This window comes from Mustela erminea, chromosome X (genome assembly GCF_009829155.1).
Source record: "Mustela erminea isolate mMusErm1 chromosome X, mMusErm1.Pri, whole genome shotgun sequence".
Classification (NCBI taxonomy): Eukaryota; Metazoa; Chordata; class Mammalia; order Carnivora; family Mustelidae; genus Mustela; species Mustela erminea.
The window spans coordinates 73,786,553-73,930,731 of record NC_045635.1 but is presented as its reverse complement, the minus strand read 5'-3'; positions in this window follow the sequence as shown (position 1 = coordinate 73,930,731).

Genomic DNA, 144,179 nt, shown 5'->3' with positions numbered 1-144,179 from the left:
CATTCATAATTTTATGAATTTTGGCTTTCTCTCTTTTCTTTTGGATTAGTGTGGCCAATGGTTTATCAATCTTATTTATTCTTTCAAAAAACCAGCTTCTAGTTTCATTGATATGTTCTACTTTATCTCTGGTTTCTACCTCGTTGATCTTAGCTCTAACCTTGATGATTTCCCTTCTTATGTGTGGAGTTGGTTTGGTTTGTTGTTGATTCTCCAGTTCTTATGGTGTAGAGACAGCTGGTGTATTCTGGATTTTTCAATATTTTGAGAGAGGCTTGGTTGGCTATGTATTTCCCCCTTAGAACCGCCTTTGCTGTATCCCATAGGTTTTGGACCAAAGTGTCTTCATTCTCATTGGTTTATATGAATTGTTTCAGTTCTTCTTTGATCTCCTGGTTGATCCAAGCATTCTTAAGCAAGGTGGCCTTTAGCTTCCAGGTGTTTGAGTTCCTTCAGAACTTTTCCTTGTGATTGAGCTCCAGTTTCAAAGCATTGTGGTCTGAGAATATGCAGGGAATCATCTCAGTCTTTTGGTATTGGTTGAGTCCTGATTTGTGACCCAGTATGTGGTCTAGCAGAGAGAGTCAATTATCATATGGTTTCACTTATTTGTGGAGCATAACAAATATCATGGAGGACAAGGGGTGTTAGAGAGGATGAGGGAGTTGGGGCAAATTGGAAGGGGAGGTGAATCATGAGAGACTATAGATTCTGAAAAAACAATCTGAGGGGTTTGAAGTGGTGGGGGAGTGGGAGGTTGGGGTACCAGGTGGTGGGTATTATAGAGGGCATGGATTGCATGGAGCACTGGGTGTGGTGAAAAAATAATGAATACTGTTTTTCTGAAAATAAATAAATCAATTTAATAAAAATTTTAAAAAAATACCAGTTGCATTTTACACAGATCTAGAATAAACATTCCTAAGATTTGTATGAACCACAAAAGACCCTGAATACAAAAGCAATTATGAGAATGAAAAGTAAACTTGGGGGCATTACAATTCTTGTCTTCAAGTTATACTACAAAGCAGTAGTTATCAAAACAATATGGTACTGTAGACACATAGATCAATAGAACAGAATAGAAAGCCAAGAAAAGAACCTCAATTACTCCTCAACAAAACAGGAAAGAATATCTAATGAAAAAAAGACAGTCTCTTCAAGAAATGGTGTTGGGAAAACTGGACAGCCACACACCAAAAAATGAAACTTGACCACTTCCTTACACCACACACAAAGGTAAATTCAAAATGGATGCAGGACCTAAATCTGAGACAGGAATCCATCAAAATTCTTGCGAAAACAAGCAGTGTAAAGTAGGAAATAGGGCAAACCACAGAATCCAAGACAGATGGCTATATAAATACCAAAAATCATGGTTTACCAGAGCAGAGCTTTTGCAACATACAAAAGCAAAAATTTAGACCTTCTTATATTATAAACAAAAATAAATTTAACGTATATTAAAGACCTAAATGTGAGATCTGAAATCATAAAAATACCATAAAAGTACACAGACAGTAATCTGTTTGACAGAAACCATAGCAATATTTTTTTCTACATAGGTCTCCCGAGGCAAGGGATATAAAAGCAAAAATAAACTATTGGGACCACATCAAATTAAAAAGCTTCTTCACAGCAACGAAAACAATTAACAAAACTAAAATGCAACCTAGGGAATGGGAGAATATATCTGCAAATGTCATCTGATAAAATATTAATATATAAAACATATAAAGAATTTATAAAACTCAACACCCTCAAAATGAATAATCTAATTTAAAAATGGGCCAAAGACATGAACAGATATTTTTTTCCAATAAAGACAGCCACATGGCCAACAGACACATGAAAAGATGTTCATCATCCTCACCATCAGGGAAATACAAATCAAAACTACAGTGATATATCACTTCAGAATAACTAAAATCAACAACACAAGAACCAACAGGTTTTGGCAAGCATGTGTAGAAAGGGGAACTCTCCTACCTGTCAGTAGCAATGCCAACTGCTGCAACCACTGCAGAAAACAGTGTGGAGATTCCTCAGAAATTAAAAATAGAACTACCCTATGATCCAGCAATCATACTACTGGGTATTTACCCAAAGAATACAAAAACAATATTTCTAAGGGATGAATGCATCCCTATGTTTGTAACAGCATTATTTATAGTAACCAAAATATAGAAACAGCCCAAGTGTCCATCAATTGATGAATGGAGAAAAAAGTTGTCACACACACACACACACACACACACACACACACACACGCACAGATGAATATTATTCGGTCATAAAAAGGAATGAAATCTTGCCATTTCAATGACATGGATGGTGCTAGAAAGTACAATGCTAAGTGAAATAAGCCAGAGAAAGACAAATACCATATAATTTCTGTCACATGAGGAATTTAATGAAAAACAAAAATGAGCCAAAGGAAAAGAGAAAGAGAAAGAAAAATCAAGAGATGGACTCAACAATAGAGAACAAACTCATGGTTACTAGAGGGGATGTTGTTAGGAAGATGGGTTAAACAGGTTATGGGGACGAAGGAGTGCACTTACAATGAGCACAGGTGATATATGGAATAATTAAATCACTATAGTATATACCTGAAACTAATATAATACTGTATGTAAACTGGAATTAAATGAAAACATAACAAAATGGGATCATTACAGAGTTTGCATTGAAACAATGAATTGTTTAATACTGCTATCTTAATATTTTCCTCTATCCATGAACATAAAATATCTTCCATTTCCTACAAACTTTTAAAGAATTTATCAACAGCGTTTTGCAGTTTTTTTGTGTTCAGTTTTTGAACATTGTTAAATTTAGTACTATGTATTATTATTTTTTATTATTTATTATTTATTTTATTTTTTTTATAAACATAAAATGTATTTTTATCCTCAGGGGTACAGGTCTGTGAATCGCCAGGTTTACACACTTCACAGCACTCACCATAGCACATACCCTCCCCAATGTCCATAATCGCACCCCCTTCTCCCAAACCCCCTCCCCCCAGAAACCCTCAGTTTGTTTTGTGAGATTAAGAGTCACTTATGGTTTGTCTCCCTCCCAATCCAATCTTGTTTCATTGATTCTTCTCCTACCCACTTAAGCCCCCATGTTGCATCACCACTTCCTCATATCAGGGAGATCATATGATAGTTGTCTTTCTCTGCTTGACTTATTTCACTAAGCATGATACGCTCTAGTTCCATCCATGTTGTCGCAAATGGCAAGATTTCATTTCTTTTGATGGCTGCATAGCATTCCATTGTGTATATATACCACCTCTTCTTGATCCATTCATCTGTTGATGGACATCTAGGTTCTTTCCACAGTTTGGCTATTGTGGACATTGCTGCTATAAACATTCGGGTGCACGTGCCCCTTTGGATCACTACGTTTGTATCTTTAGGGTAAATACCCAATAGTGCAATTGCTGGGTCATAGGGCAGTTCTATTTTCAACATATTGAGGAACCTCCCTGCTGTTTTCCAGAGTGGCTGCACCAGCTTGCATTCCCACCAACAGTGTAGGAGGGTTCCCCTTTCTCCGCATCCTCGCCAGCATCTGTCATTTCCTGACTTGTTGATTTTAGCCATTCTGACTGGTGTGAGGTGATATCTCATTGTGGTTTTGATTTGTATTTCCCTGATGCCGAGTGATATGGAGCACTTTTTCATGTGTCTGTTGGCCATCTGGATGTCTTCTTTGCAGAAATGTCTGTTCATGTCCTCTGCCCATTTCTGGATTGGATTATTTGTTCTTTGGGTGTTGAGTTTGCTAAGTTCTTTATAGATTCTGGACACTAGTCTGATATGTCCTTTGCAAATATCTTCTCCCATTCTGTCAGTTGTCTTTTCACTTTGTTAACTGTTTCCTTTGCTGTGCAAAAGCTTTTGATCTTGATGAAATCCCAGTAGTTCATTTTTGCCCTTGCTTCCCTTGCCTTTGGCGTTGTTCCTAGGAAGATATTGCTGCGGCTGAGGTCGAAGAGGTTGCTGCCTGTGTTCTCCTCAAGGATTTTGATGGATTCCTTTCGCACATTGAGGTCCTTTATCCATTTTGAGTCTATTTTTGTGTGTGGTGTAAGGAAATGGTCCAATTTCATTTTTCTGCATGTGGCTGTCCAATTTTCCCAGCACCATTTATTGAAGAGGCTGTCTTTTTTCCATTGGACATTCTTTCCTGCTTTGTCGAAGACTAGTTGACTGTAGAGTTGAGGATCTATTTCTGGGCTCTCTATTCTGTTCCATTGATCTATGTGTCTATTTTTGTGCCAGTACCATGCTGTCTTGATGATGACAGCTTTGTAATAGAGCTTGAAGTCCGGAATTGTGATGCCACCAACGTTGGCTTTCTTTTTCAATATCCCTTTGGCTATTCGAGGTCTTTTCTGGTTCCATATAAATTTTAGAATTATTTGTTCCATTTCTTTGAAAAAGATGGATGGTACTTTGATAGGAATTGCATTAAATGTGTAGATTGCTTTAGGTTGCATAGACATTTTCACAATATTTATTCTTCCAATCCAGGAGCATGGAACATTTTTCCATTTCTTTGTGTCTTCCTCAATTTCTTTCATGAGTACTTTATAATTTTCTGAGTATAGATTCTGTGCCTCTTTGGTTAAGTTTATTCCTAGGTATCTTATGGTTTTGGGTGCAATTGTAAATGGGATTGACTCCTAAATTTCTCTTTCTTCTGTCTTGCTGTTGGTGTAGAGAAATGCAACTGATTTCTGTGCATTGATTTTATATCCTGAAACTTTACTGAATTCCTGTGTAAGTTCTAGCAGTTTTGGAGTGGAGTCTTTTGGGTTTTCCACATACAGTATCATATCATCTGCGAAGAGTGATAATTTGACTTCCTCTTTGCCGATTTGGACGCCTTTAATTTCCTTTTGTTGTCTGATTGCTGAGGCTAGGACCTCTAGTACTATGTTGAATAGCAGTGGTGATAATGGACATCCCTGCCGTGTTCCTGACCTTAGCGGAAAAGCTTTCAGTTTTTCTCCATTGAGAATGATATTTGCGGTGGGTTTTTCAAAGATGGCTTTGATGATATTGATGTATGTGCCCTCTATCCCTACACTTTGAAGAGTTTTGATCAGGAAGGGATGCTGTACTTTGTCAAATGCTTTTTCAGCATCTATTGAGAGTATCATATGGTTCTTGTTCTTTCTTTTATTGATGTGTTGTATCACATTGACTGATTTGCGGATGTTGAACCAACCTTGCAGCCCTGGAATAAATCGCACTTGGTCGTGGTGAATAATCTTTTTAATGTACTGTTGAATCCTATTGGCTAGTATTTTGTTGAGTATTTTCGCATCTGTGTTCATCAAGGATATCGGTCTATAGCTCTCTTTTTTGGTGGGATCCTTGTCTTGTTTGGGATCAAGGTGATGCTGGCCTCATAAAATGAGTTTGGAAGTTTTCCTTCCATTTCTATTTTTTGGAACAGTTTCAGGAGAATAGGAATTAGTTCTTCTTTAAATGTTTGGTAGAATTCCCCCGGGAAGCCGTCTGGCCCTGGACTTTTGTTTGTTTGGAGATTTTTAATGACTGTTTCAATCTCTGTACTGGTTATGGGTCTGTTCAGGCTTTCTATTTCTTCCTGGTTCAGTTGTGGTAGTTTATATGTTTCTAGGAATGCATCCATTTCTTCCAGATTGTCAAATTTATTGGCGTAGAGTTGCTCATAGTATGTTCTTATAATAGTTTGTATTTCTTTGGTGTTAGTTGTGATCTCTCCTCTTTCATTCATGATTTTATTTATTTGGGTCCTTTCTCTTTTCTTTTTGATAAGTCGGGCCAGGGGTTTATCAATTTTATTAATTCTTTCAAAGAACCATCTCCTAGTTTCGTTGATTTGTTCTATTGTTTTTTTGGTTTCTATTTCATTGATTTCTGCTCTGATCTTTATGATTTCTCTTCTCCTGCTGGGCTTAGGGTTTCTTTCTTGTTCTTTCTCCAGCTCCTTTAGGTGTAGGGTTAGGTTGTGTACCTGAGACCTTTCTTGTTTCTTGAGAAAGGCTTGTACCGCTATATATTTTCCTCTCAGGACTGCCTTTGTTGTGTCCCACAGATTTCGAACCGTTGTATTTCATTATCATTTGTTTCCATGATTTTTTTCAATTCTTCTTTAATTTCCCAGTTGACCCATTCATTCTTTAGAAGGATGCTGTCTAGTCTCCATGTATTTGGGTTCTTTACTAACTTCCTTTTGTGGTTGAGTTCTAGCTTTAGAGCATTGTGGTCTGAAAATATGCAGGTTATGATCCCAATCTTTTGATACCGGTTGAGTCCTGATTTAGGACCGAGGATGTGATCTATTCTGGAGAATGTTCCGTGTGCACTAGAGAAGAAAGTGTATTCTGTTGCTTTGGGATGAAATTTTATGAATATATCTGTGATGTCCATCTGGTCCAGTGTGTCGTTTAATGTCTTTATTTCCTTGCTGATCTTTTGCTTGGATGACCATTCCATTTCAGTGAGGGGCGTGTTAAAGTCCCCTACTATTATTGTATTATTGTTTATGTGTTTCTTTGATTTTGTTATTAGTTGGTTTATATAGTTGGCTGCTCCCACGTTGGGGGCATAGATATTTAAAATTGTTAGATCTTCTTGTTGGACAGACCCTTTGAGTATGATATAGTGTCCTTCCTCATCTCTTATTATAGTCTTTGGCTTAAAATCTAATTGATCTTATATAAGGATTGCCACTCCTGCTTTCTTCTGATGTCCTTTAGCATGGTAAATTCTTTTCCACCCCCTCACTTTCAATCTGGAGGTGTCTTCGGGCTTAAAATGAGTTTCTTGGAGGCAACATCTAGATGGGTTTTGTTTTTTTATCCATTCTGATACCCTGTGTCTTTTCACAGGGGCATTTAGCCCATTAATATTCAGGGTAACTATTGAGAGATATGAATTTAGTGCCATTGTATTGCCTATAAGGTGACTGTTACTGTATATGGTCTCTGTTCCTTTCTGATCTACCACTTGTAGGCTCTCTCTTTGCTTAGAGGACCCCTTTCAATATTTCCTGTAGAGCTGGTTTGGTGTTTGCAAATTCTTTCAGTTTTTGTTTGTCCTGGAAGCTTTTAATCTCTCCTTCTATTTTCAATGATAGCCTGGCTGGATATAGTATTCTTGGCTGCATGTTATTCTCGTTTAGTGCTCTGAAAATATCATGCCAGCTCTTTCTGGCCTGCCAGGTCTCTGTGGATAAGTCAGCTGCCAATCTAATATTTTTACCATTGTATGTTACAGACTTCTTTTCCCGGGCTGCTTTCAGGATTTTCTCTTTGTCACTGAGACTTGTAAATTTTACTATTAGGTGACGGGGTGTGGGCCTATTCTTATTGATTTTGAGGGGCGTTCTCTGAACCTCCTGAATTTTGATGCTCATTCCCTTTGCCATATTGGGGAAATTCTCCCCAATAATTCTCTCCAGTATACCTTCTGCTCCCCTCTCTCTTTCTTCTTCTTCTGGAATCCCAATTATTCTAATGTTGTTTCGTCTTATGGTGTCACTTATCTCTCGAATTCTCCCCTCGTGGTCCAGTAGCTGTTTGTCCCTCTTTTGCTCAGCTTCTTTATTCTCTGTCATTTGGTCTTCTATATCACTAATTCTTTCTTCTGCCTCACTTATCCTAGCAGTGAGAGCCTCCATTTTTGATTGCACCTCATTAATAGCTTTTTTGATTTCAACTTGGTTAGATTTTAGTTCTTTTATTTCTCCAGAAAGGGCTTTTATATCTCTCGAGAGGGTTTCTCTAATATCTTCCATGCCTTTTTCGAGCCTGGCTAGAACCTTGAGAATTGTCATTCTGAACTCTAGATCTGACATATTACCAATGTCTGTACTGATTAGGTCCCTAGCCTTCGGTACTGCCTCTTGTTCTCTTTTTTGTGTTGAATTTTTCCGTCTTGTCATTTTGTCCAGATAAGAGTATATGAAGGAGAAAGGAAAATACTAAAAGGGTGGCAACAACCCCATGAAAATATGCTTTAACCAAATTAGAAGAGATCCCAAATCGTGAGGAGGGAGAAAGGGGATAAAAAGAGGTTCAAAAAGGAAGAAAGAAAAAAAAAGAAAATAGAAAAAAAAAAGAAAAGAAAAGAATTAAAAAAAAACAAATAAGAAAAATATAAAAAAGAAAAAATATATATTAGATAAACTGGTTAAAAAACGTTAAAAAAGAAAAAGGTAAAAGTTAAAAAAAAATTTACCAGAAGGCAATAAAAAAAACAAAAAATGAAAAAGAAAAGAAATTATATTAACTGCAAGACTAAAAAAAATCACAGGGAAAAAGCAATGAGTTCCGTGCTTTGCTTTATCCTCCTAGGGAATTCTGCTGCTCTCCTTGGTATTGAAACCGCACTCCTTGGTAGGTGAACTTGGTCTCGGCTGGATTTCTTGATGATCTTCTCGGGGAGGGGCCTGTTGTAGTGATTCTCAAGTGTCTTTGCCCTAGGCAGAATTGCACCGCCCTTAGCAGGGGCCGGGGTGAGTAATCCGCTTGGGTTTGCTTTCAGGAGCTTTTCTTCCCTGAGCGCTTTCCGTAGAGTTCCCGAGGATGGGGAATACAAATGGCGGCCTCCTGGTCTCCGGCCCCGAGGATCCGAGAGCCCAGGGCCCCACTCCTCAGTGCGCCCTCAGAGAACAGCGCCCAGTTACTCCCGTCTGCCTGACCTCCGGCTGTGCTCCGAGCTCACCGAGCCTGTGACCGGTTCAAGGTAACACCGAGCTGTGAGCTTACTGTCGGCTCTGTCTCTGTAGCCGGCTTTCCAGTTGCAATACCTGCAAGCTCTGCGACACTCAGACACCCCCGATCCTTCTGTGACCCTGCGGGACCTGAGGCCACATTGACCCCCCGTGGGCTTCACCCCGGTTTAGACTCTGGAGCGATGTCCCTCAGCAGAACAGACTTTTAAAAGTCCTGATTTTGTGTGCCGTTGCTCCGTCGCTTGCCGGGAGCCGGCCCCTCCCCCCGGGGTCTATCTTCCCGTCGCTTTGGATTCACTTCTCCGCCGGTCCTACCTTTCAGAAAGTGGTTGCTTTTCTATTAACAGAATTGCTGTTCTCCTTCTCTTCGATCTGCGGATGGATTTTCAGGTGTTTGCAATCTTTAGATAAGCTATCTAGCTGATCTCCGGCTAGCTGAAGTAGTCTCAGCCTGCTACTTCTCCGCCATCTTGACCGCGATCCTATTCATTCACCTGTTGATGCACATCTAGGTTCTTTCCATAGTTTGGCTATTGTAGACATTGCTGCTATAAACATTCAGGTGCAAGTGCGCCTTTGGATCACTACGTTTGTATCTTTAGGGTAAATACCCAGTAGTGCAATTGTTCGGTTGTAGGGTAGTTCTATTTTGAACATTTTGAGGAACCTCCAAGCTGTTTTCCAGAATGGTTGCACAAGCTTGCATTCCCACCAACAGTCTAGGAGGGTTCCCCTTTCTCCACATCCTCGCCAGCATCTGTCATTTCCTGACTTGTTAATTTCAGCCATTCTGACTGGTGTGAGGTGATATCTCATTGTGGTTTTGATTTGTATTTCCCTGATGCCAAGAGATGTGGAGCACTTTTTCATGTATCTGTTGGCCATCTGGATGTCTTCTTTGCAGAAATGTCTGTTCATGACTTCTGCCCATTTCGTGATTGGATTATTTGTTCTTCGGGTGTTGAGTTTGCTAAGTTCTTTATAGATTTTGGACACTAGCCCTTTATCTGATATGTCGTTTGCAAATATCTTCTCCCATTCTGTCAGTTGTCTTTTGATTTTGTTAACTGTTTCCTTTGCTGTGCAAAAGCTTTTGATCTTGATGAATCCCAATAGTTCATTTTTGCCCTTGCTTCCCTTGCCTTTGGCGTTGTTCCTAGGAAGATGTTGCTGTGGCTGAGGTCGAAGAGGTTGCTGCCTGTGTTCTCCTCAAGGATTTTGATGGATTCCTTTCTCACATTGAGGTCCTTTATCCTATTGAGTCTATTTTCGTATGTTTTATAAGGAAATGGTCCAATTTCATTTTTCTGCATGTGGCTGTCCAATTTTCCCAACACCATTTGTTGAAGAGACTGTCTTTTTTCCATTGGACATTCTTTCCTGCTTTGTTGAAGATTAGTTGACCATAGAGTTGAGGGTCTATTTCTGGGCTCTCTATTCTGTTCCATTGATCTATTTGTCTGTTTTTGTGCCAGTACCATGCTGTCTTGATGATGACAGCTTGTAATAGAGCTTGAAGTCCGGAATTGTAATGCCACCAACTTTGGCTTTCTTTTTCAATATTCCTTTGGCTATTCAAGGTCTTTTCTGGTCCCATATAAATTTTAGAATTATTTGTTCCATTTCTTTGAAAAAATGGATGGTTTTTGATAAGAATTGCATTAAATATGTACTTTGCTTTAGGTAGCATAGACATTTTCACAATATTTGTTCTTCCAATCCAGGAGCATGGAAGATTTTTCCATTTCTTTGTGTCTTCCTCAATTTCTTTCATGAGTACTTTATAGTTTTCTGAGTATGGATTCTTAGCCTCTTTGGTTAGGTTTATTTCTAGGTATCTTATAGTTTTGGGTGCTAATGTAAATGGGATGGACTCCTTAACTTCTCTCTCTTCTGTCTTGTTGGTGTAGAGAAATGCAACTGATTTCTGTGCATTGATTTTATATTTTGACACTTTACTGAATTCCTGTGCAAGTTCTAGGAGTTTTGGAGCAGAGTCTTTTGGGTTTTCCACATGTAGTATCATATCATCTGCGAAGAGTGATAGTTTAACTCCTTCTTTGCCGATATGGATGCCTTTAATTTCCTTTTGTTGTCTGATTGCTGAGGCTAGGACTTCTAGTACTATGTTGAATAGCAGTGGTGATAAATGACATCTCTGCTGTATTCCTGACTTTGGCGGAAAAGCTTTGAGTTTTTCTCCATTGAAAATGATATTTTTGGTGGGTTTTTCATAGATGGCTTTGATAATATTGACGTATGTGCCCTATATCCCTATATTTTGAAGAGTTTTGATCAGGAAGGGATGCTGCACGTTGTCAAATGCTTTTTCAGCATCTATTGAGTGTATTATATGTTTACTGTTTTTTCTTTTATTAATGCACTGTATCACATTGATTGATTTGCATGTTGAACCAACCTTCAGCCCTGGAATAAATCCCACTTGGTCATGGTGAATAATTATTTTAACATACTGTTGGATCCATTGGCTAGTATTTTTTTTTAATTTATTAATTTTATAAACATATATTTTTATCCCCAGGGGTACAGGTCTGTGAATCACCAGATTTACACACTTCACAGCACTCACCAAAGCACATACCCTCCCCAATGTCCATAATCCCACCCCCTTCTCCAAAACGCCCTCCCCCCAGCAACCCTCAGTTTGTTTTGTGAGATTAAGAGTCACTTATGGTTTGTCTCCTTCTCAATCCCATCTTGCTTCATGGATTCTCTCCTACCCACTTAAGCCCCCATGTTGCATCACCACTTTCTCATATCAGGGAGTTCATATGATAGTTGTCTTTCTCTGCTTGACTTATTTCGCTAAGCATGATACGCTCTAGTTCCATCCATGTTGTCGCAAATGGCAAGATTTCATTTCTTTTGATGGCTGCATAGTATTCCATTGTGTATATATACCACCTCTTCTTGATCCATTCATCTGTTGATGGACATCTAGGTTCTTTCCATAGTTTGGCTATTGTGGACATTGCTGCTATAAACATTCGGGTGCATGTGCCCCTTTGGATCACTACGTTTGTATCTTTAGGGTAAATACCCAATAGTGCAATTGCTGGGTCATAGGGCAGTTCCATTTTCAACATTTTGAGGAACCTCCATGCTGTTTTCCAGAGTGATTGCACCAGCTTGCATTCCCACCAACAGTGTAGGAGGGTTCCCCTTTCTCCGCATCCTCGCCAGCATCTGTCATTTCCTAACTTGTTTATTTTTACCATTCTGACTGGTGTGAGGTGATATCTCATTGTGGTTTTGATTTGTATTTCCCTGATGCCGAGTGATATGGAGCACTTTTTCATGTGTCTGTTGGCCATCTGGATGTCTTCTTTGCAGAAATGTCTGTTCATGTCCTCTGCCCATTTCTTGATTGGATTATTTGTTCTTTGGGTGTTGAGTTTGCTAAGTTCTTTATAGATTCTGGACACTAGTCCTTTATCTGATATGTCGTTTGCAAATATCTTCTCCCATTCTGTCAGTTGTCTTTTGATTTTGTTAACTGTTTCCTTTGCTGTGCAAAAGCTTTTGATCTTGATGAAATCCCAATAGTTCATTTTTGCCCTTACTTCCCTTGCCTTTGGCGTTGTTCCCAGGAAGATATTGCTGCGGCTGAGGTCAAAGAGGTTGCTGCCTGTGTTCTCCTCAAGGATTTTGATGGATTCCTTTCGCACATTGAGGTCCTTTATCCATTTTGAGTCTATTTTTGTGTGTGGTGTAAGGAAATGGTCCAATTTCATTTTTCTGCATGTGGCTGTCCAATTTTCCCAGCACCATTTATTGAAGAGGCTGTCTTTTTTCCATTGGACATTCTTTCCTGTTGAAGATTAGTTGACTGTAGAGTTGAGGGTCTATTTCTGGGCTCTCTATTCTGTTCCATTGATCTATGTCTCTGTTTTTGTGCACAGCTTCGTAATAGTGCTTGATGTCCGGAATTGTGATGCCACCAACTTTGGCTTTCTTTTTCAATATCCCTTTGGCTATTCGAGGTCCTTTCTGGTTCCGTATAAATTTTAGAATTATTGGTTCCATTTCTCTGAAAAAGATGGATGGTACTTTGAAAGGAATTGCATTAAATGTGTAGATTGCTTTAGATTGCATAGACATTTTCACAATATTTATTCTTCCAATCCAGAAGCATGGAACAATTTTCCATTTCTTTCTGTCTTCCTCAATTTCTTTCATGAGTACTTTATAGTTTTCTGAGTATAGATTCTGTGCCTCTTTGGTTAAGTTTATTCCTAGGTATCTTATGGTTTTGGGTGCAATTGTAAATGGGATTGACTCCTTAATTTCTCTTTCTTCTGTCTTGCTGTTGGTGTAGAGAAATGCAACTGATTTCTGTGCATTGATTTTATATTCTGACACTTTACTGAATTCCTGTACAAGTTCTAGCAGTTTTGTAGTGGAGTCTTTTGAGTTTTCCACATATAGTATCATATCATCTGTGAAGAGTGATAATTTGACTCCTTCTTTGCCGAGTTGGATGCCTTTAATTTCCTTTTGTTGTCTGATTGCTGAGGCTAGTACCTCTAGTACTATGTTGAATAGCAGTGGTGATAATGGACATCCCTGCCGTGTTCCTGACCTTAGCGGAAAAGCTTTCAGTTTTTCTCCATTGAGAATGATATTTGCCGTGAGTTTTTCATAGATGGCTTTGATGATATTGAGGTATGTGCCCTCTATCCCTACTCTGAAGAGTTTTGATCAGGAAGGGATGCTGTACTTTGTCAAATGCTCTTTCAGCATCTATTGAGAGTATCATATGGTTCTTGTTCTTTCTTTTATTGATGTGTTGTATCACATTGACTGATTTGCAGATGTTGCACCAACCTTGCAGCCCTGGAATAAATCCCACTTGGTCATGTTGAATAATCCTTTTAATGTACTGTTGAATCCTATTGGCTAGTATTTTAGTGAGAATATTTGCATCTGTGTTCATCAAGCATATTGGTCTATAGCTCTCTTTTTTGATGGGATCCTTGTCTGGTTTGGGGATCAAGGTGATGCTGGCCTCATAAAATGAGTTTGGAAGTTTTCCTTCCATTTCGATTTTTTGGAACAGTTTCAGGAGAATAGGAATTAGTTCTTCTTTAAATGTTTGGTAGAATTCCCCCGGGAAGCCGTCTGGCCCTGGGCTTTTGTTTGTTTGGAGATTTTTAATGACTGTTTCAATCTCCTTACTGGTTATGGGTCTGTTCAGGCTTTCTATTTCTTCCTGGTTCAGTTGTGGTAGTTTATATGTTTTTAGGAATGCATCCATTTCTTCCAGATTGTCAAATTTATTGGCGTAGAGTTGCTCATAGTATGTTCTTATAATAGTTTGTATTTCTTTGGTGTTAGTTGTGATCTTTCCTCTTTCATTCATGATTTTATTTATTTGGGTCCTTTCTCTTTTCTTTTTGATAAGTCGGGCCAGGGGTTTATCAATTTTATTAATTCTTTCAAAGAACCAGCTCCTAGTTTCGTTGATTTGTTCTATTGTTTTTTTGGTTTCTATTTCATTGATTTCTGCTCTGATCTTTATGATTTCTCTTCTCCTGCTGGGCTTAGGGTTTCTTTCTTGTTCTTTCTCCAGCTCCTTTAGGTGTAGGTTTAGGTTGTGTACCTGAGACCTTTCTTGTTTCTTGAGAAAGGCTTGTACCGCTATATATTTTCCTCTCAGGACTGCCTTTGATGTGTCCCACAGATTTCGAACCGTTGTATTTTATTATCATTTGTTTCCATGACTTTTTTCAATTCTTCTTTAATTTCCCGGTTGACCCATTCATTCTTTAGAAGGATGTTGTTTAGTCTCCATGTATTTGGGTTCTTTTCAAACTTCCTTTTGTGGTTGAGTCTAGCTTTAAAGCATTGTGGTCTGAAAATATGCAGGGAATGATCCCAATCTTTTGATACAGGTTGAGTCCTGATTTAGGACCGAGGATGTGATCTATTCTGGAGAATGTTCCATGTGCACTAGAGAAGAATGTGTATTCTGTTGCTTTGGGATGAAATGTTCTGAATATATCTGTGATGTCTGGTCCAGTGTGTCGTTTAAGGCCTTTATTTCCTTGCTGATCTTTTGCTTGGATGATCTGTCCATTTCAGTGAGGGGAGTGTTAAAGTCCCCTACTATTATTGTATTATTGTTGATGTGTTTCTTTGATTTTGTTATTAATTGGTTTATATAGTTGGCTGCTCCCACGTTGGGGGCATAGATATTTAAAATTGTTAAATCTTCTTGTTGGACAGACCCTTTGAGTATGATATAGTGTCCTTCCTCATTTCTTATTATAGTCTTTGGCTTAAAATCTAATTGATCTGATATAATGATTGCCACTCCTGCTTTCTTCTGATGTCCATTAGCATGGTAAATTCTTTTCCACCCCCTCACTTTAAATCTGGTGGTATCTTCGGGCTTAAAATGAGTTTCTTCAAGGCAACATATAGATGGGTTTTGTTTTTTTTTATCCATTTTGATACCCTGTGTCTTTTGACCGGGGCATTTAGCCCATTAACATTCAGGGTAACTATTGAGAGATATGAATTTAGTGCCATTGTATTGCCTGTAAGGTGACTGTTACTGTATATGGTCTCTGTTGCTTTCTGAGGTACCACTTGTAGGCTCTCTCTTTGCTTAGAGGACCTCTTTCAATATTTCCTGTAGAGGTGGTTTGGTGTTTTCAAATTCTTTCAGTTTTTTTTTTTTTTTTGTCCTGGAAGCTTTTAATCTCTCCTTCTATTTTCAATGATAGCCTAGCTGGTTATAGTATTCTTGGTTGCATGTTTTTCTCGTTTAGTGCTCTGAAAATATCATGCCAGCTCTTTCTGGCATTGGCTAGTATTTTGTTGAGAATTTTCGCATCTGTGTTCATCAAGGATATTGGTCTGTAGTTCTCTTTTCTTGATAGGATCCTTGTCTCATTTTGGGATCAAGGTGATGTTGGCCTCATAAAATGAGTTTGGAAGCTTTCCTTCCATTTCTAATTTTTGGAAGAGTTTCAGGAGAATAGAAATTAGTTCTTTAAATGTGTGGTAGAATTCCCCTGGGAAGTCATCTGGCCCTGGGCTTTTGTTTGTTTGGAGAATTTTGATGACTGTTTCAATCTCCTTACTGGTTATGGGTCTGTCCAGGTTTTCTATTTTTTCCTGGTTCAGCTGTGGTAGTTTATATGTCCCTAGAAATGCATCCTCTTCCAGATGTTCAAATTTGTTTGCGTAGAGTTGCTCATAGTATGTTCTTATAATTGTTTGTATTTGTTTGCTGTTAGTTGTGATCTCTCCTATTTCATTCACGATTTTATTTATTTGGGTCGTTTCTCTTTTCTTTTTGATAATTCTGGCCAGGGGTTTATCAATTATATTAATTCTTACAAAGTACCAGCTCCTAGTTTCATTGATTTGTTCTTTTTTTTTTTTTTTTGGTTTCTATTTCATTAATTTCTGCTCTGATCTTTATGATTTCTCATATCCTGCTGGGTTTAGGCTTTCTTTGTTGTTCTTTCTCCAGCTCCTTTAGGTGTAGGGTTAGGTTGTGTACCTGAGAACTTTCTTGTTTCCTGAGAAAAGCTTTTACTGCTATATATTTTCCTCTCAGGACTGCCTTTGCTGTGTCCCACAGATTTTGAACCATTGTGTTTTCATTATCATTTGTTTCCATGAATTTTTTCAATTCTTCTTTAATTTCCCAGTTGACCCATTCATTCTCTAGAAGGATGCTGTTTAGTCTCCATGTATTTGGGTTCTTTCCAAAATACCTCTTGTGATTGAGTGTTAGCTTCAGAGCATTCTGGTCTGACAATATTCAGGGAATGATCCCAATCTTTTGATACCGGTTGAGACCTGATTTAGGACCCAGGATGTGATCTATTCTGGAGAATGTTCCGTGTGCACCAGAGAAGAATGTGTATTCTGTTGCTTTGGGATGAAATGTTCTGAATATATCTGTGATGTCCATCTGGTCCATGTGTCATTTAAGGCCTTTATTTCTTTGTTGATCTTTTGCTTGGATGATCTGTCCATTTCAATGAGGGGAGTGTTAAAGTCCCCTACTATTATTGTATTATTGTTTATGTGTTTCTTTGATTTTGTTATTAATTGGTTTATATAGTTGGCTGATCCCACGTTAGGGGCATAGATATTTAAAATTGTTAGATCTTCTTGTTGGACAGATCATTTGAGTAAGATATAGTGTTCTTCCTCTTCTCTTATTATAGTCTTTGGCTTAAAATGTAATTGATCTTATTTAAGGATTGCCACTACTGCTTTCTTCTGATGTCCATTAGCATGATAAATTGTTTTCCACCCCCTCACTTTCAATCTGGAGGTGTCTTCGGGCTTGAAATGATTTTCTTGTAGGCAACATGTAGATGGGTTTTGTTTTTGTATTCATTCTGATATCCTGTGTCTTTTGACTGTGGCATTTAGCCTATTAACATTCAGGGTAACTATTGAGAGATATCAATTTAGTGCCATTGTATTGCCTGTAAGGTGACTGTTCCTATATATTGTCTCTGTTGCTTTCTGATCTACTATTTTTAGGCTCTCTCTTTCCTTAGAGGACCCCTTTCAATATTTCCTGTAGAGCTGGTTTGTTTTTTGCAAATTCTTTCAGTTTTTGTTTGTCCTGGAAGCTTTTAATCTCTTCTTCTATTTTCAATGATATCCTAGCTGGACATAGTATTCTTGGCTGCACATTTTTTTTTGTTCAGTGCTCTGAACAAGGTCTTTGTGGATAAGTCTGCTGCCAATCTACTATTTTTACCATTGTATGTTACAGACTTCTTTTCTTGGGCTACTTTCAGGTTTTTCTCTTTGTCACTAAGACTTGTAAATTTTACTATTAGGTGACAGGGTGTAGACCTATTCTTATTGATTTTGATGGGGGTTCTCTGCACCTTCTGGACTTTGATGCTTGTACCCTTTGCCATATTAGGGAAATTCTCTACAATATTTCTCTCCAATATACCTTCTACTCCCCTCTCTCTTTCTTCTTTTTCTGGAATTCCAATTATTCTAATGTTGTTTCATCTTATGGTGTCACTTATCTCTTGAATTTTCCCCTCATGGTCCAGGAGCTGTTTGTCCCTCTTTTGCTCAGCTTCTTTATTCTCTGTCATTTGGTCTTCTATATCACTAATTCTTTCTTCTGCCTCATTTATCCTAGCAGAAGAGTCTCCATTTTTGATTGCACCTCATTAATAGCTTTTTAATTTCAACTTGGTTAGATTTTAGTTCTTTTATTTCTTAAGAAAGGACTTTTATCTCTCCAGAGAGGGTTTCTCTAATATCTTCCATGACTTTTTTGAGCCCGGCTAGACCCTTGAGAATCGTTATTCTGAACTCTAGATCTGACATATTACCAATGTCTGTATTGATTAGGTCCCTATACTTGAGTACTGCCCCTTGTTCTTTTTTTTTGGTGAATTTTTTTGCCTTGTCATTTTGTCCAGATAACAGTATATGAAGGAGAAAGTTAAATACTAAAAGGGTGGCAAAGACCCCAGGAAAATACACTTTAACCAAATCAGAAGAGTCCTCAAATCATGGGGGGGGAGAAAGCTGATGAAAAGAGGTTCCGAAAAAAAAAAGAAAAAATTAAAAAAAGAAAAAGAATAAAGAAAAAATATAAAAACATTATATGTGTATGTGTATAATAAACATTATATGTATATATGTATATGTGTACATTAGATAAACTAGTTACAAAAACGTTAAAAAAGAAATGGGTAAAAGTTAAAAAAATTTAGAAGAAGAAGAAAAAACAATTAAAAAAACACAAATTACATCAACTGCAAGACTAATGAATCATGGGGATAAAGCCACGAGTTCATTGTTTTGCTTTCTCCTCCTCTGGAATTCCGTTGCTCTCCCTGGTATTGAACCTGCACTCCTTGGTAGGTGAACTTGGTTCTGGCTGGATTTCTTGTTGCTCTTATGGGGGAGGGGCCTGTTGTAGTGATCCTCAAGTGTCTTTGCCCAGGCAGAATTGCACCACTCTTACCAGGGGCCAGGCTGTGTAATCCACTCAGGTTCGCTTTTGGGAGTTTTCCCTGAATATATATTCCATTTTCGCTTCCCCGAAGTGTTCCCTGAATGCTTTCCATAGAGTTCCAGAGGACGGAAATGAAAATGGCGGCCTCTCAGTCTCTGGCCCAGAGGAGCCGAGAGTTCGGGGCCCCACTCCTCAATGCACACTCAGAGAATAGTGCCCAATAACTTCCCTCTCCCTGGCCTCTGGCTGTGCTCCTTGCTCACCTGGGCTGCAACCGGTTCAAGGTAATCCCAATCCGAGAGCTCACTCCTCATCTCTGCCTCTGTAGCTGGCTTCCCCATTCTAATACCTGCAAGCTCTGTGACACTCAGACACCCCCGATCATTCTGTGACCCTGTGGGACCTGAGATCATTCTGACCCCGCATGGGCTTCACCCCGGTTTAGCCTCTGGAGTGATGTCCCTCAGTCGAACAGACTTTTAAAAGTCCCGATTTTGTGCTCCATTGCTCTGCCGTTTGCCGGGAGCTGGCCCCTCCCCCTGCAATCTATCTTCCAGTTGCTTTGGATTCACTTCTTTGCCAGTCCTACCTTACAGGAAGTGGTTGATTTTCTGTTTCTAGAATTGCTGCTCTTCTTCTCTTCAACCTCCCGTTGGATTTGTAGGTGTTTGCAATGTTTAGATAAGCTATCTAGCTGATCTCCTGCCACCTGATGTAGCCTCAGCCTGCTACTTCTCCACCATCTTGACTCCTCCCCCCTACAATGTATTTTAATATTTTTAAATTTTGGCATAAATGGAATTATTTCCTGAATTTTATTTTCATCCCTTGTGTGTTTGGTGTCATATAAGAAATATTTTCAAATCTAATTCAGAAACATTTACTTTTGTATTTTCTTCTGAGTATGGTATAGCTTTAGCCTATTAATTAATGTCTATGAATCATTTGAGTTAATTTTCACGTATAGTGTAGAGAAGGAGGTCAATTTTGTTCTTCTTCATTGGGATATCCAGTTATACCAGTTCTAAATGTTGAAAATTTTATTCTGTAATGATTTAAAGATCTTGGCACCCTAGACAAAAATCAATTGGCCCTAACACGTGAGTGTCTACTTCTGGATTTTTAATTCTATTCCATTGATATGTAGGACTATTCTTATTACAATACACAGTTATTTTGATTACTTTGACTTTGTAGTAATTTTGAAATCATAAAATGCTAACGTAAATAAAACCAACTCCACCCATAAGAAGAAAAATCATCAATATTAGAGCTGAGATCAATGAGGTAGAAACCAGAGATACAGTAGAATGTATCAATGAAACTAGAAGCTGGTTTTTTGAAAGAATCAATAAGATCAATAAGCCACTGGCCACACTAATCCAAAAGAAAAGAGAGAAAGCCCAAATTCATAAAATTATGAATGAAAAGGGAGAGATCACAGCTAACACCAAGGAAGTAGAAACAATCATCAGAAGTTATTATCAACAGTTATATGCTAATAAGCTTGCAAACTTGATGAAATAAATGCATTCCTGGAAAACTATAAACTCCCAAACGTGAACCAGGAAGAAATCAACAACCTGAATAGACCTATATCCAGTAACGATATTGAAGCAGTGATCAAAAAACTCCCAAAAAACAAGAGCCCAGTACCTGACGGATTTCCTGGGGAATTCTTCCAAAATTTCAAAGAAGAAATAACACCTATTATCCTGAAGCTGCTTCAAAAAATTGAAGCAGAAGGAAAACTTCCAGACTCTTTCTATGAAGCCAGCATTACCCTGATCCCCAAACCAGGCAAAGACCCTGCCAAAAGGAGAATTTCAGACCAATATCACTGATGAATTTGGATGCTAAGATTCTCAACAAGATCCTAGCAAACAGGATCCAACAGCACTTTAAAAAATTATCCACCATGACCAGGTGGGATTCATCCCTTTGCTACAAGGAGGGTTCAACATTCGCAAATAAATCAATGTGATAGAACAAATTAATAAGAGAAGAGAGTGGGGGGAGGAGTCAAGATGGCAGAGAAGTAGCAGGCTGAGACTACTTCAGCTAGCCAGAGACAAGCTAGATAGCTTATCTAAAGATTGCAAACACCTGAAAATCCATCCGCAGATCGAAGAGAAGAAGAACAGCAATTCTGGAAACAGAAAAACAACCACTTTCTAAAAGGTAGGACTGGCGGAGAAGTGAATCCAAAGCGACAGGAAGATAGACCCCGGGGGGAGGGGCCGGCTCCCGGCAAGCGGCGGAGCAACAGCGCACAAAATCAGGACTTTTAAAACTCTGTTCCGCTGAGGGACATCACTCCAGAGGCTAACCGGGGCGAAGCCCACGCGGGGTCAGCGTGGCCTCAGATCCCGCAGGGTCACAGAAGGATCAGGGGTGTCTGAGTGTCGCAGAGCTTGTGGGTACTGGAATGGGAAAGCCGGCTACAGAGACAGAGCCGACAGTAAGCTCACAGCTCGGTGTTACCTTAAACATGTCGCAGGCTCGGTGAGCTCGGAGCGCGGCCGGAGGTCAGGCAGACGGGAGTAACTGGGCGCTGTTCTCTGAGGGCGCACTGAGGAGTGGGGCCCTGGGCTCTCGGCTCCTCCTGGCCGGAGACCAGGAGGCTGCCATTTGTATTCCCGTGCTCCGGAACTCTACGGAAAGCGCTCAGGGAACAAAAGCTCCTGAAAGCAAACCCAAGCAGATTACTCACCCCGGCCCCTGGTAAGGGCGGGGCAATTCCGCCTGGGGCAAAGAGACATGAGAATCACTACAACAGGCCCCTCCCCCAGAAGATCAACAAGAAATCCAGCCGAGACAAAGTTCACCTACTAAGGAGTGCAGTTTCAATACCAAGGAGAGCAGCAGAATTGCAGAGGAGGAGAAAGCAAAGCACGGAACTCATGGTTTTTTCCCTGTGATTTTTTTATTCTTCCAGTTAATTTAATTTTTTTCTTTTTTCTTTTTTTTTTTCTCACCTTCTGGTAAATTTTTTTTTAACTTTTATCTTTTCCTTTTTTAACGTTTTTTAACTAGTTTTTCCAATATATATATTTTTTCTTTTTTATATTTTTCTTATTTGTTTTCTTTTTTTTAATTATTTTCTTTTCTTTTTTCTTTTTTTTTTCTTTCTTCCTTTTTGAATACTTTTTATCCCCTTTCTCGCCCCTCACGATTTGGGATCTCTTCTAATTTGGTTAAAGCATATTTTCCTGGGGTTGTTGCCACCCTTTTAGTATTTTACTTGCTCCTTCATATACTCTTATCTGGACAAAATGACAAGACGGAAAAATTCAACACAAAAAAAAGAACAAGAGGCAGTACCGAAGGCTAGGGACCTAATCAATACAGACATTGGTAATATGTCAGATCTAGAGTTCAAAATGACAATTCTCAAGGTTCTAGCCGGGCTCGAAAAAGGCATGGAAGATATTAGAGAAACCCTCTCGAAAGATATAAAAGCCCTTTCTGGAGAAATAAAAGAACTAAAATCTAACCAAGTTGAAATCAAAAAAGCTATTAATGAGGTGCAATAAAAAATGGAGGCTCTCACTGCTAGGATAAATGAGGCAGAAGAAAGAATTAGTGATATAGAAGACCAAATGACAGAAAATAAAGAAGCTGAGCAAAAGAGGGACAAACAGCTACTGGACCATGAGGGGAGAATTCGAGAGATAAGTGACACCATAAGACGAAACAACATTAGAATAATTGGGATTCCAGAAGAAGAAGAAAGAGAGAGGGGAGCAGAAGGTATACTGGAGAGAATTATTGGGGAGAATTTCCCCAATATGGCAAAGGGAACGAGCATCAAAATTCAGGAGGTTCAGAGAACGCCCCTCAAAATCAGTAAGAATAGGCCCACACCCCATCAACTAATAGTAAAATTTACAAGTCTCAGTGACAAAGAGAAAATCCTGAAAGCAGCCCGGGAAAAGAAGTCTGTAACATACAATGGTAAAAATATTAGATTGGCAGCTGACTTATCCACAGAGACCTGGCAGGCCAGAAAGAGCTGGCATGATATTTTCAGAGCACTAAACGAGAAAAGCATGCAGCCAAGAATACTATATCCAGCTAGGCTATCATTGAAAAATAGAAGGAGAGATTAAAAGCTTCCAGGACAAACAAAAACGGAAAGAATTTGCAAACACCAAACCAGCTCTACAGGAAATATTGAAAGGGGTCCTCTAAGCAAAGAGAGAGCCTACAAGTTGTAGATCAGAAAGGAACAGAGACCATATACAGTAAAGGTCACCTTACAGGAAATACAATGGCACTAAATTCATATCTCTCAATAGTTACCCTGAATGTTAATGGGCTAAATGCCCCTGTCAAAAGACACAGCATATCAGAATGGATAATAAAACAAAACCCATCTATATGTTGCCTCCAAGAAACTCATTTTCAGCCCGAAGACACCTCCAGATTGAAAGTGAGGGGGTGGAAAAGAATTTACCATGCTAATGGACATCAGAAGAAAGCAGGAGTGGCAATCCTTATATCAGATCAATTAGATTTTAAGCCAAAGACTATAATAAGAAATGAGGAAGGACACTATATCATACTCAAAGGGTCTGTCCAACAAGAAGATTTAACAATTTTAAATATCTATGCCTCCAACGTGGGAGCAGCCAACTATATAAACCAATTAATAACAAAATCAAAGAAACACATAAAAAATAATACAATAGGGGCGCCTGGGTGGCTCAGTGGGTTAAGAAGCTGCCTTCAGCTCAGGTCATGATCTCAGGGTCCTGGGATCGAGTCCCGCATCAGCCTCTCTGCTCAGCAGGGAGCCTGCTTCTCTCTCTCTCTCTCTCTCTCTCTCTCTCTGCCTACCTCTCTGCCTACTTGTGATCTCTGTCTGTCAAATAAATAAATAAAATCTTTAAAAAAAAAAACAATAATACAATAATAGTAGGGGACTTTAACACGCCCCTCACTGAAATGCATAGATCATCCAAGCAAAAGATCAGCAAGGAAATAAAGGCCTTAAACGACACACTCGACCAGATGGACATCACAGATATATTCATAAAATTTCATCCCAAAGCAACAGAATACACTTTCTTCTCTAGTGCACATGGAACATTCTCCAGAATAGATCACATCCTCGGTCCTAAATCAGGACTCAACCGGTATCAAAAGATTGGGATCATTACCTGCATATTTTCAGACCACAATGCTCTAAAGCTAGAACTCAACCACAAAAGGAAGTTAGTAAAGAACCCAAATACATGGAGACTAGACAGCATCCTTCTAAAGAATGAATGGGTCAACCGGGAAATTAAAGAAGAATTGAAAAAAATCATGGAAACAAATGATAATGAAATACAACGGTTCGAAATCTGTGGGACACAACAAAGGCAGTCCTGAGAGGAAAATATATAGCGGTACAAGCCTTTCTCAAGAAACAAGAAAGGTCTCAGGTACACAACCTAACCCTACACCTAAAGGAGCTGGAGAAAGAACAAGAAAGAAACCCTAAGCCCAGCAGGAGAAGAGAAATCATAAAGATCAGAGCAGAAATCAATGAAATAGAAACCAAAAAAACAATAGAACAAATCAACGAAACTAGGAGCTGGTTCTTTGAAAGAATTAATAAAATTGATAAACCCCTGGCCCGACTTATCAAAAAGAAAAGAGAAAGGACCCAAATAAATAAAATCATGAATGAAAGAGGAGAGATCACAACTAACACCAAAGAAATACAAACTATTATAAGAACATACTATAAGCAACTCTACGCAAATAAATTTGACAATCTGGAAGAAATGGATGCATTCCTAGAAACATATAAACTACCACAACTGAACCAGAAGGAAATAGAAAGCCTGAACAGACCCATAACCAGTAAGGAGATTGAAACAGTCATTAAAAATCTCCAAACAAACAAAAGCCCAGGGCCAGACGGCTTCCCGGGGGAATTCTACCAAACATTTAAAGAAGAACTAATTCCTATTCTCCTGAAACTGTTCCAAAAAAATAGAAATGGAAGGAAAACTTCTAAACTCATTTTATGAGGCCAGCATCACCTTGATCCCCAAACCAGACAAGGATCCCATCAAAAAAGAGAGCTATAGACCAATATCCTTGATGAACATAGATGCGAAAATACTCAACAAAATATTAGCCAATTGGATTCAACAGTACATTAAAAGGATTATTCACCACGACCAAGTGGGAGTTATTCCAGGGCTGCAAGGTTGGTTCAACATCCGCAAATCAGTCAATGTGATACAACACATCAATAAAAGAAAGAACAAGAATCATATGATACTCTCAATAGATGCTGAAAAAGCATTTGACAAAGTACAGCATCCCTTCCTGATCAAAACTCTTCAAAGTGTAGGGATAGAGAGCACATACCTCAATATCATCAAAGCCATCTATGAAAAACCCACCGCAAATATCATTCTCAATGGAGAAAAAATGAAAGCTTTTCCGCTAAGGTCAGGAACACGGCAGGGATGTCCATTATCACCACTGCTATTCAACATAGTACTAGAGGTCCTAGCCTCAGCAATCAGACAACAAAAGGAAATTAAAGGCATCCAAATCGGCAAAGAAGAAGTCAAATTATCACTCTTTGCAGATGATATGATACTATATGTGGAAAACCCAAAAGACTCCACTCCAAAACTGCTAGAACTTGTACAGGAATTCAGTAAAGTGTCAGGATATAAAATCAATGCACAGAAATCAGTTGCATTTCTCTACACCAACAGCAAGACAGAAGAAAGAGAAATTAAGGAGTCCATCCCATTTACAATTGCACCCAAAACCTTAAGATACCTAGGAATAAACCTAACCAAAGAGGCACAGAATCTATACTCAGAAAACTATAAAGTACTCATGAAAGAAATTGAGGAAGACACAAAGAAATGGAAAAATGTTCCATGCTCCTGGATTGGAAGAATAAATATTGTGAAAATGTCTATGCAACCTAAAGCAATCTACACATTTAATGCAATTCCTATCAAAGAACCATCCATCTTTTTCAAGGAAATGGAGCAAATAATTCTAAAATTTATATGGAACCAGAAAAGACCTCGAGTAGCCAAAGGGATATTGAAAAAGAAAGCCAACGTTGGTGGCATCACAATTCCGGACTTCAAGCTCTATTACAAAGCTGTCATCATCAAGACAGCATGGTACTGGCACAAAAACAGACACATAGATCAATGGAACAGAATAGAGAACCCAGAAATAGACTCTCAACTCTACAGTCAACTAATCTTCGACAAAGCAGGAAAGAATGTCCAATGGAAAAAAGACAGCCTCTTCAATAAATGGTGCTGGGAAAATTGGACAGCCACATGCAGAAAAATGAAATTGGACCATTTCCTTACACCACACACAAAATAGACTCAAAATGCATGAAGGACCTCAATGTGCGAAAGGAATCCATCAAAATCCTTGAGGAGAACACAGGCAGCAACCTCTTCGACCTCCAGTTTCAAAGCATTGTGATCTGAGAATATGCAGGGAATCATCTCAGTCTTTTGGTATTGGTTGAGTCCTGATTTGTGACCCAGTATGTGGTCTAGCAGAGAGAGTCAATTATCATATGGTTTCACTTATTTGTGGAGCATAACAAATATCATGGAGGACAAGGGGTGTTAGAGAGGATAAGGTAGTTGGGGCAAATTGGAAGGGGAAGTGAATCATGAGAGACTATGGATTCTGAAAAAACAATCTGAGGGGTTTGAAGTGGTGGGGGAGAGGGAGGTTGGGGTACCAGGTGGTGGGTATTATAGAGGGCACGGATTACATGGAGCACTGGGTGTGGTGAAAAATAATGAATACTGTTATGCTGAAAGTAAATAAATGTAATTTATAAAATATAATATTAACTTATTTTTGTTTTTTTATCTCAAAATTGCATTCCTTGTGTTTCAATATGAATTTTATTTTCAGATTGTTAATATTTGAAAATAATAGACTGTAATACTTTATATGGATTTCACAAAATCTGTAGGTTAATTTGAAAAATACTGCCATATCAGCAATATTAAATCTTTCAGTACGTGAACATGGGATGTATATTTACTTATTTTATTTAGGTCTTCTTTAATTTATGTCAACAATGTTTTGCAAATTTTAAGCTTTATATTTACACTTCTCTTATAAAATATGTTACTAAGTGTTTATTTTATAATGTTATTTTAAATTAGAGGTTTTCTTAATTGTGTTTGTGTATTGTTTATTGATAGTGTATAGAAACACAATTGTTACTGTATATTGATATTGTATCCTTCAAATTTGCTAAACTCATAATATCTCTTTTTTTAATTTAAATTCAATTAATCGCCTAGGAGGAAGAGCAAGATGGCAGAGAAATGGGAGACCCTGTTTCAACTGGTCCCCTAAAGTGAGCTAAATATCTACCAGAACACTCTGAACACCCATGTAATCAGGCTGAGATATAAGATTATACACTTCTGGATCTCTATGGTGGCAGACGACATCAGTGGAGAGGTAAAGTGAGTGGAAATGCTCAAACTGATATTGGAGGATAAACAGAAGGGGGAGGGAGCCACCACAAGTGACCCATTGTAAAGTAATACCATAATATAAAAGTACCCTGTGAATGGGAACAAGCATTAACCTGGAGTCTGGTTAAAAGCACTCAAAAAGAGCAAAATATTTTAAGGGATGACTGGTGGAATTGAACGGGCACAGGAATGGCTCTAAGCCCATGTTCCCAGGACAGTCACTGCAAGCGACCACTCATGCCAGAGAGAGTCCAGCGGGGCCTGCAGTCCGTGGTCCCTGAGCCCATGGCTTTCCACTGCATGCACTACCACTCAGCTGGGCACACTCCTGCCCAGGCCTGAGAGAGCCTAGTGTGGGAGTCAGCCAGTGTTCTCTAGGACCTCAGCCTTCTGCAACCAGCCCAGGGTTCTGAGCGCTCCCAGCCCACACCTGAAAGAACTCGGTATGATCTCCAGTCAGGATCCCTTGGCCAGCACCTGGGGCAGGCCTGGACTCCAGATAACAGTCCTGGCAAAGAGAGCCACCAGAAGCGGGCTCCCTTGACCAATATCACTTGCAGTTTTAGTGACACAAGGGTACAGAGAAAAGCAGGGTCCAAGGGTGACCACTAGGACAGTGGCTGGAGGTGCACACGGCCTGTGGGGGGTTGTGCTGTTCAGCAGAGTTTGCAGAGGGGGAGTCTGTGTGTTTCAGACCACCCAGAGGGGAACAGTCTAAGGCTTCTCTCGAGGCAAAAGTCTAGGTGCAGACAGATTCTTTCTTTGCTCTGACCATCAGAAAAGCCACAAAAAGACACCAAAGAACAAAATCCTCCAAAGAACAAAAGCCTGAAAACCCGGTTTCCACAGAGCCCAGCCCCTTGAAAACCTTCAGGAAAACTCAATCCAAGCAAGATTAACTGGAGAAAAATGCAGCAGGCCCCTCCCCCCAGAAGACAAGCCAAAAGAACAATAGGACAACCACCACAGGGTCCCCATAAAGCTGTAAAACCCCAACATCAGGGGAAAGCAATATATTAAGTTCTTGGGATTACCCTAAAACCTGTATATTTCATAGATACAACCTTTTGTCTTTATTCATTCTAATGATTATTGTTCTTTTAATTTTTTTAACCTACTAACCATTACAACTAGAGGTTTGATACAACACATCCATAATAACCTTTTAACTTGAACTTCCTTCATACCTATATATATGTTTCTTTTTCTTTTTTTTTTAATTTAACATACATATATATATAAGCTTCAAGGTAATTCTCTTCCCCTATTCAATACTATCCCATATATAAACTAGTTCTAATTTCCCTGTATCTCTGTAAAGTTGTGTCCTTTAACAAAAATATCAAGATATGCCCAGAAAAAATGAAATAAATTTCCTCACCCACATAGAGGATTTATGACCACTTTTCCAACTTATTCTTCTGTCAGTGTCTCTGTGCATTTGTTTTGTTCTGTTATTATATAACTCTTATTCTTGGGGATCATTTTGCCTGGGTTCTTCTTCTTTTTTTTCTTGCCATTTACTTTTGCCGGTCTTTTCATTTGTTCATTTTTGTTTATATACCTTATAAATCTTACTTTGGGGAATGATTTTGGCTAAGTTTTCTCTTTTTTTTTCATGTTCTCTCTCTTTTTCTTTTTTCTTTCTTTTTCGTGGTGACTTTTGATTGATCTGAAACATTCCAGGGTGCATCTTTCCTGGATTATGGTTGACATATTCAGCTATACATCCCCTCAACCACCTTTCACCAAAATAACTAGGAGGAGGAGTACCCAACAGGAAAAATTCAGAGACTGTGCCCTCTCAATCAGAAATTTTGGATATGGACATAAACAGTATGTCAACAAGGGAATTCGGGGTAACAATTTTCCAGGTAATGGCTAGCTTGGTGAAAACCACTAGGGACAACATAGAATCTCTAAGGGCAGGAGAGAGCCCATATGGCAGTAGTTAAAAATGCTATCAATGAGATCCAATCTGATCTAAATACTCTAACAGCTAAAGTAATTGAAGCAGAAGATAAAATTAGTGATCTGAAGACAAACTTACAGAGAGTAATGATCAGGAGGAGGCCTGGAACAAACATCTTAGAAGCCATAAAAACAGAATTAGGGAATTAGGGAAATAAATGATGTCATAAAACATTCCAACATCAGAATTACTGGGATACCTTAATAAGTGAAGAAAGAGAGAAGATTAGAAGATATAGTTGAACAAATTCTGGATATAAATTTCCCCAATCTAAGGAATAGAGCAAGTCTTTGAGTCCTAGAGGCAGAATGTATACCCCTCTAAGATCAAAAAATATAGAAAGACCTCCAGACAATTATGATATTCACAAATCATAATTTTAGACAAGAGTTCTTAAGGGAAGCCAGGGGGAAGAAATTCCTTATATACAGAGAAAGGTCCATCAGAATAATGTCAGAATTGTCCACAGAAACCCAGCAAGCCAGAAAGGGCTGGCAAGACATACTCAGGGCACTTCTACACAGAAGAACATGCAGCCAAGTATATTTTATCCAGCAAGGCTGACATTCAAAATGGATGGAGAAATAAAGAGCTTCCAAGATCAGCAGAGTTTAAAAGAGTATGTGACCACCAAGCTGGCACTACAAGAAATATTAAAGGAGGTTCCATAAAAGAAGAAAGAACCCACAAGTGACGTAGAACAGATATTTACAGAGACAATCAATAGAAACAAGGACTTCAGAGGAAACATGATGTCAATAAAAATGTATCTTTCAATAATCACTCTCAAGATGAATGGCCTAAACACTCCCATAAAATAGCCCATGGTTGCAGACTGGACAAAATGAAGGGTCCATCTGTATACTGTCTACAAAGACACGTTTGGAACATAAAGATACACCCAGACTGAAAGTGAAAGGATGGAGAAGCATCTTTCATGCCATAAGACCTCAAAAGAAAGCTGGCGTAGCAATTCTCATATCAGAAAAATTAGATTTTAAGCTAAAGACTGTAGTCAGAGATACAGAAGGATACTACATCATTCTTAAAGTGTCTGTCCACCAAGAAGATCTAACATTTGTAAATATTTATGCCCTCCAAAATGAGACCAGGCAACTACGTAAGCCAACTGTTAATCAAAATAAAGAGTCATATTGATATAAATACATTAATTGTAGGGGATCTTAACATGCCACTTTCAGTAATAGATCATCCAAGGAGAAAATCAATTAAAAAAAAAGAAAAGAGTTTTGAAAGACACATTGGACCAGATGGACCTCATCAATATATACAGAACATTCCACCCTAAAACAACAGAATACTCATTCTTCTTGAGCCAACATGGAACTTTCTCCAGAATAGATGACACATTGGGTCAACTGATACCAAAAGATTGAGTTTTTCCCCTGCATATTCTCAGACTACAATGCATTGAAACTGGAACTCAACCACAAGAAAAAGTTTGGAAGGAATACAAACATGTGGAAGCTAAAGACCATCCTGCTCAAGAATGTTCAGAAAAACCAAGAAATCGAAGAACTTAAACAATTTGTGGAAACTAATGAGAATGAAGAAACATCAGTCTAAAACCTATGGGATACAGCAAAGGCAGTTCTAAGGGGGAAATATACAGCCCTCCAAGCCTCACTCAAAAAAAAAAATTAAAGAGAGAGAGAGAAAGAGAGAGAAATCATGAATACACCAACTCTATACCTTGAAGAACTGGAAAATCAACAACAAATTAAGCCAACCCCATACACAAGAAGGGAAATAATGAGGATTAGAGCAGAGATCAATGAGTTAGAAACTAGAGATACATTAGAACACATCAACAAAACTAGAAGCTGGTTCTTTGAAAGAATCAATAAGATTGATAAGCCACTGGCCAAACTAATCTAAAAGAAAAGAGAGAGGACCCAAAATAATAACATTATGAATGAAAGGGAAAAGATCACAACTAACAACAAGGAAATAGAAACAATCATCAGAAATTATTATCATCAGTTACATGTCAATAAGTAAAGCAACCCAGACGAAATGGATAAATTTCTGGAAACCTATAAACATCCAAGAGTGAAACAGGAAAAAAATTGATAACATGAATAGACCAATATTTAGTAAGGAGATTGAGGTAGTGATCAAAAAACTCCCATTAAACAGGAGCCCAAGACCTGATGGATTCCCTGGGAATTCTACCAAACATTCAAAGAAGAAATAATACCTATTCCTCTGAAGCTGTTTCAAAAAGGAGAGACAGTGCGCCTAGGTGGCTCAGTGGGTTAAATCCCCTGCCTTCAGCTCAAGTCATGATCCCAGGGTGTTGGGATTGAGCCCTGCATTGAGCTCTCAGCTCAGCAGGGATCCTGCTTCCTCCTCTCTCTCTGCCTGCCTCTCTGCCTATTTGTGATCTCCGTCTGTCAAATAAATAAATAAAATCTTACAAAAAAAATAAAAACAGAAGGAAAATTTCTATACTCTTTCTATGAAACCAGTATTACCATGACCTCCACACCAGGCAAAGACCTCACCAAAAAGGAGAATTTCAGATGAATATCCCTGATAATTATGGATGCTAAGATTCTCAACAAGGTCCAGCTAATAGGATCCAACAGTACATTAAACAGATTATTCACCATGATCAGGAGGAATTTATCCATGGGATGCAAGGGTGGTTCAACACTCACAATTCAATTAATGTGATAGAACAAATAAGTAAAAGAAGAGAGAAGAACCACATTGTCCTCCCCATTGATGCAGAAAAAGTATGTGACAAAATACATCTTCTGTTCCTGATTAAACTCCTCAAAGTACAGGGGTAGAGGGAACATTCCTCAAATTCATAAAATCCATCTAGGACAAACCCACAGTGAATATCATTCTTAATGGGGAAAAGCTGACATCCTTCCCTTTGAGATCAGGAACATGACAAAGGTGTCCACTCTCACCACTGTTGTTCAACATAGCACTAGAAGTCCTAGCAAAACAATAAGACAACAAAAAGCAATAAAAGATATTCAATTTGACAAATAAGAAGTCAAACTCTTCATAGATGACATGATACTTTATACAGAAAACCCCAAAGACTTCACCCTCAAACTACTGGAACTCATACAGCAATTCAGTAATGTGACTGGATACAAACTCAATGTACAGAAATCAGTTGCTTTATTATACACTATCAATGAAAATATAGAAAGGGAAGTTATAGAATCGATTCCATTTACTATAGCACCAAGAACCATAACATACCTGGGAATATATCTAACCAAAGTGGTAAAGGATCTTTACTTGAGGAAATACAGGACACTTCTAAAAGTAATTGAAGACACAAAAAGACTTAAAAGCATTCCTTGCTCATGGATTAGAAGAATAAACACTATTTAAATGTCTATACTGCCTAGATCAGTCTATACTTTCAATGCCATCCCAATCAAAATTCCACCGGTGTTTTTCAAAGTGCTGGAACAAACAATCCTAAAATTAGTATGGAACCAGAGGAGACCCCAAATTGTTAAGGAAATGTTGAAAAAGAAAAACAAAACAAAACAGGGGGATCACGTTGCCTGATTTCCAGCTTTAGTACAAAGCTGTGATCACCAAGACAGCATGGTACTGGCACAAACACAGACACATAGACCAGTGGAAAGGAGTAGAAAGCCCAGATATGGACCCACAACTCTATGGTCAAGTAATCTTTGAGAAAGCAGGACAAAAAATCCAATGGAATAAAGACAGTCTCTTCAATAAATGATACTGGGAAAATTGGACAGCTGTCTATAGAAGAATGGAACTTGACCATTCTGTTATACCATACACAAAGATAAACTCAAAATGGATAAAAGACCTCAACATGAGGCAGGAATCTATCAAAATTCCAGAGGAAAATGCAGGCAGTAACCTCTTCGACGTCGGCCACAGCAATTTCTTTCAAGTTATGTCCCCAAAAGCAAAGGAAACAAAGGAAAAATTAAACTTTTGGGATTTCAAGATCAAGAGCTTCTGCACATCAAAGGAAACAGTCAACAAAACAAAGAGGCAACCCATGGAATGGGAGAATACTCGCAAATGACAGTACAGACAAAGGGCTGATATCCAAGATCTATAAACAACTCCTCAATCCCAGCACACACAAAACAGGTAATTACATCAAAAAGTGGGCTGAAGACATTAACAGACACTTCTCCAAAGAAGACATACAAATGGCTAATAGACACATGGAAAATTGTTTATCATCATTGGCCATCATGGAGCTTCAAATCAAAACCACATTGAGATACTACCTTACACCAGTGAGAATGGCCAAAATTAACAAGATGGGAAAAACGACTACTGGAGAGGATGTGGAGAAAAAGGAACCCTCTTGCACTGTTGGTAGGAATGCAAGTTGGTGCAGCCATTTTGGAAAACAGTGTGGAGATTCCTCTTTTATAAAAAGATTCCTTTTTATAAAAATAAAAAAATTATTTTAATAAAATTTAAAAAAATCATTAATTTTTAAATAAAATTTAAAAAATTTATTAATTTTTAAATAAAACTATTATTTTATTAATAAAATAACAAAACATTTTATTAATAAAATAATAAAATATTTTATTATTATTTTATTATAATAAAATAATAAATTATTTTATATAAATTAAAAATTAATTAAATTTTAAATTTAATTCTTCAAATTAAAATTGAGCTACCCTCTGACCCTGCAATTGTACTATTGGGTATTTACCCCAAAGATACAGATGTAGTGAAAAGAAGGGCCATCTGTTACCCCAATGTTCATAGCAGCAATGGCCACAGTCACCGAACTGTGAAAAGAGCCAAGATGCCCTTCAACAGATGAATGGATAAAGACAATATGGTCTATATATACAATAGAATATTATGCCTCCTTCGGAAATGATGAATACCCAACTTTTATATCAACATGGATGGGACTGGAAGAGATTATGCTGAATGAAATAAGTCAAGCAGAAAGAGTCAATTATCATATGGTTTCAATATTTGTGGAGTATAAGGTATAATATGGAGGACATTAGGAGAACAAAAGAAAAAGTTAGTTGGGGAAATTGGAGGGGGAGATGAGCCATGAGAGACTGTGGACTCTGGGAAAGAAACTGAAGGTTTTGGAGCAGGGAGGATGGAGGGGGTTAGGTGAGCCTGGTGGTGGGTATTAAGGAGGGCATGTATTTCATGGAGCACTGGGTGTGGTGCATAAATAATGAATTTTCAAACACTGAAGAAATAAATAAAATTAATTAAAAAATAAAAATAAATTCAATTAGTCAACATATACTACATCATTCGTTCAGATGTAAAGTTCAGTAGTTCATCAGTTGCATATAACACCCAATGCTCATCACATCATGTGACCCCTTTAATGCCTATCACCCAGTTACCACATCCCCCCAACCACCTCCTCTCCAGCAACCCTCAGTTTCTTTCCTATGATTAAGAATCTCTCATGGTTTGTCTCCCTCTCTGACTTCTTCCCATTCTGCTTTTCCTCCCTTTCCCTATGTTCCTCTGTGCTGTTTCTTACATTGCTCATTCCTCTGATTAACTTATTTCTCTCAGCATAATACTAGCCAGTCTTATCCACATCAATGTAAATGGTAAGATTTCATTCCTTCTGAGGGCTGAGTAATATTGCATTGTATATATGAACCACCTCTTTATCCATCCATCAATGGACATCTAGACTCTTTCCATAATTTGGCTATTGTGGACACTGCTGATATTAACATTAGGGTGTATGAGTTATGCACTCTAACATTGAGTCATGACATTTGTATCTTTGAGGTAAATACCTAGTAATATAATTGCTGGGTCATGGGATAGCCCTATTTTTAACATTTTGAGAAACCTCCATACTATTTTCCATAGTGGCTGTACTAACTTGCATCCCCACCAAGAGTTTAAGAGGGTTCCTTATTCTCCACATCCTCATCAACATTTATTGTTTCTTGTCTTGTTAATTTTAGCCATGCTGACAAGCATGAAGTGGTATCTCATTGTGGATGTAATTTATATTTCCGTGATGCAAAGGGATGTTCAACATTTTTTTCATGGGTCTGTTAGGCATTTGTACATGTTCTTTGGAGAGATGTCTGTTCATGACTTCTGCTCATTTCCTGACTGGATTATTTGTTTTTGAGGTGTTGAGTTTGATAAGTTCTTTATAGATAATGGATAATAAACCTTTACTGATATGTCATTTGCAAATATATTCTCCCATTACATACGTTAACTTTTAGTTTTTTTATTATTTCCTTTGTTGTGCAGAAGATTTTATCTTGATGAAGTCCCAATAGTTCATTTTTGCTTTTGTTTCTCTTGCCTTTGTAGACATGTCTACAAGAATGTTATGGCTGAAGTCAAAGAGGTTGCTGACTCTGTTCTCTTCTTGATTTTGATGGATACCTGTCTCACATTTAGGTCTTTCATCCATTTTCAGTTTATCATTGTGTATGGTGTAAGAAAATGGCCCTGTTTCATTCTTCAGCTTGTGGCTGTCCAATTCTCCTAGCACAATTTATATAAGAGACTGTTCTTTTTTCATTAGATATTATTTCCCAGTTTGTCAAAGGTTAGTTGACTATAGAGTTGAGGGTTTATTTCTGGGTTCTATGTTCTGTTCTATTGATCTATACATCTGGTTTTGTGCCAAAACCATACATATTGATGAGTCCATCTTTGTAATATAGTTTGAAGTCCGGCATTGTGAGGTCATCAGCTTTGGTTTTGTTTTTTTCAACATTCCCCTGGCTATTCAGGATAGTTTCTGGTTCCATACCAATTTTAGAGTGGTTTGTTATAGGTTTATGAAAAATGTTGGCGGTCTTTCAATAAGGATTACACTAAACGTGTAGATTGCTCTTGTTATCATAGACATTTTAACAATATCTATTCTTCCAATCCATGAGCATAGAATGTTTTTCTATTTCTTTGGGTCTTCCTCAATTTCTTTCATAAGTGTTGTGTATTTTTTAGAGTGCAGATACTTTTTTACCTCCTTGGTTAGGTTTACGTCTAGGTTTCTTATGGGTTTTGGTGCAATTGTAAATGGGATCAATTCCTTCATTTCCCTTTCTTCTGTCTCATTATTAGTGTATAGAAGTGCAACTGATTTCTGTGCATTGATATTATATCCTTCCATGTTGCTGAATTCCACTATGAGTACTAGCAATTTGGGTGTGGAGTCCTTTGGGTTTCTCATGTAAATATCATGTCATCTGTGAAGAGTGAGAGTTTGACTTCTAAGCCAATTTGTATGTTTTTTGTTTTGTTTTGTTTTGTTTTTTAAATTTTCTTGTTGTTGTCTGCTGAGGCTAGGACTTCTAGTATTATGTTGAACAACAGTGATGAGAGTTGACATCTCTGTCATGTTCCTGACCTTAGGGGAAAAGCTCTCAGTTTTCCCCACTGAGAGTGACATTTATTGTGAGGTGTTCATATATGGCTTTTATGACATTGACATACGTTCCCTCTATCCCTACACTTGGAGAGTTTTAATCAAGAAAGGATGTTGTATTTTGTCCAATGGCTTTTTATCTACATCTATTGAAAGGGTCCTATGGGTACTTTATTTTATTAATATGATGTGTATCATTGACTGATTTGGTGATGTTGAACCAGACTTTCAGCCCAGGGATAAATCCCACTTGGTCGTGGCGAATAATCTGTTTACTGTAATGTTGAATCCTATTGGCTTGAATCTTGGTGAGAATTTTGGCATCTATGTTCACAGAGTTATTGGACTATAATTCTTCTTTTTGGTGGGGTCATTCTCTGTACTGGGGATTAAGGTAATTCTGGTCTCATAGAATGGGTTGGAAGTTTTCCTTCCATTTCTATTTTTTTTTAAACAGCTTTAGAAGAATAGGTATTAATTCCTCTTTAAATACTTGGTCAAATTCCCCTAAGAAGTCATCCTGTCCTGGAATCTTGTTTGTTAGGAGATTATTTTTTTTTTAATTACTTCTTCAATTTCCTTGCTTCTTATGGATCTGTTCAGGTTTTCTATTTCCTTCTGGTTCAGGTTTGGCAGTTTATATGTTTATAGGAATGTATCCATTTTTTCCAGATGGTCTAATTTGTTGGCATACAATTTTTCATAATATGTTCTTGTAATTGTTTGTATTTCCTTGTTGTTCCAGTTGTGATCTCTCCCCTTCCATTCATAATTTTAATGATTTCATTCCTTTATCTTTTCTTTGTCATAAGTCTAGCTAAGGGTTTATAGATCTTATTAATTTTTTCAAAGAACAAGCTTCTAATTTCATTGATCTGTTCTACTGTTCTTTTTGTTTCTATTTCATTGATTTCTTCTCTGATCATCATTATTTCTCATCTCCTGCTTGGTTTAGGATTTATTTTCTCTTTTCTCTTCATCTTCTTTAGGTGTATGTTTAGGTTGTGTATTTGAGACTTTTCTAATTTTTTGAGAAAGTTTGTATTGCTGTGTACTTCCCTTTTGGCCCAGCGTTTGCTGCATCCCAACAATTTTCAACAGTTTTGTTTTCATTTTACTTTGTTCCCATAAATTTCAAAACAAATACTTTTGTTTCCTGGTTGACCCATTAATTCTTTAGTAGGATGCCCTTTAACTTCCAAGTATTTGTATTCCTTCCAAATTTCCTCTTGTGATTGAGTTCAAGTTTCAAGCATTGTGTTCTCAAAATATGCAGAAAATAATCCCAGTCTTTTGGTTCCAGTTAAAACCTAATCTGTGACCCAGTATGTGACCTATTCTGGAGAATGTTCCATGCACACTTAAGAAGAATGTCTACTGTTTTAGGATGAAATATTCGATATATATCTGTGAAATACATCTGGTCCAGTGTGTTATTCAAAACTCTTTTTTCCTTGTTCATCTTCTTCTTAGATGATCTGTCTTTTACTGTGAGTTGGGTGTTTATGTCCCCTACTATTATTGTACTGTTACCAAAGTGTTTCCTTAATTTGGTTATTGTTTTATATACTTGCCTATCCCAAGTTAGGATCACAAATATTTATAAATGGTAGATCTTCTTGTTGGATAGACACTTTAAGTATTATATAGTGTCCCTCTTCATCCCTTTCTGTGGTCATAGGTTTGAAATCTAATTTGTCTGATATAAGGATTGCTACCCTAGCTTTCTTTTGAGGTCCATTAGAATGATAAATGGTTCTCCACCCCCTCAGTTTCAATCTGATTGTTTCTTTGGGTCTGAAATGACTCTCTTGTAGAGAGCATATGGATTAACCTTGCTTCTCTATCCAACATGAAACCCTGTGTCTTCTCATGGGAACATTTAGCCCATTTACATTGAAAGTAACTATTGAAAGATATGAATTTATTGCCATTTATTACCTATAAAGTCCCTGTTTCTGTGTATTGTCTCTGTCCTTTTCTGGTCTGTGTTACTTTTGGGCTCTCTTTTCACTTTTCTTATTTAATACCCTGAACATCACATGCCATCCCTTTGTGGCCTGCCAGAACTCTGTTGATCAGTCTTCTGCCAGTCTAATGTTTCTACCCTTGTAAGTTAAAGACCTCTTTTCTTGAGCCCCTTTCAGGATTTTCTCTTTAGATCAGAAATTTGCAAGCTTCACTATTATATGTCGACTGTGGATTTATTTTTGCTGATTTTGAGGGGGAATTCTGTATGCGTCCTAGACTTGAATGTCTGTTTCCTTCCTCAGATTCAGGAAGTTCTCAGCTATGACTTGCTGAAATATACTTTCTGTCCCTCTCTCTCTCTTTCCTCTTACTCTGAGACTCCATTACTCTAATACCATTTTGCTTTATGGTATTGTATTTCCTCAAAGCCTCCTCATGATCTACTAGTTGTTTTTCTCTCTTTTCCTCATCTTCCTTACTTTCCATAATTTTGTCTTCTATGTCACTGACTGTCTTCTTCAATTACGCTAGCTGCTGAACACTCATTTTAGACTGCATCTCATTTTTTTTAAGATTATTTTATTTATTTGAGAAATATAGATCACAGGTAGGCAGAGAGGCAGGCAGAGAGAGAGGGGAAAGCAGGCTCCCTGCATGAGCAGAGCATGTAACATGGGGCTCAATCCAAGGACCCTGAGATCACGACCTGAGCCAAAGGCAGAGGCTTAAACCACTGAGCCACCCAGGTGCCCAACTGCATCTCATTTTTTTATGCTTTTTTTTTTCATGCCCAGCTAGTAACTTTATAACCTTTATTCTGAATTCTAGGTCTGACATCTTACTTGTATATACATCGATTAAATCTATGGCAGGGCATTGCCTCTGCTTCTTTCTTTTGTTGTGAATTTGTCCTTCTAGTCATCTTGTCCAAAGAAGAACAGATGAATGAAAGAATGAAATCAAAAATATCAACTATGGGGGCACCTGGGTGGCTTAGTGGTTTAAGTCTTTGCCTTTGGCTCAGGTCATGATCTCAGGGTCCTTGGATAGAGCCCCACATTTGGCTTTCTGCTCAGCAAGAAGTCTGCTTCCCCCTTTCTCTCTGTCTGCTGCTAAGCTTAATTGTGCTCTCTCTGTATGTCAAATAAATAAATGAAATCTTGAAAAAAATCAACTATGACTGCAGCAAAACATACATTACAAAATTCCAAAAAGATCAGAAACTGAGAAAGAAAATAAAAGGGGCAGGGGAAGGATAAGATATAATCTAATAGTTTGACAAAACAGGATGTTATACTCAGCCCTGGGTGTATTTTGTTCTATTTGTAGAAGACACTAGGATCCAAAATTAAAAAGAAAGAAAAATGTGTTTATAAAGAAAGATAAATTATAAAGAAAAAATATATATCTGTATACACACACACACACATGTTTTTGTATGTATGTGTGTGTATACAAAAATAAAATTGAATACAGTAAAAGGAATCCAAAAAGGAAGACAATGTCTCTAAAATGTAAATATGATTATTAAAATATGATTTCAAAATAGTTGATAAATTAAAAGAGTAGTGAAAAAGGGTAAAAATAAAATGTTAAAGAAAGGCTAAGGAATCAGGAAAGAAACTCAAATTCTATATGCAATTTTCCCCAAGTGCAGTAGATTTTCAGTTCTTTGCTATCCACAGACTTGGCATTAGCCTGATGTTCTTCCTGGTCTTCTTGGGGAGGGTCTTCCTGTATTGATTCTCAGGTGCCTTTGCCTGGGCAGAGTTGGACTGCCCCTTGCCAGTGTAAGCTGCTTTACATTGCTCTATGTAGGCTTTTGTTTCCTGAAGGCTTTCCACCCTGCTATGGGGGATGAAGAAAAAAAAATAGGAACAGTGGTCCCTATATCTCCAGCCCCAGAGCTGAAAGGACTATGGACCCACTCTTCAGTGCACTCTCGGTGAAAAAAGTCAATCATCTTTGTGTGTACCAAATTCTGCAGACTCCTGGGGTGTGCAACCAGGTCAATCCTTCTGGGGTAGGGAAGATGGTCTCATGGTAACTCTGCAGCTTCCTTGCTTCCTGCTCTGGGAATGGTTGCCCAATCTTGCTGTGGTTCATGATTATGACAACACCGAACTGAGGACCCACTCCTGGGCTCACTGATTGTAGCCAACTACTCCGCTCCAATGCTTGGGAACTCTGCTGCACTCAGGCTCCCCCATTCTTTCTAAGACCCCAGGTATCCTAAGACCACACTGTCCCACCTAGGATTCTGTCCCACTCCCACTTCACCTCTTCAGCACTTTTGAGGAAAAGCTGTGCCTCATATGAGCAGACTTTTAATAGATTTTATTTTGCACTCTGCTGCTATATCACTTTCTGGTAGCCAGCTTATGGATGCTCCCACCCCCTGCAGTTTATCTTCCAATATATCCCCTCAGATTAACTTCTCCACACATCCTACCTTGCTAAAAATGGTTGATTTTCTATTTGTAAAATCACAGCAATTATTTTCTTAGATCTCAGGCTGAATTCACAGATGATCAGAATTATTTTATAGATATTTAGCTGAATTGAAGGGGCCAGATAAAACCAGGGTCCCTTACTTTTCTTCTGTCTTTCTTCCTCCCTAAACCTATATTATATATAATAGTGTGTGTGTATTGGTGTGTTTGTGCATTATTTATGAGTCTCTACATAATACATGTTATTTGGAAATAATGATGGATCAACTTCTTCCTCTGCGATCTTTATCCCATTTATTTGTTTCTTGCCCGATTTCTCCAGGTAGAGCCTCTAGTACAATGTTTTATAGAAGTAGAAATAGCAGATATTTGTGTCTTGTTCTACTATTCAGAGAAAAGTAAGTATTCAAGTCTTTCACAATGAGGTGTGAGGCTAGTTGTAGGTTTTTCATACTATTCTTTTATCAGAATGAAGAAGTTCTCTATTTCTAGAATGTTGAGAATTTTGTCATGAAGCACTGTTCAATTATGTTAAAATTTTTATGTGTTTTCCCCATTACCATGTGGTTTTAATATTTAATGTATTATATTTGTTTTTTTATGTTAAATCAACTTTGCATTCTTTGAATAATTCTCACTTGGTCATGGCAGTTTTTTTAATATGTTTTTGAATTTGGTTTATTTGTATTTTGTTTAGGTGTTTGCATTTATATAATGAAATATTGGCACATAATTTTCTTTCTTTTTGGCATTTTTCCTGATATTGGGGTTACATTGGTCTTAAAGAATGAGTTGAGAAATGTTATTCTATTTTTGGAAGAGTTTGTGACATATTGATATTAATGCGTCTTTAAATGTCTAGTAGAATTCACTGGTGAAGTCATCTCTGCCTAGGCTTTTGTTTCTTTTGTTGTTTTTGCTCTTATTCTTTTTAGTATAGTGGACATGCAATGGTACATTAGTTTCAGGTGTCTAACATAGTGATTCAACTTCTCTATATGTTATTCTATGCTTACCACAAGTGTAGCTACCTGCTACTGTCATACAACACATTATGGTATCATTGACTATATTCCCTATGTTGTGCATTTTGTCCCCATTACTTATTCATTCCACAACTGGGAGCTTGTATCTCCTCCTCCTCTTCACCCATTTTGCCCATTCCCCCCAACGATTTCCTCTCTGGCAACCATTAGTTTGTCTCTGTATTTATATTTCTGATTCTGCTGTTTTATTCATTTTTGTTTGTTTGTTTTTTGAATTTCACATAATAATTCAATATCTCTACTTGCTATAATTTCATTCAGATTTTCTTTTTCTCCCTTGGTCAGTTTCATTTCTTTATGTCTTTCTAGGAATTTCTTCATTAATCTAAGTCATTTACCATACTGGCAGGCAACTCGCTTTTGGGAGATTAGTAGTTGTTTCTCCTCTTTTTTACTGATTTTAGTAATTTAAATCTTTTCTCTCTTCTTTCTTGGTAATTCAAACTAAAGTTTTATAACATGTGTTATCTTTACAAAGAACCAACTTTTATGTCAATTATTTCTTATTGATTTTCTATTGTCTATGTCATCAACTTCTGCTCTGATCATTATTATTTCCTTTATTTTATTCACTTTAGGTTGAATTTGCTTTTCTCCCCAGTGTTTTAAGGTGGGATATTAGGTTATTGATTTGAGATCTTTCTTTTTTCTTTTTTTTTAAGATTTTATTTATTTATTTGACAGAGATCACAGTAGGCAGAGAAGCAGGCAGAGAGAGAAGAAGGAAAGCAGGCTCCCTGCTGAGCAGAGAACCCGATGTGAGGCTCGATCCCAGGACTCTGGGATCATGACTTGAGCTGAAAGCAGAGGCTTCAACCCACTGAGCCACCCAGGTGACCCCTTTCTTTTTTCTTAATATAGACATTTATCATGATGCCTTTCCCTCTAAGCAATGCTTTAGCTTAATCCCATATATTTTAGCATATTTTGTCTTTATTTCATCTCAAAATATCATCTAATTTTCTTCGTGATTTCCTCCTTGGCCCACTGGTTATTTAGGATTTAAAAAAAAAATTCTACATACTTTTGAATTTCCAAAATTTGTTATTGATTTTTAATTTAATTTAATTTTGTGTTCTAAGAATATACTGTATACAATTTCAATTCTTTTAAATTCATTGAGACATTTTATGTGCCCTAGCATATGGTTTATCTTGGATTATATTCCAAGTACACTTAATGTATGTTCTGCTGATGTTGGGAGGAGTATTCTATAGATCTCTGTTAGATCTATCTGGTTTATCGTGTTATTCAGATATTTTATGTTCTTGTTCACCTTTTGTCTAGTTGTTCTATCATTGAATGTGAGCTATTAAAATATCCATCTATTATTTTCAAATTATCTTTTCACCCTTTAATTCTACAAGTTTTATTTCATGTATTTTGTGGGCTTTGTTGTTTGGAGCATAATTGCTACATCTTCCTAATAAGCTGATCCTTTTGTCATTATTAAATGTACATATTATTTTTGTTTTTTTTTTTCCTTTTCTAAAGTCTATTTTGTTTTGTGTAATATAGCAATTTCAACCTTCTTACTGTTGTTACTTACATGATATATATTTTTGATCCCTTCACTTTCAATTTATTTGTATCTCCAAATATAAAGTATGTCTTACAGAGACAGCATTTAATTCAATCTGACACGTTTTTTTCAATCTGACACACTTTTTTGTATTTAATGGATTATTTATTCAGTTTATACTTAATGTCATTTGTGAATATCTTCTCCCATTCTGTGGGTTGCCTCTTTGTTTGTTTACTGTTTCCTTTGCTGTGCAGAAACTTTTGGTCTTTATGAAGCCCCAAAAGTTCGTTTTTGCTTTTGTTTCCTTTGCATTTGGAGACATGATTTGAAAGAAGTTGTTGTGGCCAATGTCAAAGAGGTTACTGCCTATGTTATCCTCTAGAATTTTGATAGATTCCTGCCTCACATTGAGGTATTTTATCCATTTTTAGTTTATCTTTCTGCATGGTATAGAAGAATGGCCAAGTTTCATTCTTCTATACATAGCTGTCCAATTTTCCCAGCACCAGTTTTTGAAGTGACTGTCTTTTTTCCACTGGATACTTTTTCCTGCTTTGTCAGCTGGTGCAGCCACTTTGGAGAACAGTGTGGAGATTCCTTAAGAAATTAAAAATGGAACTACCCTATGACCCTGCAATTGCACTACTGGGTATTTACTCCAAAGATACAGATGTAGTGAAAAGAAGGGCCATATGTACCTCAATGTTTATAACAGCAAATGCCACAATCACCAAACTGTGGAAAGAGCCAAGATGCCCTTCCACAGATGAATGGATAAAGAAGATATGGTCCATATGTACAATGGAGTATTATACCTCCATCAGAAAGGATGAATACCCAACTTTTGTATCAATGTAGACAGGACGGGAGGAGATTATGCTGAGTGAAATAAGTCAAGCAGAGAGAGTCAATTATATGGTTTCACTTGTGGAGCACCAGGAATAAAATGGAAGATGTTGGAAGGAGTGGAGAAGTGACTTGTGGGAAATCAGATGGGGATACAAAGCATGAGAGACTATGGACTCTGAGAAACAAACTGAGGGTTTGGAAGGGGTGGGGAATGGGGAGATGGGTAAGCCTGGTGGTGGGTATTGTGGGCACATATTGCATAGGGCACTGGACGTGGTGCATAAACAATGAATCTTGGAAAAATTGAAAAAAATTAAATTAAATTAAAAAACAAATTATACTTAATGTTATAATTGGATTGATGTCTGCATTTTTCTTTTGTTTCCTATAAGTTTCATGTGTTTTGGTTTTTCCATTCTTAATTGCTTTTTTACATTGTTGTAAAATTGAGTATTTTCTAATTCAATATTTGAGCGCTTTTAGTAATTTTTGCCATACTCTTTTTTTTAAAGATATTATTTATTTATTTGAAAGAAATCACAAGTAGGCAGAGAGGCAGGCAGAGAGAGAGAGAGAGAGAGAAGCAGACTGTCTGCTGAGCAGAGAGCCAGATCTGGGGTTTGATCCCAGAACCCTGGGATCATGACCTGAGCCAAAGGCAGAGGCTTTAACCCACTGAGCCACCCAGGCACCCCCATCATACTCTTTATTTAGTTACTATCTTAGTGGTCGCTCAAGAGAGTACCATATATATCTTTATATATCATCATATTTATATTAAATTCCAGTTGGAAATAGTTATAGTCTTCTTATATAACTCTATCACTTTTCTCTTTTTGGCACTTTTATATATATAACTGATATATATATATATATATATATATATATATATATATATATATATATGGCATTGGTATGGTACATACATGTTCCAGACCCCCAAAATTGTTATAATTATTGCTTTACATAATTTATTTCTGTTAAGGAAGCTGAGAAACTGGAGAGAATCTACATATAGAAAGAGTGGGTTTATTAACTATTATTTCTCGCTCTTTTGATTTGTTCCTGTGAATTCCAATTATCATCTAGTGTCATATTCTCCCTCCTTTATCCATGTTCCTACATGTTTCCATTACACAGTTAATGTAAAGTATATTACATTTCTATATGTTAAGGATAGAAAGGTAAAATTATATATGTATTTTATACAATGAAAGAAGAAACGATACGAAGGAATGGAGAAGATATATGTATATATACTTTCATAATAGCATAATTAATGTTCTTTTTTTTTTAAGATTTTATTTATGTATTTGACACACAGAGATAACAAGTAGGCAGAGAGGAAGGCAGGAAGAGAGAGGAAGAAGCAAGCTCTCCACGAAGTAGAGAGCCTGATGTGGGGCTCGATCCCAGGACCCTGAGATCATGACCTGGGCCGAAAGCAAAGGCTTTAACCCACTGGGCCACCCAGGCACCCCGCATAATTAATGTTCTTGATGTTAATAATTTCTGTGTGTGTGTGTGTGTGTGTGTATTTGAATTACAGTCTGGAGTCACTTGCATTCACCCTCAATAACTTTCTTTAGTATTTCTTATAGGACAGTTTTGCAAGCAATGATTTTTCTCAAATTTTGCTTATCTGGCAATACCTTTATTTCACCCTCACTTTTGGAAGTTATTTTTATTTTATGTATTTATTTGTTTGTTTGTTTGTTTGTTTTGGGGGGATACAAAATTCTTGGATGAAAAGTTTTTTTTTTTTTCTTCTTTCCATTTCAAGTATGTCATAATCCCGGGTTTATACTTCATGTTTCCTGATGAAAAATAAACTAGAACTTATTAAGATTAATCCTCTTGGGTTTCCCTTGTATGATGAGACCTTTTTTCCTTCCTGATTTCAGGATTTTTTCTGTCATTGTATTTGAATATTTTTAAGTTTTCAAATATTTGTTTATTTGAGAGGGAGAGAGTGTGTGGGGGGGTTCGAGAGGGAGAGAATCCTCAAGCAGACTCCATTTTGAGCACAAAACCCAATGTGGGGCTCGATTCCATGACCCATGAGATCATGACCTGAGCTGAAACCAAGAATCAGACACTTATCTGAATGAGCCACCCTGTGGCCCTGTATCTGAATATTTTCACTAAGGTTGTGGATCTTTGTGTTTATCCTACTTGGAACTGGCTTAGAATCTTCAGTATGTGAATCACTGTATTGTGTGAAATTAAGGAAATTTTCAGACATTATTTCCTCAAGGGGGACAAGATGGCAGGGAAGTAGGAGGAGGCCCCCTTTCAACCTGTACCCTAAAGTGAGCTGATTACCTACCAAAGAAATCCGATCACCCATGAAGTCAGCCTGAGATCAGAATTATACACGTCTGGATCTCTACAGGGGCAGAAGACGCCAGTGGCAGGTAAAGAGGGGTTGGAATGGCAGACTGATATCAGAAGATAAACAAAAGGGGAAGGGAGCCACCAGAGGCCACCAGTTGGAAAGTAATACCCCAATCTGAGAGTGCCCTGCGTCTGGGGACCAGCATTAACTTGGAGTCTGGTTGAAAGCACCCAAAAAGAGCAAAGGATCGTGGGGGCGAAATTGTGGGAATCAGGACAGCTAGGGACAGGAGCTTAAGTCCCTGGTCCCAGGACAGCCTCCCCTGGCACTGAGCCAGAGAGAGTGTGGTGGAGAAACCAGGTCTTAGTCACTAAGCTGCCAGCGCATCTGAGAATGCGTGGTTTCTGGCTCCTGTGAGGGGATGGAGGCCATGCCAGGTGGTAGAACGCATGAGCCCTGCTACAGAGCCTGAGATACACTTGCCCCTTATCCTCCCCTGAGAAAGGTACAAAGGCCCAGCTGGCTCTCTTTGACCTGCACCATTGTTTCAGAGCCTAAGACACGCGCCCCAAACTCTCCCCTGACAGAGGTGCACAGAAGGCCCAGCTTGGTGCTTTTGGACCTGCGCTCCGTTCTCAGAATCTGAGATGTGCGACCCACAGCCTCCCCTGAAAGAGGCGTGCGCAAGCCAGGTGCTCTTAGACCCGAAAGACCAGGCACTCCCAGCCCAGGCCAGTGGGAAAATCTCAGTGTGCGATCACTGCTTGGAACCTCTCTGGCAGTCTGGAGCTGCCCAGAGAGCCACCACTGCCACCGCTGCCACCGCTGCCTTGGTTTTGGATACAAGCAAAATATCCTGTGTCCCCAGGGGACGCGACTCGGAACCTGCTCTGCCAGCGGCCAAGGGGGAACTTATTTGGGCTCTGCAGCCAGACTGAATCTTCTCTCTGAGAGGGAGGTCAGGATGCAGTTTGTTTTCCTCTAAAACTACAAAAACCATCAAAAGTGGTCAAAAGGTAAGAGGAAAAAAAACTGAACAAACATTGAGGGGGGCGGGAGGACTTAACTCAGGGAACATCATTGACTGAAAACCCACGTGGCAGGCCCCTCCCCCAGAAAACAAACCAAGAAAGAAAAAAAAAAAAAGACTGCAAGAGAACAACCACCACTACTTCATAGGACAACTTTTATTTTTAACTCGTTCTCACTATTCTGGTTCATTTTTTTATATAGATAATTTTTTTAACCTATTTACCATCATAGTGAGCTGTCCAGTACATCAAATTCCATAATAACCTTCTAAACTGAACTTTTTGATACATACACCTGTGTTTTTCTTTTGCATTTCTATTTTTTGAATTTCTTTTTTTTAAATTTTAGTTTAGTTTAGTCTAGTTTATTCCTTTTTATTTTTATGTTCTAATATTCATATAGAGTTAAACTTCAAAGTAATCCCCTTTCCCCAACCAATACTACCCCTATAGGTAAACCAGTTTTTAATCCCCCTTTATCTTAGGAAAGTTGAGTCCTTTAACAAAGATATCAAGATACATCCAGGAAGAATCAAAACAACCTTCCTCGCCCACACTGAGAATTTATAACCACTCTCCCACCTTTTTCTTCCACCAGTGTTTCTGTGTTTTTGTGTTTGTCCTGATAGTATATAAATCTTACACTTGGGGTTCTTTTTGATGAGGTTCTTCCTTTATTTGCATATATATATTTTTTCTCTTGTCATATACTTTTATCAGTCTTTTTGTTTGTCTGTTTTTGTTTGTCTACTTCATAAATCGTACCTTGGGGCCCATTTGGGATGAACCTTCTCTTTCATCTTCCCTTTCTTTCCTGTCTCTCTCTCTCTCTTTTTTTCCTTTTCTTTTCTTTTGTCTCTCATTTGGGTGGGGAATCCTGATTGCTAAGAAGTGTTCCAGGATACACCTTGACTGCACCACAGTCAATACATCCAGCTACATCTGTTCAGTCATCTCTCACCAAAATGACTAGGAGGAGGAATGCCCAACAAAAGAAAAATACAGAGGATGGACCTTCTGCAACAGAGCTAACACCTATCAACCTAGACAATATGTCGGAAAGCGAATTCAGGCTAACAATTATCCAGGCAACAGCTAGGTTGGAGAAAGCCATGGATGACCAAATGGAATTGATTAGGACAGAGCTGAAAGCGACCAGAGGTGATGTTCACAATGCTAGGGCGGAGCTAAAAGCTACCAGGGATGAACTTCACAATGCTCTCAATGAGTTCCAATCTAATCTAAATTCTCTTAAAGCTTGGGTAACTGAGACAGAAGCTAGAATTAGTGATCTGGAGGACAAACAGATAGAAAGATCAGGAGGAAGCCTTGAACAAACAGCTTAGAAACCACAAAAACAGAATCAGGGAAATAAATGATGCCATGATATGTTCCAACATCAGAATTATTGGAATCCCTGAAGGGGAAGAAAAAGAAAGAAGTCTAGAGGATATAGTGGAACAAGTTCTTCATGAAAATTTTCCCAATCTCGTGAATGGAACCAGCGTTCACGTACTAGAGGCTGAACGGTCTCCACCCAAGATTATACATTCCAAAAAAAGATCAAGATACCTAATAGTCAAATTGAGGAATCATAATTGTAGGTATAATCTCTTGAAAGCCACTAGGACAAAGAGGCTCCTTACTTACAGAGGAAAGCCCATTAGAATAACGTCAGACCTGTCCACAGAGACCTGGCAAGCCAGAAAGGGCTGGCAAGATATATTCAGGGCATTAAATGAGAATAACATGCAGCCAAGATTACTTTATCCAGCAAGACTGACATTCAAAATGGATGGAGAGATAAAGAGTTTCCAAGACTGGCAAGGCTTAAAAGACTATGCAACCACCAAGCCGGCACTGCAGGGAATATTAAGGGGGTTTCTATAAAAGAGGAAAAATCCTAAGAATAGCATTGAACAGAAATATAGAGACACTCTACAGAAAAAAAGACTTCAAAGGTAACATGATGTCAATAAAAACATATCTATCAATAATCACTCTCAATGTGAATGGCCTAAATGTGCCCATAAAATGGCACAGGATTGCAGATTGGATAAAACGACAGGACCCATCCATATGTTGTCTACAAGAGACCCATTTTGAACCTAAAGATACACCCAGACTGAAAGTGAAGGAATGGAGAAGCATCTTTCACGCCAATGGGCCTCAGAAGAAGGCTGGGGTAGCGATTCTCATATCAGATAAATTAGATTTTAAACTAAAGACTGTAGTTAGAGATACAGAAGGACTCTACATCATTCTTAAAGGGACTATCCACCAAGATGATCTAACAATTGTAAATATCTATGCCCCCAATATGGGAGCAGCCAATTACATAAGAAAACTGTTAATCAGGATAAATAGTCATATTGATATGAATACACTAATAGTAGGAGATCTTAACATGCCTCTCTCAGAAATAGACAGATAATTGAAGCAGAAAGTTAATAAAGAATCAAGAGCATTGAATGACACATTGGACCAGATGGACCTCATAGATATATACAGAACATTCCACCCTAAAACAACAGAATACTCATTCTTCTCAAGTGCACATGGAACCTTCGACTCTTTGGTTAACTAATCTTCAACAAGGCAGGAAAGAGTATCCAGTGGTAAAAATACAATCTCTTCAAAAAATAGTGATGTGAACATTGTGCAGCCACATGCAGAAGAATGAAGCTGGACAATTTTCTTACACTATACATAAACATAAATTCAAAATGGATAAATAGCTAAATGTGAGACAAGTATCCATCAAAATCCTAGAGGAGAAAATAGGCAGCAACCTCTTTGGCCTTGGCCACAGGAACTTAGTGTTAGATACGTCTTCAAGACAAGAGAAACAAAAGGAAAAATAAACCACTGGGACTTCACCAAGATAAAACTCTTTTGCACAGAAAAGGAAACAACCAACAAAACTAAAAGTCAAACTAAAGAATGGGAGGAGATATATACAAATGACACATCAGGTAGAGGACTAGTATATAAAATCTATAAAGAACCTAACAAACTCAGCACCCAAAAAACAAAAAGTCCAATCAGGAAATGTGCAGAAGATATGAACAAACATTTATCCAAGGAAGATACTCAGAAGGTTAACAAACACATGAAAAAATGCTCAACATCACTTGGCATCAGGGAAATACATATCACAATCACAATGAGATATCATCTCACACCAGTCAGAATGACTAAACTTAACAATTCAGACAACAAGATATGTTGGCAAGGACATGGAGATAGAGAAACCCTCTTACACTGTTTGGGAACGTAAACTGGCACAGCATGTCTGGAAAACATTACAGAGGTTCCTCAAAATGTTAAAAATAGAACTACCCTGTTACCAAATAATTGTATTACTATGCATTTATCCAAAGGATGTAAACATAGTTATTCAAAAGGGCACATGCACCCCAGTGTTTATAGCAACAATGTCCCCAATAGCAAAACTCTAGAGATAATTCAGATGTCCATTGACAAATGAATGGGTAAAGTAGATGTGATAAATATATAAATGTATAAATAACTATTATTTTTATATATAATATATATTATACATACATACATACATACATATCATGGGCATTAGGATATTATGCTAAGTGAAATAAATCAGAGAAAAGACAAATGCCATATGACTTCACTCATATGTGGAATTTAAAAAACAAAACAGATGAACATAGGGTAAGGGAAGGAAATATAAAATAAGATAAGAACAAAGGGAGGCAAACCATTTTAACTACAGGGAACAAACTGAGGGTTGCTGAAGGGGAGATAGGTGGGGGGATGGGGTCTTGGGTCATGGACATTAAGGAGGGCAGTTGACGTAATGAGCACTGGGTGTTATATGTAACTGATGAATCACTAAATTCTGTCCCTGAAATTGACAATACACTATATGTTAAATTGAATTTAAAATAAAAAAAAATAATAAAGTAAAAACACTAGGAAATCAGTGTACAGAGTTTCACTAATACATTATTTAAAGTGTCCATATTTAACAGGAATTTATGAGACATCCAATGAAATAGGAAAGTCTGGTAAATGCACAGATAATAAAAGCAGGGACAGAAATTGCAAAGTAGCTTTATAAATGTGTTTAAAAAGCAAAGGAAATCATGCTTAAAGAGTAAAGGAAGGCAAAATGACAAAATCTCATCAAATAGAGAATATCAATAAAAACATATACTTCTTAGAAAGGGAAAAGTATAAATTCTGGAACTGAAATGCATAATAAATAAAAGGAAAAAATAGTCACCAGAGGATACAACAGTATTAGAAATTTCAGGAGTATAAGAAACTGAAGATGGATCATAGGAATGATAAAGTATGCAGAACAGAGAGGAAATAAAAGTGAAGGGAAATAATCAGAAATGCAAAGAAATGTAGAACACATTAAGTGCACCAAAATATTAATAATTGGGATAACAGGGAGGAAGGAAGTGCAAGAAAATATTTCTGAGGATATAATGTCTATGATTGAGCTCCAGTTTCAAAGCATTGTGATCTGAGAATAGGCAGGGAATCATCTCAGTCTTTTGGTATCGTTTGAGTCCTGATTCGTGACCCAGTATGTGGTCTATTCTTGAGAAGGTTCCATGTGAACTTTGTTCCTCTGATCTATGTCTTGTTTTCTGTGACAATAACTTACTGTCCTGTATTATAGTTCTATAGTACAGATTGAAATCCAAAGTTGTGATGCTTTCAGTTTTGGTCTTTTTGTTTGTTCATTTTTTTTTTGGCTATTTGAAGTCTTTTCTGGTTCCATAAAAATTATAGAATTGTTTGTTCCAGCTCTGTGAAAAATGCTAATGGTATTTTGATAGGGACAGCACAAAATATGAGATTTGTTTGGGTAGCATAGACATTTTAACAATATCTTTTCTTCCAATCTATGAGTATGGAATGTTTTTTTCCCTTTGTGTCTTCCCCATTTCCTTTCATAAGTGTTCTATAATTTTCAGACTACAAATATTCTACTTCCTTGGTTAGATTTATATCTAGATATCTTTTGCTTTTTGGTGCAACTATAATTGTGATCACTTCTTTTTTCTCTTTATGCTGCTTCACTGTTAGTGTATAGAATTGAAACAGACTTCTGTGCATTGATTTTATATCTTACAAATTTGTTGAATATATGTATCAATTCTAGGAACTTTTTGATGGAGTCTTTGGGGTTGTCTGGAGTTTCATGTTCTCTGCAAAGAGTGAAAGTTTCACCTCCTCCATGATAATTTGGAAGCATCTGATTCTTTTTATTGTCTGATTTTTGAGGCTAAGACTTCTGGTATTATGTTGAACAACTGTAATGGGAGTGGATATGATTATCATATTCCTGACCTTAGAAGAAAAGCTCTATTATTTTTTTAAAATTTTAGTTGATGTTTTTTTTACATATGGACTTGTTCTGTTACTACTTTCTTGAGTGTTTTTTATCAAAAAAAAAGAATGTTATATTTTGTCAATTTTTTTCTACAACTATTGAGAAAATCATATGGTTCTTATCCTTTCATTTATTAATGTAATATATCATGTTTATTGATTTGTGGGTGTTAAACCACCACTGAAGCCCAGGAATAAATCCTACTTGGTCATGGTGAATAATCCTTTTAATATACTGTTGGCTCCTACTAACTAGTATCTTGGTGAGAATTTTCATATCCATGTTCATCAGAGTTACTAGCTTGTAATTCTCCTATTTAGTCTATCCTTGTGTGGCTTTGAGATCAAGCTAATGATGGCTTCATAGAATGAGCTTGAATTTTTCCTTCCATTTCTACTTTTTGGAACACTTTCAGAATAGGTATTAATTCTTCTTTAAGTATTGGGTAGAACACCTGGCCTTGTACTTTTGTTTGTTGGGAGGTTTTTGATTACTGATTCAATTTCTTGCTTGTTATGGGTCTGTTCACGTTTTCTATTTTTTCCTATTTTAGTTTTTGTAGGTTAAATGTTTCTAGGAATACATCCATTTCTTCTAGATTTCCTCATTTGTTAATTTAAGATACACACACACACACACACACACACACACACATAATTGTCATGTCCCAGAACCCTGGAAACATGACCTTATAATTGTATGTATTTGGTTTTCATTGATATTTCTCCTCTTTCATTCATGATTTTATTTATTTTGGTCTTTTTTTCTTTTCTCTTTGATGTGGTCTTTGATCTTTGAGTCTGGTTAGGGGTTTATCAAAGTTCTTTCAGAGAACCCATTCCTCGTTTCCTTGATCTATTCTACTGTTTTTTTTTTTTTGTTGTTGTTGTTGTTTTTGTTTTGTTTTGTTTTCTTTAAGACTTTATTTATTTGACAGACAGAGATCACAAGTAGGCAGAGAGGGAAGCAGACAGAGAGAGAGAGAGGAGGAAGCAGGCTCCCTGTTAAGCAGAGAGCCTGATGCAGGGCTCAATTCCAGGACCCTGGGTTCATGACCTGAGCCAAAGGCCGAGGCTTTAACCCACTGAGCCACCCAGGCATCCCTTTTTTTAAAAATTTCTATATCAATGTTTTCTGCTATATTTTTTTAAATCATTTTTCTTCTCCTGGATTTGGGCTTTATTTGCTATTCTTTTTTCACCTCCTGTAGGTATAAGATTTGATTGTGTATTTGAGACTTTTCTAGCTGCTTTTTTTAAATTAACATACAATGTATTATTTGTTTCAGGGGTACATGTTGATGATTCATCAGTGTTACATAATTCATAGTGCTCACCATAGCACATACTCTCCCAATGTCCATCACTCTGCCACCCCATCCCTCCCACACCCCTCCACTGAAACTTTTCTAGATTCTTGAGGAAGACCCATATTGCTATATATTTCTCTTTTTGGACTATCTTTACTTCATCCCAAAGGTTTGGACTGTCCTGATTTCATTTTGATTTGTTCCCACTTAAAAAAAAAAATCTCCTTTAATGTCCTTGTTGATCCATTCATTCTTTCCTAGGATGTACTTTAACCTCCATGTACTCCATTCATTCTTTCCTAGGATGTACTTTAACCTCCATGTACTTGTGGACTTCCAAATTTTTTCTTGTAGCTGACTTCAAGTTTCATAATATTGTGGTCTGAAAATATGCAAAGTGTGATGTCAATCTTTTTGTACCAGTTAAGTCCTGATTTGTGACCCAGTGTGTGATCTATTCTGGAGAATAGTCCATGTGCATTCCAAAGCAATGCATATTCTGTTCCTTTAAGGTGAAATGTTCTGAATATATCTGTTAAGTCCATCTGGTCCAGTGTGTCATTTAAAGGGTTCATTTCCTCATTGATATTTTGCTTAAATGATCTGTCCATTGCTGTGAGTGCGGTATTGAAGTCCCTTACTATTAGTGTATTATTATCTATGGTATTCTTCAAGTTTGTTATTAATTGATTTACATATTTGGATGCTCCTAATTCAAGGATGTGAATATTTATCACTGTTAGAGCTTATTGATGGATAGACCCCTTTATGACAGAGTGCTACTCTTCATCTCTTATTACAGTCTTTGGTGTAAAATCCTGTTTTTTTCTGGTATAAGGGTGGCTATTCCAGTTGGTTATTTTTTTAAATGTCTATTAACATGGTAAACGGTCTCTTCCCCTTCAATTTCAGTCTGGATTTTCTTTGGGTTGCAAGTTATTCTCTTATAAACAGCATATAAAATGCCTCCCCCTATTTTAAAATCCATTCTGATACCTTATGTCTTTTGATTTTATCATTTATTTCATTTAAATTCAGAGTAAACATTGAAAGATATAACTTTGGCATTGCATTGCCTGTAAATTTGCTATTCCTATAGATTGTCTCTGTTCCTTTTGGTCTTTGGTCCTTTTGGTCTCTGTTTTAGCTCAAAATTTCCTCTTTAATATGACTTGTAAGGGCTGGTTTAGTCTTCACAAATTCCTTATTTACTTATTTATTTTTTATCTTGGGAACTCTTTATCTCTCCTTCTATTCTGAATGACAGTCATGATGGATAAATTAATCTTGACAGCATATATATATATATATATAATTTTCCATTTAGCACATTGAATATATCGTGTCAGTCCTTTCTTTCCAGCCAGATCTCTGTGGACGGGTCTGATGCCAGCCTTATGTGTCTACCCTCGTACATTAAGGACTTCTTGTCCTGAGGGGCTTTCAGAATTTTCTCTTTATATTAGTAATTTGAAAGTTTCACTATAATATATTGTGGTGTTGACCTATTTTTGTTAATTTTAAGGCAGATTCTCTTAGTCTCTTGGATTTGATTGCCTGTTTCCCTCCCCTGATTAGGCAAGTTTCCAACTATAATTTGTTCAAGTAAATATTTGGCCTTTTTTTCTTGCTCTTTGTCTTCCATGACTATTGTGACATGGATATTATTTTGCTTTCTGGAATTTCTGAGGTCCCTAAGTCTACCTTAATGATCTAATAGTTTTCTTTCCTTCTTTGTAGCTTCATTATTTTCCATAAGTTTATTTTTTTCTTAAGATTTTATTTATTTATTTGACAGACAGAGATCACAAGTAGGCAGGGAGTCAGGCAGAGAGAGAGAGAGAGGAGGAGGAAGCAGGCTCCCTGATAAGCAGAGAGCCTGACACAGGGCTCAATCCCAGGGCCCTGGGATTATGACCTGAGCCAAAGGCAGAGGCTTTAACCCACTGAACCACCCAGGCACTCCATTTTGTCTTTTTTTTTTTTTTTTTTAAGATTCCACCTATTTATTCACAGAAGACAGACAGAGAGGCAGAGGGAAATGCAGGCTCCCCTTTGAGCAGGAAGCCTGATGTGGGACTTGATCCCAGGACCCTTGGATCATGACCTAAGCCAAAGCTGGATGCCTAACAGATTGAGCAACCCAGACATTCCATAATTTTATCTTCTATGTCACTGATTCACTCTTCTGATTCATTCATCCTTCTTTTCATGGCTTCCAGTTGGGACTGCATCTCAGTTATACTATTTTTAATTTCTACCTGACTGGATTTCAGTTATTTTATCTCTATAGTAAGGGATGCTCTAGTGTCTCCTATGCTTTTTTTTTTTAAGCCCAGCTAGTATCTTTATAATCATTGTGCTAAATTCTAGGTCATACATCTTAATTATATCTGTATTGATTAAATCCCTGTCTGTGTACTAACTTCTGTTCTTTCTTTTGGGGTGAATTTCTCCATATCATCATTTTGTCCAGAAAATAAAGGAAGAAAGAAAGGAAAAACAACAACAACAACAACAACACATAGAACAATAACAACAGGAAAAACAAAACCAAATAAAAGTAGATCCTAGGTGTATATTGGCCTGCTTTTTAAAAGAAGCTAGATGCTGGGGTGCCTGGTGGTTCAGTGGGTTAAAGCCTCTGCCTTCAGCTTGGGTCATGATCCCAGGGTCCTGGAATCGAACCCCACATTGGGCTCTGTGCTCCGTGGGGAGCCTGTTTCCTTTTCTCTCTCTCTGCCTGCCTCTGTGCCTACTTGTGATCTCTGTCTGTCAAATAAATGAATAAAGTCTTTAAAAAAAAAGGAAAAAGAAACTAGATCCCAAAATAAGGAAGAAAGAATAAAAAATACACACACACACACACACACACACACACACACACACACACGGTATGAAATAAAATAAAATACAATGAAAAGAAACAAAACACAAAGATATATATAAATAATATATAAAATAAAAATCGAAAAATAATTGAGAAAATAAATAAATAGCTGATAAAATAGTAAAAATATGAAAAAAATAAAATACCAAGAATGCAGGCTGCCTCGGTGTCTTAGTCAATTAAACATCTGTCTTTGGTTCAGGTCATGATCCCAGATTTGGGGATTGAGCCCCATTTAGGGCTCCCAACTCAGTGGGGTAATCTGCTTCTCCCTCTGATGTTCCCTACCTGTGGTCGGTTTCTCTCAAATAAAATATTTTTAAAAGATAAAAGAATAAAGAAATATTTTAAAAGATAAAAGAAAAAAGAAAAACTAATGCTATATACTGTTTTTCTCTAGAGATGAAGCTTTTCAGCCCTCCGTGATAAATAAACTTGGTGTAAGCAAGTTTTTGCTGGTCTGGTAGAGGGACCTGTTACACTGATTCTGATCTGGGCTTGTTCTAGTGGAAATGAGCCTCCAGTGCCCAAGGATGCAGAGTTCAGTGTAAGGGGCTCCAGACTCCACTAGGTGGTGCTGTGTTTCTCTCTAAAGGCTTTCACCATTGATGGATGGGATGAATATGGTGGCACCTACCTCTCTTGCTCCAGAGCTGAAAATTTTGTGACTTTTACTCTCTCAAAGAGTAATCTTCACTCTCAGAGAAGAATAATCAACTGCTCTTTTCTCTCTGGTTTCTGTCAGAACTCCGTGCTTACCCTGTGTCTGAGTGCTTTTATCTCAGGCAAGCCTATAAGTTTCAAAACTCCCAATTTTAGGTACTATTATGGCATGGAACTGCACTGTTCTTCTGGGAAGGGTCTCATTCTGCTACTCCTTTTTGCTCCACTCACCCCACAAACAGCAGTTATATGACAGTGCAGTTGTTTACAGTTTATGGCAACACAGAGCAGAAAGCTGGCACATAGACATGCTGTTCTCAGCTGGCTTCCACCCTCCTGTGTCTGGGAACCATGCTGCTCTTAGGCACCACCATTCTTATCATGACCCTGGGGATCTTGAAACCATGTTGTGACACTTGGGATTCTTCTCCGTTTCACCACTTGAGCACCTTTAAGCCAGGCATGTTCCCTATGTAGTAGACTAGAAGTTCTGATTTTGTACTCTTCTGCTTATAACATTTTGTGGTAGCCTCCTTAAGAAGGGTGTCTCCCCACTGCCATATCCTTAGTTATACCACATCAGATTCAGGATTCTGCACCTCCTATCTTCCCAATGGTGATCACTTTTCTACTTGTAGACTTGCAGTATTTGTTTTCTCAGACCTCTGATTCATTATTCTGGTGTTTAGAATGATTTGATAACTATCTAGTTGTATCTGAGGGATGAGACAAACTTAGGGTCTCCCCTACTCTTCTGCAATTTTAAGTCCTTCAACCTTGCTGGTATTTTATGTCATTTGATTTGGAGTGATTTCATTGGACTATTTTTGTGATGTCTATTTACTCCACAGTGTGAGGCTTCTGGTGTCTCTCCTCGTAAGGGCATGAATTATGGTAGTTTCATCAGGGCTTTATTTAACTGCCTTTTCTTCTGATATCTTTGTTAATCTGTCTGTATTTTTGTAGATAGACTCAGCTGTTAGTCTTCACTAGTTGCTACCTGATTACTTTATTGCCTTCTACAATGCTTTGGAGGCATAAATTACCCCACAGTCTGACATAAACATAGAACCCCTTATAGGGGTATTTTCGAGGCCATGTTGACCTTTTATTCTAAGCAGAGAAAAGCTCTATTTACCTACATCCTTGGTTGTTTCCTATCAACCATGTAGCCAATGAGCTATTTCACTGTTCTCAAGGAACTGACATTAATCTCTTAGTTGCCTAAGAGATAATAATGATATAAAATAATGGAGATATATAGTATACAAAAATCTCCATTATTTTCTAGAGCACCTTAAAGCTTAGAATTCCACACACACTGTTACAAATATAGTCAGTTACCTTGTATGGATTGTTACTTCCCCTTCATAAAACGTCTGTGCTACTATTATGGAACTTGGGCAAAGCCAGTAGCATGTTTCTTTATTATTAAGACACCTGATCTATGAGTGTGTCACTGGACAGGGATGGCAGGCTCTGGCCTCTGCTTGCCTTTCCTAGAAATGACACTCCACCATGAGATTGTGGAAGATTATTTGGGCCCCAGTATTCTCAGTCTGGCACGCTGGGTGGAGCCTTAGTCCCAGAGCTGTATTACATATGGAAGAAAGGAGTCTCTGAACTTTTAGCTGCACTCACCTGCAATTTAACATCTTCTCAGAGATTTAGAAATGCTAGATGATGGTGGCCTACACCTTCCAGCATTTACCATAGCCCTCTATTTACTTAGCCACAAATGCTTGGAGTAGAATCTCTGGCACACTGAGCTGGGGATGGGTAGGAAAAGAGTAGGTCATGGCACAAGTGCTGTTCTTACCAACATTTTCTTGGATAAGTGTTGCTTCATTTCCTAAATGCTTTTAGGACAATTACTAAACACTTTAATGTCACATACACAAACAGATCTCCACACACACACACACACACACACACACACACACACAGCACTTGCCTACTTTACCACTCATTTTTCAATGGATATTCTATAGATCTTTCAGTTTTCTTTTTACACCATGCATAAATATTTTCATGAAGAACAAAATCTTATTCGCACAGTTAGAGACTTAAACTATATGAAAAATAAGGTAAATTATTTTTTTCTCTATAAGACACTTGAAATATAATAGCTAAAAAAAAGAAAGAAATATAAGAGCTCATTGAATAGAGAAGGGAGAACACATCGTGAAATTCGTTTAGTTTTAGCTGTTACTAGGAGTTTGTGTCCTTCTCCCCTTGGCTTATTGTCGCTGATGACTTTGTAAAGGCTAGGACTTTATTTGTGCCTATAACATGGTATTGCTATTCTCAGGATCCCCTCCAAGACCATGGAGAATGAGACAAAGATAGGGTGCTGTTTCTTGTAATACTGTGTTTTTATAAATATTTCATTTAATTCTTACAGAAATTCTGTATATAAATATTATCTAATTCATGGACAAACAAACAAGCTCAGAGAAGTTAAAGTAGATGTTAAAAACTTATAATATTTGGAGAGCAATTCAGGATACTATGTTCGTGCCCATTGGTAAGGTAAGATTTATATACAAAGAAAATTTTCAAAAAAAATGAGAAAGAAAGATAACATGATCACAATAAAATTTAAATTTTCTTCACAACAAGATATCAAAGTGAAATTAAAGGAAAGCCATAAATTAGTACAAGACATGTGGAGTGTGCTTTGCTGGCATAATGTAGAAAAACCACTTCTAAATAATAAAATAAAGATAAATTAAAAGTGGGTAAATCTATTAATAAGTAATTTAAAGGAAAAAATGGCAAATAAACAACTTAAAAATGCTCAAAGTTATTAACAAAGTAAATGCAACATTTAAAATGAAGGTATGATCTCACATGGTTGAAAAAAATAATTATTGGCAAAAAATTAATCAGTGAATTAATATTGGCAATGATGTAGAAAAACACAATGTCTAATGTAATGAATGTGTGGGTATAAATTGGTACAACTATGCCCCATATATACTAATGCTAAAGGTTCACATATACAACAACTTAAGATTTCTACCTTTCAATGAATTCTAATTTAACCTATTAAAAAATCCCTAAACATTTACACAATGAAACATGTATAAAAATGATCATAGTAGGAGGAGGAGTCAAGATGGCGGAGAAGTAGCAGACTGAGACTACTTCAGCTAGCAGGAGATCAGCTAGATAGCTTATCAAAAGATTGCAAACACCTGCAAATTCATCGACAGATTGAAGAGAAGAAGAACAGCAATTCTAGAAACAGAAAAACAACCACTTTCTGAAAGGTAGGACTGGCGGAGAAGTGAATCCAAAGCAACGGGAAGATAGACCCCGGGGGGAGGGGCCGGCTCCAGGCAAGCGGCGGAGCAATGGAGCACAAAATCAGGATTTTTAAAAGTCTGTTCCTCTGAGGGACATCGCTCCAGAGGCTAAACCGGGGCAAAGCCCATGCGGGGTCAGCGTGGCCTCAGGTCCCACAGGGTCACAGAAGGATCGGGGGTGTCTGAGTGTCACAGAGCTTGTGAGTATTGGAATGGGAAAGCCGGCTACAGAGACAGAGCCGAAAGTTAACTCACAGCTTGGTGTTACCTTGAACCGGCCACAGGCTCGGTGAGCTCAGAGCGCGGCCGGAGGTCAGGCAGATGGCATTTACTGGGCGCTGTTCTCTGAGGGCGCACTGAGGAGTGGGGCCCCGGGCTCTCGGCTCTTCCAGGCCAGAGAACAGGAGGCCACCATTTGTATTCCTGTCCTCAGGAACTCTACGGAAAGCGCTCAGGGAACAAAAGCTCCTGAAAACAAACCCAAGCGGATTACTCAACCCGGCCCCTGGTAAGGGCGGGGCAATTCCGCCTGGGGCAAAGACACTTGAGAATCACTACAACAGGCCCCTCCCCCAGAAGATCAACAAGAAATCCAGCCAAGACCAAGTTCAGCTACCAAGGAGTGCAGTTTCAATACCAAGGAGAGCAGCAGAATTCCAGAGAAGGAGAAAGCAAAGCAGGGAGCTCATGGCTTTCTACCTGTGATTTTTTAAGTCTTGCAGTTAATTTAATTTTTTCTTTTTTATTTTTTTCTCTTCTTCTGCTAAAATTTTTTTTAACTTTTACCCTTTTCTTTTTTAACGTTTTTTAACTAGTTTATCTAATATATATATTTTTTCTTTTTTATACTTTTCTTTATTCTTTTTTTTTAAAGATTATTTATTTATTTATTTGACAGACAGAGATCACAAGTCGGCAGAGAGGCAGGCAGAGAGAGAGAGTGGAGGAAGCAGGTTCCCCGCTAAGCAGAGAGCCTGATGCAGGAATCAATCCCAGGACCCTGAGATCATGACCTGAGCTGAAGGCAGCGGCCCAACCCACTGAGCCAAACATGCGCCCTCGTTTTCTTTTTTTAATACTCTTTTTTTTTCTTTTTCTTTCTTTCTTTTTGAACCTCTTTTTATGCCCTTTCTCCCTGCTCACGATTTGGGATCTCTTCTGATTTGGTTAAAGCATATTTTCCTGGGGTTGTTGCCACCCTTTTAGTATTTTACTTGCTCCTTCATATACTCTTAGCTGGACAAAATGACAAGGCAGAAAAATTCACCACAAAAAAAAGAACAAGAGGCAGACCGAAGGCTAGGGACCTAATCAATACAGACATTGGTAATATGTCAGATCTAGAGTTCAGAATGACAATTCTCAAGGTTCTAGCCAGACTCGAAAAAGGCATGGAAGATATTAGAGAAACACTCTCCGGAGATATAAAAGCCATTTCTGGAGAAATAAAAGAATTAAATCTAATCAAGTTGAAATCAAAAAAGCTATTAATGAGGTGCGAAAAAAAATGGAGGCTCTCACTGCTAGGATAAATGGGGCAGAAGAAAGAATTAGCGATATAGAAGACCAAATGACAGAGAATAAAGAAGCTGAGCAAAAGAGGGACAAACAGCTACTGGACTATGAGGGGAGAATTCGAGAGATAAGTGACACCATAAAACGAAACAACATCAAAATAATTGGGATTCCAGAAGAAGAAGAAAGAGAGAGGGGAGCAGAAGGTATACTGGAGAGAATTATTGGGGAGAATTTCCCCAATATGGCAAAGGGAACGAGCATCAAAATTCAGGAGGTTCAGAGAATGCCCCTCAAAATCAATAAGAATAGTCCCACATCCCGTCACCTAATAGTAAAATTTACAAGCCTTAGTGACAAAGAGAAAATCCTGAAAGCAGCCCGGGAAAAGAAGTCTGTAACATACAATGGTAAAAATATTAGATTGGCAGCTGACTTATCCACAGAGACCTGGCAGGCCAGAAAAAGCTGGCATGATATATTTAGAGCACTAAACGAGAAAAACATGCAGCCAAGAATATTATATCCGGCTAGGCTATCATTGAAAATAGAAGGAGAGATTAAAAGCTTCCAGGACAAACAAAAACTAAAAGAATTTGCAAACACCAAACCAGCTCTACAGGAAATATTGAAAGAGGTCCTCTAAGCAAAGAGAGAGCCTACAAGTTGTATATCAGAAAGGAACAGAGACCATATACAGTAGCAGGCACCTTACAGGCAATACAATGGCACTAAATTCATATCTCTCAATAGTTACCCTGAATGTTAATGGGTAAATGTCCCAATCAAAAGACACAGGGTATCAGAAGGGATAAAAACAAAACCCATCTATATGTTGCCTTCAAGAAACTCATTTTAAGCCTGAAGACACCTCCAGATTGAAAGTGAGGGGGTGGAAAACAATTTACCATGCTAATGGACATGAGAAGAAAGCAGGAGTGGCAATCCTTATATCAGATCAATTCGATTTTAAGCCAAAGACTATAATAAGAGATGAGGAAGGACACTATATCATACTCAAAGGGTCTGTCCAACAAGAAGATCTAACAATTTAAATATCTATGCTCCCAACATGGGAGCAGTCAACTATATAAACCAATTAATAACAAAATCAAAGAAACACATCAACAATAATATAATAATAGTAGGGGACTGTAACACTTCCCTCACTGAAATGGACAGATTATCCAAGCAAAAGATCAACAAGGAAATAAAGGCCTTAAACGACACACTGGACCAGATGGACATCACAGATATATTCATAACATTTCATCCCAAAGCAACAGAATACACATTCTTCTCTAGTGCACATGGAACATTCTCCAGAATAGATCACATCCTTGGTTCTAAATCAGGACTCAGCCAGTATCAAAAGATAGGGATCATTCACTGCATATTTTCAGACCACAATGCTATGAAGGTAGAACCCACCACAAGAGGAAGTTTGGAAAGAACCCAAATACATGGAGACTAAACAGCATCCTTCTAAAGAATGAATGGGTCAACCGGGAAATTAAAGAAGAATTGAAAAAAATCATGGAAACAAATGATAATGAAAATACAGCAGTTCATAATCTGTGGGACACAACAAAGGCAGTCCTGAGAGGAAAATGTATAGTGGTACAAGCCTTTCTCAAGAAACAAGAAAGGTCTCAGGTACACAGCCTAACCCTACACCTAAAGGAGCTGGAGAAAGAACAAGAAAGAAACCCTACACCCAGTAGGAGAAGAGAAATCGTAAAGATCAGAGCAGAAATCAGTGAAATAGAAACAAAAAAAACACAATAGAACAAATCAACGAAACTAGGAGCTGGTTCTTTGAAAGAATTAATAAAATTGATAAGCCCCTGGGAAGACATACCAAAAAGAAAAGAAAAAAGACCCAAATAAATAAAATCATAAACGAAAGAGGAGAGATCACAACTAACACCAAAGAAATACAAACTATTATAAGAACATACTATAAGCAACTCTATACAAACAAATTTGACAATCTGGAAGAAATGGATGCATTCCTAGAAACATATAAACTACCACAACTGAACCAGGAAGAAATAGAAAGCCTGAACAGACCCATAACCAGTAAGGAGATTGAAACAGTCATTAAAAATCTCCAAACAAACAAAAGCCCAGGGCCAGACAGCTTCCCGGGGGAATTCTACCAAACATTTAAAGAAGAACTAATTCCTATTCTCCTGAAACTGTTCCAAAAAATAGAAATGGAAGGAAAACTTCCAAACTCAGTTTATGAGGCCAGCATCACCTTGATCCCCAAACCAGACAAGGATCCCATCAAAAAAGAGAGCTATAGACCAATATCCTTGATGAACACAGATGCGAATATTCTCACTAAAATACTAGCCAATAGGATTCAACAGTACATTAAAAGGATTATTCACCACGACCAAGTGGGTTTATTCCAGGGCTGCAAGGTTGGTTCAACATCCGCAAATCAGTCAATGTGATACAACACATCAATAAAAGAACAAGAAACATATGATACTCTCAATAGATGCTGAAAAAGCATTTGACAAAGTACAGCATCCCTTCCTGATCCAAACTCTTCAAAGTGTAGGGATAGACGGCACATACCTCAATATCATCAAAGCCATCTATGAAAAACCCACGGCAAATATCATTCTCAATGGAGAAAAAATGAAAGCTTTTCCGCTAAGGTCAGGAACACGGCAGGGATGTACATTATCACCACTGCTATTCAACATAGTACTAGAAGTCCTAGCCTCAGCAATCAGACAACAAAAAGAAATTAAACGCATCGAAATTGGCAAAAAAAGAAGTCAAACTATCACTCTTTGCAGATGATATGATACTATATGTGGAAAACCCAAAAGACTCCACTCCAAAACTGCTAGAACTTGTACAGGAATTCAGTAAAGTGTCAGGATATAAAATCAATGCACAGAAATCAGTTGCATTTCTCTACACCAACAACAAGACAGAAGAAAGAGAAATTAAGGAGTTAATCCCATTTACAATTGCACCCTAAACCATAAGATACCTAGAAATAAACCCAACCAAAGAGGCACAGAATCTATACTCAGAAAACTATAAAGTACTCATGAAAGAAATTGAGGAAGACACAAAGAAATGGAAAAATGTTCCATGCTCCTGGATTGGAAGAATAAATATTGTGAAAATGTCTATGCTACCTAAAGCAATCTACACATTTAATGCAATTCCTATCAAAGTACCATCCATCTTTTTCAAAGAAATAGAACAAATAATTCTAAAATTTATATGGAACCAGAAAAACCTCGAATAGCCAAAGGGATATTGTAAAAGAAAGCCAAAGTTGGTGGCATCACAATTCCGGACTTCAAGCTCTATTACAAAGCTGTCATCATCAAGACAGTATAGTACTGGCACAAATACAGACACATAGATCAATGGAACAGAATAGAGAGCCCAGAAATAGACCCTCAACTCTATGGTCAACTAATCTTCGACAAAGCAGGAAAGAATGTCCAATGGAAAAAAGACAGCCTCTTCAACAATTGGTGTTGGGAAAATTGGACAGCCACATGCAGAAAAATGAAATTGGACCATTTCCTTACACCACACACAAAATAGACTCAAAATGGATGAAGGACCTCAATGTGCGAAAGGAATCCATCAAAATCCTTGAGGAGAACACAGGCAGCAACCTCTTCGACCTCTGCCGCAGCAACATCTTCCTAGGAACATCGCCAAAGGCAAAGGAAGCTAGGACAAAAATGAACTATTGGGATTTCTTCAAGATCAAAAGCTTTTGCACAGCAAAGGAAACAGTTAACAAAATCAAAAGACAACTGACAGAATGGGAGAAGATATTTGTAAACAACTTATCAGATAAAGGACTAGTGTCCAAAATCTATAAAGAACTTAGCAAACTCAACACCCAAAGAACAAATAATCCAATCAAGAAATGGGCAGAGGACATGAGCAGACATTTCTGCAAAGAAGACATCCAGATGGCCAACAGACACATGAAAAAGTGCTCCATATCACTCGGCATCAGGGAAATACACATCAAAACCACAATGAGATATCATCTCACACCAGTCAGAATGGCTAAAATTAACAAGTCAGGAAATGACAAATGCTGGCAAGGATGCAGAGAAAGGGGAACCCTCCTACACTGTTGGTGGGAATGCAAGCTGGTGCAACCACTCTGGAAAACAGCATGGAGGTTCCTCAAAGTGTTGAAAATAGAACTGCCCTATGACCCAGCAATTGCACTGCTGGGTATTTACCCTAAAGATACAAACGTAGTGATCCGAAGGGGCACGTGCACCCGAATGTTTATAGCAACAATGTCCACAATTAGCCAAACTATGGAAGAACCTAGATGTCCATCAACAGATGAATTAATCAAGAAGATGTGGTATATATACCCAATGGAATACTATGCAGCAATCAAAAGAAATGAAATCTTGCCATTTGCGATAACATGGATGGAATAGAGCATATCATGCTTAGCGAACTAAGTCAAGCGGAGAAAGTCAACTATCATATGATCTCCCTGATATGAGGAAGTGGTGATGCATCATGGGGGCTTAAGTGGGTAGGTGAAGAATAAATGAAACAAGATGGGATTGGGAGGGAGACAAACCATAAGAGACTCTTAATCTCACAAAACAAACTGAGATTTACTGGGGGGAGCGTGGTTGGGAGAAGGGGGGGTGGGTTTATGGACATTGGGGAGGGTATGTGCTTTGGTGAGTGCTGTGAAGTGTGTAAACCTGGCGATTCACAGACCTGTAACCCTGGGGATAAAAATATATGTTTATAAAAAAAAATGTTCATAGCATGGGCACCTGGGTGGCTGAGACAACTGGAATCTTCCTTTGGCTCAGGTCATGATCCCGTAGTCCTGGGATCAAGACCTGCATCAGGCTCCCTGCTCAGTGGGGAGTCTGCTTCTCCATCCCCCTGCTCCTTCTCTCTCTTTCTCTCAAATTCCCTCTCTCTCAAATGGACAAATAAAATATATTTTTTTAAAAGTTCATAGTAGGGCGCCTGGGTGGCTCAGTGGGTTAAGCCGCTGCCTTCGGCTCAGGTCATGATCTCAGGGTCCTGGGATCGAGTCCCGCATCGGGCTCTCTGCTCAGCAGGGAGCCTGCTTCCTCCTCTCTCTCTCTGCTTGCCTCTCTGCCTACTTGTAATCTCTCTCTGTCAAATAAATAAATAAATCTTTAAGAAAAATAATAAAAGTTCATAGTAAGACTGTTAGTGACAGAAAGGAAAAGAAATATCAATAACCAACACTTAGAAAATTGTTTCACACATAGTAGGGACCCCATTAATAATTGTTGAAAGAATAAGTGCATCTAAAAATGCATTAATTGGAAAGTGGATATATATATTTTGGTATTTATGTCCAATGAAATCTATCCAGCAGTGATAATGAATGAATTAAATCTGATGCATCAATATGCATAAGTTAATGTAATATAAAATACACAAGTTGTTTGTGTAAGGAGAACATGATATTATGTATCTAAAATCTGACAACATCAAAGCAACTCATCATATTACTAATGAATACACAGATATAAAATAAAAATGATTATACAAACTCTCATGTATTAATGATGAATATAAAATTCAATAAAATTAAATATAGTCATCACCTATGAGGAGGAAAACAAATGGAAAAAGTGAGAGGTACACATGGTCTTATATATCTGCAATATTACTTTTAAAAACAATTTGAAATAAAAATGTTACAGTATTTAAAATTTGAAGTTGGTACATTGTTGCTTATAATATAATTTTCTATATGTTTAACATTAAAAATATTTCAAATGAAAACCATATTGGAAATTTTGAAGTAATCTTATATGTTAACCCAGAATAGAGAAAATTATGCATAAATGTGGTGGGTATAAAGGAGGGCATGTATTGAATGGAGCAGTGAGTGTTGTACATAAACAATAAATCTTGGAACACTGCATCAAAAAAATAAAAAAAAAGTCATTATGTCCTCAAACAAAACAAAGCAAAACATCTTTCAAATATTAGAAAATTGGAGGAGGGGGCAAGGTGGCAGAAAAGTAAGAGACCCTGTTTCAACTGGTCCCCAAAGTGAGCTAATTATCTACCAGAACACTCTGTAAACCCATGAAATCAGCCTGAGGTGTAGGATTATGCACTGCTGGATCTCTATGGGGGCAGAATGCACCAGTAGAGAGGTAAAGTGAGTGGGAATCAGACTGATATTGGAGAATAAACAGAAGGGCGAGGAAAGCACCAGAAGTGACCCATTGGGATGTACTACCCTAATACGAGAGTGCCCTGTGATTGGGGAACAGCATTAACTTGGAGTCTGGTGAAAAGAACCCAAAAAGAGAAAAAGATCTTCAGGTGCAACTGGTGGAATGGGCAGTCACGGGCATGGACCTAAGCCCACGGACACATGACAACCACCACCAGAGACCACCCATGCCACAGAAAGTGAGGCAAAGCCTCCAGGCCCTGGTTCCTGAGCTGCTGTATTTTCGCAGCTTGCACCAGTGCTGGGCCAGGCATGCTCCATGCGATGGAGTCTGATGTGTATGCCAGCTGGCACCCTCTAGGACCACAGCCTTTTCACTCTGTGTGCTCCCTGCCTGCCTGTACCTGAGAGTGCTCCTTCCCTGCATGAGCCTGAGAGTGCTCTGTGCAGGTGCTAGCTGGTGGGCACTATAATAATAATTATATAATAACCTTTTAATTTGATATTTCTTCATACATGTGCCTGTGTTTTTCTTTCCTTTTCTATTTTTTTGAGATATGTATAGATATAAGCTTCAAGGTAATCCTCTTTCCCTAAGCAATACTACCCCTATACATAAACTCATTTTACTCTCCCTTTATCTTGGGAAAGTTGGGTCCTTTAACAAAGATATCAAGATAAACTCAGGAAGAATCAAAATAACCTTCCTCGTCCACACTGAGGGTTTATAACCACACTCTCATCTTTTGCTTCTCTCAGTTTTACTGTGTATTTATTTTTCTTCTGGAATTATATAAGTCTTATACTTGGGGTTCAATTTGGCTGGGTACTTTTTTTTTTCCTTGTCATTTAATTTTATTGGTCTTTTCCTTTGTCCGTTTTTGTTCTTATTTATACCTTATAAATTTTACCTTTGGAGCCCATTCTGGCTGGGTCCGTTCTTTCTTTCTTTCTTTCTTTCTTTCTTTCTTTCTTTCTTTCTTTCTTTCTTTCTTTTTCTGTCTCTCTCTTTCTCTCCCTCTTGTTTTTTTCTTTTTCTTTTTCTTTTTTCTTTTTGGTGGTTACTTCTGATTGCTCAGAAGTGTTCCAGGATGCACCTTGTTTGTACCACAGTTGATATCTTCAGCCACACATCCCCTCAACTACCTCTCATCAAAACAACTAGGAGGAGGAATGCCCAACAGAGGAAAAATTCAAAGACTGTGCCTGCTCCATCAGAGTTATTGGATATGGACATAAACAGTATGATGGAAAGAGAATTCAGGGTAACAATTATCCAGCCAATGGCTAAGTTGAAGAAAACCATTAATGACATGAAATCTATTAGGGCAGAAGTGAAAGCCACCTGGGAAGAAGTTAAAAATACTATTAAAAAGATCCAAGCAAGTCTGAATTCTCTAACAGCTAGAATAACTGAGGAAGAAGATAGAATTAATCATCTAGAGGACAAAATGATAGAGAAAAGGGGTCAGGAGGAGGCCTAGAACAAACAGCTTAGAAGCAATGAAAACAGAAGTAAGAAAATCAATGATGCCATGAAATGTTCCAGCATCAGAATTATTGGGATCCCTGAGGTGGGGGAGAAAGAAAGAAGACTAGAAGATATAGTTGAACAAATTTCCCATGAAAATTTTCCCAATCTGGGGAATGGAAACAGCGTTCATGTCGTAGAGGCAGAAAGATGTCCCACCAAGATCATAGAATGTAGAAAGACCTCCAGAGACCTGATTTTTAAACTGAAGAATCATAATTTTAGACAGGAACTCTTGAGAGCAGCTAGGGGGAAGAGATTCCTTATGTACAGAGGAAGGTCCATCAGAATATGTCAGACCTGTCCACAGAGTCCTGGCAAGCCAGAAAAGGCTGGTAAGACATATTCAGGGCAGTAAATGAGAAGAACATGCACCCAAGAATACTTTATCCAGCAAGGCTGAAATTCAAGATGGATGGAGAAGTAAAGGGTTTCCAAGACTGGCAAGGTTTTAAAAAGTATGTGACCCCTGAGCTGGCACTACAAGAAATATTAAGAGAGTTTCTAAAAGAAGAAACAACCCAAGAGTAACATATAAGAGATATTTATAGGGAAAATCTATAGAAACAAGGACTTCACAAGCAATGTGATGTTAATAAAAATGTATCTTTCAATACTCACTCTCAACATGAATAGCCTAAATGCTCCCGTAAATGGCAAAGAGTGGCAGATTGGATAGAATGACAGGATCTGTCCATATGCTGTCTACAAGAGACCCATTTGGAACCTAAAGATATATGCAGGCTGAAATTGAAGGGTTGGAAAAGAATCTTTCATGACAATGGGCCTCAAAAGAAAGCTGGTGTAGCTATTCTTTTATTAGATAAATTAGATTTTAAACTAAAGACTTTAGTCAGAGATAAAGAAGTACTCTGCATCTTTTTTTAAATTTATTTTTTAATTATTTTCAGCATAACAGTATTCATTATTTTTGCACCACACCCAGTGTTCCATGCAATCCATGCCCTCTATAATACCTACCACCTGGTACCCCAACCTCCCACCCCCACCGCCACCTCAAACCCCTCAAATTCTTTTTCAGAGTCAATAGGCACTGAATCATTCTTAAAGGGTCTATGCATCAAGAAGATTTACAAATTATAAATATTTCTGCCATCAATATGGGAGCAGTTAACAACATAACACAACTGTTAATCAAGATAAAGAGTCATATTCATATGAATACAATAATACTGGGGGATCTTAACATGCCACTCTCAGTAATATACAGATCATCTAAGCAGAAAATCAATAAAGAAACAAGAACATTGAATGACACATTGGACCAGATGGACCTCATAGATATATACAGAACATTCCACCCTGAAACAACAGAATACCCATTCTTCTCAAATGCACATGGAACTTTCTCCAGACTAGACCACTAACTGGGTCACAAATTAGGGCTCAACTGATACCAAAAGATTGAGATTATTCCATGAATATTCTCAGGCTACAATGCTTTGAAACTGGAACTCAAACACAAGAAGAAGTTTGGAAGGAATTCAAACACTTGGAAGCTGAAGACCGTCTTGCTTAAGAATGTTTGGATCAACTGGGAAATTGAAGAAGAACTTAAAGAATTAATGGAAACCACTGAGATTTAAGACATTTGGGTTCAAAACCTATGGGATACAGCAAAGGCAGTCGTAAGGGGGAAATACATAACCATCCAAGCTCCCCTCAAGAACACTGAAAAATCCAGAATTCACCAGCTTTCTTTATAACTTAAAAAAACTGAAGAATCAACAACAAATTAAGCCAACTCCACACAAAAGAATGGAAATAATCAAGACTGTAGCAGAGATCAATGAGATAGAACCTATAGATACTGTAGAACACATCAATGAAACTGGAAGTTAGTTTTTTGAAAGAATCAATAAAATCGATAAACCATTGGCCAAAATAATCCAAAATAAAAGAAAGAAGACCCAAATTAATAAAATTATGAATGATAAGGGAGAGATCATGACTAACACCAAGGAATTAGAAACAATCATCAGAAATTAATATCAACAGTTATATGCCAATAAGTTAAGCAAACTAGACAAAATGGATGCATTCCTGGAAACCTATAAACTTCCAAAACTGAATCAGGAAGAAATTGACAACCTGAATAGACTAATATCTAGTAACAAGATTGAAGTAGTGATCAAAAACTTCCCAATAAACAAGGGCCTGGGGCCTGAAAGATTCACTGGAGAATTCTACCAAACATCCAAAGAAGAAATAATAACTATTGTCCTGAAGCTGTTTCAGGATATAGAAACAGAAGGAAAACTTCCAGACTCTTTCTATGAAACCAGTATTACTCTGATCCCCAAACCATGGAAAGACCCCACCAAAAAATGAGAATTTCAGACCAATAACCCTGGTGGATATGGATGCTAAGATTCTCAACAAGATCCTAGCTAATAGGATCCAACAGTACATTAAAAAGATTATCCACCATGACCAGGAGGGATTTATCCATGGGATGTAAGTGTGGTTCAACATTCACAGATCAATCAATGTGATAGAAAAAATCAGTAAGAGAAGAGAGAAGAACCACATGGTCTTCTCAATCGATGTAGAAAAAGCATTTGACAAGATACAGCATCCATTCCTGATTAAATGATTCAAAGTATTGGGATAGAGGGGACATTCCTCAACTTCATAAAACATACCTGTGAAAACCCACAGTGAATACCATCCTCAGTGGCGAAAAGCTGACAGACAGCCTTCCCTTTGAGATCAGGAACACAAGAAGAATGCCAACTTTTGCCACTCTTGTTCAGCATAGTACTAGAAGTCATAGCAACAGCAATCAGACAACAAAAACAACAACAAAAATAAAAGGTATTCAAACTGGCAATGAAGAAGTCAAACTCTCTCTCTTCAAAGATGACATGATACTTTATATGGTAACACCAAAAGACTCCACCCCCAAACTACTAGAACTCATACAGCAATTCCATAATGTGGCAGGATACAGAATCAATGTATAGAGATCAGTTGCTTTCTTATACACTAACAATGAAAATATAGAGAGGGAAATTAGAGAATTGATTCCATTTACTATAGCATGGAGAACCATATGATACCTGGGAATAAACCTAACCAAAGAGGGAAAGGATATGTACTTGAGGAACTATGGAACACTTATAAAAGAAATTGAAGAAGACACAAAAAGATGGAAGACCATTCCATATTTATGGATTGGAAGAATGAACATTGTTAAAATGTCTATACTTCCTGGAGCTGTCAATACTTTCAATGACATCCCAATCAAAATTCCACTGCCATTTTTCAAGAACTATAACAAACAATCTTAGAATTTGTATGGAACCAGAAGAGACCCCGAATTGCTAAGGAAATGCTGAAAAAGAGAAACAAAAGTGAGGGCATCAGGTTGCCTAATTTCAAGTTTTACTACAAAACTGTGATCACCAAGAAAGGATGGTACTGGTACAAAAAAAAGACACATAGACCAGTGGAACAGAGTAGAGACCCCAGATATGGACCCCCAATTTGGTGGTCAAATAAACTTGGACAAGGCAGGTAAAATATACAGCAGATAAAAGAGAGTCTCTTCAATGAATGGTGCTGTGAAAATTGGACAGCTATGTATAGAAGAATGAAACTCGACCATTCTCTTACACCATACACAAAGATAAACTCAAAATGTATAAAAGACCTCAATGTGAGGCAGGAATCTATCAAAATCTTAGAAGAGAACACAGGCAGTAACCTCTTCGATATCTGCCACAGCCACTTCTTTCAAGATATGTCTCCAAAGGCAAAGGAAACAAAAGTGAAAATAAACTTTTGGGACTTCAACAAAATCAAAAGCTTCTGTACAGCAAAAGAAACAGTCAACAAAAGAAAGAGGCAACCCACAGAATGGGAGAAGATATTGGCAAATGACACTATAGAAAAAGGGCTGATATCCAAGATCTATAAACAACTCCTGAATCTCAAGACACACAAAACAGATATTTACATCAAAAAATGGGCAGAAGACATGAACAGACATTTCTCCAAAGAAGACTTACAAATGGCTAACAGACACATGAAGAAATGTTCTTCATTATTAGCCATCAGGGCGATTCAAATCAAATCCACACTGAGACACCACCTTACACCAGTTCTAATGGTCAAAATTAACAAGACAGGGGAAAAAATGTGTTGGAGATGATGTGGAGAAGGGGGAACCCTCTTACACTGTTGGGAATGTAAGTTAGTGTAGCTACTTTGGTAAACAGTGTGGAGATTCCTTAGGAAATCAAAAATAGAGCTTCCCTATGACCCTGCAATTGCATTAATGGGTATTTACCCCAAAGATACTGATGTAGTGAAAAGAAGAGCCATCTGGACCCCAATGTTCATGGCAGCAATGGTCACAGTCTTCAAACTGTGGAAAGAACCAAGATGGCCTTCAATGGACAAATGGATAAAAAAGATATGGTCCGTATATACAATAGAGTATTATGCCTCCATCAGAAAAGATGAATACCCAACCTTTGTGTCAACATGGATTGGACTGGAAGAGATTATGCTGATTGAAATAAGTCAAGCAGAGAGAGTCAAGTGTCATATGGTTTCACTTACTTGGGGAGCATAAGGAATAACATGGAAGACATTGGGACATGGAGCGGAGTTGTGAGTTGGGGGAAATTGGAGGAGGAGAAAAACCATGAGTGTCTGTGGACTCTGAGAAACAAACTGAGGGTTTTGAAGGGGAGGGTGTTTGGGGTTTGGGTGAGCCTGGTAGTGGGTATTATGGAGGGCATGAATTACATGGCTCACTGTCTGTGGTGCATAAACAATGAATGATGGAACACTGAAAAGAAATAGAATAAAATAAAATAAATAAATAAAATAAAATAAAATGGAAAAAAAATTAGAAAATTGTGGTTTAAAATGGTGACCATACTCTTTTTGTCTTCATTTAAATGGTAGGACAGAAAATAAAAATTTTACATTACATAGAGAAATATGATGATGCAAAGGAATATTTTTTAAATAACTTGAGCAGTACAAAAGTGTATTTCCTTTCACTATGCCTTGTGCTCTTATTCTTTAAGTAGAAACTTTTAGAGATGCTACACAGGAATTTATGTACTGCTTAGGAAGATTGTATTAAAGCTGTAGTTATTTACTTATTTATTTATTTGAGAGAGAGAGGAAAAAAAGCATCAGTGGGGGAGGGGAAGAAGGGGAAGCAGAATCCTTGCTGAGTGGGGAACCCAACACAAGGGTGGATCAGAAGACCCTGAGATCATGACATTTGTCAAAGACAAAAAATTTAACTGACTAAGCCACACAGGCATCCCTTAAGCTTTTAAGATTACCCATGTGTCTCTATAATTTGACTAAAAGGAGATAACTGATCATCCTCAAGCAGAAACTAGGGTGTGTGCTATATCAAAATATTGTAGCTTCTATGTCTTCTTGCTTTTAAATTTTATTGGTGAAAGCAGCATGCTGGTGTATCTTGAGGCTAGGAGCTATGTCATTTATTTATTTATTTATTTAATTTTTTCAATTTATTTATTTTCAGAAAAGACAGTATTCATTATTATTTCACCACACCCAGTGCTCCATGCAATCCGTGCCCTCTATAATACCCACCACCTGGTACCCCAACCTCCCACTCCCCCACCACTTCAAACCCCTCAGATTGTTTTTCAGAGTCCATAGTCTCTCGTGAATATATTTAACAGAATAAGTTCCAAATCATCTTAATGAGCTAAATTATGTGGCCTAAACTATCAGGAATAAATACTAAAAAATATAAATCATATATAAATAAGACATATAAAAGATGTAAACATGGTTCAATTTAAGAACCCCTCAATTGATGCAGAAAAAGCATTTGACAAAATCCAGCATCCATTCCTGATTAATACACTTCAAAGTATAGGGATAAAGGGAACATTCCTGAACTTCATCAAATCTATCTATGAAAGACCCTCAGCAAATATCATCCTCAATGGGAAAAAGCTTGCAGCCTTCCCGTTGAGATCAGGAACACGACAAGGATGCCCACTCACCCCACTCTTGTTCAACATAGTATTAGAAGTCCTAGCAACAGCAATCAGACAACAAAGAGAAATAAAAGGTATCCAAATTGGCAATAAAGAAGTCAAACTCTCTCTCTTCACAGAAGACATGATTCTTTATATGGAAAACCCAAAAGACTCCACCCCGAAACTACTAGCACTCATACAGCAATTGAGTAATGTGGCAGGATACAAAGTCAATGTACAGAAATCTGTCGCTCTCGCCAGCAAGAACGACCCGCAAACGTGATGAGGAGCAAACTTCTTTATTAGCGTCTCTACTACTACTACTACTACTACTTCTACTACTACTACTACTTCTACTTCTACTTCTACTTCTACTTCTACTTCTACTACTCTCTCAAGCAAGTTCTGGCAATATATACATGTAGGCGGTCCAGCCCAACTATCCAATCACTGCCCCGTGCACGCAGTCTCCTCGTGAACTCTTATGTAACCACAGAGGGCTCTATTGTTCTCAAGCAGTAATCATGCATTTCTCTCTTGGCTCCTGGTGCTGTTCATGCATCAGCCACGAGCGCACCCATACCCTACCTAGCCAATCATTCTCACTTCCTCAATCTTCAGGCATTGTCGTCTACGTGACTCCTTGCATCTGCTGGATGGCTCCCCACAGCTCCCCCTTTTTTATTTGTTTACATGGCAGGGATCGTGCCTGTCTTAGGTTGCCAATCCTCAGCACACATGCTTACCCGTCATCGGGTACTCTCCCGGGTCGAAGAGCCCCTGTCTTAGGTTGCTTTGGTGTGGGATCAGTCTTACCCGTCTTTGACTACCGATCCAGCATACTAAGCCATATTTGGGGGGAGGTCCCGACCTCCAGAGCCATCATGGCTTAGACCAAAGCTCGTTGCTATGGCTGCTGTTGTCGCGCAATTCTACAGATGCATTTTAGAAGGAGTACTTGAGCCAGAATCATCAACATGATCAGGGCTCTTATGCCTGCCCAGGTTTTGAGGAATGAGACTGATTGTTATGACATACTAACCCAATTGCTGACGGAGCCAAGAGATACTTGAGTGGCATTCAAGGTGGTACTTTGAGCCTATTGCGAGTGATTAACTGGTGGTTACGTACAATAGCTTTTACCTTATAAACTTCTGCGAGTATAATTTTAAGTGCACAAGGCAAGAGGTACATGAAAAGAACAATTACCAATAGTACCCCTACAATTGTTACTACAACATACCATGCGTGCGTCAGGGAAGGGAAGTGAGAGAATAAAGAGCTCACAAAGCTTTAAGCGTCAGTAACAAACATGAGTTAGGGTGAGAAGATTGCACTCTATGCTGAGCCATTTGAAGAAGGGTTTGAAGCTGGGCAGTCTCTTGTCTCGACCACAGTTGAACTGGCTCCGCCTTCATGGGAACAGGCTGCAGGACAGTCATCGTCGCTATCATCACCATCACCAGCACCCTCCACAGGTTCCACGGCCACCAGCCTGGTGAGGCGTTCCGGCACCCAGAGTGGAGCAGGTGCATCCTGTGGGAAAACACAAAGGGAACCTCGGTGCCACCTAAGCACCGGGTCGGGTTTGGATAATTGGCCTTGCAAGTCTCCTGCCCCTCTCAGAGTCTTTTAAGCCCTGAGGGCTGCCGTGGCTATCTGTTGATACACCGCAGGGGGATATGTACTCTGCATTTGGGCCCCGAGATATGGCCCCGTGCCCGTCAACATTTCTAAATTCCATTGCGGGTTACCTGCGGCTGCATTTCTCCGTGCCGTGTCCAGACAATTGTCCTGATTTTGGATTTTCCATTCTAGATATTGTCCTCCACTTAATATCGCCCTGGTCAAGTTGGCCCAATCCTCGGGAGCGAGGTAGAGTGCTCCCAGCGACTCCACAAGGGAGACCGTAAAGGCTGCCTGGGGCCCATAGCCGCTAACTGCCTCCTTCAGCTGCTTTACCAACTTAAAATCTAGTGGCTGGTGGTACCTCTGCTGATTCTGATCTTCTAACACTGGAAAAAAACCTTTTCCCGGGCCAAGGACCTCTCTCCAATTTTCCGCGGCGCAGCCCGAACAATAGCACGTCTTGGTGCAGTTGGGCTTATAAGGCGGGGGCCACTCATGGGGTGGCGCTGTGGAGCTAAAATGCGGAAGCGGCGTAACTTTCGTTTTTAATTTCGATTGTGCCACAACTGCGGCTTCCGCCCCTGCTCTCAGCTGCGCCATTACTTCTCCCTGCACTCTTAACTCTCCTAATACCTTTTGTAATTCCGCCTCTTTATCCTCAAATCGTTGCCTCATGGCTTCCAAGTCTGTCTGGAGACCGGGAGATTCCTCCTTCTTGTTGTTTGCCTCTATCTTTCCTAGCTCCTGCAACTCGCTTTCTGACATCCCTTTTGAGCTTTCGCTTTCGGAGTCAGGGTCTCGGGAGGAGCCCTTACGGGATTCTTCTTTCACTTGCAAAAAAACTTCCCCTCCCTGTAGTACTGCTCGCTGCAGGGGCTCTCGGGGGGAATGCAAACATACTTTCATCAGGGACCACACGGCGAGAGTCCCCGGGGATGTAGAGGGGCAGCGTTTTAAATCCTCGCTCAGGTGTTTCCATTGTGGCAAATTTAGGAGCCCTTCTTCTATAAACCAGGGGGCAATCTCTGCTACTTCTTTTAAAAAGGCTCGGGCTGTTTTTGCCTTTAAGGGGGTACCGTTCATCTTGAGAACGTCTGTTAGGGGATCTTCCATTCTACGTCTACTAAGCTCGTTCCCCATCCCGAGGAAACTTTTACTTGTATCGTCCCTGCCGAGGGAACTTTTACTTGTATCGTCCTAATCCTAGGAACTTTCCCTGTCACTCACTAGACAGAAATAGGTGCACTCCTTACCTTATCGTTGCTCTATCTCAATCTCCGTTTTGCGATGCGGACAGTTTCCCGGGTTGTCGGCACCAGTTGTCGCTCTCGCCAGCAAGAACGACCCGCAAACGTGATGAGGAGCAAACTTCTTTATTAGCGTCTCTACTACTACTACTACTACTACTTCTACTACTACTACTACTTCTACTTCTACTTCTACTTCTACTTCTACTTCTACTACTCTCTCAAGCAAGTTCTGGCAATATATACATGTAGGCGGTCCAGCCCAACTATCCAATCACTGCCCCGTGCACGCAGTCCCCAGGTGAACCCTTATGTAACCACAGAGGGCCCTATTGTTCTCAAGCAGTAATCATGCATTTCTCTCTTGGCTCCTGGTGCTGTTCATGCATCAGCCACGAGCGCACCCATACCCTACCTAGCCAATCATTCTCACTTCCTCAATTTCAGGCATTTTCGTCTACGTGACTCTTTGCATCTGCTGGATGGCTCTCCACAGAAATCAGTGGCTTTCTTATACACTAACAATGAAAAATACAGAAAGGGAAATTAGAGAATCGATTCCATTTACTATAGCACCAAGAACCATAAGATACCTGGGAATAAACCTAACCAAAGAGGTAAAGGATCTGTACTCGAGGAACTACAGAACACTCATGAAAGAAATTAAAGAAGACACAAAAAGATGGAAGACCATTCCATGCTCTTGGATCAGAAGAATAAACATTGTTAAAATGTCTATATTGCCTAGAGCAATCTGTACTTTTAATGCCATTCCAATCAAAATTCCACCAGTATTATTCAAAGACCTGGAATAAATAATCCTAAAATTTATATGGAATCAGAAGAGACCCCGAATTGCTAAGGAAATGTTGAAAAACAAAAATGAAAATGGGGGCATCACGTTACCTGATTTAAAGCTTTACTACAAAGCTGTGATCACCAAGATAGCATGGTACTGGCAAAAAAACAGACACACAGACCAGTGGAACAGAGTAGAGAGCCCAGATATGGACCCTCAACTCTATGGGCAAATAATCTTCGACAAAACAGGAAAAAATATACAGTGGAAAAAAGACAGTCTCTTCAATAAATGGTGCTGGGAAAACTGGACAGCTATATGTAGAAGAATGAAACTCGACCATTTTCTTATACCGTACACAAAGATAAACTCAAATTGGATAAAAGACCTCAACGTGAGACAGGAGTCCATCAGAATCCTAGAGGGGAACATAGGCAGTAATCTCTTCGACATCAGCCACAGCAACTTCTTTCAAAATATGTCTCCAAAGGCAAAGAAAACACAAGCAAAAATAAACTTTTGTGACTTCATCAAAATCAAAAGCTTTTGAACAGCAAAGGAAACAGTCAAGAAAACAAAGAGGCAACCCACAGAATGGGAGAATATATTTGCAAATAACAGTACAGACAAAAGGTTGATACCCAGGATGTATAAAGAACTCCTCAACTCAACACACACAAAACAGACAATCATATCAAAAAATGGGTAGAAGATATGAACAGATACTTCTCCAATCAAGACATACAAATGGCTATTGGACACATGAAAAAATGTTCATCATCACTAGCCATCAGGGAGATTCAAATTAAAACCACATTGAGATATCACCTTACGCCAGTTAGAATGGCCAAAATTAGCAAGACAGGAAACAATATATGTTGGAGGGGACGTGGAGAAAGGAGAACCCTCTTTCACTGTTGGTGGGAATGCAAGTTGGTGCAGCCTCTTTTGAGAACTGTGTGGAGATTCCTCAAGAAATTAAAAATAGAGCTTCCCTATGACCCTGCAATTGCACTAATGGGTGTTTACCCGAAAGATACAGATGTAGTGAAAAGAAGGGCCATCTGTACCCCAGTGTTTATAGCAGCAATGGCCACGGTCACCAAACTGTGGAAAGAACCAAGATGCCCTTCAATTGACGAATGGATAAGGAAGATGTGGTCCATATACACTATGGAGTAGTATGCCTCCATCAGAAAGGATGAATTTCCAACTTTTGTAGCAACATGGACGGGACTGGAAGAGATTATGCTGAGTGAAATAAGTCAAGCAGAGAGAGTCAATTATCGTATGGTTTCACTTATTTGTGGAGCATAACAAATAGCATAGAGGACAAGGGGAGTTAGAGAGGAGAAGGGAGTTGGGGGAAATTGGAAGGGGAGTTAAATCATGAGAGAGTCTGGACTCTGAAAAACAATCTGAAGAGTTTGATGTGGTGAGGGGTGGGAGGTTGGGGGAACCACGTGGTGGGTATTAGAGATGGCACAGTTTGTATGGAGCACTAGGTGTGGTGCAAAAACAATGAATACTGTATGCTGAAAATAAGTAAATTGATCAATTAATTAAAAAAAGAAAGCTCTCATGTAGTAGAAAGATTAGTTTTGAAATTGATTTTTTATAACAAAAAAACCTGATTTTTATTTCAGATGATTTTTTCTAAAATTATAAATATAATATATTTCTATCATTAGTTCTAAAAATACAAATATATTCTAAAATGAAATAGATAACCTTATGATATAATAAACTGTTTATAATTGAGGGTGTTTACTATGATTCTGGATGAAAATTTTAAAAGATGTTGCTTATGGCATTCATGCATCAGCTATGAAAATCACCAAAGTCCTGGTATCTAATACCTATTATTGGCTCCAAATATAATAGTAACTTATTTAAAAACAAGGGGGTTATTATTTATTTAAATAATGAAAGCATTCCATCTTATTTTATCACATTGTATTTATTTTTAGTTAAAATAACAAATCATTATACAAATTATATGAATTATAGTTACAATTATATAAATTATATATTTATTATATAAAATAATTCATTCATTTAAATCATAGATTAATTATTTTTCAAAACATGTGTAGTATATATAATTTAAGTAATTAATAAAATATAGAAACAAAAAGTGCAAAAACATATACAGTAGGGTCTGGAGGAAGATGATGGCAGAGTAGAAGGACCATAGGATCATCTCATAACACAAACAACTAGATAACTATCAAATCGTCCTGTATATCCCAAGAATCAATCTAAAGGCTGACAGAATAAACTGCATAACTACAGAGAGAGAAGAGGCCACTCTGGGGACAGTAATAGGTATGGAGACCTGGTTTGGAGGAGAAACAGATTGCAAGGCTACAGAACAGAGAGAGTCCTGGTCATAGCAACAGACAAGAGAGGAGTGAATAGGGGATTGCACAAGAATACTTGCTCAAAGTCACTGATTAAGAAAATGAAAGAGGCGGATATTCATGAGATTTTGAAATCAGCATGGCTCAAAGAGTGTGGTTTTAGAGGTCTATAGCATGGCTAGTATTGAGCCCTGAGGGTGCTCCAGTACTCCTGGAGAAAAGACAGGCAGATAACTCTGGGGGCAGATAGCACTATTCTGAGGATTGGCTAATACATATTGGGAGAGACCATTCCATCTTCTTGGAGTGCATCTGAGAGAGGTGTAATTCATTCTCTGAGGAAAAAATGTGCTCACATCTTCTTTTTCACTCCCCCACTGCTCAGCATAGACAGAGACAATTGCTGAGGACGATTAACCCACACACTGGCTGTTTAGTGTGTTTTTCCCCAATTCCCACATTCTTGTGCTCTGGTGCTACTGCCCTTCTGTGTCAAATCTGCATCAATCCCAGTATGCTGAGACTCTCCCCCAGAAGACCAGAGCAGATCTCTGCCACACAAGGTCTCAAAAGGTTGGAGTTTTAAAACTCAGACAGATGGCTGGGATAGAGACCAAAGTACTTTGAACTCTCCAGACAGGCAAACACACTGGACACAGACATGTGAAAACAGAAATCTGAGAAGAGCCAAGTATGTACAAATAGAAATTATTCACTTCTCTGGGAGGGCATCCCTGAGAGCAGCAAGCATGAACTCCTTTGTCCAGAAAAAAAGGAGATGGTTGACACTGATGCCACTCCAGCCACACGGCATAAACTGGCTTCAGTAAACATCACAGCATCAACATTGATGGCTAACCTGTTTACACCAGGTCCTGTTGCTCTGCATTCTGATGGTACTGCTTTTTTCAGGCAAGTGTGCTAAAAAAGAGAAAAGCTGGTCCCTCCCCAAGAATACAAGCACTAATGCCCACATACATGATGTCTATTGACCATAGATTTCTGCAAAGCTTCAGTTCTATAGGAAACAGCATTGGGTCTATTTTAACAAGCAGAATAGAGCTCACCACACTCTGCCCAAAGACAAAACTCTGCCCAATCAAGGAGAAGAGAAACTCTGCAAATGACTGGCCTAAAGGTTAGAGAACCTAAAACAAGCATCAGAATGCCTGCAAAACACACCATAGACACTCCCTGAAGCACTGGGCCCTGGACACATTATGACCTCTGCTTCACAAAATCATTACTCTTGGGAGCAGAAAATATAACAGGATTTCCTAGCAGAGAGATGACTGAGACCTAGACAAAATGCCAAATGGAGAAATTTATCCCAAAAGAAAGAATGAGAAATGGTCACAGTCAGAGATCTAACAGAAACAGATATAGGTAATATTCCTGATCCAGAATTTAGAGCAACATCTATAAGGATACTAGCTCAGCTTTAGAAAAGTATAGATAGGGACGCCTGGGTGGCTCAGTTGGCTAAGCGGCTGCCTTCGGTCAGGTCATGATCCCAGCGTCCTGGGATCGAGTCCCACATTGGGCTCCTTGCTTGGCAGGGAGCCTGCTTCTCCCTCTGCCTCTGCCTGTGCTTGCTCTCGCTTCTCTCTCTATGACAAATAAATAAATAAAATCTTTAAAAAAAAAAGAAAGAAAAAAGAAAAGTATAGATAACACCAGAGAGATCTATAACACAGAGATAAAAGAACAACAACAACAACAAAAGAATCAGGCTTAAATGAAAAATGAAATAATTAAGATTCAAAACCAACTAGATATAATAAACCGAAGGATGGATGAAGTAGAGGAACAGATAAGTGATAAGGAAGATTAAATTATGTAAAAGAATGAAGCTGAACAAAAGAGGGAAAGAGAAATCTTGGATCATGAAAGTAGACTTAGGGAACTCAGTGATTTCATCAGGTATAATAACATTTATAACATATGAGTCCCAGAAGAAGAGGGAGAAAACAGCACAGGATTTATTTGGATATAGCTGAAAAGTTTCCTAATCTGGGGAAGAAAACAAACATACAAATCCAGGAGGGACAGGTAATTCTTATCAAAATCAACAAAAGCAGACCAACACCAAGATATATTCTAGTTAAACTTGCAAAATATACAGATAAAGAAAAAATACCAAAATCATCAAGTCAGAATAAGTCCCTTATTAAAAAAGGGAGACCAATACAGATTTCTCTACAGAAACTTGGCAGGCGGAAAGAGATGGACATTACATGTTCAACATGCTGAATGGGAAAATCTGCAGCCAAGAATATTATATCCAGCATAGCTGTCATTCAGAATAGAAGGAGAGATAAAGTGTTACCCAGACAAACAAAAGCAAAAGGAATTTTTGACCACTAAACCAGTCCTGTAAGAAATAATAAAGGGGACTCATTGAGTGGGAAAGAAAGATCAAAAGTAATAATGAATATAAAGAAACAGAAAGTCTCCAGAAACAACAACAAAGCTAATAACAAAAGTATCTATCATGCTAATGGACATTAAAGAAATGTGGAACAGCCATACTTATATCAAAAAAACTATATTTTAAACCAAAGACTATAACAAGAGATGAAAAGGGGTACTATATCATAATGAAGGGGTCTATCCAACAAGAATATCTAACAAAAGTAAATAGCTTCATTTATTCTTCTCCTACCCACTTAAGCCCCCATGTTGCATCACCACTTCCTCATATCAGGGAGATCATATGATAGTTGTCTTTCTCTGCTTGACTTATTTCGCTAAGCATGATACGCTCTAGTTCCATCCATGTTGTCGCAAATGGCAAGATTTCATTTCTTTTGATGGCTGCATAGTATTCCATTGTGTATATATACCACATCTTCTTGATCCATTCATCTGTTGATGGACATCTAGGTTCTTTCCATAGTTTGGCTATTGTGGACATTGCTGCTATAAACATTCGGGTGCACGTGCCCCTTTGGATCACTACGTTTGTATCTTTAGAGATTGGGAGGGAGACAAACCATAAGTGACTCTTAATCTCACAAAACAAACTGAGGGTTGCTGGGGGGAGGGGGTTTGGGAGAAGGGAGTGGGATTGTGGACACTGGGGAGGGTATGTGCTTTGGTGAGTGCTGTGAAGTGTGTAAACCTTGTGATTCACAGACCTGTACCCCTGGGGATAAAATATTAAAAAAAAAATTTAGAATAAATTCCTGCTTAACACTATTGAGAACAGTTTCAAAACAAAACAAAACAAAACAAAAGTAAATAGCTATGCCACAACTTGGGAGCGCCTAAATATATAAATCATTTGATAAAAAAAAAAATAAAGAAACTCACTGATAATAATACAATAATAGTAAGGGACTTTAACAACCTACTTACAGGAATGGACATATCATCTAATCAGAAAATTAACAAGAAAAAAATGGCTTTAAATGACACACTGGTTCTGGTGGACTTAACAGACATATTCAGAACATTTCTTCCTGAAACAGCAGAATACACATTCTTTTTTAGTGCACAAGGGAAGTTCTCCAGAATAGATCACATTCTAGGTGATTAATCAGGCCTCAACAAATACAAAAAAAATTGAAATGATACCATGAACTTTTTCTGGCCATAATGTTATGGAAGTTGAAGCCAACCACAATAAAAAGAAACTGGGACACTCACAATTAGGTTAAAGAATATCCTAGTAAAGAATATATGTATCATTCAAGATATGATAGAGGAAATAAAAAATACATTGAAAAATGAAAACAAAAACACAACAATCCAAAACCTTTTAGATGTAGCAAAAAGCATTCATAAGAAGAAAGTATAGAGCAATACAGTCCAACCTCAAGAAGTAAGAAAAATTTCAAGTAAACAAGCTATCTTTACACCAAAAAGAGCTAGGAAAATAAAAATAAGCAAGCCTAAAGCCAGTAGGAGAAGGGGAAAATAAAGATTAGAGCAGAAATACATCATATAGAAACTAAAATACAATAGAACAAATTAATGAAACCAGTATCTGGTTCTTTGAAAGAATCAATAGAATTGATAAACCCCTAGCCAGACTTATCAAAAAGAAAAGAGAACGGGGGTGCTTGGGTGGCTCAGTGAGTTAAGCCTATACCTTCAGCTCAGGTCATGGTCTCAGGGTCCTGGGATCGAGCCCCATAACAGGCTGTCTGCTCAGCTGGGAGCCTGCTCCCCCCTCTTTCTCTCTGCCTGCTACTCTGCCTACTTGTGATCTCTCTCTCTCTGTCAAATTAATAAATAAAATCTTTAAAAAAAAAGAAAAAGAAAAGAGAATGGAACTAAATAAACAAAATCACAAATGAGAGAGTAGAAATCACAACCCAAACCACAGAAATATAAACAATTATAAAAGAATATTATGAAAAATTGTATGTTAACATATAGGGATAAATTCCTAAAAACATAGAAACATTAAAGTTGAAACAGGAAGAAATAGAAAATTTGAACATGTTAATGACCAACAAATGACATACCTGATAATGGGTAAGCATCCAAAAAATTTAAAGAACTTATCAAACTCAACACCCAAAAAACAAATATTCCAGTTAAGAAATGGGCAGAGGACATGAATATACATTTTCCCAAAGAAGACATGCAGATGAATAACAGACACATGAAAAGATATTCAATTCATTCATCATCAGGGAAATACAAATCAAAACTACAAAAAACAACAGAGAGTGACAAGGATGTCATGAAAGGGAAACCCTCTGACATTGTTGGAAATTCAAACTGGTGCAGCCACTCTGGAAAACAGTGTAGAGTTTCCTCAAATAGTTAAAAAAAGAATCACCCTATGATCCAATAATTGCTCTACTAGGTATTTACCCAAAGGATGCAAAAATACTGATTCGAAGGGAGATATGCACCCTGATCTTTATAACAGCATTATCAATAGTCAAATTTTGGAAAGAACACAATGTCCATTGACTGATGAATGGATATGTATATATATGGATATATGGAATAGAATGATATATGGTACATGATACATGTACCATATATATATATATATATATATATATGTCTATATAACCATATATCATAACCATATATCATTCTATTCCATATATCCATATATACATCCATATATATATATATGTATGGAATGCATATTATACACAAATATACACACAATAGATATATATATATCTATATGTGTGTGTATATATATGTATATATATGGATCTATGGAATGGAGATATATATATATATATATGCATGTGTATATATATATCTCCATGGATACATATATATACACATATATATTTAATGCAATATTACTCAGCCATAAAAAGAGTGATATCTTGTCATTTGCAACAATGTGAATGGAACTAGAGACTATTATGTTAAGCAAAATAAGTCAGTCAGAGAAAGAAAAATACCATATGATTTCACTCCTATGTTAAATTTAAGAAACAAAACAAAACAAGGACTAATGGGGAAAATAAAGAGATAGGAAAACCAAGAAACAGACTCTTAACTATAGAGAATAAAGTGATGGTTACAAGAGGGGAGGTGAGTAAAGTGGATGGGTTAAATAGGAGATGGGGATTAAGGAGTGTACTTTTTGTGGTAAGTTCCAAGTGTTGTATAAAAGTGGTGGGAAGGCAAGCTGGTGCAGCCACTCTGGAAAATAGTATGGAGGTTCCTCAAAAAGTTGAAAAGAGAGCTACCCTATGAACCAGCAGTCATACTACTGGGTATTTACCCTAAGGATACAAATGTAATGATCCAAATAGTCACATGCACACGAATGTTTATAACAACAATGTTTACAATAGCCAAACTATTGAAAGAACCTAGATGCCCTTCAACAGATGAATGGATAAAAAAGATATGGTCCATATACACAATGGAATATTATGCTTCCATCAGAAAGAATGAATACCCAACTTTTGTATTCCCATAGATAGGACTGGATAGATTATGCTGAGTGAAATAAGTCAAGCAGAGAGAGTCAATTAACATATGGTTTCACTATACTTATGGAACATAAGTAAAAACACAGAGGACATTGAGAGAAGGAGAGGAGAAGGATGTTGGGGGAAATTAGAGGGGGAGATGAACCATGAGAGACTGTAGACTCTGAGAAACAAACGGAGGGTTTCAGAAGGGAGTAGGTGGGGGCTTAGGTGAGCCTGGTGATGGGTATTAAGGAGGTTACATATTGAACAGAGCGCTGGGTGTGATGCATAAACAATGAATCTTGGAATTATGCAGCCATCAAAACCCTGAAATCTTGCCATTTGCAACAATGTGGATGGAACTAAAGGATATTATGCTAAATGAAATAAGTCAATCAGAGAGAGACAATTATTATATGATATCTCTGATATCAGGAGTTTGAGAGGCAGGGCCGGGGGGGTGGTCAGGGGTAGGGAGGGATAAAAATGAAGCAAGATGTGACTGGGGAGGAAGACAAAACATAAGAGACTATTAATCTCAGGAAAAAAACTGAGAGTTGCTGGAGGGTGTACGGGAAGTTATAGGGTGACTGGGTTATGGACATTGGGGAGGGTATAAGCCATAGTGAATGGTGTGAATTGTGTAAGACTGATGATTCACAGACCTGTACCCCAAAAGCAAATAATACATTATATGTTAATTAAAAACTTTAAAAATTGAAAAAGAAAAAAAAAAGGAAAGCATAATCGGGGATGCCTGGGTGGCTCAGTAATTTAAGCATCTGCCTTTGGCTCAGGTCATAATCCCATGGTCCTGGGTTCGAGCCCCACATCAGACTCCTTGCCCAGTGGGGAGTCTGATTCTCCCTCTGCTTGTTTTGCCTGCCACTTCCCCTACTTGTACCCTCTCTTTCACAAATAAATAAGTAAAATCTTAAAAAAAGATAAGTGCTGAAACACTAAATTGTACACCTGAATATGCTATTACACTATCTCTTAACTAACTGAAATTTAGGTAAAAACTTTAAGAAGAAAAAATTAAAATTACAAGGTATTTCTGAAGAATGGAATAGAAAGTTATGCCACAGGAGATGACATCATGTACATCAAAAAATAACATTTGAAGACTAAGAAAAAAAGCACAGTGTTTTACCACCGCAATATATGCACACCAGCTGAATATCATTTCAGGCAAAGAATTAGAAAAATATAAATGTAGATGGATAGGTAAATAACAGGTGGATTCATAGGCTAATATAAATGATGATACAAAGAGAGATGACAGATAAATGGAAATATATATATGTGTGTTATAAATTTATTGATAATAAAATTGTTTTATAGATATTGGATCCTAACACATGCATGTTAAAAGGTAAGTATTAAATGCAAGTTTATATGAATTTAACCATACAAGAAACTGAAATGAAACTGAAGTAAATGTTGAAGATTCAAATAAATGTTACTTCATCATACGAAATTATTTCCTTCTACTAATAACTCCCAGTTTCTTCCTCTCAGACCCCCAGCCCCTAGCAACAGCTATTCTATGAGTTTGATTATTTTAGATTCCTCATGTAAGCTGTATCATGAAGTATTTTTCCTTTTTTGTCTGTCTTATTTCACTCAGTCTGTCTTACAGGTCTCCTACACAACATGTGTCCTGTAGTTAACAATACTTCATTGTATTAGATATTAATTAATAGCTCTTAATTAATAACTTTAAAATTGAAAAAATGGGTGGTTCTTCAGTTAAATGTTCTTATCACACAGAAAATTACCAGTAGTAACAACAGTAACAATGGGAGTGGGGGGAAACTTGGGGGTGATGGATATATTTAAGCCATAGATCGTGTTGATGGCTTTATGGATATATACTTATCTCTAAACTCATCAAATTGAATATATTAATTATGTGCATTTCTTTAAATATTTTATTTATTTATTTGCCAGAGAGACAACAAGAGAGGGAACATAAGCAGGGGGTGGGAGAGGGAGAAACAGGCTTCCCACCAAGCAGGGAGTCTGACGATGGGCTCAATCCCAGGACCCTGGGATCATGACCTGAGCTGAAGGCAGATGCTTAATGACTGAGCCACCAAGGTGCCCCAATTATGTACATACTTTTGTGTGTCAATCATACCTCAAGAAACTGATTCTTAAAAAATGATTTTTATATTTATCTCTAATATATATATCTCTAAATATAAGAGAAAATACTTTTTAAAACTAGTTTTTTCATTTTGTATCTTTAACTCTTCTTTTAAAGTTTACAGAGTACCAATTGGATCTCTGCTGTAGAAGATAGACTTTGGAATTCTGATATATTGTCCTTCTCTTCCTCTCCTGAGTTGATATTTATGGATATTTTTTACACCAACAAGATTATAACATTTACATTCTCCACTTTGTACCATGATTTTGTCTCATAATTGCAAGTTTGCTTTCTTTATTTTGATTTATCTCCTAATTCACTTGATTTTATCATCAAGTAGGGGTTTTTCAAGAAGATTTCAGTAGTGTTACTTGTTTAAGTATTTTGTATTTTAGAATGACTATTGCTTTCATGATTCAACATTTTTTCTCAGGTAAAAAATTCTTGAGTTTCATTTTATTTCCTTAAGAAAAAAAATTCTTTATCTTGAAGTTCAACCACTTCACCATGAAATATGTTCTAATGGGACCAGTCAGTATCAATTTTTTTTGTGATCACTTATAACTTAATTTAATGTAAACTTACTTATAGTAAGTATTTTAATAATTTTCCTCATGAATATGTTTATTTTTTTAACTATAGAAACATCAATTATTTGCTTAGGAGATTTTCTTTGTCTTCTCTATGTTCTTTTCTGATTCCTTGGTCTTTCACAACTATGTTACCTATAATCTCTAAATTGTCATGTTACTAATTTGTTTTTAATCCATACTTGTTTTTTGCTCTTTCCAGTTAATTAATTATATAAATGTTTTGACCCTTAGTTTATTATCATGTCAACAATCTCATTTTTTCTCTCATCTTTTACTTCCTAGTTTTATTTAATCCATGTTGTTCTAAAGTGCAAAGCATTTGTGGTGACTTTCTTTGTGTTCCTTGGATTACATTTTTTTAATTCTAGTATAGTTTCTTTGTTATTTTTACTAAAAGTGTCTTATGGGAAGCCTGGGTAGCTCAATAGGTTAAGCATCTGCCTTCAGCTTAGGTCATGATCCTGGCATCCAGGCACACTTCAAACTCCCTGCTCAGTGGGGAGCCTGCTTCTCCTTCTACTTTTCCCTCTGTCCCTCACCCCCCCTCATGTTTGCACACTCTCATTCTCAAATAAATAAAATCTTTAAAAAATAAAGAATAAAATTATCTTACTATTTTTTTTTCTTTTGGTGTAACACATTCCCATAATTTCCATGCCAAATATTTTTAGCTTTTTCACACTATGGAATTCCTGTAACTTTGTCTAAACGTTTGTTTTTCTCTCATATAGTGTGAGTTACTTTAACGCCTTGTCAATGGTTCTAAGTATTAAGTTTTCCAAGAAGAGGTTTTTTAAGGATGGCTATTTTTGTTCTATCCATTTTGTTCTTTTCATTTATGTTCCATCCATTTTTTTCCACGGAGAGATGAAAGAACAATTTTGAGATTGGCTTTCCTTTCCCAAATTTATTATACCTGCTCTACCAAGATGTACTACCTAGTTGTGAAGTATATTTCATTTAAAATATACTTATTTTACTTATTTATTTGAAAAAGACAGAGAGAGAAAGAGAGAGAGAGAGTGAGCTCAAGCAGGGGAGCAGTAGGCAGAGGAAGAGGGAGAAGTAGGCTCCCCAATGAGTAGAGAGCCTGACACAGGGCTCCATCAAAGGACCCCCAGATCATGACTAGAAATGAAGGCAGATGCCCAACCTACTGAGCAGCAATTTACTCCAATTGTTCATTTATCTTTAGAAGCTTCACTTCTGTCATAAAAATTCAGTCTCATAACTTCCTCTGTTTTACAATAGTCTCTCCAGCATCTCTTTCTCCTGAGAGCGCCAAAGTAAGGATATCCAAATAGTCTGCTTTTACACATTTGGTAAAATTAGTAAAAAACTCACAGGTTTTTGTGTATTCACCATTACACTGTCTAACCTAAAAGGATGGAGTAGGCCTTGTCATGTCCCTTCCTAAGATGTGCCCTGCCACATAATTACCTTTTTTTTTTTTTCTTTTTGAAGCTAATTACATTGGTCTGTGCCTCTTGTTCAGGACTTACTAGACTTTTGTATTACTTTTTATGATTTTCTTATAGTTTTTACTGTTTTCCTAATTAATATTTGCTGTTTTATTAATTGTTCTTTTAATTAAAAATCTGAGCATTAGAGGGGGAATGTTTTCAGGTAGTATTTTCCTTTCCATTGAAAACTGAATATCTGAAAATTTGCTTTTATATGGTTCGAGTCTAGAATTATTAGGAAGTGAGAAAATGACTTCATGACCCATAACTGAGAGATTTTTTGAAAGTCTAATTGTAAATAATACCTTCTGGACTATTGTAAATTGTCTGTCAAAACATGTAATTTGTCTGCTATAAAAATAGTGGAAATCTAGATTACACAAAATCATGTGAAAAATGATGATTTTCCCATTGAACATGTTTTATGTATATAAGTACTTTCAGAAGCCTTATTTAAAGACACAAACCAAAAATTATAATCCTTCTTTGCAATCACTTATGTTTATTTTTCATCATTATTTTATTTTAGTCTTATCTATTATATTACTAATATCAAAATATTAAAATTTTTTCATGTGTTATTTTAATCTTCAGATATGATCTAGTATGGCATTAATGTCAGTAAGTAGAAAACATTTATCATATAACCATATAGAGATAAAAAGTCATTTGATTATTTTGTCTAGCTCCATCATTTCTAAATATATATTTGATTTTAATAAGAGTCATGGATTTTCTGTAAAACAGAAAACATACTGATTTGGTTTTATGCCAAAGGTTTAAATAAAAATTCAGCCCTAATGGGACAATACAAAGTCTTATTTTATGATCCTCAACTGAGTTTATGCATTATTGCATTTGTTTTCTTAGCAGTTATGTATGCATTTTATCATTTTTTTCCAGTGGAAAAGTATTGTGTATGAGTTAAAAGTTATTTCTTTTTGTTAAAGATTTTATTTATTTGAGAGAGAGAGAAAGAGGGAGACAGTGAGTGAGCAAGAGAAAAAAAGAACACAAGGGGGGTGCATGGAGAGACAGTGGGACAAGCAGACTCAATGCCGAGCAGGGAGCACAAAAACTGGACTCAATCCCAGGACACTGAGATCATGATCTGAGCCAAAGGCAGACACTTAATGAACTAAGCTACCCAGTTGCCCTAAGTTACAATTTCAATGCCACCTAAAACCTAACTTAGTAGAACTTTTGACAGGAAGAGAGTGAGGTATAATTGCATTTGTCAAGAAATTTATAACTAGTAACAACTTGCACTTCTGTCTAATTAATCCATAGGATACATATTCATTTGGTTGTGTTAACAACCAAAAATGTGTAGCTTTTTAACTTCTCTCTCACATTTTTTTTTATCAATTTCTACTCTGTTTGCAGTATTTGGAAAACCATGAATCAATTTACATTAAATTTTCACAGGGGTACATGGAGATCTCTGAAATTATGAGTACAAATTATTTAGAAAGTCAGAACTAAGAATCTTCATTACAAAGTTATAAGTATGCTTATCCAATGCAGAAATAAACATAGTCAAGAAGTCACTGGTGAAGTAAGATATCACTTTGGGCGGTTAAAGCACAGGAACTGAACCAAAATGAAAATGGATAAGGATTGGAACAAATAATGTTAAAATAGATCAGGGAAAATTTGGAAGTAAAAATGTACTGTATGAAAGGAAAATATTCACCTAAAGAGCTAGAAATAATATGGTGGAGAGCTGGTGTTCTATGACTTTTATCTCAAAGTTGCCTGCATTCTATAATAATAATAATAATAATTAGTAATAATAATAATTGTGGTTTTGGTGTATAAATTCTTGTACTATAAAATTTTTCATTCTTTATATATAACAGAAGCACCAAAAAAGAATGCTTTATGAGTTGTTCTCCTAAATAATAAGTTGCTTACTTTCTTTGTTGATAAGCCTTGATGCTTCTACATGCTGCACGCTGGAGAAGTATGCAAATAACTTAATATGATGGAAAATCCTAATTTTTTCTTTAAAAAAAGCAATATTATGTGTCAAAAACATGACAAAACACCACTGTTTCTAAATGCTTTGCATTTTAATATGGTTGAAGTTAAAACAGTAATTTTAGAGATTTTCCCTTGAGCAATGTATTTCTTTTTATATGCAATTATTCTCTGAATGTATTAGATAATGCTATGGCTTCCCCAGCTGTCTGAACATCTATAAATCATTAATGAGGCAGTTAACTGAAACAAAACTATAAAATATTTGCATTAGCTGGCAGAGGGCTGTTTTAATTGACTTCTAGTTATTTACAATTTTTTTCTTTTCAAATAATGATTTTAACTAATTTAAGATTTTTTTATTCACACAGAAATTATATGCTGCCTATTTATGAAGTGTATTTTTTCTATGTGACAGAAACTTTCAGTTATGAACATGGGGACAGAGGTAGTATTTTTTTTACTAGATCATATCCAACCCCACCTTCCTTGCTACCTTGTCAACTGAAAGGGCAGGGAAAATTGAATTCCAGAAATGAAAATAAAACACCTGTGTCCAAAAATGAGATAAAGAGAATGAGCCCAGAGAAACATACATTTGGGGTATATTTATTGATTCTTTATATTTTTGAAGGGCAGTGCTTTATTAAGTATTTTATTTAAATTCCAGTATAGTTAACATGCAATGTGATCTGACCTTCAGGTGTACAATATAAGGATTCAAAATTTCTATTCATTACTCAGTGCTCTTCATTGATACATGTACTCTTTAAGCATCATTACCTATTTCACCTATACTCCCACCCACCTCCTTTCCAGTTTGTCCTCTATAGTTAAGAGTCTCTCTCTCTCTCCCTCTCTCTATCTCTCAACACTTTGCTTCTCTGTTTGGTTTCTTAAATTCCACATCTGAGTGAACTCATATGGTGTTTGACTTTTTTTTTTTTTTTTTTTTGGTCTTTGTCTTTTTCTGGCTATTTTTCTGACCATAACTTAGCTATTGTAAAAAATTGTGCAATAAACATAAGAGTGCATGTATCCCTTTGAATTAACTGTTTCTGTATTTGGGGGTTAAATATCCATTAGTTTGATTACTGGACCATAAGGTAGTTTTATTTTTAGCTTTTTGAGAAAAATCCACATTGTTTTCCAGAATGAAAAAATATGGTGCAATTGTACATGGGTTTATTTTCTTTAAATTCTTTTTCTGCTTCTTCATTATTGGTGTAAACAAATGTGACAGATTTTTTAAAATTGTTTTTGTATCTTGCAACATTACTGAATTCATTTATCAATTCTAACAATTTTTTGGTGAGGTATTATTATGAGTTTTCTATATAGACTATCATGATATTTTGACACTTGCAAATAATGAAAGTTTTGCTTCATCCTTAGAAATTTGCATTTCTTTTATTTCTTTTTGTTTTCTGATTGCTATGGCTAGGATTTCCAGTACATGTTGAACAATATTGGTGAGAGTGGACATCTTGTCTTGTTCCTGACCTTAGGGAGAAGCTTTCAGTTTTTCTCATTGAGTATAATATTAGCTATGGATTTTTCATATATGGCCTTATTTTATTGGGTTCTATTCTCTCTAAACCTTTGTTGTTGAGGGTTTTTATCATGAATGGATGATGTACTTTGTCAAATCCTTTTTCAGCATTCTATTGTAGGGATCATACAGTTAATATCCTTTCTGTTACTGATGTGATATATCACATTGATTGGTTTGTGAATATTTTGCAACTCAAGAATAAATGATTCATTTAACATATTGTTGGAATTAGTTTCCTAGTATTTTGTGGAGGATTTCTCTCTTGTTGCTTCATTTCTCATCAGTGATATTGGCATGGAGTTCTCCTTCTTTGTGGTGTATTTATCTGGCCTCATATAATGAATTTGGTCCAGAAATTCCTGACTTTTATATCTTTTTTGAATAGTTTGAGAAGGGTAGGTATTAACTCTTCTTTAAGTGTTTGGTAGAATTCCCAGGGAATTTAGTCTTAGGAAGTTCAGTGACTATAGTCAGTAATAACTCATAGGAGTTCCAGAAGAAGAGAGGTGGATTTATTTGAGGAAATTATAGATGAATGTATCCCAAATATGAGTAGGGACACAGACATCAAAATCCAGGAGGCAGAGAGAACTCCCATCAAAATCATCAAAATCTGGCCAACATGAAGACATATCAATTTGCAAAATACAGAGAAAAGGAAAGAATCCTGAAAGCAGCAAGGGAAGATAAATACCTAACTTATGAAAAAAGACAAACAAGGTTAAAAACAGATCTCACCACAGAAATGTAGCAGGTAAGAAAAAAGTGGCATGATATATTCAATGTGCTGAATGGGAGAAATATGCAGCCAAGAATACTTTATCCAGCAAGGCTGTCCTCCTGAATAAGAGAGATAAGGAGTTACCCAGACAGAGTACCTTCTTGTCTCAGTCAGTTGAGCATCTCGTTCTTAATCTCAGCACAGTTCTTGATCTCAGGGCCATAAGTTTAAGCCCCTGACAAATAAAATCTAAATGAGTTCATGACCACTAAGCTAACCCTGTAAGAAATACTGTAGGGGAGGATTTGAATGAGGAAGAAAGACCGAAAGCAATAGAGACTAGAAAGGAACAGGAAAAAATCTTCAGACACACCAACTTTACAGATAATACGATGGCACAGAATCTGTATCTATCAATAATGTTTCTGAATTTAAATGAACTAATGCTTCAATTGAAAGACATAGGGTATCAGCATGGATTAAAAAAAAAAAAAGACCCATCAATATGCTGCCTGCAGGACTCATCTTAGATCTAAAGGCACCTGCAGACTGAAGGTGAGGGGACGGAGAACCATCTACCATGCTAATAAACATCAAAAGAAAGCCAGAGCAGCCATACCTATATCACATAAAATAGAGTTTAAACTAATAACTATAACAAGAGATGAAGAAGGGCCTTATATCATAATAAAAGTGTCCATGCAACAAGAAGGAAAATATGATGCCCCCAACTTGGGAGCATGCAAATATAAAGAACAATTAATAACAAACATAAAGACACTCATTGATAATAATACAATAATAGTAGGAACTTTAACACCCCACTTATAGTAAAGGACAGATAATCTAAACAGAAAGTCAAAAAAGAAGCAATGGTTTTGAATGACACACTGAACCAGATGGCCTTAACAGATATATTCAGAACACTTCATCATAAAGTAGCAGAATACACATTCTTTTTGAGAACTAATGGAACATTTCCACAAATCAGGACTCCATAAATACAAAAAGATTGAGATCATACCATGCATCTTTTCAGACAACAATGCTGTGAAATTTGAAGTCAACCTCAAGAAAAAATGTAGAAAGACTATAATACATGGATGTTAGAGAACATCTTAATAAAGAATGAAAGGGTTAACAATGAAATTAAAGAAGAACTTTTTAAAAATATATGGAAGCAAATGAAGATTAAAATGTGGAAGTCCAAAGCCTTTGAGATGTAGCAAAACTGGTCATCAGAGTGAGGTATATAGTAATACAAGTCTCCATCAAAAACCAAGAAAGGTCTTAATTACACACACTAATCATACACCTGAAGGATCTGGAAAAAGAAAAAAAAATGAGATCCAAAGCCAGAAAAGAAAGTAAATAATAAAGATTAGAGCACAAATAAATGATATAAAAACAAACAAACAAAAAACAGTAGAACAGACCAATGACACTAGAAGGTGGTTCTTAGAAATAATTAATAAGATTGATAAACCCATAGCCAGACTTAACAAAAAGAAAAGAGAAAGGTCCCAGATAAATAAAATCATGAATGAAACAGGAGATATCACAACCAACACCCAGAATTACAAATAATTATAAGAGAATATTATGAAAAAATATATGCCAACTAATTGAGCAATCCGGAAGAAAGGGATAAATTCCTAGGAACATATAAACCACCAAAATTTAGACAGGAAGAAATCAAAAAATACAAACAGACCCATAATGAGCAAAATAAATAAATTAATTAATTAAAATTAAAATTAAAAAAAAATCTGCAATAAGAAATCTCCCAAAAAACAAAACTCTAAGGCCAGGTGGCTTCCAAGAGGAATTATACCAAACATTTAAAGAAGGGTTAACATCTATGTCTCAACTTGTTCCAAAAAATAGAAATGGAAGGAAAACTTCCAAATTCATTCTATGAGGCCAGCATTACCTAGATTCCAAAACCAGACAAAAACCCTAAATTCAAAGACCCTAAATAGGAGAAATACAGGCCAATATCCCTGATGTACATGGATGCAAAAACTCTCAACATGATACTAGCATATCAAATCCAACATTTCATTAAAAGAAGGGTTCACCATGATTAAATGGGATTTATTTCTTGGCTGCAAGAGTGGTTGAATGTTTACAAATGTTTACAAATCAATCAATGTGATACACATTAATAAAAGAAAGGATAAGAGCCATATGATCCTCTCAACAGATGCAGGAAAAAAATTGACAAAATACAACATCCATTCTTTATAAAAATCTTCAACAAATTAGGGATAAAGGGAATCTACCTCAACATCATAAAGGCCATATAAGAAAGACCCACAGCTAAAATCATACTTAATGGGGGCAAGATGAGAGCTTTTCCTCTACAGTCTGGAACAAGACAGGGAGGTCCACTCATGCCATTATTATTTACCATAGTACTGGATGCCAGCCTCAGCAATCAAAAAATTAAAATAAATATCATTCAAATCAGCAAGAAGAAAATCAAACATTCACTATTCACAGATGGCATGATACTCTAGTTAGAAAAACAGAGAGATTCTACCAAGTAATTGCTAGGAATTACAAAAATTCAGTAAATTTACATGGTATAAAATCAATGTACAGGACTCTGTTGCATTTCTTTAAAAATATATTTTATTTATTTATTCATGAGAGGCAGAAAGAGAGAGGTAGAGCAGAGGGAGAAGTAGGCAGAACAGGGAACCCAATGCAAGACTCCATCCCAGGAGTCCCAGGACCCTGGGATCATAATCCAATCTGAAGGCAGACACTTAACTGACTGAGCCACCCAGGCACCCCTCTTTTGCTTTTCTATACACCAGTAATGAAGCAGCTAAAAAGAAATCAAGAAATGGATCCCATTTAAATTTGCACCAAAACCCACAAGATACTGAGGAATAATTCTGGCCAAAGAGGTAAAAGATCTGTACTCTCAAAATTATAGAACATTTATTAAAGTAATTATAGAGGACATGAAGAAATGGAAAAACATGCCATCTCATGGATTAGAAAAATGGTTATTGTTACAATGTCTCTATTGCCCAATCTATGCGTTTAATGCAATCTTTATCAAAATACTACCAGCATTTTCCATAGAGCCAAAATAAACAGTCCTAACATTTGTATGGATCCACAGTAGACCCTGAAAAACAAAAGCAATCTTGAAAAAGAAAACCAAACCTGGAGGCGTCACAATTCCAGACTTCAAATTATACTACAAAGCTGTAGTAATCAAGACAGTATTGTACTGGCACAGAAAAAGACACATATATCAATGGAATAGAACAGAAAACCCAGAAATGGATCCACAACTACATGGTCAACTAATATTCAAAAAAGCAGGAAAGAATATCCAATGCGGGGGGGAGGAAGCTGTCTCTTCAACAAATATTGTGGGGAAACTGGACAGCAACATGCAGAGGAATGAAACTGGGTCACTTTCTACACCAAACACAAAAAATATCAAAATGATGAAAGAGCTAATTGTGAGACAGGAAAGCATCCAAATCCTAGAAGACAGGAAGCAACTTCTTTGATCTAGGCCATAGCAACTTCTACTATTAACAACCTCTAGGCCATAGCAACTTCTACTGGAGGCAAGGGAAACAAAAGCAAAAATGAACTATTGGGACTTCATCAAAATAGTTCACGCAAAGTGAAGGAAACAATCAACAAAACTAAAAGATAATCTAAGAATAAGAGAAGATACTTGCAAATGACATATCTCATTAAGAGTTAGTATCAGAAATCTATAAAGACTTTATCAAACTCAACACCTAGAAACACAAAATATAGTTAAGAAATGGACAGAATAGGGACACCTGGGTGGCTCAGTGGGTCAAGCAGCTGCCTTTGGCTCAGGTCATGATCCCAGTGTCCTAGGATCGAGTCTCACATTGGGCTCCTTGCTTGGCAGGGAGCCTGCTTCTCCCTGTGCCTCTGCCTGCTGCTCTGTCTGCCTGTGCTCACACTCTCTCTCTCTATCTCTCTCTAACAAATAAATAAATAAAATCGTAAAAAAAAAAAAAGAAAAGAAATGGACAGAAGACATGAATACACAATTTAACCAAGAAGACATTCAGATGGCTAACAGACACATGAAAGGATGCTCAACATAGTTCATCGTCAGGAAAATGCAAATTAAAACTGCAATGAGATATCACCTCACATGTGTCGGAATTGTTAAAATTAATAGCACCAGAAACAACGATGTTGGCAAAGATGAGGACAAAGGGGGACAACTCTTATACTGTTTGTGGGATTGCAGCCACTCTGGGAAACAGTATACAGTATACAGGTTCCTCAAGATGTTAAAAATAGAACCCTATGACCCAGCAATTGTACTACGAGTCATTTACTAAAGGATAAAAAATACTGATTCAAGAGGACATATGCACACTGATGTTTATAGCAGCATTATCAACAATAGCCAAATTATAAAATAAACACAAAGGTCGCCGGCGGCGGGCCTTCAGGCTTATCCGTCATTGGGGAATCACACCGCTTTGGTGTACCCCCTGTCTTAGGTTGCTCTGCGTCCCCCGCCGGTCTTACCCGTCATTGAATATCATGCCTGTATAGGGGTTTGGTCCCTGACCTGGCGTGGGTTGTTCCTGCAAGGAATCCCATCTGCCATAGGTCGTGAGACTATTGATGGGGCCCCTCGTAGGACTCGTCATCACGGGTGGCCAGTCTCTGGTATTGAACATGGACGTTCATGAGTTGAATGGCCTCCACTCTTTTTTGGACGAATTGGGCAATCTTATTGATAATACAGGGGCCAAATGTCAGCAGGAGAAGTAGGGTTAGGATGGGCCCCAGGAGGGGGAGGAGAAAGGGAAGTAAGCCATTAAAGCTTGTCCAGAAGGAGGAGGTCATCAGGGCGTGGCGGCGCTTCTCTAGGTCCTCCTGTAGCTTCTTGATTTTGTCTCGTACAATACCTGACCGGTTGGCAAAGAAACAACATTCCTCCTGTAAAAACAAACATATGCCTCCCTTTTCGGCTGTTAATAGATCTAAGCCTCGCCGGTTTTGGAGTACCACAGTGGCTAAGGAGTCCAATTGTTCCTGGAGGTTTAAGATGGTTCCTGCTATTGTTTGGAGATCATCAATCATTTGTTGAGAGAGTGTTTTATAAAAATGGAGAGAGGTGCCCAAACCGGCCGACCCAGTGGCTACCCCGGCAGTGATGCCGAGCCCCAATAAGAGAGGGATGGCGGGATTGGCTCGAGCATTTCTCTCTGCAATTTGTTGGCATTCCTCCTTGTATAGGGCTGTCCACTTTATATATAAGGCCCCTGGAAGAACGGCCCTAGCTAGCGACCGCCAGTCAGCTGCTGTACATTGGGGCATGGGCCAGACCTCGGAGGATGGTTTCTGTCCATGGGGCATTGGGCCCGTCCTCTAATACTGCCTTTTTGAGCTCCTTAAGGTCCCCAGGTTCCCATGGGTACCAAGGAGCTGGACGGTTGCCTCCTGGGTTAACGTAAACAAAGTGCTGCCAGGAGGCAGAGAAAAGATTCCCGGTTTTAGAGCTCATAAGGCCCAACAGAGGAGCAGACACCATGTTTTCCCATCAGCCAGGGGGGAGGGGTTAGGCAGTCCAAGTCAGGCCAGAGAACACAGGGAAACTTCCCCGAAACAAAGAGAGTTTCGGCAGCTGCTTGGGAATATTCCCTATAGTCTCTGTCTCGAGTTAGACCAACCCCAGTTGGCTCCAGTTATAGCCATTAACACGGGAAGTGAGTGAGGGAGAAGCCCCCACATCTATTAGGAGAAACAGAGAGAAATACAGCAAGAGTCCCCTTTGTTAGGGATGGCCCAGCAACCTGGGTTTACTAGAAGAAAGCACTAGAAGAAGGCTTATTTGCATAATTATTATCCAATATGTCAGGAGGAAATTTACTAGTTGACTCACCGAATCTGGTTTTAGCTCTTAATACCTATCTCTTATATTCCCTCCCGATATGTATGATGTCCTCAGATTCAAACGGGGCAGACATCCTCCCCTTAAACAGAATGTAACCTTAATCAATGGAAACACAAAGGGCAACAAGAAAGACACACAAAACAATTAACGAGCCGGCAAAGAAAGACGCTGCGCGATTTCGGTACAGAACCGAAAGTACAAATTCAAACGGCCAAGGGGAACCACGAGTTTCCCCTGTGGCCCACAAACGAATGGGGCCCCGAAAAAGCGGGCCCCTCTAATCCCTGGGGCGTCCCCCAGGGTGGCAGGGGAGAAGTCCGAGTTCGTCAACTCCTTCTCAAGCTGCCCAAAATACGAAGCAACAACGTTGTTGTACGAAACAGAAAACAGAGCACCGATAACTGACAGACGAGACAGACGAACAGGGGAACAGGAACATCGATATCGAAACACAAGTGCTGGCCAGCTTACCTCCCGGTGGGAGTCGGTTGGGTCCTTGGGCAGGAGTCCAATGATCTTTATTGTATCGCAGGTGCCTGCGGGTGGTCATCAGCTCCTGCTAGCTGAGCACCCCAGGCTGGGGTGGTGCAGGATTTTTATAGACAGGTACAAACAAGTTTTGGGTGGGGCAGAGCTGATTGGCTGACAATTTACTTGGTGTTAGTGGATTGGCTTTGGAGGACCCGCGCGCGCGAAGAAAAAGGCGGGAAGGGGGAGTGAGGAGGGGGAGTTGGACCTTATTACTCAGCAGAGAAGCATCCTGCCTACGTGACTATGCGGACCCCTGCCTACGTGACTATGCCTCGGCTATTAGCAGAAGGTATCTTGTTCAAACAGGAGACAAATGTCACACCCTAAAAGCCAAGCGGTTACAGAAAGGCAAAAGAGCGGTTAAATTGGTCAACAACTGGGGGAAGGGTCTTTCATTGCAAGGGGAGGAGGGGTATTCTTGCACAAGCGGTTACAAGAAGGCAAAAGAGCAGTTAATTAGTTAACAATTGGGGGAAGGGTCTTTCATTCCCCCCCTTTTTCTTTATCATGGATAGAATCTTATATCCATTTGTCCTGTTCAGTCTGGGGCTCGGTTTGTTTAAGGAGTTGATATTGCTGCGTCAGTACCATGGTCTGGATTACTGACAAGCGGTCTTTTATAAACTGTACGAGTTTATTTAAGATACAAGGGCCGATGGAGAGGTTTAGTAGAAGTATAATAAGGGGCCCTAAGATGGTGGATAGTAAGGTGGTGAGCCAAGGAGATCGATTAAACCAATTTTCAAACCAGCCCTGGTGGGATTCAAAATCCTTTTTTCTTTGGGCTAGTCTTTCTCTGAGTTTATCCATGGTTTCCCTAACAACCCCTGTATGGTCCGCATAAAAACAACATTCTTCCTTGAGGGCTACACATAATCCCCCCTCTCTCAAGAACAATAGGTCCAGCCCTCTCCTGTTTTGTAGGACCACCTCGGAGAGGGAGGTTAGGGATTTTTCTAAGGCAGTGATATTGAAGGCCTGGTTACAATTGGGAGTCTCCTGGTGGAATGTTACATTCCTGCTATCAAACATCCTTGTTAATGAGATTTAGGTTTAGAAGAAATTTAACTTTATTTACCTTTCCTTCTACCTCCGCCTCCTTCAGTTTTTCATGGAGGGTAGGGTGACATTAGGGCTATTGATAAGGTAACTTCTTTGTTGTAAATCTCAAGGACATTTGCAAACCAAGGGAGACTCCTACCCTGCAGGACTGTGATTTCTGCAAGTTAGCTATTTATCGTTTTATGGCAGTCAGGGGTGCCTGAGGAATGCTACACATATGGAGGGGAGCGGGTGAAGGGGGGGTGCAAGGCGCCAGCTTTTGTTTTGCCCTCAGCCAGCCTCCTGCTCCCTCATCATTCTCCCCTGAACAATTTTGACCCTTAAATCTCTAAGGTGGTTGAAGGTGGAAGGTCTCATCTTCTGTAACTTCTTCATGCTGAATAGGGGCGTAGAGCTGTCCCTACCTGCTCCGGTCAATATTGGTCAGGGTAGGGACGTATAAGGGAGTTACGAAAGGTGGAGGCAGCTGAATCCAGCGCTGACAGTGAAGAGGCGTCCTCGCGTGCGATAAGGATAAAACATTGTCCTATGCTCCGGGGGGGGGCAATAAGGAGGCGGAGGAGTGGGCGCTGATGGTTGGAGGAAGGGGTTAGTAGAAGGGGGGCGCGTACGAGGGCCTTCAGCCCGAGATTTGGGTTGGAGATCCGGGGGCCAAGGAGCTGCATCAAAGGGATCTAGCGAGGGATAGAGCCTCTTTGGTTTAACAGGGGGGTCTCCAGTGGTGTTTGAGACGGTGGAGGCGGGCTCCTTTGAGGGCTGATGGGATTCATTTGGGGCAGCTGCTTCGGGAGGGTTGACATGGGCTTTGCGAACTAATTGTTTGATACGGTCCCAGGTGTCCCAGTCAAAGAGATTACTTTCAGGCAGCCAAGGGGCGGCTTTAATAAGGGTTTCCCATGTTTTGAGAGCCTGGGAGTCGGTGAGGGAAAAACCGCAGCTCTTCAGAAGGAAGCGTAGGGATTCTAAGGAAGGGTCATTTTTAGAAAAGGACTGCCCCATAGCTTATGGGGGTACACTCACCCGTAGACCGATTGGCCTGTCAGCGAGAAGAGCGAGGTTCCTCACACGGGGCACCAGTTGTTGGGCTCCCCGCCGAGGGGAGGAGGCGCCCGGGCCAGCCGGAGGCCTCTCCTTGGGGCTGAGCGGGATGGCGAGTGTCGCGAACCCGGAACGCACCCACAGAAGACACCGGGCTCGAGAGGTCTGTCGAAGCAGGATCTCGCTTTATTGAGCAGGGCAGCGGCTTATATGGGGTGAGGGAAGGGAAGTGAGGTCAGCAAAGTGGGGGCCAATGGGGATGTGCCGTGTCGGCGGGAGTTGGGAGAGACACGCCCTGCAGGGGGTGGAGACTCGTGGGAAACGAAACTGATGGGAAACCGAAACTGCCACTTTGACGCCTTTGTGGTCGGCCATGTGGGTTCCCGATCCGGAAGAGAAGGCCACCCGGCGCCATCTTAGCCTCTTGGGGCCCAACATAATTTCACTCATATGTGGAATTTAAGAAACAAAACATATGTACATAGGGTAAGTGGGAAAAAAAGAAGAGGAGACAAACCATAAGAGAGACTTAATTATAGAGAACGAACTGAGGGTTGATGGAGGGGAGTTGTGCAGGAGATGGATTAGATTACTTATGGGTTTTAAGGAGGGCACTTTTGATGAGCAATCAGTGTTATATGTGAGTGATGAATCACTATATCATATGGCTAAAATCAATGTTACACTATATGTTTATTTACTAGAATTTAATGAAAATTTGAAACAAAAATAAAATAAAATAATGACAAACAGTAACACAAAAGCATATGAAAATATAAAGCTTACTTGTAAATGTAAACATAGAGAAATATAAAGAATACTGTAATAGTGTGTGAATCACTTTGAATTATAAGTTAATGTAAGTATTAGAAATAAGCATAACTTCAAAGATCCCATAATAGTATACACAGAAAAAGATGTAAAATGGCATATCAATTACATAAAGTGTGTGGGGAGAAACAAAATCATTGAGTTTTTGTGTGTGATTAAAGTTGTTATTATCAATTTAAAATAGAGAGTTTTAATTTATAAAATATGTTTTATATAAGTTTCCTGTTAACCACAAAGAAAATATTTGTGGAAGATAGGCACACATAAAAAATGAAAGTATATAATGAAATAAAAATAATTGAAATGAAAGTAGATCACTACCAAAAGCATACCAGCTTATCACTAAACCACAACAAAGTATATCACTACCAGTCAATGAAATGAAAAGAAATAAAACAAGAAAGGAAAAGAGAAATAACAAAATGAAGACAGAAAATGATAAATGGCAATCAATATTAAGTCCTTTTGTATCAATAATCACTTTAACATAAATGGATTAAACTCAAAATCAAAAGATATAAAGTGGCTAAATGCATAAGTATATCCCATAACATCTAAAGTCTGTATAAAAGGTGTATTTTATATTTAATGACATAGGCTGAAAATAAACTGATGAAAAAAGATATTATACTCAAGTGGTAAGCAAAAGAGAGCAGCAGTGACTACACTTACATCAGACAAAGTAGACTTTAAGTAAAAAAAAAAAAAATCACAAAAATAATGTAGGCCATTACATAATGATGACAGGATCAATTCATCAGGAAGATGTAACAATTACAGATATATATGCACCAAATATCAGAAGACCTAAATTTACGAAGAAAACACTAACAGAAAGAAGGGAGAAATAGGCAAGAATAAAATAACAGTAGGAGGCACCACAACTGATTCATAGAAATAAAAATTATTATAAGTGATTATTATTATAAACAATATATACTTCCCCCAAATTGGATAACCTAAAAGAAATGAATAAATTCCTAGAAACACAAAACCTACCAAGACTGAATCATGAAAAAATAGAAAACCTGAACAGACCAATCATAAATGAGAATATAGAGTTAATGATCAAAAACCTCCCAAGAAAGAAATTTCTAAGCCATATGGCCACAGAGGTCAATTCTACTTAACATTTAAACAAAAAGTAACACCAGTCATCCCCAAACTTCCAAAAAATAGAAGGGAAACCACTTTCAAACATTTTATGAAAACAGCACCACCCTGATTACAAAGTCAAAGATACTACAAGAAACCAAAAAAAAAATTTCTGATGAAAATAAATGTAAAAATCTATAAGAATACATTAACAAAACTGAATTTAACAATACATTAAAAGAATTATACACTAATAAAACTGAATTTAATAATACATTAAAATAATTATACACTAAGACCAAGAGGGATTAATTGCTGGGTTTCAAGGATGGTTCAAAGGATAAAAATTTTATGATCATCTCAATAGATGCAGCAAAATGTTTGACAAAACTAAATATGCTTCCATGATAAAAATGTTCAATAAACTTGATTTAAGAAGAATTTACTTCAATATAATAAAGGCCACATATGAAAAGCCCACAACTAACCCATTCAGTGGGAAAACACTGAAAACTTTTCTCAGATCAGAAAAAAGACAAGGGTGCCCATTTTGCCACTCATTTTTTAAGATTTTACTTATTTATTTAAGACTGAGCACAGAGACAGAGTGAAAGGGAGAAGCAGACTCCCTGCTGAGCTGAAAGTCTGATGGAAGGCTCTGTCCCAAGACCCTGAGATCATGACCTGAGCCAAGGGTAGATGCTTACCCACAAGAGCCACACTGACTCCCCAGTTGCCACTCCTATTCAGTGTACTACTAGAAATCCTAACCAGAACAATTTGGCAAGAAAAAGGAAAGGCATCCAAATCAGAAAGAGAGAAGTAAAATATCTGTCTGCAGACAACATGAAATTATATGTAGAAAACCTAAAAACTCCTAAAACAAACTGTTGAAACTAATAAATGAATTCAACAAAGTTGAAGATTACAAAATCAACAAACAACAATCTATTGCATTTCTGTACCCTCGAATGAACCCTCCAAAAAGGAAATTGAGGAAAGAATTCCATTTAAAATAGCATCAAAAAGAATAAAGTAATTGGGAATAATCTTACAGGAAGGTGAAACTCCTGTATACTGAAAATCATAAAAAACTGATAAAATTAAAATAATACACACAAATAAAGGAAATGATACCCATTTTGATATATTGGAAGACTAAATGTTAAAATGTTTATACTATCCAATGCTATTCCCATTAAAATCCCAGTGGCATTTTTTACAGAAGTAGAAAAACCCTTTTCTTAAACTGCAAACTTATAAGGAACCACAAAAGACCATGAATAGTCAAAACAATCTTAAAAAAGAAGAAAGCTGGAGCCATCACACATCTTTATTTTATATTTTAAGGTTTAGTAATTAAAACAGCATAGTACTGGCATGAAGACAGACATATAGACTAATGAAACAGGATAGAGAGCCCAAAAATAACCCACACATATCTACAGTCAACTCATCTTTCATAAAGGTGCCAGTAGCACACAATAGGGAAAGAATAGCCTTTTATTAAAAAATATTTTATTTATTTATTTGACAGACAGAGATTACAAGTAGACAGAGAGTCAGGCAGAGAGAAAGGAAGGGAACCAGGCTCCCTGTTGAGCAGACAGCCCGATGCAGGGCTTGATCCCAGGACCCTGAGACCATGACCTGAGACAAAGGCAGAGGCTTAACTCACTGAGCCACCCAGGCACCCCAAGAATAGTCTTTTTGACAAGTGATGTTGATAAAACTATATAACCACATGCAAAAGAATGATATTTGGCCTTCATCTAATATTATATACAAAACTTAATTCAAAATGTATTAAAGACAAAACAGAAGAACTGAAACCATAAAAATTTTAGAAGAACACATAAAGGAAAAGCTTAATGACATTGATAATGGCACTGATTTGTCAGATGTGACACCAGAAGTATAAACAAAAAAACTAACATTTAAAAAAAGAGAAGTGGGATTAAATTAAAAAGAAATCTGCACAACAAAGGAACTAGTAGTGATCAATATGAAGAGGCCACCCACAGAATTGGGAGAAAATATTTTCAAACTCCATGTCTGGAAAGGCTATTAATGGGGGCACATGTTGTGATGAGCACTGGGTGTTATATGAAACTAATGAATCATTGACCACTACATCAAAAACTAATGATGTACTATATGCTAGCTAACTGAACATAATTTAAAAAAAATAAGAAAATATTCTAAATATAATAAGGAACTCTTACAACTCAAGGGCAAAACCAAAAACAAAAAATCTTGATTAGGAAGAGGGGCAAGATGGTGGAGAAGTAGCAGACCCTGTTTAAACCAGCCCCCTAGGGGCGCCGGGGTAGCTCAGTGGGTTAAGCCACTGCCTTAGGCTAGGGTCATGATCTCAGGATCCTGGGATGGAGCCCCACATCGGGCTTTCTGCTCAGCGGGGAGCCTGCTTCCCCCCTCTCTCTGCCTGCTTCTCTGCCTACTTGTGATCTCTCTCTCTGTCAAATATAAATAAATAAATAAATCTTTAACCAGCCCCCTAAAGTGAGCTAATTATCTACAAGAACACTCTGAACACCCATGAAATCAGCCTGAGATGTAGGATTATACACTTCTGGATCTCTACAGGGGTAGAAGACACCAGTGGAGAGGTAAAGCAGAGTTTGAATGCTCAGACTGATATTGGAGGATAAACAGAAGGGAAAGAGAGCCACCAGAAGCGATCCATTGGAAAGTAATACCCCAATGTGAAAGTGCCCTGTGATTGCAGACCAGCATCAACTTGAAGTCTGGTTAAAAGCACTCAAAAAGAGCAAAAGATTTTAAGAGGCAATTGGTGGAATTGGGCGGTCACTGGCACGGGCCTAAGCTCACGGTCCCAAGATGGCCACTGCCAGCGACCATGCCAGAGACACTGTGGCAGAGCCTCCAGTTTCTGGTCCCTGAGCCCCCACGATTGTGTGGCTTGCAGCACCACTTGACTGGGCACATTCATATCCCCACATGAGGGAGTCTGGTATGGGTGCCAGCCTGCGCACTCTATAACAAAGTGGTCAGTTTTTGATGTAGTGGTCATAGAGAGCCCAGAACACATACAGTGTTCTGTGAGCACTGCATGACTATGGTCTGACCCACTCCTTGTCAGTGCCTTAGCAAGCTCCAGGTGGGCACTAGCCAGCAGTCTCTAGAACCAGATGAGGGTCTGGCTGCTCCCAGCTGGAACCTGAAGGAACTCAGTGCAATCTCTGATTGGATCTCTCAGTGGAGACCTGCACAACTGTGATATCTGGGGTCCAGACTTCAGTACCAGCAAAAGAAGCCACCAGAAGCGGGCTCCCTGGACCAATATTGCTCCCAGAATTAGTGGCCCTGGGGTGCAGAGACAAGCAGGCACATCAGACGACCCCTGAGATGGTAGCTGGGGATGTGCGCTGCCTGTGGGATGTTGCAGAGTTCAGCAGAGTTTGCAGAGGGGGAATCTGTGTGCTCTGGACTACCCAGAGGGGAGTAGACTGAGGCTTCTCTCTGAGATGGAGGTCTGGGTGCAGTTTCCTTTCCACTAAACCTCTCAAAAGCCACAAAAAGCCGCCAAAGAACAAAAACTTCCAAAGAACAAGAGCCTGGAAAACCGGTTCCACAGAGGCCAGCCCCTTAATAGGGGGCAGGAGGACTCAACCCAAGCAAGACAGACTGAAAAACAGTGTGGCAGGCCCCTCCTCCAGAAATCCAGCCAAAAGAACAAGATGACAACCACCAAATGGTTCCCATGAAACTGTAAACCCAATACCAAGGGAAAAACAATATATTAAGTTCCCAGTATTGCCCTAAAACCTGTATATTTCATAGATACAACTTTTACTTTTAATTTGTTCTCACTATTCCTGTTCTTTTTAATTTTTTCAACCTACTTAACCAATACAACTAGAGGTTTAATTCAACATATTCCATAATAACCTTTTGACTTGAACTTTTTCATACATAAACATGTGTTTTTCTTTTTCTTTTCTATTTTTAACATGCATATAGATATAAGCTTCAAGGTAATCCTCTTTTCCTAATCAATAAAACCCCTATATATAAACCAGTTTTAATCTCCCTTTATCTCTGGAAAGTTGAGTCCTTCAACATAGATATCAAGATATACCCAGAAAGAATCAAAATAACCTTCCTTGCTTACATCAAGGATTTATAACCACTTTCCCATCTTTTTCTTCTGTCAGCATTTCTCTGTATTTTTTTTTCAGCTATTGTATAAATCTTATCCTTGGGGTTCATTTTGGCTGTTTTTTTTTTTTTCCTTGTAATTCACTTTTATTGGTCTTTTGGTTTATTCATTTTTGTTTGTATACCATATAAATCTTAACTTGGGGGCACATTCTGGCTTGGTCTTTCTTTTCTCTCTTTCTCTCTCTCTTCCTCTCTCTCATTTTTCTTTTTTAATTTCTTTTTGGTGGTGACTTCTGATTGTTCTGAAGCATTCTAGGGCACAACTTGCATGTGTCATTGTTGATATATTAAGGTACAAATCCCGCAACTACCTCTCACCAAAATGACTAGGAGGAGGAAAACCCAGTAGAGAAAAAATTCAGAGACTGTGCCCTCTCCATCAGAACTATTGGATATGGACACAAACAGTATGTCAGAAAGGGAATTCAGGGTAAAATTTACCCAGGAAATGGCTAGGTTGGAGAAAACCATTAGTGAAAACTTAGAATCTCTAAAGGCAGAAGTGAGAGCCCATCTGGCAGAAGCTAAAAATACTATCAATGGGAACAAATCTAATATAAATACTCTAAAAGCTAGGGTACAATGCAGAAGATAGAATTAGTGATCTAGAGGACAAACTGATAAAGAAAAAGGATCAGGAGGAGGAATGGGAGAAACAACTGAGAAGCCATGAAAACAGAATTAGGAAAATAAATGATGCCATGAAACGTTCCAACATCACAATTATTGAGATCCCTGAAGGGATGGAGAAAGAAAGAAGACTTGAATATATAGTGGAACAAATTCTGGGATGAATATTTTCCCAGTATGAAGAATGGAACTAGTGTTCATGTCCTAGAGGCAGAAAGAGTGCCCCCCCAAGATCAATGAACCTAGAAAGACCTCAAGGCACTTGATTGTGAGACTAATGAATCATAATTTTAGACAAGAGCTCCTGAGGGCAGGTAGAGGGAAAAGATTCCTTATGTACAGAGAAAAGTCCATCAGAATAGCATCATACTTGTCCAAAGAAACCTGACAAGCCAGAAAAGGCTGGAAAGACATACTCAGGGCACTAAATGAAAACAGCATGCACCCAAGAATTCTTTATCCAGCAAGGTTGACATTCAAACTGGATGGAGAGATAAAGAGCTTCCAAGACTGGCAAGGATTAAAAGAGTATGTGATCACCAAGCTGGAAATAAAAGAGATATTAAGGAGGGTTCTATAGAAAAAGAAAGAACCCAAGAGTGACATAGAACAGAAGAATATGGAGACAATCTTTAGAAACAAGGACTTCACAGGCAACATGATGACAATAAAAACATATCTTTCAGCAATCACTCTCAATGTGAATGGCCTAAATGCGTCCATGAAAAGGCATAGGGTAGCAGATTGGATAAAATGACAGGACCAGTCCATATGCTGTTGACAAGAGACCCACTTGGGGTTCTAAGGATACATCCACACTGAAAGTGAAGGGATGGAGAAGCATTTTTCATGACAATGGGCCTCAAAAGAAAGCTGGAGTACTGATTCTTATATCAGAAAAACTAGATTTTAAACTAAAGGCTGTAGTGAGAGATAAAGAAGGACACTACATCATTCTTAAAGGGTCTATCCACCAAGAGGATATAACAATCATAAATATTTATGCCCCCAGTATGGGAGCAGCCAACTGCATAAGACAACTGTTAATCAAGATAAAGAGTCATTTTGATATTGATTAGTGGTAGGGAATCTTAACACACCACTCTCAGTAATATACAGATCATCCAAGCAGAAAATCAATAAAGAAACAAGAACACTGAATGACACATTGGACCAGATGGACCTCACCAATATACACAGAACCCTAAAACAACAGAATACTCATTCTTCTCAAGTGTACATGGAACTTTCTTGAGAATAGGCCATATACTGGGTTACAAAACAGGGCTAAACGGATACCAAAAGATCGAAATTATCCCCTGTATATTCTCAGACAACAAGGCTTTAAAACTGGAAATCAACCAGATGAAAAATTTTGGAAGGGATTCAAACACTTGAAAGTTAAAGACCACCCTGCTTAAGAACGTTTTGATCAACCAGGAAATCAAAGGAGAACTTAAAGAATTCATGGAAAGCAATAAGAATGAAGACACTTTGGTCCAAAACCGAAGGGATACAGCAAAGGCAGTGCTAAGGGGAAAATACATAGACATCCAAGCCTCACTCAAAAAAATGGAAATATCCAGAATACACCAGTTCTCTTTACATGTAAAGAACTGGAAAATCATCAATAAAATAAGCCAATCCCATGCACAAGAATTGAAACAATCAAGTTTATAAAAGAGATCAATGAGATAGAATGTAGAGATACAGGAGAACACATCAATGAATCTAGAAGCTGGTTTTTTGAGAGAATCAATAAGATCGATAAACTACTGGACAAACGAATCCAAAAGAACAGAGAGATGACCCAAATTAATAAAATTATGAATGAAAAGGGAGAGATCATGACTAATACTAAGGAAATAGAAACAATCAACAGAAATTATTATCAAGAGTTATATGCCAAAAAGTTAAGTGACCTAGATGAAATGGATGCATTCCCAGCTCTAAACTTTTAAAACTGAATCAGGAAGAAACTGACTACCTGAATAGACAAATATCTACTAATGAGATCGAAGCAGTGATCAAAAACCTCCCAACAAACAAGAGCCCAGGACCTGAAGATTTCCTGCATAATTCTACCAAACATTCAGAGAAGAAATAATACCTATTCTCCTGAAGCTCTTTCAGGAAATAGAAACAGAAGGAAAACATCCAAACTCTTTCTATGAAGCCAGCATTACCCTGATCCCCAAATGAGGCAATGACCCCACCAAAAAGAAGATTTTTCAAGCCAACATACCTGATGAGTATGGTTTCCAAGATTCTCAACAAGATCCTAGCTAATAGGACCTAACAGTACATTATAAAGATTATACACCATGACCAGGTTGGATTTATCTCTTGGATTCAAGGGTGGTTCAACATTCACAAATCAATCAATGTGATAGAACAAATCAATAAGAGAAGAGAGAAGAACCACATGGTCCTCTCAATTGATGCAGAAAAAGCATATGACAAGATACAGCATCTGTCCCTGATTAAAACACTTTAATGTATAGGGATAGAGGGAACATTCCTCAAGTTCATAAAATCTATCTATGAAAAACCCACACAAATATCATTACCAAAGGGGAAAAGCTGTCAGCCTTCCCTCTGAGATCAAGTATACAAGGATGGACAAGATGATGGGGAAGTAGGAGGAGGTGCCCTTTCAACCTATACCCTAAAGTGAGCTGATTACCTTCCAAAGAACTCTGATGACCCACAAAACCAGCCTAAGATCAGAATTGTACAAGTCTGGATCTCTACAGGAGCAGAAGACTCCAGTGAGCAGTGTTTCTGTGTTTTTGTGTTTGTCCTGATAGTATATAAATCTTACTCTTGGGGTTCTTTTTGACAAGGTTCTTCTTTTATTGACTATATATATATATATATATATATATATATATACACATACACACACATATATATGTATAAATATATATTAATATTATATATTATATATTATATATTATATTTATACATGTATATATGTAAATATATGTACATATATACATAAATATATGTACATATATTTATATATATTATATATGTATAATTTGATTATATATTTTTTTCTTGTCATTTACTTTTATCAGTCTCTTTGTTTGTCTGCTTTTGTTTGTATACTTCATAAATCTTACCCTGGGGCCCATTTGGGCTGAACCTTCTCTTTTACCTTCCCCTTCTTTCCTATCTCTCTCTCTCTCTTTTTTTTCTTTTTCTTTTCTTTTTTCTCTCATTTGGGTGGGAAATCCTGATTGCTCAGAAGTGTTCCAGGGTACACCTTGACTGCACCACGGTCAATACCTCCAGCTACATCCGTTCCACCATCTCTCACCAATATGACTAGGAGGAGGAATGCCCAACAGAAGAAAAATACAGAGGATGGGCCTTCTGCAACAGAGCTAATGGCTACCAACATAGACAATATGTTGGAAAGAGAATTGAGGCTAACAATTATCCAGGCAATAGCTAGGTTGAAGAAAGCCATGGATGACCAAACAGAATTGATTAGTGCCAAACTGAAAGTGCCCAGAGATGATGTTCACAATGTTAGGGCAGAGCTAAAACTATGAGGGATGAGGTTCACAATGCTCTCAATGAGTTCCAAACTAATCTAAATCCTCTCAAAGCTAGGGTAATTGAGACAGAAGATAGAAATAGTGATCTGGAGGACAAACAAACAGATAGAGAGAAAGGATCAGGAGGAAGCCTGGAACAAACAGCTTAGAAGCCATGGAAACAGAATCAGGGAAATAAATAATGCCATGAAACATTACAACGTAAGAATTATTGGAATCCCTAAAGGGGAGGAGAAAAAAATAAGTCTAGAAGATATAGTAGAACAAGTTCTTCATGAAAATTTTCCCAATCTCGCGAATGAAACCAGCGTTCATGTACTAGAGGCGGAACAGTCTCCACCCAAGATTATAGATTCCAGAAAAACATCAAGGCACCTGTTAGTCAAATTAAAGAATCATAATTGTAGATATAATCTCTTGAAAGCTGCTAGGACAAAGAGGCTGCTTACTTACAGAGAAAAGCCCATCAGAATAACGTCAGACCTGTCCAAAGAGACCTGGCAAGCGAGAAAGGGCTGGCAAGATATATTCGGGGCACTAAATGAGAAGAACATGCAGCCAATAATACTTTACCCAGCAAGACTGACATTCAAAATGGATGGAAAGATAAGAGTTTCTAAGACCGGCAAGGCTTGAAAGACTATGCAACCACCAAGCCAACACTGCAGGAAATATTAAGGGGGGTTCTATAAAAGAGGAAAAATCCTAAGAATAGCATTGAACAGAAATATATGGAGACAATCTACAGAAAGAAAGACTTCAAAGGTAACACGATGTCAATAAAAACATATCTATCAATAATCACTCTCAATGTGAACAGCCTAAATGTGCCCATAAAATAGCACACGGTTGCAGATTGGATGAAAGGACAGGACCCATCCATATGTTGTCTACAAGAGACCCATTCTGAACCTAAAGATACACCCAGACTGAAAGTGAAGGGATAGAGAAGCATCTTTCATGCCTATGAGTCTCAAAAGAAGGCTGGGGTAGCGATTCTCATATCAGACAAGTTAGATTTTAAAATAAAGACTGTAGTCAGAGATACAGAAGGATATTACATCATTCTTAAAGGAACTATCCACCAAGATGATCTAAGAATTGTAAATATCTATGCCCCCAATATGGGAACAGCCAATTACATAAGAAAACTGTTAATCAAGATAAAGAGTCATATTGATATGAATACACTAATAGTAGGAGATCTTAACATGACTCTCTCAGTAATAGACAGATCATCGAAGCACAAAATCAATAAAGAAACAGAGCATTGAATGACACATTGGACGAGATGGACTCATAGATATATACAGAACATTCCACCCTAAAACAACAGAATACTCTTTCTTCTCAAGTGCACATGGAACCTTCTCCAGAATAGACCACATAATGGGTCACAAATCAGGACTCAACTGATACCAAAAGACGGAGATTATTCCCTGCACATTCTCAGATCACAATGTTTTGAAACTGGAGTTCAATCACAAGGAAAAGTTTGGAAGGAACTCAAACACCGGGAAACTAAAGACCACCCTACATAAGAATGCTTGGATCAACCAGGAGATCAAAGAAGAACTGAAACAATTCATGGAAACCAATGAGGATGAAGACACTTCGGTCCAAAACCTATGGGATACAGCAAAGGTGGTCCTAAGGGGGAAATACATAGCCACCCAAGGATCCCTCAAAATAATTGAGAAATCCAGAACACACCAGCTGTCACTACACCATAAAGAAGTGGAGAATCAACAGCAAATCAAACCAACTCGACACATAAGAAGGGAAATAATCAAGATTAGAGCTGAGATCAATGAAGTAGAAACAAGAGATACAGTAGAATGTATCAATGAAACTAGAAGCTGTTTTTTTGAAATAATCAATAAGATCGATAAACCATTGTCCACACTAATCCAAAAGAAAAGAGAGAAAGCTCAAATTAATAAAATTATGAATGAAAAGGGAGAGATCACAACTAACACCAAGGAAGTAGAAACAATCATCAGAAGTTATTATCAATAGTTATATGCCAATAAGCTAAGCAACCTAGATGAAATGGATGCATTCCTGGAAAACCATAAACTCCCAAAATTGAACCAGGAAGAAATTCACAACCTGAATAGACCAATATCTAGTAACAAGGTTGAAGCAGTGATCAAAAACCTCCCAAAAAACAAGAGCCCAGGACCTGATGGATTCCCTGGGGAATTCTTCCAAACTTTCAAAGAAGAAATAACATCTATTCTTCTGAAGCTGTTTCAAAAAATTGAAGCAGAAGGAAAATTTCCAGACTATTTCTATGAAGACAGCGTTACTTTGATCCCCAAACCAGGCAAAGACCCTACCAGAAAGGAGAATTTCAAACCAATATCACTGATGAATATGGATGTTAAGATTCTCAACAAGATCCTAGCAAACAGGATCCAACAGCACATTAAAAAGATAATCCACTATGAGCATGTGGGATTCATTCCTGGGATACAGGAATGGTTCAACATTCACAAATTAATCAATGTACTAGAACAAATTAATGAGAGAAGAGAAAAGAACCACATGGTCCTCTCATTTAATGCAGAAAAAGATTTGAAAAAATCGAGCATCCATTCTTGATTAAAATGCCTCAAAGTATAGGGATAGAGGGAACATTCCTGAACTTCATCGAATCTATCTATGAAAGACCCACAGCAAATATCATCCTCAATGGGAAAAAGCTTGCAGCCTTCCCGTTGAGATCAGGAACACGCCAAGGATGCCCAATCTCACCACTCTTGTTCAACATAGTATTAGAAGTCCTAGCAACAACAATCAGACAACAAAGAGAAATAAAAGGTATCCAAATTGGCAATGAAGTCTAACTGTTTCTCTTCACAGATGACATGATTCTTTATTTGGAAAACCCAAAAGACTCCATCCCCAAACTACTAGTACTCATACACTAATTCAGCAACGTGACAGGATACAAAGTCAATATAGAGAAATCAGTGGCTTTCTTATACACTAACAATGAAAATACAGAAAGTGAAATTAGAGAATTGATTCCATTTATTATAGCACCAAAAACCATAAGATACCTGGGAATAAACCTAACCAAAGAGGTAAAGGGTCTGTACTCGAGGAACTCCAAAACACTCATGAAAGAAATTGAAGAAGACACAAAAAGATGGAAGACCATTCCATGCTGTTGGATTGGAAGAATAAACATTGTTAAAATGTCTATACTACCTAGAGCAATCTGTACTTTTAATGCCATTCCAATAAAAATTCCAGAGGTATTTTTCAGAGAGCTGGAGCAAATAAACCAGAAATTTGTATGGAATCGGAAGAGACCTGAATCACTAAGGAAATGTTGAAAAACAAAAATAAAACTGGGGGCATCACGTTACCTGATTTCAAGCTTTACTACAAAGCTGTGATCACCAAGAGAGCATGGTACTGGCATAAAAACAGACACACAGAGCAGTGGAACAGAGTAGAGAGCCCATATATGGACCCACAACTCTATGGGCAAATAATCTTCAACAAAACAGGAAAAAATATACAGTGGAAAAAAGACAGTCTCTTCAATAAATGGTGTTGGAAAAACTGGGCAGCTATATGTAGAAGAATGAAACTCAACCATTCTCTTAAACTGTACACAAAGATAAACTCAAAATGGATAAAAACACATCAATGTAAGACAGGAATCCATCAAAATCCTAGAAGAGAACATAGGCAGTAACCTTTTCGATATCAGCCACAGCAACTTCTTTCAAGATATATCTCCAAAGGCAAAGGAAACAAAAGCGAAAATAAACTTTTGGGACTTCATCAAAATCAAAAGCTTCTGCAAAGCAAAGGAAACAGTCAAGAAAACAAAGAGGCAATGCACAGAATGGGAGAAGATATTTGCAAATGACAGTACAGACAAAAGGTTGATATCCAGGATCTATAAAGAACTCCTCAAACTCAACACACACAAAACAGACAATCATATCAAAAAATGGGCAGAAGATATGAACAAACACTTCTCCAGTGAAGACATACAAATGGCTATCAGACACATGAAAGAATGTTCATCATCACTAGCCCTCAGGGAGATTCAAATTAAAACCACATTGAGATATCACCTTACACCAGTTAGAATGGCCAAAATTAGCAAGACAGGAAACAACATGTGTTGGAGGGGATGTGGAGAAAGGGGAACCCTCTTCCACTGTTGGTGGGAATGCAAGTTGGTGCAGCCACTTTGGAGAACAGTGTGGAGATTCCTCAAGAAATTAAAAACAGAGATTCCCTATGACCCTGCCATTCCACTACTGTGTATTTATCCCAAAGATACAGATGTAGTAAAAAAAAGGGCCATCTGTACCCCAATGTTTATAGCAGCAATGACCATGGTCACTAAACTGTTTAAAGAACCAAGATGCCCTTCAACAGATGAATGGATAAGGAAGGTTTGGTCCATATACGCTATGGAATATTATGCCTCCATCAGAAAGGATGAATACCCAACTTTTGTAGCATCATGGATGGGACTGGAAGAGATTATGCTGAGTGAAATAAGTGAAGCAGAGAGAGTCAATTGTCATATGGTTTAACTTATTTGTGGAGCATAACTAATAGCATGGAGGACAAGGGAAATTAGAGAGGAGAAGGGAGTTGAGGGAAATTGGAAGGGGATGTGAACCATGAGAGACTCTGAAAAACAATCTGATGGTTTCGAAGGGGCGGGGAGTGGGAGGTTGGGGGAACCCGGTGGTGGGTATTAGAGAGGGCACAGATTGCATGGAGCACTGAATGTGGTGCAAAAACAATGAATACTGTTTTGCTGAAAATAAATTAAAAAAGAAAAAAAGAATACAAGCATGCCCACTCTCACCTCTGTTGTTCAACATAGTACTAGAAGAAAAAGCAACAGCAATCAGACAACAAAAATAATAAAAAATATTCAAGTTAGCAAAAAAATAACTCATACTCTCTCTTCACAGATAAAATGATATTTTACATGGAAAACACAAAAGACTCCACCCCCAAACTACTAGAACTCATACAGCAATTCAGTAATGTGGCAGAATACAAAATCAATGTACAGAAATCAGTTGCTTTCTTTTTTTATATTTAAATAATTTTATTTTAATTTTGTAATTACAATTATTCAAAGCACAAAGGGAAAAATACCTAAGTGCAAAATACCTCCATCCAAAAATGACATGCCACTAACATTTCACAGTGTATTTTTTTGTGCTTTAGTTTTTTGTTTTTGTTTTTTCTTATAAAATGAACACCACAATATTCAATTCATTTGTTCTGCAACCTAATTAAAAGTTAATATCTTTTTTCCTTTTTCTATCTATTTTTTGTGTTTCTTTCCAGCGTAACAGTATTCATTGTTTTTGCACCACACCCAGTGCTCCATGTAATACGTGCTCTCCCCAATACCCACCACCTGGTTCCCCCAACCACCAACCCCCCCCCCCGCCGCTTCAAAACCCTCAGGTTGTTTTTCAGTGTCCATAGTCTCTCATGGTTCACCTCCCCTTCCAATTTCCCCCAACTCCCTTCTCCTCTCCATCCCCCCATGTCCTCCAGGTTATTTGTTATGCTCCACAAATAAGTGAAACCATATGATAATTGGCTCTCTCTGCTTGACTTATTTCACTCAGCATAATCTCTTCCAGTACTGTCCATGTTGCTACAAAAGTTGGGTATTCATCCTTTCTGATGGAGGCATAATACTCCATAGTGTATATGGACCACATCTTCCTTATCCATTCGTCAATTGAAGGGCATCTTGGTTCTTTCCACAGTTTGGTGACCGTGGCCATTGCTGCTATAAACACTGGGGTACAGATGGCCCTTCTTTTCACGACATCTGTATCTTTGGGGTAAACACCCATTAGTGCAATTTCAGGGTCATAAGGAAGCTCTATTTTTAATTTCTTGAGGAATCTCCACACTGTTCTCCAAAGTGGCTGCACCAACTTGCATTCCCACCAACAGTGGAAGAGGGTTCCCCTTTCTCCACATCCTCTCCAACACACGTTGTTTCCTATCTGTCATGGCTGGCCCGACAAATCAACCAGGAACATGAGGGTAAGAGGATGAAGAAAAGAACTCAAGCAGCAGAGAGATGGGGGCAGGAGGAGCACTGAGGAGGATGTCCAACAGTGTTAAGTTTATTCAAAGCATTAAGGCCATATATATAGTGATATTAAATCTGTGTCTACTTAAACAACCATGAGTTCTCATGATACCAGATGGCTGATGCCAGTACAAATACAGCAAACCTGAAAGTAATTTATGGGCTGTACTAGGGCAGCAAGGACCAGCAATGAACTTTTGACCCCAACAGAATTGTTCTCATTTGTTTAGCAAGCGTGTGGGATGTCATGATGGCAAGCGCACAACACATAGCACAGACCCTTTCTAAGTGCTACTCAACTTTTCCCGTCCTAAACCTTTTGTTAAGTTATTCAGACTTTAAAGGAGGCACAAGTCAGGGCCTGGATTGGTCTCAAGCCTTATTGCGGCCTCCCACACCTGTCTTGTTAATTTTGGCCATTCTAACTGGTGTTAGGTGGTATCTCAATGTGGTTATAATTTGAATCTTTCTAATGGGTAGTGATGATGAACATCTTTTCATGCTTTTCATGTGTCTGATAGCCATTTGTATGTCTTCATTGGAGAAGTGTCTGTTCATATCCTCTGCCCATTTTTTGATATGATTATCAGTTTTGTTTGTGCTGAGTTTGAGAAGTTTTTTATAGATCGTGGATATAAACCTTTTGTCTGTACTGTGACTTGCAAATACCTTCTCTCATTCCGTGGGTTGCCTCTTTGTTTTCTTGACTGTTTACTTTGCTGTTCAGAAGCTTGTGATTTTGATGAAGTCCCAAAAGTTCATTTTTGCTTTTGTTTCCTTTGCCTTTGGAGACATATCTTGAAAGAAGATGCTGTGGCTGATATCAAAGAGGTTACTGCCTATGTTCTCCTCTAGGATTCTGATGGGTTCCTGACTTACGTTGAGGTCTTTTATCCATTTCCAGTTTATCTTTGTGTACAGTGTAAGAGAATGGTCAAGTTTCATTCTTCTACACATAGCTGTCCAATTTGCCAAGCACCATTTATTGAAGAGACTGCCTTTTTTTCCACTGTATTTTCTTCCTACTTTGTTGAAGATTATTTGACCATAGAGTTGAAGGTCCATATCTGGACTCTAATCTGTTCCACTGGTCTATGTGTCTGTTTTTATGCCAGTATCATGCTGTCTTGGTGATCACAGCTTTCTAGTAAAGCTTGAAATCAGGTAACATGATGCCGCCCATTTTGTTTTTGTTTTTCAACATTTCTTTAGTGATTCAGGGCCTCTTCTGATTCCATACAAATTTTAGGATTATTTGCTCCAGCTCGTTGAAAAATATGGGTGGAATTTTTATCAGAATGGCATTAAAAGTATAGATTGCTCTAGACAGTATAGATATTTTAACAATGTTTATTATTCCAATCCAAGAGCATGGAATGGTCTTCCAACTTTTTGTGTCTTCTTCAATTTCTTTCATGAACGTTCTGTAGTTCCTCGAGTACAGATTCTTTACCTCTTTGGTTAGGTTTATTCCCAGGTATGTTATGGTTCTTGGTGCTATGGTAAATGGAATCAATTCTCTAATTTCTGTATTTTCATTTTTAGTGTATAAGAAAGCCACTGATTTCTGTACATTGACTCTGTATCCTGCCACGTTACTGAATTGCTGTATGAGTTTTAGTAGTTTGGGGATGGAGTCTTTTGGGTTTTCCATATAAAGAATCATGTCATCTGTGAAGAGAGAGAGTTTGACTTTTTCATTGCCAATTTGGATACATTTTATTTCTCTTTGTTGTCTGATTGCTGTTGATAGGACTTCTAATACTATGTTGAACAAGAGTGGTGAGAGTGGGCATCCTTGTTGTGTTCCTGATCTCAGCAGGAAGGCTGCAAGCTTTTTCCCATTGAGGATGATATTTGCTGTGGGTCTTTCATAGATAGATTTGATGAAGTTCAGGAATGTTCCCTCTATCCCTATACTTTGAAGCATTTTAATCAGGAACGGATGTTGGATTTTGTCAAATGCTTTTTCTGCATCAATTGAGAGGACCATGTGGTTCTCTCGTCTCCTATTGATTTGTTGTATCACATTGATTGATTTGTGAATGCTGAACCATCCTTGTAGCCCAGGGATGAATCCCACCTGGTCATGGTGGATAATCTTTTTAGTTTGTTGTTGGATCCTGTTTGCAAAGATCTTGTTGAGTATCTTAAGATCCATATTCATCAATGATATTGGTCTGAAATTCTCCTTTTTGGTAGGTCTTTGCCTGGTTTGGGGATCAAGGTAATGCTGCCTTCATGAAAAGAGTCTGGAAGTATTCATTCTGCTTCAATTTTTTGAAACAGCTTCAGCATAATTGGTGTTATTTCTTCTTTGAAAGTTTGGAAGGATTCCCCAGGGAATCCGTCAGGTCCTGGGCTCTTGTTTTTTGGGAGGTTTTTGATCACTGCTTCAATCTCCTTACTAGATATCGGTCTATTCAGGTTGTCAATTTCTTCCTGGTTCAATATTGGGTGTTTATAGTTTTCCAGAAATGCATCCATTTCATCTAGGTTGCTTAGCTCATTGGCATATAACTGTTGACAATAACTTCTGATGATTGTTTCTATTTCCTTGGTGTTAGTTGTGATCTCTCTATTTTCTTTCATAATTTTATTAATTTGAGCTTTCTCTCTTTTCTTTTGGATTAGTGTGGACAATGGTTTATGGATCTTATTGATTCTTTCAAAAAACGATCTCCTCATTCATTGATACGTTCTACTGTATCTCTAGTTTCTACCTCATTGAACTCTGCTCTAATGCTGATTATTTCTGTTCTTATGTGTGAAGTTGGTTTGATTTGCTGTTGATTCTCCGGTTCTTTCAGGTGTAGAGACGGCTCTTTATTTCCCCCTTAGGACCACCTTTGCTGTATCCCATAGGTTTTGGACAGAAGTGTCTTCATTATCATTGGTTTCCATGAATTGTTTCAGTTCTTCTTTGATCTCCTGGTTGATCCAAGCTTTCTTAAGCAAGGTGGTCTTTAGTTTCCAGGTTTGAGTTCCTTCCAAACTTTTCCTTGTGATTGAACTCCAGTTTCAAAGCATTGTGATCTGAGAATATGCAGGGAATAATCTCCGTCTTTTGGTATCAGTTGAGTCCTGATTTGTGACCCATTATGTTGTCTATTCTGGAGAAGGTACCATGTACACTTGAGAAGAATGAGTATTCTGTTGTTTTAGGGTGGAATATTCTGTATATATCTGTGAGGTCCATCTGGTCCAATGTGTCATTCAATGCTCTTGTTTCTTTATAGATTTTCTGCTTTGATGATCTGTCTATTACTGATAGAGGCGTGTTAAGATCTCCTACTATTAATGTATTCATATCAATATGACTCTATCTTGATTAACAGTTTTCTTATGTAATTGGCTGCTCCCATATTGGGGCCATAGATATTTACAATTGTTAGATCATCTTGGTGGATAGTCTGAATGATGTAATATCCTTCTGTATCTATGAATACAGTATATAGTTTAAAATCTAATTTATCTGATATAAGAATTGCTACCCCGGCCTTCTCTTGAGGCCCACTGGCATGAAAGATGCTTCTCCATCCCTTTGACTTCTATCTGGGTGTATCTTTAGGTTCAAAATGGGTCTCTTGTATACAACATATGGATGGGTCCTGTTGTTTTATCTAATCTGCAAGCCTGTGTCATTTTCTGGGCGCATTTAGGCCATTCACATTGAGAGTGATTACTGATAGATACGTTTTTATTGACATCGGGTTACCTTTGAAGTCTTTCTTTCTGTAGATTGTCTCCATATATTTCTGTTCAATGATATTCTTAGGATTTTTCTTCTTTTATAGAACCCCCCTTGATATTTCCTGCAGTGTCAGCTTGGTGATCGCATGATCTTTTAAGCCTTGCCGGTCTTGGAAACTCTTTTTTTTATCTCTCCATCCATTTTGAATGTAAGTCTTGCCAGAGAAAGTATTCTTGGCTGCATGTTCTTCTCATTTAGTGCCCTGAATATATCTTTCCAGCTCCTTCTGGCTGGTCAGGTTTCTGTGGACAGGTCTGACATTATTCTGATGGGCTTTCCTCTGTAAGTAAGGAGCCTCTTTGTCCTAGGCGCTTTCAAAAGATTGTATCTACAATTATGATTTCTCAATTTTGCTAACAGGTGCCTTGATTTTTTTTTTTATAATCTACAATCTTGTGGGGAGTCTGTTCTGCCTCTAGTACATGAATATCGTTTCTATTCACGAGATTGGGAAAATTTTCATATAGAACTTTTTCCACTATATCATCTAAACTTCTTTCTTTCTCCTCTCCTTCAGGGATTCCAATAATTCTGACGTTGAATGTTTCATGGCATCATTTATTACCCTGATTCTGTTTTCGTGGCTACTAAGCTGTTTTTTCCCAGGCTTCCTCCTGATCCTTTCTTTTTATCTGTTTGTCCTCCAGATCACTAATTCTATATTCTGTCTCTGTTATACAGCTTTTATAGAATTTAGATCACATTGGAACTCATTGAGAGCATTGTGAACATCATCTCTGGATGCTTCAGTTTGGCCCTAGTCAATTCCATTTGGTCATCCATGGCTTTCTCCAACCTAGCTATTGCCTGGATAATTGTTAGCCTCAATTCCCTTTCCAACATATTGTCTATGTTGATAGCCATTAGCTCTGTTGCAGAAGGCCCATACTCTGTATGTTTTTCTGTTGGGCATTCCTCCTCCTAGTCATTTTGGTGAGAGAAGCCTGAATGACTGTAGCTGGATGTATTGATTCTCGTGCAGTCAAGGTGCACCCTGGAATGCTTATGAGCAATCAAGAGTCCCCACCCAAATAAAAGAAAAAATAAAAAGAGAAAAAAGGAAAAAAAAGGGAGGGGGAGAGAGAGAGAAAGAGAGACAGGAAAAAAAGAAAGATAAATGAGAAGGCTCAGCCCAAATGGGCCTCAAGGTAAGTTTTATGAAGTATGCAAAGAAAAACACACAAACAAAAAGACTGACAAAAGTATATGACAAGAGAAAAAAATATATATATATAAGCAAAAAAAAAAAAAAAAAGAAGAAGAAGAAGAACTTTGTCAAAAAAGAACCCCAAGTATAAGATTTATATACTATCAGGACAAACACAAATACTCAGAAACACTGGCAGAAGAAAAAGATGGGAGAGGGTTATAAATTCTCTGCATGGGGGAGGAAGTTTATTTTGATTATTCCTGGAGTATCTTGATATCTTTGTTAAAGGACTTAACTTTCCTAAGATAAAGGGGATTAAAAATTGGTTTACCTATAGGGGTAACATTGGTTGGGGACAGGAGATTTCCTTGAAGTTTAACTCTATATGAATATCAGAAAATAAAAATTAAAAAAAGAAACTAATCTAAACTAAACTAAAATTTAAAAAAATTAAAAAATAGACAAGCAAAAGAAAAACAAGGGTATATGTATCAAAAAGTATAGGCTAAAAGGTTATTATGGAATTTGATGTACTGGACATCTCACTGTGATGGTAAGTAGGTTACAAAATTATCTATATCTATATATATCTATATATATCTATATATAGATATAGATATAGATATAGATATAGATATAGATAAGAACTAGAATAGTGGGAACGAATCAAAAACAAAAGTTGTATTTATGAAGTAGTGGTGATTGTTCTCTTGTAGTCTTTTTTTTTCTTTTTCTTCTTCTTCTTCTTTTTTTTTCCCCCTGGTTGGTTTTCTGGGGGAGTGGTCTGCCGCTTGGGTTTTCAGTCAATGATGTTCCCTGAGTTAAGTCCTCCTGCCCCCCGCAAGGAGGTGGGCTCTGAGGAAACTGGTTTCTCAGGCTTTTGTTCTCTGGACGTTTTTATGTTTGTTCATTTCTTTTCTCTTGGCTTGACAGCTTTTGATGGTTTTTGGAGGTTTAGAGGTAAGCAAACTGCACCCTGACCTCCCTCTCAGAGAGAAGCCTCAGTCTGCTCCCCTGTGAGTGCTTCAGAGCACATAAATTTCCCCTTGGCCGCTGGCAGAGCAGGTTCCAAGTCGAGGTCCCTGGAGACACAGGAACTCCTGCTTGTAATCAAAACTATGACAGCGGTGGCTGTCTGGGCAGCTCCAGACCGCTAGAGAGGTTCTAAGCAGCAATCGCACACTGAGATTTTCCCACAGGCCCAGGCTGGGAGTGCCTGGTCTTTCTGGGTCTGAGAGCACAGGGCTGACGCCTTGGCGCACAGGGCTGACGCCTTGGCGCACCTCTCTCGGGGGAGGGTGTGGGGTGCGCACTTCTCAGGTTATGAAAGCACAACGTGGGTCCGAGATCACCCGGCTGGCACCTTTGCGCACCTCTCTCAGGGGAGGGTGGTGTGCACGCCTCAGGCTCTGATAATACAGTGTGGCATTCTGCTGGCTGGTGAGGGTCCCAGCCTTTCATGGGAGGCAGAGCCCCTGCCTTCTCAGGCACGCTGGAGGCTCAGGGACCAAGACCTAGCTTCTTTGCTGCACTCTCTCTGGCTCAACACCATGGGTGATTGTCCTTGGTCTGGGGACTTAAGCCCCTGTCCCTAACCATCTCAAGTCTCACAATTTTCCCCCACAATCCTTTGTTCTTTTTGAGTGCTTTCAACCAGACTCCAAGTTAATGCTGGTCCCCAGATACAGGGCACTCTTGGATTGGGGTATTACTTTCCAATGGGTGGCCTCTGGTGGCTCTCTTCCCCTTTTGTTTATCTTCAAATATCAGTCCAAAATTTCCACTCTGCTTTACCTGCCCACTGGTGTGTTCTGTTCCCGTAGAGATGCAGACGTGTATAATTCTGATCTCAGGCTGATTTCATAGGTGATCAGAGTTCTTTAGTAGGTAATCAGCTCAGTTTAGGGTACAGATTGAAATGGCACCTCCTCCTACTTCCCCACCATCTTGTCTCCTCCAATGAGTTGCTTTCTTATACAGTAACAATGGAAACAGATAAAGGGAAGTTAGAGAATCAATTCCATTTACTATAGCACCAAGAACCATAAGATACCTGGCAATAAACTTAACCAAGGTGGTAAAATATCTGTACTCAAGGAATTACAGAATGTTCATGAAAGAAATTGAGGAAGACACAAAAAATGGAAAAGCATCCCATGCTCATGGATTAGAAGAATAAACATTGTTAAAATGTCTATACTGCCTAGAGCCATCTATACTTTCAATGCCATCCTGATCAAATTCCACTGGCATTTTTCTTAGAGCTGGAACAAAGAATCCTAAAAATTTTTAAGGAACCAGAAGAGACCACAAATTGCTAAGGCAGTGTTGAAAAAGAAAAACAATCCTGGGAACATCACGTTGCCTGATTTCAAGCTTTAGTACAAAGCTGTGATCACCAAAAGAGCATGGTATTGGCAGAAAAAACAGAAACACAGACCAGTGGAACAGATTAGATATCCCAGATATGGACCCTCAACTCTATGGTTAAATAATCTTTGACAATGCAGGAAAAAAATATTCAGTGGACAAAAGATAGTCTCTTCAATAAATGGTGCTGAAAAAATTGGATAGCTATGTAGAGAAGAATGAAACGTGAACATTCTCTTACACAATACACAAAGATAAACTCAAAATGGATAAAACACCTCAACGTGAGGCAGGATTCTATCAAAATCCTAGAGGAGATCACAGGCACTCAGCTTTTCAACATCGGCCACAGAAACTTCTTTCAAGACATGTCTCCAAATGCAAAGGAAACAAAAGCAAAAATGAACTTTTGGGACTTCATCAAGATCAAATGCTTCTGCAGAGCAAAGGAAACAGTCAAAAAAAAAAAAAACAACACAAAGAGGAACCCACAGAATGGGAGCAGATATTTGTAAATGACACTACAGACAAAGAGCTGATATACAAATTCTGTAATGAACTCTTCAACTCAAGACTCAAAAAACAGATAATCATATCAAAAAATGGGCAGAAGACACAAACAGACACTTCTCTAAAGAAGACATACAAATGGCTAACAGACACATGAAAAAATGTTCATCATTAGCAATCAAGGAAATTAAAACAAAACCACATTGAGATATTACCTTACACCAGTGAGAATGGCCAAAATTAACAGGACAGAAAAAACGTGTTGGAGAGGACATAGAGAAAGGGAAACCCTCTTACACTGTTGGTGGAGTGCAAGTTGGTGCAGCCACTTTGAAAAACAGTGTGGAGATTCCTCAAGAAATTAAAAATTGAGCTACCATCTGACCCTGCAATTGCACTATTGGGTATATACCCCAAACATACAGATGTAGTGAAAAGAAAGGCCATCTGTACCCCAATGTTCATAGCCGCAATGGCCACAGTCACCAAACTGTGGAAAGAACCAAGATGCCCTTCAACAGATGAATTGATAAAGAAGATATGGTCCATATATACAATGGAGTATCATCCTCCATGAGAAAGGATGAATGCTCAACCTTTGTATCAACATGGACAGGACTGGAGGAGAGTATGCTGAGTGAACTAAGTCAAGCAGAGAAAGTCAATTATCATATGGTTTCAGTTACTTGTGGAACATAAGGAAAAACATGGAGGGAATTGGGAGATGGAGAGGCAAGTGAGTTGGGGGAAATGCAGGGGGAGACAAACCATGAGAGACTGTGGACTCTGAGAAACAAACTGAGGGTTTTGGAGCAGAGTGTGTGGGGGGCTGTTGGGTGAGCCTGGTGATGGGTATTAAGGAGGGCACATATTGCATGGAGCACTTGGTGTGGTACATAAAAAATGAATTTTGGAACATTGGAAATAAATCAAATTAAATTAAAAAACAAAACAAAACAAAAAATGTGATTTTATAGTTATCTGAAAATAAAAAGTTTAAAAAATCTCAATTAATAAGTTAGCAAGAAGCTTAAATAGAAATTTCTCTGAAGGCATATGAAAATATCCACAACATCACTAATCATCGGGGAAATGTAAATAAAAACAACAATGAGATATCATATCACAGGTGTTAAGGTGAATATTATTTAAAAAGAGAGAGAGAGAAATGGTGAGATTGTATAAAACTGAAAACTAAGAACCCCTGAACCTTTGTACATTGTTAGTAGAAATGCAGTATTGTGGTGAATCCATGGATAATTCTAGGGAGGTTCCTAAAAAAATTTTGATCTTTTATTGTGAGGCAGGTTTAAATTAATTTTTTTGGTTATTCATTGTTGGTGATTGAAATACAATTGATTTATGTATGTTGATACTGCACATTGCAACTTTGCTGAATTTGTTTATCTCCAGGAGCTTTCCTGTACAATATTTGGGATTTTTCTACATATAGGAAAGTGTCATCTTGGAATAGAGATAGTTTTACTCTTTTTTTTTATATTTTTAAATTTTTTTAATAAAAAAATATAATGTATTATTAGCCCCATGTGTACAGGTCTGTGAATAGCCAGGTTTACACACTTCACAGCACTTACCACAGCACATACCCTCCCCAATGTCCATAACCTCACCATCCCCTTCCTACCCCAACCCCCCTGGCAGCCCTCAGTTTGTTTTGTGAGATTAAGAGTCTCTTATGGTTTGTCTCCCTCTCAATCCCATCTCATTTCATTTATTCTTTTCCTATCCCCCAAATCCCCCACGTTGCTTCTCCACTTCCTCATATCAGGGAGATCATATGATTGTTGTCTTTCTCTGATTGACATTTCGCTAAGTATAATACCCTCTAGTTCCATCCACATCGTCACCAATGACAAGATTTCATTTATTTTGATAGCTGCATAGTATTCCATTGTATATATATACCACATCTTCTTTATCCATTCATCTGTTGATGGACATCTAGGTCCTTTCCATCATTTGGCTATTTTGAACATTGATGCTATAAACATTTGGGTGCATGTGCCCCTCTGGACAACTACGTTGGTATCATTAGGGTAAATACCCAGTAGTGCAATTGCTGGGTCATAGGGTAGCTCTATTTTCAACTTTTTGAGGAAACTCCATGCTGTTTTCCAGAGTGGTTGCACCAGCTTGCATTCCCACCAACAGTGTAGGAGGGTTCCCCTTTCTCCGCATCCTCACCAGCATCTGTCATTTCCTGACTTGTTAATTTTAGCCATTCTGACTGGTGTGAAGTGATATCTCATTGTGGTTTTGATTTGTATTTTCCTGATGCTGAGTGATGTGGAGAACTTTTTCACGTCTATTGACCATCTGGATGTCTTCTTTGCAGAAATGTCTGTTCACATCCTCTGCCCATTTCTTGACTGGATTATTTGTTCTTTGGTTGTTGAGTTTGATAAGCTCTTTATAGATTTTGGATACTAACCCTTTATCTGATATGTCACTTGCGAATATCTTCTCCTATTCTCTCAGTTGTCTTTTGGTTTTGTTGACTGTTTCCCTAGTTGTGCAAAAGCTTTTGATCTTGATGAAGTCCCAATAATTCATTTTTGCCCTTGCTTCCCTTGCCTTAGGTGATGTTCCTAGGAAGAAGTTGCTGCGGCTGAGGTCGAAATGGTTGCTGCCTGTGTTCTCCTCAAGGATATTTATGGATTCCTTTTTTTCATATTGAGGCCCTTCATCCATTTGGAGTCTATTTTCATGTGTGGTGTAAGGAAACAGTCCAGTTTCATTTTTCTGTATGTGGTTGTCCAATTTTCCCAAAACCATTTGTTGAAGAGACTGTCCTTATACTATTGGATATTCTTTCCTGCTTTGTCAAAGAGTAGTTGACCATAGAATTGAGGGTCTATTTCTGGGATCTCTGTTCTGTTCCACTTATCTATGTGTCTGTTTTTGTGCCAGTACCATACTGTCTTGGTGATGACAGCTTTGTAATAGAGCTTGAAGCCTGGAATTGTGATGCCACCAACTTTGGCTTTCTTTTTGAATATTTCTCTGGCTATTTGAGGTATTTTCTGGTTCCATATAAATTTTAGGATTATTTGTTCCATTTCGTTGAAAAAAAAAAAGATGGGATTTTGATAGGGATTGCATTGAATGTGTAGATTGCTTTAGGTAGCATAGACATTTTCACAATATTTATTCTTCCAATCCAGGAGCATGGAACATTTTTCCATTTATTTGTGTCTTCCTCAATTTCTTTCATGACTACTTTATAGTTTTCTGATTATAGATTCTTTGTCTCTTTGGTTGGGTTTATTCCTAGGTATCTTACGGTTTTGGGTGCTACTGTAAATGGGATTGACTCCTTAATTTCTCTTTCTTCTGTCTTGTTGTTAGTGTAAAGAAATGCAACTGATTTCTGTGCATGATTTTATATCCTGACACTTTACTGAATTCCTGTACAAGTTCTAGCAGATTTGGAATACAATCTTTTGGGTTATCCAAATATAGTATCATATCATTTGCAAAGAGTGATATTTTGACTTATTCTTTGCTGATTTGGATGCCTTTAATTTCTTTTTGTTGTCTTATTGCTGAGGCTAGGACTTCTTGTTCTATGTTGAATAGCAGTGGATATAGTGGACATCCCTGCCATGTTTCAGACCTTCAAGGAAAAGCTGTCAGGTTTTCTCCATTGAGAATGTCATATGCGGTGGCATTTTCCATAGATGGCTTTGATTATATTGAGGTATGTACCCTCTATCCCTACACTTTGCAGAGTTTTGATCAGGAAAGGATGCTGTACTTTGTCAAATGCTTTTTCAGCATCTATTGAGAGTATCATATGGTTCTTGTTCTTTCTCTTATTAATGTATTGTATCACACTGGTTGATTTGCAGATGTTGAATCAAACTTACAGCCCTGGAATAAATCCCACATGGTCATGGTGAGTAATTCTTTTAATGTACTCTTGGATCCTATTGGCTAGTATTTTGGTGTGAATTTTCACATCTGTGTTCATCAAGGGTATTGATTTTTAATTCTCTTTTTGATGCGATCCTTGTCTGGTTTGGGGATCAAGGTGATGCTGGCCTCATAAAATGAGTTTGGAAGTTTACCTTTCATTTATATTTCTTAGAACAGTTTCAGGAGAATAGGAATTAGTTCTTCTTTAAAATGTTTGGTAGAATTCCCCTGGGAAGCTGTCTGAACCTTGGCTTTTGCTTGTTTGGAGTTTTCTGATGACTGTTTTAATCTCCTTAGTGGCTATGGATCTGTTCAGGTTTTCTCTTTCTTCCTGGTTCAGTTGTGATAGTTTATATGTTTCTAGGAATGCATCCATTTCTTCCAGATTGTCAAATTTGCTGGCGTAGAGTTGCTCATAATATGTTCTTATAACTGTTTGTATTTCCTGGGTGTTGGTTGTGTTATTTCCTCCTTCATTCTTGATTTTATTAATTTGGGTCCTTTCTCTTTTCTTTTTGGTAAGCATGGCCATGGGTTTATCAATCTTATTAATTCTTTCAAAGAACCAGCTCCTAGTTTCATTGATTTTGTTTTCTTTTCTCTCTTTTTTTTGTTTTGTTTTGTTTCTATTTCATTGATTTCTGCTCTGATATTTATTATTTCTCTTCTCCTGCTGGGTTTAGGCTTTCTTTGTTGTTCTTTCTCCAGCTCCTTTAGGTGTAGAGTTCGGATGTGTATTTGAGACCTTTCTTGTTTCTTGAGAAAGGCTTGTATCACTATATATTTTCCTCTCAGGACTGCCTTTGCTGTGTCTCACAGATTTTGAACCATTGTGTTTTCATTATCATTTGTTTCCATGATTTTTTTTCAATTCTTCTTTAATTTCCTGGTTGGCCCATTCATTCTTTTTTTTTTTAAGATTTTATTTATTTATTTGACAGAGAGAGATCCCAAGTAGACAGAGAGGCAGGCAGAGAGAGAGAGGTGGAAGCAGGCTCCCCGCTGAGCTGGGAGCCTGATGCGGGGCTTGATCCCAGGACCCTGGGATCATGACCTGAGCCGAAGGCAGAAGCTTAACCCATTGAGCCACCCAGGCACCCTGACCCAATCATTCTTTAGAAGGATGCTCTTTAGTCTTCATGTATTTGGGTTCTTTCCAAATTTCCTCTTGTGTTTGAGTTCTAGCTTCAGAGCATTGTGGTCTGAAAATATGCAGGGAATGATCCCAATCTTTTAATACTGGTTGAGACCTGATTTATAACCCATGATGTGATCTATTCTGGAGAATGTTCCATGTGCCCTAGAGAAGAATGTGTATTCTGCTGCTTTGGGATGGAATGTTCTGAATATATCTGTGATGTCCATCTGGTCCAGTGTGTCATTTAAGGCCTTTACTTCCTTGTGGATCTTTTGCTTGGATGATCTGTCCATTTCAGTGAGAGGAGTGTTAAAGTCCCCTATTATTATTGTATTATTGTCAATGTGTTTCTTTGATTTTGTTATTAATTGGTTTATATAATTGGCTGCTCCCATGTTAGGGGCATAGATATTTACAATTGTTAGATCTTCTTGTTGGACAGACCCTTTTGAGTATGATATAGTGTCCCTTCCTCCTTTCTTATTATAGTCTTTGGCTTAAAATCTAATTGTTCTGATACAAGGGTTGCTACCCCAGCTTTCTTTTGTTGTCCATTAGCATGCTGAATGGTTTTGCACTCCTTCACTTTAAATCTGGAGGTGTCTTTGGGTCTAAAATGAGTTTTTCATAGATAGCATATTGTTGGGTTTTGCTTTTTTAATCCATTCTAATACCCTGTGTCTTTTGATTGGGGCATTTAGCCCATTCACATTCAGGGTAACTATTGAGAGAGATGAATTTAGTACCATTGTATTGCCTGTAATGTGACTATTACTGTATATTGTCTCTGCTCCTTTCTGATCTACTACTTTTAGGTTCTCTCTTAGCTTAGAGGACCCCTTTCAATATTTCCTGTAGAGCTGGTTTGGTGTCTACAAATTCCTTTAGGTTTTTCTGTTTGCTTGTTTGTTTGTTTGTTTGTTTTGTCCTGGAAGCTTTTTATCTCTCCTTCTATTTTCAATGATAGCCTAGCTGGATATAGTATTCTTGGCTGCATGTTTTTCTCCTTTAGTGCTCTGAATAGATCATGCCAGCTCTTTCTGGCCTGCCAGGACTCTGTGGATAATTCTGCTGTCAATCTAATATTTTTACCACTGTATGTTACAGACTTCTTTTCCCGGGCTGCTTTCAGGATATTCTTTTTGTCATGAAGACTTGTAAGTTTTACTATTATATGACAGGTGTGGACCTATTCTTATTGATTTGGAGGGGGCTTCTCTGTGCCTCCTGGATTTTGATGCTTGTACCCTTTGCCATATTAGGGAAATCCTCTACAATAATTCTCTCCAATATATCTTCTGCTCCCCTCTCTCTTTCTTCTTCTGGAATCCCAATTATTCTAATGTTGTTTCGTCTTATGGTATCCCTTATCTTTTGAATTGTCCCCTCATGGTCCAGTAGTTGTTTGTCTCTCTTTTGCTCAGCTTCTTTATTCTCTGTCATTTGGTCTTCTATATCACTATTTCTCTCTTCTGCCTCATTTATCCTAGCAGTAAGAGCCTCCATTTTTTATTGTACCTCATTAATAGCTTTTTTAATTTCAAGTTGGTTAGATTTTAGTTCTTTTATTTCTCCAGAAAGGGCTTGTATTTTTCCAGACAGGGTTTCTCTAATATCTTCCATGCCTTTTTAGAGCCCGACTAGCACCTTGAGAATTGTCATTCTGAACTCTAGGTCTGACATATTACCAATGTCCATATTGATTAGGTCCATAGCCTTTGGTACTGCCTCTTGTTCTTTTTTTTGTGGTGAATTTTTCTGCATTTTCATTTTGTCCAGATAAGAATATATGAAGGAGCGAATAAAATACTAAAAGGGTGGCAAAGACCCCGGGAAAATGTGCTTTAATCAAATCAGTAGAGACCCCAAATCATGGGGGGAAGAAAGAGGGTAAGAGGAAGTTCAGAAAAAAAATTTAAAGAGGAAACAAATGAAGAAAAAATATAAAAAAGAAAAAAAATATATATATATAATATTAGACTGGTGAATAGAAGAGGTAACCCACTTAATTTGGGGAGTATTTTGGTCTTTTAGAAGAAACTACCTCCCAAGATTTTAAAGAATGAAATACATATATAAGGGTAAATATATGAATGGATGGAATATGACTATAAAGACGAAAATTAAAAAAAAAATTCTAAAAAAGGAGTTGCTAATATAAGTTTGTTGGGAGAATAAAGAAAAAGACAGTGGAGAGAATTTGCTCAGGCTGGAGACTAGAACAAAGCCCTGGGCTAGATTTAGGGTCTATGTTGATCTATTAAGTTGTACCCTAAATTTTTTAGAAGAAAAAACCCATGTGTATGCAAATAATAAAGTTAGATACAATGAAGGATATAATATGACTATAATAATGAAGTTTCAAAAAATATTTTTTAATGAAAGATATTGTTAAGAGAAACTAGTTAAAAAACGTTAAAGAGGAAAGGGTAAAAGTTAAAAAATAATTAGCAGAAGAAAAAAAATAAAATTAAATAAAAATTAATTAACTTTGCAAGACTGAAGAATCATGGGGAGAAAGCCATGAATTCCATGCTTTGCTTTCTCCTATGGAATTCTGCTGTTCTCCTTGGTAAGTGAACTTGGTCTTGGCTGGATTTCTTGTTGATCTTCTGAGGGAGGGGCATGTTGTAGTGATTTTCAAGTGTCTTTGCCCGAGGAGGAACTGCACCACCCTTACCAAGGGCTAGGCTAAGTAATCTGTTCAGGTTTGCTTTCAGGAGCTTTTGTTCCCTGAATGTTTTCTGTAGAGTGCTGGAGGATGGGAATGAAGATGGCAGCCTCCCATTCTCCAGCCTGGAGGAGCTGAGAGCTCGGGACCCCACTCCTCAGTGCACCCTTGGAGAAAAGCACTCAATCACTCCCATCTCCCTGGCCTCCGGCTGCGCTCTGAGCTCACACAGCCTGTGAATAAGCTTCTCTGTCTCTGGCACAGAGCCCCACCTGGAGTCTCCAAACCCTGCAGATCCCTGAGCTCTTCTGGGGGGTCTCCCTGGATCTTATGGAGTCCCTGCTCACAAAGCAGTGATCTGTGCCACAGATCACAAGTTAAGGTAACCCAAGTTGAGAGCTCACTCCTCGGCTCCAATACCTGTGAGTTCTGTGACACTCAGACAGCCCCAATCCTTCTGTGACCCCGCAGGACCTGAGGTCACACTATCCCCACGTGGACATCACCCCGGCTTAGCTTTTGGAGAGATGTTCCTCAGTGGAGGAGACTTTTGAAAGTTCTGATTTTGTGCTCCATTGCTCTGGCACTTGTCAGGAGCCAGCCCCTCCCCCTGCAGTCTATCTTCCTGTCACTTTGGATGCACTTCTCCACCTGTCCTACCTTTCAGATAGTGGTCAATTTTCTGCTTCTAGAATTGCTGCTCTTCTTCTCTTCCTTTTATTTCCATAATATTGGCAGCAATGTGCCCACTTACATTTACAAATTTATTTATTTGAATGTTATTTCTGTTTTTTGCTGGTCTAGTTTAATGTTTGTCAGTTTTCTTGATATTCTCAAGGAAATAACCATGGTTTCCTTTATTCCATTATTTTTATATTCTCTATTTAATTTATCTTTAATATTTATCATGTTCTTTCTTCTGCTACCTTTAGGCTTAGTTTGTACATCTCCTTCTACTTAGTTTAGGTGTAAATCTGGTAATTGATGAGTTCTTTCTTCTTTTTCATTAGACATTTATAGATATAAACTTGTCTCTGAATATTACCTTCACTGCATCCTGTATGTTTTGATATGTTCTGTTTTTATTTTTATTTATTTTTGTTTTCAGATGTCTTTTGTGGTATCTTCTTTAATCTATTGACTTTGTTATGAATGCATTGTTTATTTTCCACATATCAGTGAATTTTCCAGTTTTCCTTTTGCTATTGTTGTCTAGCTTTATTCCATTGTGGTTAGAGAAGGCACTTTGTATCATTTCATTGTTGTAAAATATGTTGCAGCTAATTTTGTGGCCAATCACATGGCTTATTGTAGATAATGTTCTATGTGCATTTGAGAATGTGTATTCTGCTGTCATTGGGAGTAATATTCTATATAGGTTTGATAAATTTAGGTGTTTTGTAGTGCGTTTTAAATACTCTATTTCCTTACTGACCTTCTGTCTGTGTTTTGTATCTATTAGTGAATGTAAAATAGTGAAGTCTTCTACTATTACTATAGAATGATACCAAAGCCAGAAAGACACTACAAAGAAAAAAAGAAAACTACAGACTGATATCCCTTGTGAATAAAGGTGGAAATTCTTCTAAAAATTTTAGCAAGTCAAATCTAGCAACATGTTAAAAGGACTACACACAACAACAAGTGGAATATATCTCAAGAATTAAAGGTTGCTTTGACATATGAAAATCAATAAAAGTAACAGAATATGTTAATGGAATAAAGAAAAAAACTCTTCAGATCTTCTTAATAGATGCAGAAAAAGTACTTAACATGATTTTTAAAAGTACTTTCATGATTTAAAAAAATCAGCAAACAAAATTGAAGGGAATTTCCTAAATTGTTAAAAAGTATCAGTGAAAAACCCACAAATAGCATCACTCTTGATGGTGAAAATTGAAAACTTTCTCCCTAAAATCAGAAATAATACAATACCCACTCATGCCACTTATATTCAACATTGTACTGGTAGTTCTAACAGTGAAATTCGTCATGAAAAAGAAAAAAAAAGGCATCCAGACTGGAAATAAAGCCATAAACATAACTTTATTTGAAAAGATAATGATCATATATATGGAATATGTAATAAACCCACACAAAATAAAACTTCTAGGACTACTAAGTGCATTCATTAAAGTTGAAGATTCATGATAAGAATAAAACAATTGTTGTATTCCTATATATTAGCAATAATTGTAAATTAAATTTGAAAAGAATTACACTTACAATACCATCAAAAGAAATAAAATACTTAGGCATAAATTTAGGTAAGGTAGTTCACATCTTCTTTACTGAAACTACAAAATATTGTGGAATATAACACAATAAAAAATTAAAAAAATAATAAAAATAAATAAACAAATAAATAAATACAAAAAAAAGAAATTAAAGAATATCTAAATAATTAGATATCCCATGGTTTGGGATCAGAAGATTTAAGGTTATGAAGTAGAAATACTTACCAAATTAATCTACACAATCAAAGCAATTCTTACAAAATTCCAACAGCCTTTTATATATAAATGAAAAAAAAATCCTAAGAATCAAATGCATATGCAAGCATTCCTGAATGGGCAAAAAAATCTTGAAAAGAAGAACCAAGTTTGAAAATTCACACTTCCTGATCTCAAAAATTACTGAAAGCTACAGTAATCAAGAATATGGTCTTGACAAAAACAGACATATATATAGACAAATATAACAAAAGAGAGGGAACAGAAATAAACACATATATACAGTCAACTAATCTTTGACAAAGGTACAAAATAAAAAATAGGTAAAATATAATCTTTTTTTAAAATGGTGTTGATAAACTGGATATCCACATGTAAAAATAAAAAAAAATATGTTGGGGTATATGCTTTACAGCATACACAAGAATCAACTAAAAATTAATTACATACTTAAACATAAGACCCCAAACTGTAAAACTCTTTAAGGAAGCATTATTGTAGGTTATTATGACCTTGGATTAGGCAATAGGTTCTTAAATATGACCAAAAGCAAAGAAAAGAAGAGAAAAGGAGGAAAGAAAGAAAGAAAGAAAGAAAGAGAAATAATAGGCAGGTGTTCTGGTTCAAGGTGACAACATAGGAAGTGAATACACACAGCATAAGGAGTGAATACACATTAGAGGGAATTAACCATAGATTAGAGGTTGTAGAAGAATGGATCAGTGACTTGAAAAGCAGGGTAATGGAAAGCACACAAGCTAAACAGCAAAATTTTTTTAATGAGAATATAATAAGAGACTCATTTATATACTACTTACAACAGACTCACTTCAGATTTGAAGATGTATACAGACTGAAAGTGAAAGGATAGAAAAACACTTACCATGCAAATAGAAGCAAAAGAAAGAAAGAAAGAAAGAAAGAAAGAAAGAAAGAAAGAAAGAAAGAAAGAAACCAGCCAGACATCCAGGGTAGAAATAGTTATATCAGAAAAAAGTAGATGCTTTTAAAAAAATGACTGTAATAGGGTGCTTGGGTGAATCTGTTGGCTAAGCACCAAACTCTTGATCTCAGCCAAGGTCTTAATCTCAGGGTGATGATTTTAAGCCCCCTGTTTGGCCCCATAATGAGCATGAAGCCTACTGAGAAAACAATCTGAAAATAAAGACTGTAAAAGAAGGGCTTTACATAATGATAAAAGCATTAGTCTGACAAGAGGATATAACAATTATAAATATACATGCACCCAACACTGGACCATCTAAATATGTAAAGCAAATATTAAAAAACATAAAAAGAGAAATTGATGGTAATACTATAATAGTTGAGGACATTAACTTTCCAATTACATCAATAGATAGCTCAGACAGACAGAAAAACAATAAGGAAAATATGTCTTTGAATAAAACTGGATCAAATCCCAAGGTGAGCAGAGGAAAGGAAATAATCAAGATCATAGCAGAAATAAATGATGCAAAGGCTAAGAACAATAGAAAAAATAATGAAACCAAAGTATAGTTCTTTAAAAAGATCAACAACATTGGCAAGCCCTTAGCCAGACTCATCAAGAAAAGACTCAAATAAGTAAAATCAGAAATGAGAGAGAAGAAACAGCTAAAACCACAGAAATAGAAAGGAGGATAAGAGAACACTATGAAGGGCACCTGGGGCTCAGTCAGTTAAGAGGTTGACTCTTGGTTGTGGCTTGGGTCATGATCTTGGGGTCCTGGGACCGAAGCCTGCATTAGACTCCATGCTTGGTAGGGATTCTACTTGGAATTCTCTCTCCTGCTCCCTTTACTCCTCCCCCCACCCACACTCTATTCCTTTGTCTCTCTTTCTAAAATAAATAATCTTAAAAAAAGGATACTATGAAAAATTACATGCCAAAACACTGGTCAGCCTAGAAGAAATGGATAAATTCCTAGAAATGTACAATATCTGAAAACTAAACCAGGAAAAATTAGATAATCTGAATAGGCCAATTACAAATAGCAAAACTGAATTAGTAATATAAAATTAACAAAAAACAAAAGTCCAGGACCAGAAGGATTCACAAGTGAATTCTACCAAACATCTTAAGAAGAATTAATACCTATTCTTCTCAAACTATTCCAAAACATAGAAAACAAAGAAAACTGCCAAATTCATTCTGTCAGGCCAGCATGACCCTGGTACCAAGACCAAAGACACCATACACATGCATACACACACACTACAGGCAATATACCTGATGAATATAGATGCAAAAATACTGAACAAAATATTTGCAAACAGCATACAGTGATACATTAAAAATCATTCACTACAATCAGGAGGGTTTATTCCTGGGATGCAAGGATGGTTCAATATTTGCAAATCCATCAACATCATAAACTGCCACAACAAAATAAAGGATAAAAATCATATGATAATCCCAATACATGAAGAAAAAAAAACATTTAACATGATTTAACATTCATTCATGATAAAAACTTTCAAAACATGGAGAAAGGAGGGATATACCTTAAGATAATAAAGGTGATATACAAAAAACCCACAGCTAACATCATCCTCAAAGGGGAAAAACTAAGAACTTTCTTTCTAGTGTCAAGTACAACATAAGGATGCCCACTTTCACCACTTTTATTCAACAGAGCACTGAAAGTTCTAGCAACAGCAGCCAGACAATAAAAAGAAATGTGTCATCCATATTAGTAAAAGGAGAAGGCAAACTATTACTTTTCACAGATGACATGATACTGCAAATAAAAAATGCTAAAGATTCCACCAAAAAAGTACTAGACACAATAAACAAATTCAGTAGTGTGACAGGATACAAAATTAATACCCAGAAATCAGTAATGTTTTTATGCATTAATAATGAAGTAGCATAAAGAAAATTTAAAAAGAAAACAGCACTACTTACAATTATACCAGAAAGAATAAAGTACCTAGGAATAAACTTAATCAAAGTGGTGAAAGATCTGTACTCTGAAAGCTAAAAAACATAGATTAAAGAAATTGAATATGTCACATATAAATGGAAAGATATTCCATATCATTAATTAGAAAGAATTAATATTGTCAAAATGCCTGTATTATTCAAAGCAATCTACACATTCAGTACAATACCTATCAAAATACCAACAGCATTTTTCACAAAACAAGAATAAAAAACAGTGAAATGTGTATAGAACCATAGAAGACTCCCAATAGCCGAACAATCCTGAGAAAGAACAAAGCTGAAGGTTTCACAATTCCAGATTTATAAATATACTACAGAGCTGTAGTAATCAAAACAGTATGGTACTGGCACAAAAAGGCATATAGATCAGTGGAACAGGATACAAACCCCAGAAATAAACCCACATTTATATGGCAAATTAATCTAAGACAAAGAAGGCAAGAATATACAATGGAGGACAAAGTATTTAAAAAAAATGCTGCTGGGAAAACCAGACAACTACAGGTAAAACCATAAAATTCCTAGAAGAGAACATAGGCAGTAATTTCTCAGACACCACCCATATCAATTTTTTTTTCTAGATTTGTCTCCTAAGACAATGGAAACAAAAGCAAATTTAAACTACTGGGACTACATCAAAATAAAATTCATCTGCACAGTGAAGGAAGCCATGAACAAAACAAAAAGAAACCTATGGAATGAGAGAAGATATTTGCTAAAGATATATCTGATTAAGAGCTATTAACTAAAATATATAAAGTATTCAGGGGCGCCTGGGTGGCTCAGTGGGTTAAAGCTTCTGCCTTCGGCTCAGGTCATGATCCCAGGCTCCTGCGACCAAGCCCCACATCAGGCTCTCTGCTCAGCAGGGAGCCTGCTTCCTCCTCTCTCTCTCTGCCTGCCTCTCTGCTTAGTTGTGATATCTGTCTGTCAAATAAATAAATAAAATCTTAAAATAAAATAAAATAAAATATATAAAGTACTCAAATAACTAAACACCAAAAAAGTAATGCAATTAAAAATAGGCAAAAGACCAGAATAGTTTTTTTTTTTTCTAAAGAAGACATGGCCAGCAAACACATGAAAAAATGCTCAACACTACTAATCATCACAGAAATGCAAATCAAAACCACAGTAAGTTATCACATC